This window comes from Leptodactylus fuscus, chromosome 3 (genome assembly GCF_031893055.1).
Source record: "Leptodactylus fuscus isolate aLepFus1 chromosome 3, aLepFus1.hap2, whole genome shotgun sequence".
In the NCBI taxonomy this organism is placed as follows: domain Eukaryota; kingdom Metazoa; phylum Chordata; class Amphibia; order Anura; family Leptodactylidae; genus Leptodactylus; species Leptodactylus fuscus.
Window position 1 is genome coordinate 106927229 of NC_134267.1, and position 111140 is coordinate 107038368.

The window sequence follows — 111140 nt, forward strand, 5'->3', positions numbered from 1 at the left end:
GCTTTGGCTCAAAAAAACGCAGCACAATCTTCATGCATGACAATGCACCATTTAATGCAGCAAAGAATACCTTTCATTGCTTTTGGCTGCTATGGGCATAAAAGGAGAGAAACTCATAGTCCTATACTAACAAGTAACTTGGTCTATTAAGATGTTCTTGATTGAAATCGGTTTTTATTTCAGTAAATGTGACCTCTTCATGCTGAAAATTCAACAAATGACCATTTCCTGTTCGTTACAAAGTGGAGCGGATTTTGATTTTTTAATTTGTGAAAAAAATTTGATTGATACTCTAACAGTATATATCTTATAGCATACTCTGCACAGTGTACAGAGCCAGAAGCAGACAGCTGTCTATAGTGGCTGTCATGTATGGGCCATCGTAGCAAGGATGCGGGTGTGGCCGTCAGGGGTCAACTCACTCCACTCACTGAATCTTGCTCACTCAATCTTGCTCTCATTCTTCACTCAAACTGCAAACTGAGCATAAAAAAAGAAATGAGTGACTTATCACTACACACAGTCTATGTGTCCCAAGTATATCCTGCCACTACTTATAGTATGCAGAATCAAAGACCAATAGGAATCCTAGACAAACACTACTGCTCCCAGCAGTCAGATGCAAACATACTTCAAAATGGGTTACAGCTTCATACAACAACACAAAGTACCATTAAACCCAAAGGGTTCAGTGCTATAGATAAAAAGTCTCAAGAAAAAGCAGCAAAAAAGGGGGCACCCACGATTCATGAATGAAGGTTACTTTGTTCAGGCAATAATTTCCAGCATGTTAATACTGTGAGATGTGGGGATAACAAATAGGCAATAGCCGTTTCATGTCCTTTCACGCTTCCTCAAGACCTCGATAGGAAGCGTGACAGCATGTGAAATGGCTATTGCCTGTTTGTTCTGCCCACATCTCACAGTATTATCATGCTGGAAGTTATTGCCTGAACAAAAGTAACCTTATTTATGAATGGTGAGTCTATAAAAGACTGTTTATTTGGCAGAGCACCACCAGATATGGGATACAAGATCCTACTCTTTTCCTTGAAATTAATGAACTATATTGGAGGAGGATAGTGCCTTCGATTTTTTGTCTATATTTTTGACTATATATATAAAAAGAATGAAACAAATGACACAAAAATGACTACAGCTCCTTGCAAATGACCGTATGAATGGTCAGTGTGCTATCCGGGTTTTACTCAGAAATCACACCGATCCATTAATTTCTATGGGTCCGTACACTTGAAATCTGTGTCCATGTCGTTCATTCACGGACGCCGCTTAGCACACCAGCCCTGTCCCAGCTCCTCCATTGCATGTGGCTCCTCCGCCCCGCAGAGGGAACCCTGATGACATTCCCCCAGCTGAGCTCTGTGCCGAAGTGACCTCCATCTTCACTACTGCCCTTCCTTGCCCTGCTGATACTGAAGTTGTAAATTGACCATTGGGTGCTGGGACTCTAGACACACTGACTTCATGGAACCTCATGATGTTTTCTACAGTGTTCATTTTTTCAAAAAGAAAGAGGATATATTTCAAGCAGCCTGGCAGAAAAGCTCTATCCCATTCATGGACACTCATGTTCAACTCCTCCCTGATGCCTCTCGGCGCACTCTGGCAATGCACTGAATCCTCAAACCATTCTTGCAAGCTGTTATGGAGGCTGAAGCCACCTACAGATGGGTCTTTCCCCTTTCATTTCCAGATCCATCATAACGGGACGATGTTTGCTTTCCACAATCCTGATCAGGCGACCTTGTTAACTAAGTTCCTGGACCCATGCAACATGACATTTCCTGATTGACTGGAGTATCCACTGATGTTGGATGATCTTCATCAGTCTTGCCTCGTCAGCGACAAGCGTCGGGGGATTCAGTGCTGCAGCCTTACTGATTGGCCATATCCTCTATCATTGTCTCCTCTTGTGACTTTCATTGATCCGCTGCCTCATGACTAGACTTCCCAGCTGCCTTCCTCATTTCTGGACCGTTTCTGAGATGTTGACCTGCCTAGTTACCTCCTGCAATGGTCGCCGAAGTGTTCTGCAGTGGTGTAGTCCCCTGGAAGATTTTCAAAATCTTCAAAATGCTGCTGACCCCGGCCCTCACTAATCCAACGCCCTTAGCCCTCCTTGTTTTGCATGGCCTGAGCACGCTACTGTTAACAGTATTGTTGTTCCCCGGCCCCTGGCTCTTCATTATCTGTGCAGACTATGGGTAGTTTCAGTCTGAGTTGGCACTTCTCCATGGTTCTGACCCTACACTTTATCTCCCCCCATTGCATTTAGCTCTGCTTGGGGAATGTGTAGCTCCCTATTGTGATTTTACCTCTCCCCCAGTAGTTATTCTGTGGCTCTCTGATTTTGCTCTGAGACCTGCTTTAGTGAGTTGTCTCAGTTTTTAGTGTTACTCGGCTCATAGACTAGTTTAGATAGTTTTTTTGTTGTTGTTGAGTTTTCTTTGATTGCACTCTCCCTTTCCTTACTCTCTCTTTTCTCTTTATGCTCTCCTTCTCTTCTTCTCCATTCCCTTCACTTTCTTCCTTACTCTTCTATGCTCCTCTCTTCTTCCACTCTTATCCTACCCCCCACCCCTTTATTTATTTCTTTTCTTCCTCTTTTTCCTTTTCCCTTCACAGAGCTCCGGTGCCCTACCATGGGAGCTTTGGTCTTCCATCAATGCCAATGCCAATGGCCTCAATACTGTTGAAAAGAGGACCTATCTGCTCTGTCCTCTTTGGAGTAAGAAAACCCAGATGGTGATAATCCAGGAAACACACTTCTGAGAAGGAGTGGCCCCTCACCTAGGTACCCAGATGTCTATCATAGTTGCTACTCTTAAGTCCAACTCCAAGGGGGAAAGCATCCTTTTCACACACACTCTATTCCCTGGAGGTTTAAGGCAGCTTCCATGGATGGTTCAGGCAGATTCTGGTTTGTGAAAAGAAAAATTGGCTACCACGGTTTCCACCCACACCGATGTGTACCTCCCTAACTCTGACCAGCTGGGGGCTTTGGATGGTATCTTGTCCAAGCTGGAGGATTTTACAGAGCGCACCTTGGCCCTAGATCCTATAGTACATGTCTCCCAGGGGTCTTCTCACCTCTCCTTCTCATACTTCCGATGTGTCCATAGGTTCTCGTTCTCCCACAGACTGATAGATATCTGGCGCACAGCCCATCCTGATAGCCGGGATTATACATTCTACTCCTACCCATGAGATGTATATTCCAAGATAGATTTTTTTTTTTTTTTAGATACATTGATATTCTTCTTATTAGGGGGCCATGATAGATCCTATCACTTTCACAGACCATGCGATGGTCCATGTTGTTCTTGTGTCTCCCACCACTAGACCTTGGACCTGGCAGTGGCATCTCAATATCTCAAACTCACAAGCCATAACCTCCACCCTCGATCATTATTTTAAACAAAATTCTACAAAATTCTGTCCGCGTTGACATTCTGGATTTCTCATAAGTGTGTTGGTTAGAGGGACATTTGTGAAGCATGGATCCCAGATTAAAAAAGACTGATCCCATGAACTTGCAGATTTGGTTGCTGATGTGTCATATATCTGGAACAGGAGCATAAACTCTCACATCTGGTCAGGAGCCATGCGGCCCTGATCAGAGCATGTTAATGTCTCTGTGAACATCTAGATATCTGCACTAAACGCCTTCTGGCTAGAGGCTGTCGCCACTTTTACAAGTTTGGGAATAAGTGTAGCCAAAAGTTAGCTAGATCTCTTAGAGAGCAAAAAACATGGAACTATGCACTCTCTTTGCCACTCCCTCGTTTACTTCCACGCTTCAGCATTTTCTCACAGACTCCAGTTACCAACGCTGTCCACCAAGGCTTGGACTTCACTGGATCTCTCTATTTCCAGAGAAGAGGTAGCCTTGGAGCTTCAATACATGCAATCTAGTAAAGGCCCCTGGGTCTGACAGCCTCCCAGCATCATACTACAAAAACTTCTACTCTGTTCTGTTAGGTCCCCTGGCGAGTGCAATAAATTGCCTGTCAGAAGGCGTTGGTCCTCCCCCTGATATGAACCAAGCTCACATTGCCATTGTAAACAAAGAGGGTAAGGATCCTGCATTGTGCGCAAGTTACCAGCCAATGAGATTGCCATGAGATTGGCCCCCTCATGCCTGATCTGGTGCACTCCGACTAAGTTGGTTTTGTTTCAAATCGGGAAGCTAGACACTTCCACAAGTTTCGTAACCTAGCCAATTTTCAAATCACTTTTCAAAAATCTGAGGCCCTTAATGTCTCGCTCCCCCAGCGGGTCCAGTCTTTGTTAAAGTCCTTCTCCTATTTTAGGTGGTCAAGTGCTGCCATCAAATATTTGGGAAACACAAACAGAGCACCGTGCGGTACCTAGCGCATCACTTGACAAAGAGGATAGTGCGCAATACTGGAACATATGCGTTCCACCGGAGACTCAGTATTGCGCATGCGCAGGGTTTCACTCCACCAGTAGAGCGCATATGCGTTCCACCTGCGATTTATCATGCCATTTCCTGGCGGTCTTTCCTTAGAACATGCGCAAATCATCTGTTCTGACTCCAGGATGGCAGAGGATCGTCGATGTAGGTATAACTATTTGCTTACTTTATAATGTTCAGTCTGTATGGATCATTTTATTAGGATATATTATCGTATGGTGTGTCTGTTTAACTTTTATGGCTATTGGCATAATGTGAACACTGCCCAATCAGTTATCGCCCACTGAGAGTGGTTTGTATATGTGTGTCTATATCTGTTCAGTCTTGGACATCTATTTGTTATGTTGACCTATTGTACACTTTAGAAAGGGACCAGCGAGGGTCCCGAAATGCATTGTGTGAAAGGTTTTCAATAAAGGAGCTTTATTAAGATTTCTGAGGGTAGGCATAGATCTTTACTTTCCTTACACTCCTGTGAAGAGACATATGGTTTGATCCTGGTTTTTTGTGGTATCAAATATTTGGGGGCATGGATCTCTTGAGACTTGGGTGAGCTGAAAGCACCTTTTCCTATGACACTGACTCGCTTTAGCAGCAGTGGCTTGGGAAGTGTGATCCTTTTAGTTTTTGTATTCGTATATTCTGGTTGGAGGTGGGGTACTCACAATGGAGAGTGTCCCTCTGATGGGCCAAAAAAAGGGTGCAACAATTTTAGAGCACCTCCTGGGTAGCCAGTGGACATTGTTCATGAAACAACTCATACACTAGCACCATTAGTTAGGTTGTTATACTACCATGTATAGGACAGGGGCCCATATCTATTCCAACTAGTCACACTATTGGACAGACCACTTCCTCACCAGCACCCGGTCCCCAAAGAGATTGGGGACATAATTGCTAGGTTAAAAGGTCATACATTTTTTACATTTGTCATCAAGGCTTTCCCAAGGTCTGTGGCGTCCAGGCCTCCAGCTGCTTGCAGGCATCTTCCATTCTGCCAGAACATCAGTGATAGGGACATATGGATCCCTCCGTATGTTGTAGAGGTCCTAATTAGATAATTAATTAACAGGCCTAGATGGACTGCAGCCATCTTTCTTTTAGGCCTGGAGAACTGATTAAAGACACAAGATGGTAGTGTATCAAAAGAGTTCTGATTTTATTGTAAGAAAAAGGTAGTTTAAATACATTACAGACAAAGAGCTGGCTTGGCTATTCTAATCAGTACAATCATGATTGATTATAGAGATATAAGACAAGCCTGGCACATGACTATTGGCTGAGGATCATTATAATCTGCATCTCATTATAGCTTTCCACACTGGGATGGACTTTCCCATGAAACAAAGAAGGATTCAAAATACTTATGTGTGAGCTAACATCCCAGACTGTCTATATGTATATATCATGGCAAAAGATATAAGATGACACGTTCCATAGACTCTGTGTCTATACACACTCTAAGTGACCTTCATATACCATAAAATATGACAGATACCATAAGATTAATACTTTTGTTGGTTATGTGTCCATACATCATGTAAAGGAGATAAGAGATATACAAAGTCAGCTGCATCTTCTCAAAATGAGGCCCTTGAGAGATAATGATTAGCAACCTATGCATTAACATTCATTATCACATTCCTTAAAGTCTAACAAGGGGCCTCCTTGACTTAAGCAGAAAAATACATACTTATACAGTTTATATGTGAAAGAGTACAAGATGGCTGCCAAAATACAAAGATGGAGGACTTAACTCTAACAATCAGAAAAAGTGGGAAGTACTTAGAAGTCACATACACATTACTGTTGTACTCCCACACCAACTAAGTAATGTCACTCAGTCATCCCTCTTTCTTCTTCTCTTACAATGACCTGTAACAAGGTCTGATTTATTCTTTTGATAGTACCATTTATCTGTGGTGTTACTGGTAGTGTGCATCTTCTGTATTTTGTACAGCCTACACAACTCTACTATCACTATCTATTTTCTGGTCCTTGGTGTGAACAGCCAAAGCCTACTTGATGAAATGATCAATAATTTTCTAAACTTACTTGCCGCCTTCAGTGACTCTGTTTGGACAGGTAATGCCTTGAAACCAACAGGAGTGGATTTGTTATAAAGATTGTCAGTACTAGTGACCTTGCCTGCCACAATTTGACAAGTCTTGCTATCTGCAACATGTTCTTCTGAAGCTCCTGGTGGTACCGATACCTTTGCAGTCTGGTGAAAATCTTCTCAGGCTGGTGTAGTGGCACCCTCCAATGCAGTATCCACTGTATCACCTTGGTGACTTTAGAGTATTGACCTGTTGAATCCACCACTTCTCATCCATCTTGGGTTCCAGGAAATTCTCTACTCCGGGCTCTGCCTCTTGCACAGGAGCTTCTGGATCGTTTGCATTGTGAGGGAAAACTCTCCTCCTCACATCTGTTAGGTTTTTTTGACCCAAAACACATTAGTGAATTAGATAGTGTCAGAATGAGAAGTGCAAAAGTAGGCACAACTCTAGCTAAATTGTCAAAACTGTAAGTCTTCCAGCTGCTGTGTTATCAGCGTTCTCACAAGATTCCAGTATATAGTGTGAGAGGGTCACAGGCAAAGTGCTGGAGTCCAGATATATTAGCCCCAGGTTTCTGATATATGTGTTGTCCGGGGTGGATCTGGAGGAGGCCTCAGCCCAGGTGTAGATCCTTGGCTCATTACTGGGCCAGAAAAAAGCTGTAGATCCTGCATTTCTGGGCAGTTCCATGATGTGAAAGGAGGTATATGGTTCTGTCCTGTAATCCTGAGACCGGTGAGATAATATTGCTCCTGTTTTGTGCGCGTGGCTGGAAGTAAGCTACACGTATAGTTAGGTTATCCGTTTTGTTTAGTTAGTGACTCAGATGAGCAGGTATTTATTTTGTTTTGCCTGAAGTTAAGGCTGTATTTTGTTTTGCTCATTTTGTGCCTGAAGTCAAGGTTTATTTATTTTGCTGTTTTTTTTTCTAAATAAACCTGTTTGCTGCATATTTTTGTGTCCCTGTCTTGACTGTTTGGGTCCGCATCACCACCTCTACCGAGCTAACTTCCCCACAAAAGGAGTTGAGGAAGCCTCAAATGGTAAAATGAAGATGTAATTTGCCTTTTAGAAATGGAATTTCAGAAGCAAACAGGGACAAAAGAATTTTTATTAAAAGTTGGGACTTTTAACCTCTCAAGAAAAGACACTTTGGAAGTATAGGCAGGAATAGGAATAGGAAGTAAAGGCATTTCAAATTAGCGAGACAAACTACTGTATGTACCCCTTTCGGTCTAGGGGTGTAAGCGCAGCTGCTATTCAGTTTATAGTGTACCATATTTTATACCCTGCAGAAATATAATTCAGTTAGATGAGTATAAGTACTAAAAAAACAGGGAATTGCTATTTAATATGTCTCACTGGAAATGTCTATGAAGTAAGGAAGTGGAGGAGGAGCTGCTGTCTACAAAACCTTTCATAACAAACACACATGTCTGTGCTCATCTGAAGCAGCTCATAAACACACTGCAGGAATACTCTACAATACATGAACTCCACGTCTTTCACAGCTTACGCGAATGACACGCTGATAAAGGAATATCTTATGAGGATGAGCTTAATGTCTGCAAAAGCAGAGGAAATTGACATCATCACAACCAACTAAAACACAAGTTACAAAACAACTTGGCTGTAGAATCATGCCCAGCTGAATAAGCACAAGAATCCAGGGTCAAATCTCAAGCTGTACAGCACACCAGACCTGCTGCTGCTGCCAGGGCATGGAGGGGCTGTTTGACTATGTGGGGCATTTTGGAAGGTAAGCTATTTTTACATTTTGCTTAGTATTTTAGGGGTGCACTGAAAGTAGGGGAAGGACAGGATTAAAGTAAAAGTAGGAACATGTTTGAAGCAGGAGAGAGTAATACTTGACAGAAAGAGCGGATTATAGCTCAAGAAGGCTGTGCTGTATTTTATATGAGGAAAGAGGGCTATTGTTAGATCAGAGAGTAAGACTGTAAGGAGCTGGTCAGCAGAAGAAATAGCCTGAGAACACAACTTGAAAACAAAGTGCCTTCAAGCTGGACAACTGTTATATGGTCACCATGAGTATAGGTTATACATTTGTACTTTATTTTTATGTTATTATATCTATCTCTAGCCATATATACTATACAATAATACTTATTCAACAACTTCACATGTATAATATATGTTCTTTAACAGTACATACTGTTCTAAATGCTGGAACCTCAGGATACACGCGGATCACACAGATCTTACCTTTCACTAATATTCCTTCCCTGTCAGCTTCTTATAAAAATGTCATTCATAATGGTGAGATCTAAAGTCAGATGTGGCTAAGAATCACATTACTGAATTGCAAAGACTTTGATATCTGCAGACTACATATAAAATGAGCTCACGCTTCCAGACTGTTTTAGTTTGATGGCTGGATGGATTTACCCAGATGCAGTCAACTATGGGCCAAGAGTGGAGCAATTCAATACAACAGGGATTACCGTGTTGGTGCAAATGACACATCGGTATGTGTTAAACCCAGGCCCAGATTTACGCTTAGGCACGGTGCTGCATACTGAAGAACTCAACCAAATATATGCCACTGCTTAACTTTGCCTAATGGGTTGAAATATCTCTTTTGGCATCAGGTTAACCTGCTTTGAAGCTAACACCTAGAGGTTTTTAAGAAGTATGCTGGGTCACATACACTAAACTGTGAATGATGCCTTGCAGTTTGTGTCTTTTACTATACCATAATACTAACTGTTAGTCCGAATGTTAAAGTAAAGTACTATTCTGTACTGAAACATTGGTGTTCTTCACATTGTTAAAGGGGTTTTCTGGAACAAAAATATTGATTATCTATCCTTTAGCCGACTTCACATGGACGAATTCAGTCTGAGAGATACAGACTGCCTATCATCAGCATTTTCCTGACTGAAGCCTGAGCCAGGACTTGGACTCCCAGCATTATACTCAATTATGATACTAGGAGTCCGTGCTTCATCACAGCTCTACTGTCCTGTACTAAAACATGTTTATCATATGGGACAGTAGAGTTAGATGGAAGTCTGGGTCCTGGCTCATGGTTCGGTCTGAGAATTACTGCTGAGATCAGTAGCGTGACTAGGAATGGCCCTGTGGCAAACTTTTGACATGGCTACCACCCCGACCGACCCCACCTAAGACCCCGACCAACCGACTCCCCATCCCCCCCCCCGCATTCCTGCACGCACTGTTATGACCCATAGTGGCCCCTGCACACAGTATTATGTCCTTTTGTGGACACCCATGAAAAATTATTATACTCTGGGGTCTTTTCAGACCCCAGAGTATAATAATTGGAGACCCATGGGAGGATACAAACCTAAAAAAACACTGTTACTTACCTCTCCCTGGCTTCGGTGCGGTCCCTGCTGATGTTGGCCACCTTCAATGACGTACAGGACATCACTTGAGCCGGGCTTGTGTAGCGACGCATAATGACGCAAGCCCGGCCCATGTGACGTCAGAGACATCACACAAATAGGCCTGAAGCCAGCCTGGAGCCAGGAGAGGTAAGTAACACTGTTTTTTATATTCCCTCACCTCCCCTGGGCCTTTGATCATTATACTCAGGGGTCAGGAAAGATCACTTACCGATCCCGGTCCCTGCTCACAGCGGCCTCCGCAGCAGAGGAAGCACCGGCGGCCATAAGCAGGAACCAGGATCAGTAAGTAAATAGGGCCCATTACCTGCTGGAGTTACTCCAGCAGTTAAAGACCTATTAAAAACAAAAACCAAAAACCCGCTTGGGTAGCATTTGTCGCTGGGCCCCCTAATGTCCTAGTCGCTATCGCTGCTACCCTGGTAGTTACGCCCATGGCTGACATTCAGTTCTTATCCATCTGTGTGAAGCGGGTGTGAGGTTAGATCATCAATATCAGATCTGCGGGGGTCCACCTGTTACCACCCCCACAATAAGATGTTTATAGAGACTGCCGTGTTCAGGCAAACAATTTAATATCTACCAAGCACAGTGCCATATATTGTATATCAGTTGCGCTTGATATTGAATTTCCTCTATTCAGTTGAATGGGATTGAGCTGTACACAGGACATGTAACCAATGAATGTGACATGACTTGGTCTGTGAAGTGAAACCCATAGAGGCTCATCAAAGTATTTCTGCCACTTCAATCACTTGTTCTATGGGGTTGGACCTCCTTCAATCTAAATTGATGACCTGACCTATGGATTTATCAACACATGAGTTCCAGAAATACAATGAAGCTTTTATCTGAGTGATTTGTAGGAGAAGTGGTAGACGTTGACGGTGTGTAGACGTATGTAGAACTAGTGGATAACCAAGTTAAAAAAAAAAAGCATTTTGTAAAACTTAGAGACATAGCAGGTCATGTTTTGAGATTTATTTGTGTGATATTTTTTGCACACTCCTTTTAGAATTGTTTTTCTGTGAATATAATTTTTACTTTAACTGGATGCAACAGAAATGATTATTTATATATTTTAAAAGTCAAAATAATAATAATAAAAAAAATAATCCTTTCCATGACAAGGAATTAGCAAACAGTATCATATGTACATTACATATCCCAAAGCTTCCATGGACTTATGCCATGTTGAGGCAACAGAGAACCATGTGAAATATTTTCTGGACAGATCTCTGAAAATTTTTGGCTGTCAACAACAGCTTGATACCTTGAATGGAGGTAATTATGTTCTTAATTTACAAGACTCAGGAGACATTCTATTCCTCTATGCAACATTTATGACAAAATGAGATTCTAAATGTTAGCCTACTGTGAACTATCGCGCTAAAAATATCTAAGGCTAGTTTCACACCCTCACCTCATCTACTTTTGGGGTTTACGTCCCTGAATCCGTTTAAAAAATGCAGAGAGAATAGTCCTGCAAGGATTTTTAAGTGGATCCCCCAAACGGAAACCTGAACGCAGGTGTGAACCTATCGTCAGACTGATGCTAAAAGATATGATATTTGGTTTGCCATATGAAGTTGTTAGACTAACCTGATTTGTTTTTATGAAGAGGTGAGTAGACATGTGGACAAATGGATGGCTGTGGATATTGTATTTCTGGACTCTGCAACAATGTTCGACAGTGTCCCTTATATATGGGTAAAAGGGTCAAATCAGGTCCATTGGCTTGGAAAATATAGTTTGCTATTGGATTAAAAACTGATTAAAGGATTATATTCAGAGAGTTGTGGTCAATGACCGCAGCTCAGATTGGTCTTCTGTTCTAAGTGCTGTACCCCTAGGTTCAGTGTTGAGGCCACTGCTATTTAACTTATTTAGTAATGATATGGAATATGGGATTAATAGCACTGTGCATATTTTTTTCAGATGACACCAAGCTATATATTACAGTGCAGTCTATGGAGGATGTACATAGGTTACAAGCAGAGTTGGACATACTGAGTGTTTGGGCATTCAAATGGCAAATTAGATTCAATGTGGATAAGTGTAAAGTTCTATACATAGGTAAAAATAGTCTGCATGCGTCCTAAATGGAGTAAAGCTGGGGGAGTCACTGATTGAGAAAGACCTGTATGTACTTGTAGGTCAGAGGTTAAATTACAGCATGCAATGTCAATCAACTGCTGCTAAGGCCAGCAGGATAGTGTCATGTATAAAAAGGGACTCATGGGACAGGGATGTAATATTATCACTTTATAAATCATTGGTTTGGCCTCATCTGGAATATGCAGTTCAGTTCTGGGCACCAGTTCATGGAAAGGATGTCCTGTACTTGGAAAAGGTTCAACAGGGGTAAGGGGCATGGAGGATCTCGATTATGAGGGAAGACTAATGGAGTTATGTTTGCTTAGTCTTGAGAAGGGGCGTTTAAGGGAAGACATGATAAACCTTTATTAATATATACAATATTTAAGAAATATGGGGAAAAGCTATTCCATGTAAAATCTCCTAAGTGGGAATACCTCTGCCTGGAGAAGGAAAAAAAACCTTGAGGCTCAGGCCCCACATTGCGAAAATGCAGCTTTTTTTGTTGCAGACTTTGCTGCGTTTTTTTGAGCCATAGACAGGAGTGGATTGTGCAGAAGATAGAAGTGTAAGAGTTTCCTATATATTGCTCATTTGAGGCAATTCTTGGCTTTGGCAACAAAATCTACAACAAAAAAAGCTGCGGTTCTGCAACGTGGGGCCTTAGCCTTAATCTCCAGAAGCAACAAGGCTTCTTCTAGACTTTCATGCCCTTTCCCATTGATTGGATGAACTTGATGGACATACTGTATATACTTGAGTATACGCCGAATTTTTCAGCACAGTTTTTGTGCTGAAAAAGTCTGCCTCGGCTTACATTCGCATCATTACGGTAATTCAGCATTACGGTAATTGAGAATATTCCTCCCAGTGAATGGACAAACAGGGTTGGCTGCCAGATGCAAAATCAACTGTAAAAATTTACGACATCCAGAACTCAGAAATAAAATTTAATAGCTTTTTTTTAAATAGTAGAATTCAAGTAGCCTGCATGTTTCAAGCTGTTTATGGCATAAAATCACACAAAGCCATCTCACTGGTTTAAGAACAGATACAAATTGTTTACACTGGGCTGTGAAAATTAAAAATCACACTTTATTACAAAGAGAACTGCACCTTTAATACAGAAATACCCCATGAGTGGTTGGAAACTGTTATATGAGGACACAGCAGGGCTTAGAAGACAAGGACCTCTATTTGGCTTTTGGAGGACAGATTTTGCTGGAATTGTTTTTGAATGCCAAATTTCATTTGCAGAGTCGCTAAAGTATCAGTCAATTTTCTTTAAAACTACATCCCTTAAGGAAATTATCAAAGGCTATAGTGAGCATTTGGAACTGATAAGATTGGGCCATGAAAATGAAAACTTTAAAATATTGCTTCATGACTCATTTTCAGAGTCCCCAAGGTGCAAGTGCAGTGAAAAACATCAAGAATTGACTCCATTTTGAAAACTACATCCTTAAAGGAATGTATTAAGAAGTATAGTGATCTTTTGTCCCCAGACATGCTTTCCAATAGATGATTCAAAATGAAAATTTAGGTTTTTCCAGAAACATGCTATTTCCCTACATGTGGCCCTAATTTTTTGCATGGAATTACGACACATTCATCTGTCTCCAGCACTGCCTTGCCTACAACCTGTCCTCTTTGTGTGCTCAGGCTCACAGTGCCAGAAGGAGCAAGGCTGACATGATCATTGAGACTAAACAGTGTTCTCAGCAGTCACTGTAGAGGGACCGCTGATGTCACTGACATACGTTACTGGTTCCTTACCCGTGACCATTGATGTCACTGATTTGTCTAAGTAGTCGTGTGCTTTGCAGCTTCTGGCCCTCTGAGCCAAATCAAACAACAGAAAACTTCCTGACAATGGAGCACCAGGGACAAGCATTGTATGCTTTTTTTCTTTTACTTTCATGCTACCTGCCCCAGAGGTTGCTCCAAATCCTGAAGACCCCACTAAGGATGCAGTCAGAGTGATCTTCCTTTTCCAGATTTGTCTGTCTGCGGAATATAAGATGCAGGGACATTATTATTTCTTGCTAAAAAAAAAAAAAAGTGCATCTTAGAGTCAAAAAATACAGTAGATGGTTTGTGGTTTAAACATCATGTCACATTTGCAAAGCCCTTGAGATGCAAGCAATGTAAAATTCCCTGTGAAGTCAGCATTTTGATCCCACAAGTACTGCATCAGATTGTTTTTACAACATTAAAGTTTATTGAAGGTTTTCCAAAGAAATTTTTTACAACAAAGGGGAAAGGGGCAGCAGGGGGGAGAGGAGGGAAGGGGAAAAAGACCTGAGGCGACAATCCAGGTCCGGAGGGGGCCAGGGGAGGGGGGTGGTTGGGTAAGGAGGGTAAGCATAGACTCTGACGCAGCAGAGTCAATACATACAAAAGCATAAAACAGAAAATTGTCAAGCAACAGTATCAATCAAGTGCAAAGAGACAGGTACACAAGACTCACAAATCGCATAGGGAGACGCTACACAGGAGACACAGAAGGGAAGAGGGAAGGGGGATCGGCAGGATAATAAAAAATGGTTCCAAAGGAGCCAAGTCTGTCGATGTTTGGCGTCACCCTGGCGGAGCTCAGCCACCAGGATCTCCATAGTTCGCAAGGCAAGAACTTCAATCAGCCGACCAATAAACGAGGGAGGGGTCGCGAACTTCCAAAGCCTGAGAATGACAGAGCGAGCTGCCACAAACAAAAATCCAAGAAGCATACAGGTGGATTTACGAAACGTCCTGGAAAACAGGGAAAGAAGTAGTGGCACTGGATCATCTTCTAAAACAATCCCTGTCACCTGTAGACTAACCTGTCCGACCCCAGTCCAGAAAGGGCGTAAAAGAGGGCAACCCCACCAGATGCGGGCCATCGTGCCTCGGACGGAGAGGCACCTCCCACCTCTATCAGAGGTGGAGGGGTAAATAATATGCAGGGGAGCTGGGACCCTATACCAACTGGAAAATATTTTGAAATCGGTCTCCTGCGCCCTACATGACATGGAGAAAGCAGGACATGCACGGAAGGCCGATGACCACAGATCCGGAGAGAAGGAGACTCAAGCAGAGGGTAAAGTGGGAGATTGAAATCACCACATACAAACATGTGACCCCTAGCAAAGGACTGAAGCGCAGACAGGACAGATAGCAAGAAAGGAACCTGATCTACGTTGGGAGCATATATGACAGCAATTGTATAAACAACATCGGAGATTGCACAGATAAGGAATAGGTACCTCGCCCCGCTATCCACTAAAGAATCTAGGATTTTCAACGGAAGATTTTTATGGAAAAAGATGGCCACCCCTTTAACCTCACCCGCTGCACTGCTACTATGGAACTACTGCGGATAGTACCTATTCGTAATCGTGGGTGTACAGGCAGCCAGGAAGTGAGTTTCTTGCAGGCAGAGAATGTGCACCCTACGCTTAGGAGCATCATATAGAACTTGTGAACGCTTTACAGAGACGTTGAGCTCTTTGACATTGAAAGAGGAAACAGATATATCCGACATTGGAGGGAAACAGGGGGCAAATAAGACACAAATGGGAAGAACAAAAGGGAGGGAAGAGAGACCACACTACACAAGTGACACACAAGAACTAGAGAACAAAAGACTTCAAACAAAATACCAAACAAGAACACAAAAAGAGGGCTAATGGGGTACCCTCAGGGGAAAGCTAAGTAACAGGAGCACGAGTCTCCAGATGACCCCGCACTGCAGGGACGCAGCTATGTGGGGGCGAAGAAGACAAGCCACGCGGCTGAACACAGAACACCAGAAGAGAAACACACAAATAACGGGAGGAGCAATCAGAATAAAAAGCAGCTCCAACTCCGACACACGGGCATCTCAGCATACAAATAACACAAATAAGATAGAAAGCAGGTAGGCGGCTAGGGCAAGCAACATATAGTCGTGGGCAGAAATATGAAGGGCAAAACTAGAGAAACAGCTATCACGAATAAACAGGGCATGGAACAAACTCACAAAGTCCGGTCACAGACATCCAAAGAGCAGCGGAACCAGTCACTTCTGGGATCCCCGGACAGAGGAGGGTCTACGCTGGCGTTGCGGCTTCTGAGAACGCAGAGGGCCGGGGTCGTCCGCAGCATCCCATTGCAGGCGGAAAGGGCCGGACCGATTAGGATCGGAAAGCAGGGAAGACCAATCAGGAAGTTGCAAAGCTGGTAGATCCAGGGATCGAAGAAAGTTCGGAAGATCATCCGGATGGGCAAGAGAGCGCAGTCGGTCACCTCGGCGAACTTGTAGGGAGAATAGAAAGCCCCAGCGATAAGGAATTCTGCGTTCCCGGAGGAGGGAGAGGAGAGGTTTCAAAACTGCTCGTTGCCGAAGAGTGTATCTGGATAGGTCCGGGTAAATCGATAGGGAGGATCCCTCGAATTCCACTTCGCCACCATCTCAAATCTTGTGCATTATAGCCTCCTTGACTGCATAAAAATGAATCCGGCAAATTACATCTCTCGGTTTACTAGGGTCCTCACTGCGGGGGCGAAGAGCCCGATGAGCACGGTCCATCTCAATGTGGGAATCAGGAGGGCGTCCCAGCAGCGAGTTAAAAATGCCAGACAAAACCGGGACCAGGTCCGTAGTTTGAACCGATTCCGGAAGACCCCGAATACGGATGTTGTTGCGGCGGTTGCGATTTTCGATATCGTCCATGTGAGAGACTAGATTACAAAGTTGCGCGGAGTGAACGGCCATTTGCTGCTGGATGAAGTTGAGAGAGGAAGAGGCGGCAGAACGAGATTCCTCAAGGATCTGCACTCGCTGTTGTAAGTCAGAAATGTCCGTTTGGACCACATGCAGGTCCTGGCGCCAGGCGCACTTTAGATCAGATGCAAGACTGTCCATATCTCTCCGACTTAGGGCTAGTAAGGCCTGTAGTTCTGGAAACTTCTGTAGGGTGAGAGCAGCCTCCTCAGGTGGAGGAAGGTGAGATACAAATGCAGGAGCCTCCACACGGAGGGTCACGGCGGGGGTCGCAGAACCAGGTGCCCTTCCACAGGTGGCTGGGGGAGACCATCCCGCCGCAGAGGAAAAGTCAGACCCAGGAGCAGGGGGCACCAAATCCTGGCCAGCAGCTGGAGACAGGGGATGAGCGGGCAGAGGCCTAGCACCACACGCAGTCACACCGTCCAGGGATCCCTGAGGCCATATGGAGTGATGGAGCTGTGGAGGGGATGACTGGAGAGTCCTAGGGGTGGTCCTGGGGTCAAATGGAGGGGAAGCAGATAGTGAGAGCAGCGGCGCCGCGGATGCCGCTGCTCCCTGTGGAGCTTTATGGTGGCAGAGAGCAGGGGATTTGGAGGGGGAGAGGGCCGGTGTCAGAGCAGAAGGGCCAGCAACAGGTACCTGAGGTCCGTCTGCAGGCAGCGTGGAGGGCCCCGGAGCGGTCGAATCCCGGCAACTGAGGTCCGGCATAGAGGAGGAGAAGGCACCAGACTGCACACGCATGCGCCTACGTGTTGTGGAAGAGGATGGCGCCGGCGGCGGGGAGTAGGCCGCGTCCTGCACGGGCTCCTGATGCCCCGACCGATCAGATTGTTTTACAGAAAAGACACCCCAGAGCCTTCTGCAAAGGGGGACATGACTTTGGGAAGGGGGACCAATAACTCCTGCAGTTTCTTCTTTGTGCAGTAGTTGTGTAGATTTATGCAGACTGATTCAAGTTTAAGAGTATATGTGTGTATATCCAGCCTTGGGAGTATATAGTGCTTCGTGTGTTACTGTAGGGAGGGAGGAGTTTAAAAATAGATGTAACTTCCTGTCTTATCCATCTTCATCCTCTTTCTCTCACCACAAGGACTGGAGGAAACATGGCATTTGCCTGAACATTTAGTTTTTGATTTATTTGTTCATGGCATTGGCAATAAGTGTGGAAATAAATAACTAATTATTTAGTAAAAAAAAATAAAATTATAAAGGGCGTCAGTCATATGTAATAAAGTGTTACCTGTCACATGGTCCATTAGTAAACTATTACAGCTGTAGTTTTGCGGTTGAGGAGTCAGGTGGAAGTTGCAGGCAAGTTATTGTGGACTTATTTTAACTAATAGAGGTTAAACCTCATGGTGGTGAACAGGCTGAGCTTTGGAAATGGCCAGCCTGAAGGATGTCGTAATAGTAATGTCATTGCTATGGTCAGCAGGGTTTATTAAAAAAAAAAATAAACAACTGAAAAACCCTGCGGAGCCCTCTGGGCTACTGACTGCTAAAGACCTGGTGTGAACACTGTCTGACAGTTACTGTCACTGCCAGCTAAATAAAGGACCAGGTGTGCTCTGTTACTATTCACAGAGTCCTGTGCAGTCAGAGCAGCCGCACAAATTAACTGGCTAGCCAGCACTCCTGGACTAGCCAGAGACCAATTAACACCCTGTGTGCTTCCAGCCACCCAACCCCCAATGCAGCTTACTGCCAAACAAACTCCCAGTGTGAACACTGACTGAGGGGAGAAGCTAGCTAAGGCCAACTGAGATTCTACCACACACCATACAAGGCAACATGCTGCCCAACTACAAATGGCATTGCTGTCTCTGGGGATATTTTACTAACTAGGGCCAACTAATAATACTCTGGCTGGAACCCAAGCGCACGCACGCACGCACGCACGCACGCACGCACGCACGCACGCACGCACGCACGCACGCACGCACGCACTTTTAGGTATCGGATTTGGATTTGATCTTAGAGCGCTGGGTGTCCAGACCAGCCCCCTTATATAGGCAAGGGGCGGTCACCAGCAAATAGCCCAGCTGCCTAATCCGTGCGTCCATTGGTCGACACACATGTCGATCAACCAGTCGACCATGCCCGGCTGTTGCAAGGCAGATTAACCCTTGCAACCCTGGATTGTGCAGAGGAACACACAGCGACGCCCAGATCATGGCTGCAGTTACTGCACAATCCTAACAGTCATCCAGGGGTGGGCACAGGGGTTAAGCACAGGGTCATTGGTGCCCTTAGGGAGCCTTCACACGGAGTAAACGCGTGTGTATTTTTGCAAAATACACGTGTAAAAATACACGTGTAAAAATAAGACTCCCATTGACTTCAATGACATTTTATAGTCGTATTTTTACAGGCGTATTTTTACACGTGCAAAAAATATCATTGAAGTCAATGAGAGTCTTATTTTTACACGTGTATTTTTACATGTGTATTTTGCAAAAATACACGAGCGTTTACTCCGTGTGAAGGCTCCCTCAAAGTGTACTGGCTCTGCTAGAATTACAAGCCGGAGCGTGCCGCCTCTTCATTTATTTATTGCTGTCTGGCTGGGTGCTGTATGTCAGACAGCTGGGGATCTCACAGTATTCGTGAATCCCAATGGTCTAGCACTTCACCTTACTCCTTCTGTCATTATTTTACTTCTGTGAGTTTAATAAAGCTGTGGCCATTTTGACACTCAAAATAAAGTGTTTTTTGCATTTATTGCATAGTCAATATGTACTGTAGTTTGGGTGGTTTTAGGAAGGAGTGAGGGACATCCCCTATCTAAAGTCATAAATGTAAGCTGTGTGGATGAAATTGGGTGCACAAAACCCCACACTATTTTCTCACTAACTTCTATGATGGGGGGCATTTTGAGGGATCCATTCTGATTTTACCGCATAAATTTTAAACCTGGGGCGTTCTCTGGTGTACTCTGGCACAGCTTCTATATTGCCTGCTTCTTGGTACAACCAGTTTTGTCCAGGTTAGATTTTTGGGCTTTTCATTGTCTTATTGCATAAGCTAAATTTGTTTTATTTTTCCATTGGAGTAGCCATATGGGTTTTTGTTTTTAGAATGAGATGCCTTTTTCTGTTTCACCATTTTGGAGTGTTTAATAAATTTATTGACTTCATTTTATTAAAGGGATTTTCTGGGGAGTATTATTTAAATTACCTGGTAAGTTTACTATAGTCGGCTAGTCCCCATAGAGCAGGTAATAAATTACTTGTGAGATCAGGGAAGGAGAGGGAATGGGGTAACACCAGAGGGGGCAGAGTGACCCAGGGGACTGAGCATTGCGCTGGATCACATGACCCAAGGGTTGTGACGTCACTGAAACCATGGTTATTGTACATGTTGTTACAGACATGGCACTATCAAATTCATATTGTTTTTTTTTAATATTAGAAAGCATCCCAGGACACAGCCCAAAAGTGCGTTAAGGACCAGGCCTCTTTTTTCAAAACTGACATGTGTCACTTTATACGGCAATAACTTTGAGACGCTTTAACTTACACAAGTGATTTTGAGATTGTTTTTTCATAACACATTATACTTCATGTTAGTGGTAAACACTAATCAATATTTTTGTACTTATTTATAAAAAAAATAGGAAAGTTGATGGAAATTTTGAAAAAATTGCAATTTTCAAAATGGGAAATTCTCTGCTTTTCAGGCAGATAGTCATACCACCCAAATACATGAATAAATATGATCTACCATATCTCTGCTTTATATCGGCATCATCTTTTGATTGTCTTTTAATTCATTTTGGATGTTACAAGGCTTACAAGTGTAACAGCGATTTTCCAGATTTACAAGAAAATTCCCCAAACTATCTTTTTAGGGACAACTTCAGTTCTGAAAGGAATTATAAAGGCCTATATAATAGAAACCCCTATAAATCTCCCCTTATTCAAAACAGTATTTGGGATGTTTGTTAACCCTTTAAGCATTTCAAAAGAATAAAAATAATATGGAAGTCAAATTTAGACATTTCATTTTTTTTTCACTATTTTTTTTTTTTTTTTAATGTAGATTGTGAGCCCCACATAGAGCTCACAATGTACATTTTTTCCCTGTCAGTATGTCTTTGGAATATGGGATGGAAATCCATGCAAACACGGGGAGAACATACAAACTCCTTGCAGATGGTTTTATGCCCTTGGCGGGATTTGAACACCAGGACTCCAGTGCTGCAAGGCTGCAGTGCTAACCACTGAGCCACCGTGTGGCCCCCTTTTTTTTTTCACTATTACATTCATTTAGACCTAAAATTAACACATTCACAAACAGTTAAAGGAGAAAATTCATCTGACAGTTTATTGTGCAATTTCTTCCAAGCACAGAAATACCCCACATGTGAGTATAAACAGATTTTTGGGCAGACGGCAGTGCATGGAAGGGAAGGAGCGACACTGGGTGTTTGAACAGCAGATTTTGTTGGAATAATTTAATGCGCCATGTCTCATTTGCAGAGTCCTTAGGGTACCAAAACAATGGATACCCCATAAAAGTGACCCCATTTTAGAAACTACACCCCTCAAAGAATTCATCAAGGGGTATAGTGACCTTTTTGACCCTACAGCTGTTTCACAGATTTTACTAACATTGGGATGTGTAAATGAAAAATGACTAAAATTTCACTATCTCCAAAGTTTTTATTTTCACAAGGGGTTAAAGGAGTAAAAGCCCCCCACAGTTTGTTAAACAATTTCTCCTGAACACGGCAATACCCCATATGTGGGGCGCAGAAGGGAAGGAGCGTGATGCGGCTTTTTGAGTACAGATTCACGTTTGGTATCTGGACGCCATGTCATGTTTGTAGAGCCTGTAAGGTACCAGAAAAGAGGATTCCCCAAAGGAGTAACTCCATTTTGAAAACTGCACCCCTCAAAGAATTTATCAGGGAGTTTAGTGAGTATTAGTATCCTGGACATGACTGCACAGCGGATGGTGAAGTGGAAATATGTAAGCTGTGCGGAGAACATTGCCAACACCAAATTCCCTACTGTGTCCCAGGAGCTCCTATAATTGGGGGAGTCACTCTGGGGGTCACTTCAGGTATATTTTCGCTCATAATCTGTAAATCTGGGGTGTCCGCTGATATACACTCCCACAGTTTATATATTCCCTACCTGCCGCAGCCAGTTGTTTTCTAATGATTTGGAGATTTTTTATTTTTTTGTCTTCACATTTCTAGATGCTATATTTTCTTTATTTTTCTGGTGACGTGGCCATATAAGGGCTTGTTGTTTGCGGGATGAGATGCAGTTTGTATTGACACCATTTTTGGGTGCCTACAACGTATTGAATACATATTTTTAACTCTTTTTTTGCTGGATTAAAAAAAAAAAATCAATTCTGGCATTGCATTTTACCTTTTAAATTTTGCGCTATGTAGCGTACAGTATAAGTAACATGTGGCCTTTATTCTGCAGGTCGGTACGGTTACGGCGATACCTCATTTATGTTATTTTTTTATGCGTAACTAATTCTGCAGAACAAAAACACATTTAGGGACATAAATCAGTGATTTTTGCATCAACATCTTCTGAGAGGTGTAACCAGGGGTGAACCTACCTTTTTTGCCGCCCCCCCAGGTGGGGCGGGGCGGAGCGGCGTTAGCAGGCAGGTAGAATACCTGCTCTCTGCCTGAGCGTGAGGGGAGGCTGTTGTTGCAGCGCTGCGTCCACAGGGCCTCCCCAATCCACTGCTCGCTTCCCGTGCCGGGCTGCCGAGATGGTGACGCTAAGCCAGTCCAGGACTGGACTGGCTTAGGTAAGCAAAAATGCCGCCCCCCTCCGGGGCCCTGGCATAGGTAATGGGGGCATGTAGTAGCCTGGGGTCACTGGCCAGACCCCAGGCTACATGTTTTACACACCGCCACCCCCCCGATCTCGCCGTGGGGGGTGCCGGGGACCCCCACAAGATCGGGCAACCTGTCAACCCGTTGTTTGCCACGATCATGTTTGATCGCAGCAATCAACGGGTTAAAACCCAAAATCGGCACTCATGTCCGATGGAGGGTGACGGAACAGGATGTTAGTTGTCAGATACAACTAACACCCGCTCCAAGAACGCCCGCACTGCACTGCGGGGATTGTTTACATCCATGAGGTACTATTACCTCATGGGTCGTTAAGTACCAGACATCGGCAATCATCTCATCACTGATTCAGTATTATTCATTACAATACTCATGTGAGGGGTCTTTCGGTTACCCATAATGTTTGTAAAACCCCTTAGACTGACCACAGCATCTAACTTTCAGTTATTAATATACTACTTCTTCTTCGTTACTTAAAAGTTGATCAATGAAATAGGGAAATAAATTTATTAATGCTGTAGAAGTCAGGCAACAAAGTTCACTTAGGACTCTGGGGTAAATGTGATATCATCTTGACACGAGTATTTGGTAAAAGGGAAGCAGTCAATATACATTTTTTATGTTTCTCAATTACTTACAGAATGTTACACTGAATATGTTCACGCTGGGCAGTCTCTGTAGTACTAGCCCATGCAATCTGTGGTTGGACCACCCAAGCAGAGCCTTGTTTTATTTCCACTTCCATGACACCTACGGCAATTATCCACACCCTTGCTTGCTGTAATGGCATGCTTACATGTCCCACTGATTTCCTTCCCCCCTCTGCATCTGACTTCAAAATTCTGTGCGTTCTTGTGCACATGCAAACCCCTTGCTTCTGCTTGTTCACTCTTTCAGCCTTTTCCTGCTGAGCCTGTAAGATATTCAAGCTATCTTTTGTATCCTTGTAACACCTTTCTGCTGCAGCCAATTTTAGTTTTTTTCTCACTTCCTTCATTCCAAAAGCTAGAACTGTTCTATTTTTCTAGTCATAGAATCGTATAAGGACTTAAAGAGATTTTCAGGGCAAAAACTGTTTGTTTTTTTTAAAAAAAGATCCGTTACTGCTATTAATGGGATAATAAGTCCACCAAAATACCTTTAGCAGTGTTTTGATTGATTTCTGTGTTTCTCTGGGAACTCCTGGCATCTTCTGCATTTGATTACCTGGTGTAGCTTCCTGCTGTTTTAGCTAATGCATCATGGTACTTGTAGGCTGACACGTACTAACTCCCTCTCACTACCTCCTCCTCCCTCAAACCCCTTCCCTGTCTCTCTAGCTATCCTGCCCACTACTAGCCCTTCCCAACTAACTCAGTTATCAAAACAAAAGATATTCCCTAAAATGATTTTCTTAAAAAGTACAACTAGCCCTCAAAAAAATGATGCCCTATGCATCTCCATACATGGAAATATAAAAAAAGGTACGGGTGGCAGATTATGGTTGACTTTCGTAAAAAAAAAAAAATTTGCAAAGTTTTTGAGTTTTGTATTATTGGTTAAAATGTAAATAAAATTATATAAATTTGGTATCCCCGGAAGTGTACCAAAACATAGAATACACGGGTGACATGCCATTTTGGCTATACAGTAAATGCCATTAAAACAAAGACCTTAAAATAGTTGTACAAATATACTTTTTTTCCAATTCATCCCATTCTGATTTTTGTCCCACAAACATTAAGCCCTGATATGGCTCTGTGAACAGAAAAGTAAAAAAGATATGGAAATTGAAAATCAAAAAAATGTCACAGGCAGGAATGAGTTAAACTTTTAATTTTTTTTTTTTAACTTTTATTTTTAGATCCCCTGGAGGTCTTGACCCCAGGGACTCCGATGTCTACTCTAGACAGCCTGTAATAGAAGTAGTCTAATGACAATTTTAGGTGCCTTCAATATGTCATGGTATGGTGGATGATGGGAAGGAGTTAAAGGGTCAGAGCGTGCACCTGTGTCCCTAGTTAGTCTCTGAGTACCTCTGGTTATTTAATTGTGCTCATCCCTCACACAGATTGGGAAGTCTTCTGCTTCTGTATTTGTTGGCTTCTCTGTGTTTTGACCCTTGGATTGTTTTCTGACTTGATCTGACCAGGGCTGGCTCCAGGTTTGGGCAGGCCCTTTGGTGACAGAGCCAAAGTGGGCCCCTTTGTAAGGCAGTTTGTGCAGCAGTAATTTTGTCTGAAATTGGGTGTTTCTTTGCTGAGGCAGACTTGCTAGAATGGATTATAATACAGTGGATGAGAAGTAGATAGAGTTTTATATAAGTGTAAGGTCCTTTGCACATCATCGGGTTTTTCCTGAATGGAAAACTGACCCATTCATTTCTGTCAGCCCATGCACATGATCGTGTATTACATGGACCCCCCCCCCTTAATGCTTCAGCAGCTCCTATTCATTGGATGAATGGGGCCGCCGAAGCGCATCCAGTGCACAGGTACGGTCATGTGCATTTAGCCTAATGCAGAGGATTTCTTCATTCAGTTACAATTTTGTGCCATTGATTAGTCGCCAAGGAAGGAGTGTATTTATGATCGGCAGGCTCTGTGGCTGAACCAGGTGCAGAATCAGCAGCAAAATTGAGCAGGAAGCTTATATTTTTTTAAAACAGAGGGCGGCAGAATGAGGCCTGAATCTGATGCTGATCTGGGGGCAAAATCCACCATAAAATCAGTACCATATACTGCTGTGTGAATGAGGCCTTGAATAGCAATGATTACTTTCATCTGTATTGATGGAAATGCTCATTGCAGAATATATATATATATAACACTCAGGAGAGCCAGGAATGATGTCACGGTTAGAATATAAGATGTGGCTGGTGGGTTGAATGACTGTTGTTCCCAAATGTGCATAGAGCATTTTTGAGGTCCCAAACTACCCAACCCACGTGGTTCCTGACAATGACTACAGAAAACCAGGTCTTGGGGGTAGTCGTAGTAGTCTCGGTCAATGTAGCCATCGGGTGTCTGCTGTTTTATACAGCAGACACCCGGCGCTAATGCCCATGATTGGTGCCACTTATCGCGGGTGCTAACCCCTCTGGTGCCTCGGTCAAAGCTGCCTCGGTGCCTCGGTTCTGTTACCATGACAGCTGGGAGCCAGTTAAGACTCCCAGGCCAGTCTCATTATTTTCTATTACAGGCTATACTATGTAGCCTGCAATAGAACTGCTCTTTTTTTTGCAATGCATTACAATGCATTATTGCGTTAGTGATCAGATCCCCTGGGGTTCAAGACCCTAGGGGGTCTAATAAATGCAAAAAAATTGCAAATGCAAAAGTTCAAATCACCCTTCTTTTCCTAGAACACATACATGAAAGAACTTAAATACTGTGAAACACATACATATTAGGTATCCCTGTGTTTGAAAACACTAAGTCTACAAATCTATAAAAATAATTTTGCCGTATGGTAAACGTTATAATGGGGGGAAAAAAAAAATCAAAAGTGCCAAAATGCAGTTTTTTCACTGTTTTGCCTCTGATAAAAATTTGAATAAAAAGTGATCAAAGCAGTACCAATTCCCTACAATGATATAACTGAAAAGTACACCTGGTCCTGCAAAAAAAAGACGCCCTATGCATTACTGTACATGGAACTTTAAAAAACGTACATATGTCAGAATTAGAGATGAGCGAGTACTGTTCGGATCAGCTGATCCGAACAGCACGCTCCATAGAAATGAATGGATGCACCTGGTACTTCCGCTTTGACGGCGGCCGGCCGCTTAACCCCCCGCGTGCCGGCTACATCCATTCATTCCTATGCGAGCGTGCTGTTCTGATCGGCTGATCCGAACAGTACTCGCTCATCTCTAGTCAGAATATGATGACTTTTAGAAAAAAAATTTGGGGGGCACAGTTTGGGTTTTTGTTAAGGGGTTAAAATGTAAATAAAACCTTATAATTTGGTATCCTCGAACTCGTACCGAAACAGAATACATCTTACATGTCATTTTGGCTGCACAGTGAATGCTGTAAAAACGAAGCCCAGAAGAAAGTCGCACAAATACATTTTTTAAAAAATCCTCCCCATTCTGAATTTGTTCCCAGCTTCCCAGTACATTGTACAGAAAAATTAATGGTAGCATCATGAAGAAAAATTTGTTCTGCAAACATTAAGACCTCATATGGCTCTGAGAGCAGAAAAATAAGAAAGTTATGGGGTTTGGTGGTGGTGGGGGGGGGGGGGGGTGAGTGAAAAACGAAAAATGCTTGGGTTAAGTTACATGGGCTGAGCTTCCTGGACTGGAGGACAGGTTGGTAGCAGGAGTGCTACAGTTCACACCCCTAGTCCACTATGGGTTTTTCCTTAGTCCCAGGTGTTCTCAGGTAAGGCTTTCTGAAATTCATTACTGAGGAGGGAAAACTGAAAAGGGCTGACAGATTTGCAGCCTGGGAGAGAACACTCCTAGAGTGGATGTTTGCACAGTTTGCTACTATGTTTGGTGACACGTTTTTTGGCCAGCACTAGGTTAGTGAGGCATGCTGCTTTATAGTTAGAGCCAGACAGACTTAGGTTTTGTTTTGTTTGGACGGTGTCTTTTGTGCTGAAACATCTAAATAAAAAGCACCCTTGGAGTTTGAAACCCGCTGCCTGTGTGGACTCTGTCATTGCGACCCGCACCATATGAGCTCATCATGTGCAGTGGCGGATCCAGGGTTTGCGGGGCCCTGGGCAATTGACTTTGGCGGGGCCCTACGCGCAGCGCGCCGCAGCAAATTAGGCCCCGCCCACTTTTATGTTGACTCCGCCCATTCTCATTCATTTTTCATGTGATTCCACACAGTATAATCCTCCTACAGTCACCCGTAAATTATATGTCCCCCCCCTCCATCTCTCCCCATTTTCATATACACCCTTCATCTACCCCTAGTTTCATGTCCCCCCTCTATCTCTGTCCCCAGTTTCATGCCATTCTCCCCCTTTATCTGCCCACAGTTTCATGTCCCCCCCCATCTCTGCCCCAGTGTCATGCCGTTCTCCCCCCCTCTATCTGCCCCAGTGTCATGCCGTTCTCCCTCCGTTCATCTGCCCCAGCATCATACTGTTCTCACACACACTCACCTTCCCTCGTTCCCCCGCAGCTCTCTCCCTCATACACATATTGTAGGCACGATGTGACATCATCACATCGCGACTACAAATGCCGGAGCTCAGCGTTAAAACAGGAGCTGAGCTGTGACACCTCCTGCTTTAAACGCCTATTTATTCAGCTCATCGGCGTCCGTAGGATGAAGCGAGTGACGTCATGCAGGAGTGTGGCGTCACCAACCATACCTCCTAATTTTTAATGAGTAGAAAGAGGGGTAAAATGTGCAGCGCGCTCTGCGTGCCACGGCAAATTTGGCTCCACCCACTTTTATGTTGATTCCACCCATTCTCATTCATTTATCATGTGCTCCCACACAGTATAATCCTCCTACAGTCACCCGTAAATTATATGCCCCCCCTCCATCTCTCCCCCAGTTTCATATACACCCTTCCTCTGCCCCCAGTTTCATGTCCCACCCTCCATCTCTGTCCCCAGTTTCATCACGTTCTCCCCCTTCATCTGCCCACAGTTTAATGTCCCCCGTCTCTGCCCCAGTGTCATGCTGTTCCCCCCTCCCCTTCATTTGCCCCCCAGTTTCATTGGGCCCCCTCCATCTTTGTCCCCAGTTTCATGCCGTTCTCTCCCCACCCCCTTCATCTTCCCCAGTGTCATGCCGTTCCCCCCTCCCCTTCATTTGCCCCCCAGTTTCATGGGCCCCCTTCATTATGTTCCACCTTAATATTTAATACAAAACAAACACTTACACTCACCTTCTATCACTCACCTTCCATCGTTCCCCCGACGCTCCTCTCTCCCACTCCAGTCATATACGCGATTAAAGCAGGAGCTGTGACCTCAGCTCCTGCTTAGCTACAGCCCGGCTTGCGTGTGTAGGCGCGATGTGATGACGTCATCGCTTCTACACACGCAAGCCGGGCCGGAGCTTTAAAGCAGGAGCTGAGGTCACAGCTCCTGCTCTAATCACATACAGTGGCGTAACTAGGAATGGCGGGGCCCCGTGGTGAACTTTTAACATGGGGCCCCCCCCCTTCCTGACCGACACCGAAGATCTCGACCGACTACCCCCCCACACACACACACACGCCGCATTCCTGCACGGTCAATTATGTCCCATAGTGGCTCCTGCACACAGTATTATACCCCATTGTGGCCCCTGCACACGGGATTATGCCCGATAATGAACACCCACGAACAATTATTATACTCTGGGGTATTTTCAGACCCCAGAGTATAATAATCGGAGACCGAGGGGAGATACAGACATAAAAAAAAAGTTACTTACCTGTCTCCGGCTCCGCTGCAGTCTTTGGTGGTGTTGGCCATCTTTAATAACACACTGATGTCACATGACATTTCATACCCTCCCTCCATCTGCCCCCAGTTTCATGCACCCCTCATCTCTACCCACATTTTCATGTCCTCTCCTCCATCTCTGCCCCTAGGTTACTGTTGCTCCTCACCACACACACATACACACTCACACACACTTACACACAGACAGACACTCTCCATCCTGCATCTCCTTTCCCTCCCCTCCCCTTCATTACCTCGCAGCAGATCTCTCCTTCTCTTTCCAGGCTATAGACACGCCCACCCAGTCATGTGACGGATGACGTCACACAAGGTCCTTTCAGCTTTCCCCCGCTCTTAGCACAGTTAAAACAGTTTGTCTGTGATAAGAGCGGGGGTAGCAGAGGTACTGTCGCTGGGCCCCTTATGTCACGGTGACAGGCAAGTGCCGGGGGGCCCCCAGAGGCTCTGTGGGCCCCGGCACTTGCCCGACTGCCGAGCTGACCGGGTCCATTTTGTTAGGGTCGGGCCGCGGGGCCCCGGGCGGTTGCCCGGCTCGCCCGGCCCTGGATCCGCCCCTGATCATGTGAGCTGGAAATTTAGAGCCTTGGGCTGTATTTCCTCCTTAGGGCTGTGTAGAAAACGATCAGGCCTCAGTCGTCAGCACTGAGATACACTGTTTCTACTTCCAATTGTTGGACTCGACTTAGACAAGACTGAGCTCCAACAATTTCCCAGGAAACAAAAGTCTCCTCGGACCCCACCCCGTGGCCTGTGATAGGCCAGGGCTGTACCAAGGAACAAGGTTTGAAACACGGGAAGGGGGGGGGACTATAGAGAAAACAAGTGAAAAGCTGCAAAACAATATAAACATGAGATACACAGAACATAGAAGAAAGAAAATACAAACACAACCCAGAGGCACAAAAGAGAAACAATAAAAACAGGAGCACTCTGGGATGCTACAGTAGCAACATGCAAGAAAAGTCCTAACTATTGCTGGTACATTTTAAAGTAAATTGGAAAATACTGACCAATGTAATTGAAGGCTTATGTGATGGAGGAATAGCCAGATGTTGTTTTTCAGAAATAGACAGAAACCTGGCAGAAAAGTACAGTTTTTTTTGTGGTGATATAACAAAATAAACAAATTCCTAAGTATTCAGTTGTCTATTTTTTTAAAGGGAAACTGTTTAACTTTACTTGATCCTCAAACCAGTACCTTATAGTACCTCTCATGTTTTGTCCAACAGTATCTGCCACCATCCTCCAAGAAATAATTTTAATCTCTGTGCAAATTAGGTGTTTCAAGTCAAGTGGGTGGAGAGCTAGTGGATAAGGCAAACTTTCAGTGCCCTATAAGACCCTTAAGCTATGATTGACATCTCTCAGACCTACTGTCTTCACTGAGCTGTGAATCACAGCCAAGAGGCCAAGTAGAGAGTAGAGTGGCCGCAGAGAGATTGAATTCTTCCCTTAGATGTTTCAAGTCAAGTGGATGGAGAACTAATTTGCATAATTAATAAACATTATGTAATCAGCAGATAGAAGTGGCCATTATCAGGACACAATTAAACAACACATTAGCTGCACAACAAATTGTGTCATTGAAAAATGAATCTCATACCACAAAACAAAAAAAAGCCTTCATATGGCAACACCACCAAAAAATACATTGTGCTCAACAATAGCCATATCTTTAGGGCAAGAGTGACTGTGTTAGGAAGGAAAATATATCATTTGTGGGAACATACATCAGGGGACACCCCATTCGTACAGTTTAAGAGGGAAAAGGCACCAGAACTAACTCCTTAGAATGCCTCCAATCCTATGAGCTAGTGGGAAAGTATTGAGGAATTTTCTGTACTCAGTGTATTCACATCTGGAGACTGACTACTCACTATACCCCTTTATAAATTATTTGAAGGGTACAGTATTCAAAATGAGGTCACTTCCCAGGGGGCTCCATTTTACTGGCACGTAAGGGGCTCTGCAAATGTGTCATGGTATCCAAAAAGCAAACCATCTAACTCTAAAAGCCAAATAATGCTTATCTCCACATATATGACTTTGTTGTACCTAGGATAACCCAATTAACAATGTCATGTTAAATGCTTGTGAAAATGAAACATTTGTCGGTATGGCAGTGGTTTATTTGAAAAAAGTAGTTTTGCCATTTCAGGTTCCAGTGTTAGGGCTCCTCCATTCTACTGGTTTTATAGGAGATCTGCAAATAAGAAAAATATTGCAGCAAAATCTGCCCTCCAAAAACCAAACAGCGCTCTTTCCGTTCCGAACCCTGCTATCTGCCTACATAATATGGGATATTTTTCTGTGCTCAGGAGAAGTAGTAAGAGCATAATAACTTTTGGGACGCGTTTTTATTTTTAACCCCATGTGTATGTGTACATTTTAGGGCTAAATGAACATATTATTAACAAATATGAAATATCTAAATTTCACATCTAATTTTTGTTTAACTTTCTGTGAAAAAACTTTCCATATACAGTTTTGAATTATTTCAAGGTACTATAAAATGTTGTGGTTAAATCTTGCCGTTTTCGCAACGTGGGCTCTGGCCACAAGGTATCTTTTAGTCGTGTCCTTTAGTGGTTAATTGTATGTCTTTTGTATTTTACAGATTTCAAGCGTATGTATACTTCACATCTGCCTTTCAAGCTATTGCTTGTGGCATCCACTACTTGGCCTCTGTGTTCATTGCTGTCACACCAAAGTACATATGCAGACCTCCAGGAAATGTGAGCTTCATATTACTCCATAATGAAACACTGTCTCAGATCAATGAAGTTTGGGGTCTATGGACATCACCAAAAGATCACCTTGTTGTACAGCAGGGAAATGGAGATGTTTGGGAACTACATCGTTGCCATCGATATAAACGTGAAGGTTCATCTACTCCAACATATACATATGATGGAAACCAGACATTATTTTCTTGCTCTGATGGATATGAATACGATTTTACTAATTTGCAAAGCAGCATAGTAACAGATTGGGATCTGGTGTGTGACCATGAATGGCTTGCTAAATTGGCCCAACCAACCTTCATGCTTGGAGTGCTTATCGGTGCAGTAGCTTTTGGGGATATTGCTGACAGGTAATTTATTAAAGTAAGATTTTGATTTAAAACATGATTAAAAATGTACGCACATGATTTAATAGAACACAATGTACAATATGGCAATGTAAAACTCATAGAAACTATTTAGATTACATTAGGATATAAAAATAGCATACATGCTGTATAGTGAGTAAAAATCAGAATAAGAAAGGACAAAGATATTTACCATTCAGAAAGTTCCGGTTCATAAATTCTCAACCTCTAGGCAGCCTTTTGCACAGTCTGTCATTTCATGGAATCCTGGGATTATGTGTTCTTTTGTTTTGTTTGATTTGTAGTTCACTCCAAGAAATCGCTCTGGAAAAATAGCTAAAGAAAGCAGTGTTTTATCTCAGTGTGTGCTACAAAGTGACCCAAACACTGACTAATTCTATTTACCTACATGTCCATAATGCTTAACATCAGCATTCTCTATAATCTTTTTCAACCCCACACTCAACTATGGCTGTGGTCACAGAACAGGGATGAAAATACAGTCATTTTACAGCTAAGGATTGCTGGATGCAACAGTATTTTACCAAGAGAACATTACCTGCGCAGTTACTGTAAGGGGGCGTTCACACTACGGGTGCATTCACACTGAGTATGCGCTCACTGATTCTGAGCGTGTAAGGGCCAGTTAACACGGAGTTAACGGGCGCGCATTCTGGCACGTATACACATGTCAGAATGTGAGCGCTCAAAACAGATCACATTCATTTCAACGGGCGTATAACGCGTGCAATTTTGCGCGCGTAATTTTGCGGCCACATCTTATCTGGATGGCACTCCTGTCCATAAGATGATGACATCTGGAATAGTATTTGACCATACACCACCCTAGAGTAAATACAGCACAAGGTCAGAAAAGTGTGCCCCACCACATTCAATTCAAATGAAATCGCTGAAAATCACAAAATTACAGTGTTCAGCCAACTCGTGTTGAAATGATTGTAGTGGTGACACATTTCAGACCTACTGAGCCATTCAAACTTGAGTGCAAAACACACCAATTCTTGTAATCAGCCAAGATCCAAGTGGTTTAACCCCCTACTGATCAATAGTATACCTTTGGAAGTAACTTGTTACCAGGATGCCACTTTAGTTGTTGTGCTATATACACATATGACTGATCCTCCAGGTTTCCTGCAGACCTTACATATATTCATGTTCTTAAATGGTAGTCAGACCCCTACCTGTCAGCAAGTTACCTTTTATCTTTTGGATGGGTGATAACTTGATGTTACTGGAGTACCCCTTTAAGAAAAGAGTATATGGTAAACCAATAGTTGTGATGTGTTTGATTTTAAGATTCTTTGTTAAAACCACAGGATTTATAATGCCACCAGGAAATCAGGATGCAATGAGTCATGCACAAATCCATACTAATGGCATAACAATATTTATATATAAATACAAGTCCCTCTTCATGTATTTGTCAGAGCATAATGAGACCACTCCATGTATCCTAGTCAACAACATGAAGCCAATATCTAATGACCCTCATCAGACAGGAGTACAAAAGTACAAAGATCAGCAGGTTATTTCCAATTTACGGCCGTTGGTGAAATTAATTTACTGTGACATTCTGGGTTGTGCAAGTTCTATTGGATACTGATTCATTCATGGAAATTTCCACATTTTGTTCATGAGCTTTTACTATTTCCAGTAACTCCAACGCAGGCTCCCCCATTAAATTTCTGATCCTCAAAAAGAAAACATTTTGGCTCCCCACATCCTCTAAGGCTGGGTTTACATTACACTTTTTTTTTTTTTACTGAAGAACTGCATGCAGTTTTAACTGCAGTAATGACTAGTACCTTGATGGTGAACCTATGGCACGGGTGCCAGAGATGGCACTCAGAGCCCTCTCTGTAGGCACGCATCTGTGGAACAGATTATATTGTGTGGGGGTCACTGTGGAGCAGATTGTATTGTGTGAGGGCCACTGTGAAGCAGATTGTACTGTGTGTGGGTGACTGTGCAGCAGATTGTACTGTGTGGGGGTCACTGTGGAGCAGATTAGACTGAATGGGGACCCTTTACTATTTATATCACACAGTATCTTTTTTATAGCAGACGTGATATTATCACAAGTCATAATAACATTGCACGGTCCTATAAAACAGATCTGTACAATGTGAATAGTGAACATTAATTGTTAAAAAATTATACCAAATGCAGTACAAAGTTGTTGTTGTATAATTGAAAACTCTGTAAAGCCCCATTCACACGACCGTATTTTGCGGATCCGTAATTGTCCGCAATTGTGGATCCACACAGCATTAAGGTTAAATTGCTGTGTTGGCAATTTGTGATAATTTAGTGGGTTTTGGGTTGCAGATTGGGCACTGTGTTTCTAAAAGGTTCGCCATCACAGGACTAGTACATGCTACTGTGCATTTCACCTGTATGCTAACAGTTATTACATTGAAAATCTTTGGTTTACTGGCATTGACTGGAATTACTGCTTACTTTCAGGTTGTCTGCTGTGTAGGGATGATCCATTTTTCACATCTGTGAAAAGTAGATAATCTTTTTTCTTATATTCATTTTCTATCATTTCCTATGTCTTTGGGTCTAGGATAAAGAGGCAGCACACGAATAGCATCTGTGAGTTGTCTGTGATTTTCTCCCATAGACTTTAATGGGGCTCAGTGGTCTGCAAAACTGAGCAAAATAGAGCATGTCTCCATTCTTGCTCCACAGACCAAAAGTCTGTGGATCACAAATGGAAGACTACACTTGCCCATTAAAACCAATAGGTGTGCACACATCTGGATTTACACAGACATCACAGACATCATACATCTTCATTTTTCTCTAAGTCATGTTCCACCCGGCCTATACGTACAAATGAGTTTGCAGGGGCTTCATTCATACTCAGGTCTAAGCCAACAACAGTGTGAGTATATTGTGGTACTGCTTGTAAATTTGTAATACAAGTAATGCTATTGCTCCCAACCATCTCAGATATGGCGGGACAGCAGTATAAAATTGGGACAGCTTACAGTTTGTCCCGCTATGTTCCTGAAGTCCTGCCATGACCCTGCAGCTGGAGGGGGACATTAAACCATGGTTAGGTAGTTAAAGGGAGATATGTCTGCGTTCCATTTGCCCCTAGTTTAATGTCACTCTCCATCTGCACCCCAGTTTAATGTCCACTCCTCAATCTGTCTCCAGTTTAATGTCTCCTTCCATCTGTTTCCATTTTAATGTCCCCTCCATCTGTTTCTATTTTAATGTCCCCTTCATCTTCCACCAGATAAATGTCTCCCTTCATCTGCCACCAATTTAATGTCCCCCTTCATCTGTCACCAGCTTAATGTCCCCCTTTATCTGCCCCCAAGTGAAAAATATATGCCAATCTATGCCAGAAAACTGGCATAGATGGTTTAGTGAATTTTTCCCACTTTAAAAAAAACAACACATAATGACAGAAATTATTTAGAAAAAGCTACAGAATGTGAGCAAAGCTAGCATTTTCTGGTGTTTTTAAGGCTAAAAATGTAAGGATATAAGGTAGGTAAGGAAACCTCTGCAGGCTTTCTGTGAAAAGCACTGCTGGAAAAACCGCAAGGTTTTTTTTTCCTTGGCCTGCTACATGGAGCCGTAGCCTTAGATAAAAAAAAATTTCTATAAAGAAGTCTATAGGAAAATGGCTGAAAAATCCCAAAGGAAGCAAAAAAAAAGGTAAATGCAAATGTAATTAAAAAAAAAACTAATTTAAAAAAATTAGAAAATAAATACAACGTTTATAAGGCTTTTCATAATTTACTACTGACTATCCTGAAACACCATAATGCAGCATATTTTGGAAAAAATTGGCAATAAAAACACAGAAAATGTCAAAAACTAGTGACAGCAGTAAGCTATACACAAGTAAATGGCACTGAATTTATTTTTTATGCTGAAGTACTTGTTGTTTTTCTTGTTATCTTCAGAGTGGGAAGACAATTAATAATGCGGATCACAAGCACATGTCAGTTTGTATTCGGTGTCGCAGTGGCATTTACCTTCAACTACTACAGCTTTGTCATTGTCCGTTTTTTCCTGGCTATGGTGTGTTTACATTTTATTATATGTTTCAATATACCAAATTCTACAAATAAGATCCTAGGTAATTAGAGTCCATTTTAGGTATTGAATTAGCTGGAAATGGTTTTAACCTATTCTGTGAGTGCCACTTTCTATTTTTTTGTTTTAGGCTAAGGTCCCAAGTAGAGAAACGCAGCAAAAAAATACTGCTGAAAATAAATGTGGCGGAAATATAAACTGGGGATTTAGCCTTAATTTGTCTTCTAAAAGCAAAAACTTTCTTAGACTAAATCCCCACATTGCGGAAACGCAGCTTTTTGTTGCAATTTTTTGAGCCAAGTCCAAAAATGGCTATAAAAGGATTGGAAAATGTATAGGAAGCTCTTACACGTCTACATTTTGCTCTGCCCACTCCTGACTTTGGCTCAATAAACTGCAACAAAATCTGCAACAAAAAAGCTGTGTTTCTGCAACTTGGGGCTGTAGCCTTAGTCTAAGGCCCCATCTTGTAGAAACACAGCATTTTTGTTGCAGGTTTTGCAGTGATTTTTTTGAGCCAAAGTCAGGAGTGGATTGAGCAGAAGTATATGTGTAAGTAGTATTCACAATGAGAAAAAAGATCCAGCACCGGAAAATAACTGGATTAAAACATGGCTTTTATTTTTAAATTGCTTAAAAAAAACATAGCGTTAACACCAAAGTGCATAGAGAATATATGTATAAAAATTGTATATGTCATACCAGTCCACGAAGACAAAAAAGAAACATCAGACGAGACCTACATGACACATGGCTGCTGCTGATGCGTTTTGAGGTAGTGTAACCTCTTAGTCATAGCGATCACTATGACTAAGAGGTTACACTACCTTGAAACGCGTCAGCGGCAGCCATGTGTCATGTAGGTCTCGTCTGATGTTTCTTTTTTGTCTTCGTGGACTGGTATGACATATACAATTTTTATACATATATTCTCTATGCACTTTGGTGTTAACGCTATGTTTTTTTTTAGCAATTTAAAAATAAAAGCCATGTTTTAATTCAGTTATTTTCCGGTGCTGGATCTTTTTTCTCATTGTGAATACTGCCTTATTGCCCGGTCCGGAGGGCGGATTCTTGCATCGGCATATATAAGACTATTGATTGCGGTGGCTGTGGACAAACTACTTTTTGTATGATATGTGTAAGTACACAGTACAAATACAGTATTTCCCATTCCCTTTGTAGCCATTCTTGAACTTTGATTAAAAAAAAAAAAAAAAAAACTGCAGCAAAATCTGCAACTAAAAGCTGTTTTTCCGCAACGTGGGGCCTTAGTCTTAATTCTCTGTTTATATAGCTACATAAAGACTTGTTTTCTGATAGACAAAGTGTATGATAACTCATATGTTTAATCTTTTGTATATTTTTATATGTAAATTGGAGAAAGGAAGGTGTTTTAAATTTGTTATATGTGATTGTTTCACAACTTACATGCTTTATTATTGCAATGCATTGTAACTGTGCTGTGTTGCTTTTAAGGTGTAACTTCGGGTATAAAACAACATTTCCTAAATGAACAGTACAAGGAAATATAAGAAACTGTGTAATATATCTTATTTAAAATATATATATATATATATATATATATATATATATATATATATATATATATATATGTGTGTGTATATAAATATATATGTGTTTCCTTCTCCACTTTTGCTCTTCCACTCAACATCCTCAATCAGACTATTTGTTTACATAAAGTCTCCTATTCACCTTACACACAGTGTAGGAGAGAGTATCATTAGCAATAATTTATGTTTTCCCATACCTCCCAACTTTCAAAGGACAGAAAGAGGGACAAAGTAGCAAATTTAGCTCCACCCACTTCTAAATTGACTCCTCCCATTACAATCCATTTCTCTTTGTGCTCCCCACTCAATAAACTTAATATCATATGCCCCCACATTATAATGTTCTCCTTGAATTGAACCCACAGTATAAAGTTTCTTTCTTGGTGCACCCGGAAAATCGGAGTACCCAGAGGAAACCCACACAAACACAGGGAGAATATACAAACTCCTTGCAGATGTTGTCCTTGGCAGAATTTGAACACAGGGCCCCCAGTTTAATTCCTCCTCCATCTGCCCCTAGTTTAATGTCCTTCTTCATCTGCCCTCACAGTTTAATGTCCCCTCTATCTGTCCCCAAAGTTTAATATCCTCCTCAAAGCCTCCAAGAACCCCACCACACAAAATCAATACCCCAGGGATCCCACACAGACACATGCAATAGCCCCCCATGGGCCGAAATTCCACAAGACCCTCCCATTACATGCCAGCGGCACCCCTTTTAGATGCCAGAAGGGACAAGTGTGTCTACCTGCTTTAGTAGACAGAAGTGCACCAGGAACCACTGCCCTTTATGCCAACAGCATCCCCCTTAGATGCCAATAGCACCCCAAAGATCCATGCCCCCATTAAAATTCCAGAAACGCCCTTTCTCCCTCTTTAGATGCCAGCAGCATTATGGGGACCTCTGTCCCACCCCCCACCTGATGCCAGAAGCAACACAAGGACCCCTTCAGATGCCAAAAGTAACCGAATTTGTATGCCCCCATATTAAGATGCCAATGCACCCCTGGGTCCCATGCCCCTCTTAGATGCCAAACAAAGTCCCCTGTTCCCCCTTAGATGCCAGCAGCACCACAAGGACACCTGCCTCCACCCACAACCTTTAGATGCCAGAAGCACCTCAAGGATCTCTGCCCCCTGTCCATGCCAGCAGTATCCCCTTAGATGCCAACAGAACCCCAAGGAACCCTGCCCCAATTTACATGCCAGAAGCACCTAAAGGACTGCTGGCCACCCTTTAGATACCAAAATGACCTCTCCCTTAGATACCAGAAGCACCCTATAGATCCTTGCCCTCCTTTAGATGTAAGAAGAACCTAAAAGACCCTGAATAGCTCAAAGCCAGCAGCACCCCACAGACCCTGCCCCCCTTTGATGCCAGAAGCACCCCAAAGACCCCTGCCCCCCTTATATATCAGCAGCATCCTAAAGACCCCTGCTCTCCCTTTAGATGCCAGAAGCACCCGAATGGATCCCTCTCCTCCTTTAGATGACAGAAGAACCCAAAGAACCTTGTATAGCTCGATGCCAACAGCACCCCAGGGACTCTTATCCCACCATAAACATCAATCAAATCCCGCAGACCTTCCAGGATAAAGTCCCATGTAAAACATCACTTTCTTCAACTCCTCAACATGCAGTGCCATGTAAATAGATCTTTCCCTCCCCTCAGCCCAACATGCAGTCCCATGTAAAACAATCTTATCTCTCCCCTTTCACCATGCAGTACCACAAAACACCTCACTGCTTTCTGTTTTCCATCTACACATACTTCACTCCTGCTTCCTTTATAGAGCACAGAGCTGTGATAAAAGAGACCCCACCCTCTTTGGAGAAGCTCCGACCCTTCCTGTGACATCAAACCTAACAGGAGCAACTCCTTTCTAGATATGACCATGAGGCAGGGGCTTTCCGCTCAAACTTCACTACTATATTCAACTCATCTGCGTCCTCTCCAGATGCAGATGAGTTGAATCCAGGACATACCTCCTGCCGACCGGGTCCACAGGACACAACTCGGAATCCGGGACTGTCCTACAGAATCCAGGACGGTTGAAAGGTATGGTTTTAGAACCCCTTACCTCACTAAAGTAGTAACTCAATGTGATAAATGAAGAATTAAACACCTTTCTTTTATACAATATATTTATTAAGTTTCTTTTATTCACTTGTAGGTCAGGCGTAAACATATCACATATCTACAGATTGTTATTATTGATGTCAATTGGTAACAAATTGCAAAGCTCCATTGCAGAGTAAAAAGTTTCAAACAAAAAACTTAGCTTTTACGCACACGAAAGAAGTATCATAATTTAGGTTTTGTTGTATTTATACAGAAAATAAAAAAAACATGATATGGCTCTGTATGAAACTGAAGACATATGAAGGTACAAGGTGGTCGCATAAAAGTTATATAACTTATACAACTCACAAGTTGTACAAGGATAAGGCTCCATGTCTAGGGCTGCAGTGGAAAAATGATGCAGGAAAAACCACAATGGAAACACATTGCATTTTTTCTCGACGCTCTTTTCACAGAAAGTCTGCAGAATTTTCCTTTGCAGACTTTTTGCTTAAATTATACCTATAGAGAAACCGCAGGAGTTTCCGTAGGTATAAACTGAAACATTGCAATTTCCAAAAAACGTAACAGTTTTGGAAATTGCAGCATTTCTGCTGCATGTATTTTTCTGCAATGTGTGGATGGGATTTGCTCGCATCCCATTCACTTTGCAGAGACTGTAAACCGCTGCAGTTTTTGTCAAGGTACTGACTTTGAGTTAAAGAGGACCTTTCACCTCCTGGGGCACATGCAGTGTAATACACCTCTAGAAAGCAGACAGTGCGCTTTTCACTGAACGCCCTTCCTCACAGTAGCGTCTATTGCGCTGTACTCTGAGAGGGGAGAGCGTTCCTTATCGCGCAGCCATGACGCCACCCCAGTCCTCGTCTATGGACGAATACTATCAGGAGTAGGGGAGGGACGAGTTCCTCATCGCTCTTACAGTACAGCGCAATAGACGCTACTGTGAGGAAGGGCGTTCCTGACTGACTGTCACAAAGGCCCTCTGACAGTGAAGAGCTATGGTACCAGCACCAATAGTTCTTCAACGGGGGCACAGAACGGGAAAGCCCGCTTTCTAGCCGTATATAAAACCGCATGTGCCCCTCCTGGTGAAAGGTCCTCTTTAAAGTGGTAATATACTCATGAGCCCTGATAAATAACGTAATTTTATATGTGTAGGGGCTAAGTAACATTTTTAAAATTTTTAAGAATTGGTTGTACATATTACCTTTAAAAATAATTATCACATTCTCTGTCTTTTTAGGCTTCCAGCGGATATCTAGTTGTGGTGTTTGTTTATGTCACAGAATATGTAGGAATTAAAGCTCGCACTTGGGCCTCAATGCACATTCATGCTTTCTTTGCTGTTGGAGTGATGGTTGTGGCTTGTGTTGGGTACTTGGTACGTACCTGGTGGATATATCAAATAATTCTGTCTATCTTTACTCTACCATTCGTCTTATGTTGTTGGATGCTACCAGAAACTCCGTTCTGGCTGCACTCTCAGGGAAAATACAAAGAAGTAGAAAGAGTAGTCGCAACAATGGAAAAGTGGAACAAAGTGAGTACTCCCTGCAAACTGTCGGAATTATGCCCTGCGGAAGAGAACAGGGAGCTCAGTGGAAAAGATACAAAACCGGCCAAGACCCACAATGTACTGGACCTATTTCACAACTGCACTTTCGCAAGAAGGACCATTTCTGTGTGGCTCATCTGGTTTACTGGAAGCTTAGGATATTATGTCTTTGCTTTAAACTCGGTAAACTTGGGAGGAAATGAATATTTAAACCTCTTTCTTACAGGTATTAACATTATCAGTTTTGATAGAGACAATGCATGGTTAGTCATATTAATGCACACAATGAAACTATACACTGTTGTATATACTATACACATGACATTACTACACTGATCATAGTAATGGTTTGGAATTCAGATCTATACAACAATATGAAGAAGTTTCTTACATTTTGCAGTCAGAGATTAAGTTTTCTACTCCAGACAGCACAAAAATAAAATGAGCTTGTCACCATGAAAATGCATCCCAAATCTCAGGCAACATCTTATACGGTAGGAGGAGCTGAGAAGGGGGGGATGTGATTTGCCCAATTTACTGACTAGCAGGCATAAGACAGAAAGAAGCTGAAAATGTCAATCACAGCTAAAGCCATGTCATCTGCTGTATGTAAGCAAATCTGTCAAATCAGTCCTATCCCCATTGTACTTGCAGGCTAACTAGAATATCCATCAAAAGGTCATGATCTCTGTTTACTTCATTGGTTTGTGGGCACTAAGATAAGATTCTGCTCCTACATGGCCGAAACCTGAGTCTATTATTGGCTTTGAAAGCATTTTTGACTTGACAAGCTCACTTTAACCATATTGTCCAATTTTTGACTAAGAGGGAATATTTAATATTTTCTGGATGAAAGTTTAACTTTTGTTTACAAATCTATATGGCTGGATATTGTTTTTTATAAAAAATATTAGCACATACAATATCTGCCTAGTATGCATAAAATTATGTCACATTATTTATGTTGATGTTTAATATACAATTTAGGGTATATTCAGACGGAGGTAGCATTTTTATGCAGCCTCCCATTCATTTCAATGAGCCTGAAGATTTATTCACGATGCTTTTTTGCCACTCTAGCTGAAAAAGCAGGTAGAAAGAATTTGCATGACTCCTGTTGAAATGAATGGGAGAGCTTTAAGATATTTTTGAGGTGGATACTGCTTCAAAAATCTGCCTACAAAAGCTCTGTGTGAACTTACCCTTAAGAACTAAATATTGGGACATTTGAGGATCAAAGAGCGACAAATGCAAATCACATTAGAAAGAAATAACCGTATGTCCTGTTTACATGTCTAAATCCTAATGTGCAGCTTAATTTCTAATACTGTAAATTATAATTTAGATATATTCAACTAAGATTAATAATTGCAAAAAATTCTTTTATAGGTGCCGTGGAGATTCCATCATATATTGTCTGCTGTCTCGGTATGGACAAACTTGGCAGAAGGAATACACTGGCTCCATTCCTTTTACTCAGTACTGTGATTTGTGTTATTATTATGGTCATTCCAAAGGTATATAATATCCCTGTGATCCATGCAAAAAATACTTTATTAACTAAAAAAAAGTATTACTCAAATGCCGATTCTCGAGCAATTGCTCCCATACCTCTAGTTGGACCTTGTTTACCCACTGTAATATATGGTATACTTAGGATCATTATGTAGTTTGTATAATTCTTACCAACACATGACCCACAAGGTAACACTGTAGCACTGAATACAACAGGTAATACTTCTTTTTATTTCAAAACACCCTGGCCACTTGAAAAATAGTCTAGTCACTTCTCTCTGAGCAAATATAATGAAAATTGGTCATTGTTAAGAAGTGAGAAGATCAGTGATAAAACTTGACTATCTTTGATCATCAGTTTTGATACCATAAAATTATTTTAAGATTGATCACTGTAAATGCTGCACATTTATTTATACAAGGCACTGCATATGCTCTGTTGGGAAATATGGGGCGGACTATGTTGTACCAAAATCTTAAATCTGTATACAGAGAAAAGCACAACCCCAAAGTATTAATAAATACAGTGAATAAATAATACAAGCCCCCAAACCATAACTGGATAACATCCCCATAAGGTAACACATACTGTGACTGGGTAACACCCACATACCATGACCATGCTGAAACCATGACTAGATAGAACCCCCATACCATAACTGGATAATACCCCCAATACAATACTGGGTAGCATCATTATAGTGTAACTGGATAATACCACCACACCTTGACTGGATGCAAGAGTAATAACATCACCATACTGTTACAGTAGAACTCTTCCACACATTGAGTGGGTACTATACTGTGACTGGATAACACTCCCATACCTTGACCAGAAAACACTACCAAGCTGGAACCAGGATTGGATAACACCTCCATGCCATGACTGAATAACATCACCATACTGCGACTGTTCAACATCATCCCAACTGTGACTGCATAAAACCTCCATACTGTAAATAGGTAACACCCCCATACTATGAATGGATAACATCAGTAATACAGACAACCATATGGTAAATAAATAACATACCCTACCATGACATTATAACACTACCATACTGTTATCGGATAACATCCCTTGCAGAGACCATAAAAGACCATCATGTTGGAACCAAAAACAGTATCCTCAGCATATTGTGACTGGATAACAGCCACATGCATGACTAGATAACACCACCATACCATGAGTACATAACACCACTATAACATAACTAGATTACACCACTAGTGACTGGCTAAAATCTCAATACTGCTGTAAAATAAAATCACCATAAAATAACTAAATACCTCTGAGCAGTTGGTGAATAAAACGCTTAGAAATCCCTAAATTCCTACCATACTCTAATTACTCTATTATTGGGATGAAATACAGTGATCATATATCAGATAAAAAAACAGGCAGTCTGCATACTGGGCAGTTCAATAAAATACTGTGTCAAAGGCAGACAAAACAAGTGACTCACAGGTAGCATCTAGTCGGACTTACGCACTTACCTCACCTACTACATCTGGCACAGACCACCATGTCTTCCATTTCTAACTTGCCTTTGCACAGGTGGTACACGGGTGACGTCCGCATATCCCCCATGCGCTGCCCTTACATTTGATTCATGGCTGGCTGGAAGCACAAGGTCATATGCAACTGAACTTAAACTTGGAAACACCTTATTAAGAAAGAAACTATCGTGAATGCATTGAACTGTTTCAATTACATTATACTGTACACTCTACAGAACCCTACAATCTTACACTTACCTACAAAGCTAAATTATTTGTTATATTACAGGACTTCAGTACAATAACCATTGTTATGAGCATGGCAGGGAAGTTTTCCATAGGTATTGCGTTTGGATTAATTTACCTATACACTGCTGAACTCTACCCCACGGTCATACGGTAAGGGCATGTCATGATTTAAATCTATGATATTCTTTACAACCTTTATTGAAAGCTTATAATTTGAGTTGCACATTTTCTTTGTAATAAATTAACTAAGTACATACTTGCATAGGCTTTAGAAATGCTATTCCACAAATACCTTTTGTATGTAAATTGCCTCAGTGGTTTTTGAATGAGCCTGTTTTTATTCATATGCTAATGAGCTTCCAGCCAGCACAGGAAGTTCCCAGCAGCACTCCTCTCTACTATTCTCTCTAGAGATGAGTGAACACTGTTCAGAACATCTGTTCTGAACAGCACACTCCCATAGAAATGAATGGAAGCGGCCAGCACGCGGGGGGTTAAGCGGTGCTTCCATTCATTTCTATGGGAGCGTGCTGTTCGGATCGGCTGATCCGAACAGTGTTCGCTCATCTCTAATTCTCTCCTATCTGTGTGTGTAAGCAGGAAGTCATCATCAGCAGCAGCCTGTGCTGTACACACCCATAGGAAAGAATAGCAGAGAGGAGTGCATGATGAGACTTCCGGGGTGCACCAAGAGGCTAATTAGCATGTATATAAAATTGGGCTTATTCAAAAAACACTGAGGTGATTTACATACAAAAGGTATGTGTGGAATAGCCTTTCTAAAGGCTGTGCAATGATGTGTTTTTCTAAAAATGACTTTTTCCAATGATAGAGCCCCTTCAAAACTAAAGTGATCTAATAAGCTGATATTACAAGGCGGGATAGACAACCACACCCGCTGCCTCTAATCACATTCTCAGTATACAAACTATAAGTTGGCTCATGCACTATCACTATAACAGAGACAACTTTAATATTTAACAATACAGGACCTCTGCATAGTGAAAATTAGGACAGAGAGAGTTCTGTGCTATAAAAGTACACAGATGGTCACTAGCTATGGCGCTATATCAGCCAATGGGATGGGCTAACATTCCCATGATTATGGAGTCCTAGGTATTCTGATAGTGAAGTATACCACCTAACATGATAACCCCATATAGGCAGTGACTGCATCATAAAAATGTCCTAAAAACTACTCCTCTATGCAATTCACCAAATAGTTAATCTAGGCTCATCAGCAGGGTATATAGATAGAACCAAAATAACAAAATTTGCAGTGAAAACTACAATTCCCGTGACCCAGATAGTAGGTCATGGTACTGAGTAGAAAACCAATGTGCATAGCGTCCGTCTGGACTTTAAATGCTATAACCACACCCCTGGCCCAATCCCTGCATAATATGGTGCAACCCGATGGGTCACGTACCCCTAGTCATCACGGGGCAGCACCGAAGCGATATGTTGGTAACTAAGGAGGCGTTAGATGCGATTATCCCCGGAAGATGATGTCTGATCATCGGGGAAAGTAAACAAATAGGTAGAGAGGCGCTGGATGTATTGTATAAGGTAAGTATAACAAATACTGATCCGCAATACAGATAATACTATAAGGGATGTGAGCAGATGCATGGCGCCCATGACATAAATGGTCAGAAGTGAAGCCATATAAAACCACGGGATATACAGTACAGACCAAAAGTTTGGACACAACTTCTCATTCAAAAAGTTTTCTGTATTTTCATAACTATCAAAATTGTAGCTTAACACTGAAGGCATCAAAACTATGAATTAACACATGTGGAATTATATACTGAACAAAAAAGTGTGAAACAACTGAACATATGTCTTATATTCTAGGTTCTTCAAAGTAGCCAACTTTTGCTTTGATTACTGCTTTGCACACCCTTGGCATTCTCTTGATGAGATTCAAAAGGTAGTCACCTGAAAAGGTCTTCCAACTGTCTTGAAGGAGTTCCCAGAGATGCTTAGCACTTGTTGGCCCTTTTGCCTTCACTCTGTGGTCCAGCTCACCCCAAACCATCTCGATTGGGTTCAGGTCTGTTGACTGTGGAGGCCAGGTCACTGGCGTAGCACCCCATCACTCTCCTTCTTGTTCAAATATCCCTTACACAGCCTGGAGGTGTGTTTGGGGTCATTGTCCTGTTGTAAATAAATAAATAAATAAATAAAAATTAAATGAAATGAAAAATAAATGATGGTTCAACTAAACGCAAACTAGATGGAATAGCATACCGCTGCAAGATGCTGTGGTAGCCATGCTGGTTCAGTATGCCTTCAATTTTGAATAAATCCCCAACAGTGTCACCAGCAAAGCACCCTCACACCTCCTCCTCCGTGCTTCACGGTGGGAACCAGGCATGTAGAGTCCATCCGTTCACCTTTTCTGCGTCACACAAAGGCACGGTGGTTGGAACCAAAGATCTCAAATTTGGACTCATCAAACCAAAGCACAGATTGCCACTGGTCTAATGTCCATTCCTTGTGTTCTTTAGCCCAAACAAGTCTCTTCTGCTTGTTGCCTGTCCTTAGCAGTGGTTTTCTAGCAGCTATTTTACCATGAAGGCCTGCTGCACAAAGTCTCCTCTTAACAGTTGTTGTAGAGATGTGTCTGCTGCTAGAACTCTGTGTGGCATTGACCTGGTCTCTAATCTGAGCTGCTGTTAACCTGTGATTTCTGAGGCTGGTGACTTGGATGAACTTATCCTCTGCAGCAGAGGTGAGTTTTGGTCTTCTTTTCCTGGGGCGGTCCTCATGTGAGCCAGTTTCTTTGTAGCACTTGATGGTTTTTGCAACTGCACTTGAGACACTTTCAAAGTTTTCCCAATTTTTTGGACTGACTGACCTTCATTTCTTAAAGTAATGATGGCCACTCGTTTTTCTTTACTTAGCTGCTTTTTTCTTGCCATAATACAAATTCTAACAGTCTATTCAGTAGGACTATCATCTGTGTATCCACCTGACTTCTGCACAACACAACTGATGGTTCCAACCCCATTTTAAGGCAAGAAATTCCACTTATTCACCTGTGAAGTGAAAACCATTTCTGGTGACTACCTCTTGAAGCTCATCAAGAGGATGCCAAGAGTGTGCAAAGCAGGAATCAAAGCAAAAGGTGGCTACTTTGAAGAACCTAGAATATAAGACATATTTTCAGTTGTTTCACACTTTTTTGTTAAGTATATAATTCCACATGTGTTAATTCATAGTTTTGATGCCTTCAGTGTGAATCTACAATTTTCATAGTCATGAAAATACAGAAAACTCTTTGAATGAGAAGGTGTGTCCAAACTTTTGGTCTGTACTGTATATTATATTATATATGGAGCTAGATTATTGGCCGGTACAGTTAATAATGATTAATGTCCATAGTAGGAACATGGAGATATATTATAGCGTTAAATCTATGGAAAAGTTCCACTCACTAGAGTGACAGATATTAATGAATGATAATGTATGGCCTCAAAATGGATAATTCCACCTAAAAAGTTACAGACTCCCGCGTGATATTAGCGGTACTTGAGCCATGCCGATAAAGATATATAAAGGCAAAATGTTTGCAATACAAGCAAAAAATATAAACAAATAATATTAACAAATGGCCTTAAAGACAACATCAGATAAAACATGTGTATGTGATGTTATCATTGAAATCCAAAGGCTTCAGACTTTTGAGTCAGTATATACATTCGCCCACTTTATGTAAGATTTTACGATCCATGTCCCCCTTTCTGACACTTGGCCGAATCCGTTCTATTCCCTTGAAGGATATGGAATGCATGTCACCATTATGGGTTTCCCATATGTGACACCTGAAGGGTCTATCCTCCTTCCTCCTCACATTAACAATATGGTCAATTATCCTTCTCCTTAATTGATGATTGGTTTTCCCTACGCAGTGAAAAGGATGACGAACAAGTGGCCATATACAAAAGGCCTGAAGTTTGGCAATTAATAAATCTGCGTATGTTACACATCAATCCAGCGCTAATACTGGTAAAGGTCGGACCTGTTTTAATGAATTGGAAAGCTTTGCATCTCCCACAACAGAAGGTGCCTTCTGGAATGTGTTTATCCAACCAAGTAGAGTCCATCACAGGGCAGAGGTGACCGTGTACTAGGCGATCCTGTAAATTACGACTCCTTCTATATATAATAGATGGATTTCCACTGACTAGTTTGCCCATATCTGGGTCTAATTTAAGTAGGTCCCAGTATGATCTCAAAATAGACATAACATCCCGACTCCTTTCATCATATGTCCCTATGACCCACAGGATGTGATCTGATGTATCTTTTGGATGTGGGTTGAAGAGGGTAGAGTGATTTTTGCAAGATGCAAACTATGTATTTTCTGGAGTAATCTCCTGGGGTATCCGTGCCTGGCAAATCCCTCTTCTAGTTCCTCCGATGCTACCCCAAAACTGCTAAAAGGCGAACAGTTACGCTTCATCTTGAGGAATTGTCCGTTTAGTATTGCTCTGCGTAACTGGAGTGGATGGTGACTATCCTATGATAATAAATTGTTCTTTGCAATTGTAGATCCCTGGCTGTCGGTAGCGGGAGCATGATGTGTCGGATAGGTAGTGTTGTTGCTCCATTCTGTGTATACCTGACAGAAGTGTGGATATTCATGCCACAGGTACCTGTTCTTAGACTTCTATAACATTCTTTACTCATGTATCATTTTAACAGTGAAAATTTTATCTGTGTGGCTTACCAATGTTATGTGGCAGTCTTATTTTTCTTTTTTCACATGCTATATTAAGAAAAAGTGAATAACATAATTCATTTGTATTTTCTCAGCTACTTGTTGGGATCATGGCCTTACTCAGTGGATTATTAACACTTATGCTCCCAGAAACACTTGGAAAACCACTTTTGAACACTATGGAAGAGGCTGCAGAAAAAGTAGCAAAGGAAGAAAGTACAAGGAAGACATTATCAGAAGCCAATGGCATTGTGATGGAAAAACTAGAGTCCTCTAATGCAGACATGTCTGATGAATCTCTGATGCACAAGTTATAGAGCTTTTCAACTTGTTATATGCATTCTACAACCCGGGGGCATTCACACAATGTAACGCCGCGCTAATTCTTGCACGATAATTTGCGGAAGAATCAGCGCTGCAAAACAGAATCCCATTGACTTCAATGGGTTCCGTTTAATACGTGTAACACATTGAAATCAACGGGAGGCTTTTTAACCCATTGACTTCAATGTGTTATGCGCGTTAAACAGAACCCATTGAAGTCAATGGGATTCTTTTTTGCAGCGCTGATTCTTACGCGAGTTATTGTGCAAGAATTAGTGTCGCATTTCATCGTGTGAATGCACCCTAATCCTCCAGCAAACCATTGATGTTTGTTGCCAATGAATGTGAGAAAAGTTTGTTATGTGACAAGATCAAAGGCGCAAACATCAGGTACCTGATTTATATCCTGACTATAGTTATCTTATTTAACTTTATAGGGAACCTGTCACCCCTCCTCAAATATCAGTTTTAGTAAGTGTGTTCCCTATGAAATAACAATTCGATAGATTTGTTTTTCTCAACTCTTCTTTGTGCAATTCCATTGTTGTTCCTCTTACTTTTTATTCACATGACTTAATAACAGATGGGTGACAACAGCCATTACAAGGCCAATATAATTCAATGCATGTGAATAGATGCTGTTCATATGACCAATTTATTACTGTTTCCACGGGCCATCAAAAAATTGAACATGTTGGAGCAACATGGTAGCTCAGTGGTTAGCACTGCAGCCTTGCAGCGCTGGAGTCCTGGGCTCAAATCCTGCCAAGGCCGACATCTGCAAGGAGTATGTTCTCCCCGTGTTCTCCCCATATTCCAAAGATATACTGATAGGGAAAAATGTAGCTTCTGAGTCCTATATGAGGCTCACAATCTACATTAAAAAAAATAAAAATTGAACATGTCTCATTTTTGTCCGTTTTCATGCATCTTTCAATACATTTAAATGTAGGAGCAGGGGTGAACCATGAGTCTCTTCTGTCTGAGGCGGATGTCAGAGGGGGTGGGGCCGAACGGAGGGGGCGGGGCCGAGCGGAGGGGGCAGGGCTGAGCGGAGCGAGCGTCTTTAGCAGGCAGAGAGCAGGCAGTAAGAGGACCTGGCTCTCTGCCTGAGCGTGAGGGGAGGCCGCTGGAGCAGCGCTGCTCCAGCGGCCTCTCCAATCCACCGCTCAGTGACGGTGACCCTAAGCCAGTCCAGGACAGCTTGTCCTGGACTGGCTTAGGTCAGCAAAAATGCCGCCCTCCCCGGGGCCCTGGCATAGCGCCGCCTGAAGCGGTCGCTTCAGGTCGCCTCATGGGAGGTGTGGCGCTGTGTAGGAGGAATCCATGAAAACAGGTGCCTCTCGGGTGCAAAACGGACATGAAGAATGGAAGTTTTTTTCAGTATTGGCCATATGAATTTAGGCATAGACTTTTTAAAACAAATCAACAATATTACCATTCTCTTTGTCATATGCATGTGTCCCTACAGGGTCTGATACCTTCTGCTCTGATTGGACAATGTCAGACTATTTATAGAGATGTCCGCAACTGCTAGTACTCATTTGTCAATTTATTAAGAATTTGGAATAACTCTGCACATTGCAGACGTTCTTGAATTGTGATATCATGGGGAATACAGTTATATACTTAAAGGGATTTTTTCCTATGAACATAACAATATTTAAAGTTCTAAATAATTAAGTCAAACATTTTTGCAAATATAAACAATTAAAACATTTTAAGCATTTGAAAGATTTTCTGTAGTCATCTTAGTGGTGACCGTTGTCAATAGATAAGACTATAAATGCAGAAACTCTCTATGGTCTGGCAATTGTCAGAAACCCAGCCATGATGTCCTTGTGGCCAGGTTATCAGGCAGTGCATGTGTAAAAAGATAGCCTGGCCACAATAAGGAAATTATGTGCCAGACCATAGAAGGCCATATCCATTGGAAACTGATCAAGACAACAGAAGATGATTACAGAAAATCCTTCAAACTCTGAAAAATTTGAAATATTTATATTTGCAAAAAATATTTAAAGGGATTCTACCACTAAAACACATTTTTTTCTAGTTAACATGTCGGAATAGCCTTTAGAAAGGCTATTCGTCTCTTACCTTTGGATGGGCTCTCCGCCGCGCCGTTCGTTCAAAATACCGGTTTGTACCGGTATGCTAATGAGTTCTCTCGCAGCAATGGGGGCGTCCCCATCGCAGGAGCAGTGATGGGGGCGTCCCCATTGCAGCTCGAAAACCGACCGCAGCGCCGCCTCTATGGTCTTCTGTATCCTCCCCTTGCTTCTTCAGCGTCTCTGTCGGACGCCTGCGCAGTACGCTCTGTTCTGTTCCTGACCAAAAAAACTTAGTGTGAACTAGGCCTAAATATAACTGAAGAAAGTTCACAGAAGAAACCTCTACAGACTTTCTGGGAAATGCGCTGTGGGAAAAACTGTGGTGCGTTGCCTCAGTGGTTTTTCCCACAGCGCATTTTTACTGAGGGATGCCACGAGGATCCTTAGCCTAAGGATGAGGCACCACGTTGCTGAAACGTAGCTTCTTTTGTTGCAGATTTTGCTGAGCTTTTTTGAGCCAAACCTAGGAGTGGCTACAAAATGAATGGCAAGTATATAGGAAGTTCTTATACTTCTACCATCTGCTCAATCCACTCCTGTTTTGGCTAAAAAAAAACACAACAAAATCAAACAAAAAAAGCTGCGTTTCAGCAAAATGGGGTTTCAGCCTAAAAGGGTTTTCCCAGGAACATAACTATATTTAAATTTGTTAAAGCCATAGCCATAGTGCGGGCACTGCAATTTCGCGCATGCGCAGTACGTTCGGCAATCTTCGCCGAACAGAGCGTACTGCGCAGGCCTCCGACAGGACGCTGAAGAAGCAAGGGGAGGATACAGAAGACCATAAAGGCGGCGCTGCGGTCGGTTTTCGAGCTGCAATGGGGACGCCCCCATCGCTGCTCCTGCGATGGGGACGCCCCCATCGCTGCGAGAGAACTCATTAGCATACCGGTACAAACCGGTATTTTGAACGAACGGCGCGGCGGAGAGCCCATCCAAAGGTAAGAGACGAATAGCCTTTCTAAAGGCTATTCCGACGTGTTAACTAGAAAAAAATGTGTTTTAGTGGTAGAATCCCTTTAACCTTTAACAAATTTAAATATAGTTATGTTCCTGGGAAAACCCTTTTAGGCTGAAACCCCATTTTGCTGAAACGCAGCTTTTTTTGTTTGATTTTGTTGTGGTTTTTTTAGCCAAAACAGGAGTGGATTGAGCAGATGGTAGAAGTATAAGAACTTCCTATATACTTCCCATTCATTTTGTAGCCACTCCTAGGTTTGGCTCAAAAAAGCTCAGCAAAATCTGCAACAAAAGAAGCTACGTTTCCGCAACATGGTGCCTCATCCTTTGGCTAAGGATCCTCGTGGCATCCCTCAGTAAAAATGCGCTGTGGGAAAAACCACTGAGGCAACGCACCACAGTTTTTCCCAGCGCATTTCCCAGAAAGTCTGTAGAGCAGGGGTAGGGAACGTACGGCTCTCCAGCTGTTGCAAAACTACAACTCCCAGCATGCATACTTGCTCTGTTGTTCTTGGAACTCCCATGGAAGTGAATGGAGCATGATGGGAGTTGTAGTTTCACAGCAGCTGGAGAGCCGGAGGTTCCCTACCCCTGCTGTAGAGGTTTCTTCTGTGAACTTTCTTCAGTTATACTTAGGCCTAGTTCACACTAAGTTTTTTTGGTCAGGAATCCATTTCAAAATCAGCCTCCAAAAAAAGCCTCCCAATAGATTTCAAAAGAGGCGGATTCCTGACCAAATTCCTGACCCAAAAACTCAGTGTGAACTCAGCCTTAGGGAGGGTTCACACAATGTCTTTTGGCTCGTAATCTAGCACATCTACGCCGCGGGAGCTTTTGCGGGCCGTATACGCTCCCATTGATTTCAATGGGAGCGTGGATCGTATACGCGCAAAATCACGGCCGCAAAATAGCGCCGTGTATACGATCCACGCTCCCTTTGAAATCAATGGGAGCGTATATGGCCCGCAAAAGCTCCCGCGGCGTAGACGTGCCAGATTACGAGCCAAAAGACATCGTGTGAACCCTCCCTTATAGGGAAACCACCAGAGTTTCTGTAGGTATAACTGACATGCTGCGATTTCCAAAAACACAACGGTTTTGGAAATCACAGCGTGTTGGCTGCGAGGATTTTTTCGCAAAGTGGGATATGATTTGCTAGAATCATATCTACTTTGCTGTAACTGTAAAACGCCACGTTTTTCTGTGCTGTATCCACTGCAGGCAAGTTGCGGTGTTTATGCCAATTGGGGGCCCCAGACTTAAAGGGATATTCCTATGTACATAATTATTTTTAAATTTGTAGATAATTAAAAGTTAAACATTTTTGCAAATATAAGTAATTAAACATTTTTGAAGAGTTTTAAAGATTTTCTCTAAATATCTTGTGGTCACAGTCTTGTTGTCTTGATCGGTTGCCATTGGATACGACCACAAATGCAGGAACTTTTTAAGGTCAGAAAATCAGCTATGATTTCCTTATTGTGGCCGGGATATCTCCTGATACATGTAGTGTCTCTGCCTGATAACCCGGGTACAATAAGAAAGTCATAGCTGGGTTCCTGACAAGTCCCAGACCATAGAAAGTTTCTGCATTAGTGGTTGTAACCATTGGCAACCAATCAAGATAACAGACTGTCACCACTAAGAAAGTTAGAGAAAATCTTTAAAACTCTGCAGAATTTTTAATTACTTCTATTTGCAAAAATGTTTAACTTTTAATTATCTACAAATATAGATATGATTATGTACATGGGAATACCCCTTTAAGCTAAGGTCCCATGTTGCATTTTTCCTGCAGCGCTTTTTCACTGCAGGCTGCTACATACGGCCTTAACATTAAAAAATCAGGAGGGGTGACAGGTTCTCTTTAAGATTAAGGCCCTATGTTGCTAAAACGCAGCATTTTTGACTGCAGTAGAAATGCCACGGAAAAAAACACTGCATTATATATCAGAGAAACACAGACAAAATCTAAAAACCTCAGTGAAAACTCATGTGGAGAAAAAGTGGTGCATTTTCGCAGAGTTTTTATAGCTGTGTGGGCCTCAAGGGGTTTTCCTGGCTTTATTATTAAATTACTTATCCTTAGAATAGGTTATCAGTTGAGGTCTTCCACTTGGGCATCAATTGATCAAGGCCAGAAAACCCCATTTAGAAGTTCACACGGGTTCTTTGGTCCAGAACCTGAGGCGGAGGCCGCCTCAGGTTTCGGACCAAAAAACGGGTAGCCATGACTGAATGCACTGCACCGGCATCCAGTCACGCACTCCACTCTGGATTAGGCCCAATGAATGGGCCTAGCCGGGAGGAGGGAGTGTCTTCAGGCGAATCGGCCTGAAGAATGAGCATTGACTGGCTCCCATTGAAATCAGCGTCTTTTTGGACAGAAGTTTGAGGCGGATACGGCCTCCAAATCCTGACCAAAAAAACCTGTGTGAACTTACCCTTAGGCTGAGGCCCCATGTTGTGGAAATGCAGCTTTTTGGTTGCAGAATTTTTCTTTTGATTTTTGAGCCAAAGCCAGGAATAGATTAAGCAGAAGGTAGAAGTATAAGAACTTTCTATATATTTCCTATTCCTTTTGTGGTTATTCTTGGCAGCAAAAAATGCTGCACTTCTGCAATGTGGGGCACCAGCCTTAAGGCTAGGGCCCCAAATGGCGGAAACGCCGCGGCGGAGGTGCTGCAGAAAAAGCCACATTGTTTTACAGTCCCTGCACATTGTGGGTAAAACATGTGCAAAGGACATGCTGCGATTTCCAAAACCATTGCAGTTTTGGAAAATTCAACATGTCAATTATACCTATGGAAACGCCGGCAGTTTCTCTATAGGTATTAGGGCCCCATCACACAGAGTTTACGCTCCGCTGATTCAGACACGTATACACGAGCACTTCGAAACACATCCCATTCACTTCAATGGGAGCGTGCGTAAAGCCGGCTTTACACGCGCTGCCATTGAAGTGAATGGGATGCGTTTTAAAGCGCTCTTGTATACGTGTCTGAATCTGCGGAGCATAAACTCCGTGTGAGGGGGCCCTAATTCTGTGAAAACCTCTGTGGGGAAAATTTCAATGCATTCCCGTCGCAGTTTTTCCCACCGTGCTTTTTTGCTGCAGCCCGCTATATGGGGTCTTAGCCTAATTATTAGTGGGATCATTCTATTTTTGCATGCACTAATCAAATCTGTTCCATAATAACATCTAAGCTGCTACTACAAAGAAAAACTTTTTTAGTGTTAGGATTTAAAATTTTCTTCAGATTATTTTTATTGTTACCTATTTTGATCATATGATGGCAAGCAGCAAAATCATTAGTATTGACATACATTTATACATAATGTTTACTCTTTACAAAGAATGTATACAATGCTTGCAGGTTATTATAGATTAAAAGGGAGTTCCAGGATTTTATGATTGATGATTTAGCATTACCCCACATTCACATGGCCGAGTTGTATGTTGGCTAGATTTACCAGCCAGAACACTATTTCCGGAGAAGTACTCCTATTTATCTATGTGGCTAGTAGATCATAGATATCATAGATACCTATACTGCTTGGAGTACTTGTCCCGGCAAAATACTATTCAGGCCGATAACTCAGGCAAACACACTGATCGGGTTTCACAGCTGAATGCGCAGTCATATGAATGTGGGGTAAGGCTAGGTCATCAATTGCAGATCAGTGGGGATCTGACATTTGGGACACCTGTTCATCTGCTGCTTAAAGTGACAGTGCTGTTCCCTGAGCACCACTTTTGCTTCACAGGCCATTTACCATCACATTCATTTGTAACATGGCCTTTAAGCAAATTGAAGTGAATGAGGCTGAGCTGCGCTCCCAAGCACAGCTGCCATACAATGTACAGTTTCAATAAAAAGAGCACTGCACTCACCCAAACACTGTGGTCTCTGTATACAGCTGATCTGTAAGCCTGGATATATCTCTTTAACAATAGATGATTTCTTTAGCATGTGTTTTGCTGTGTGAAGTGCCCCATGAAAATGTCTATATGAAGGACTTTCATATCACTCTACAAATCAATTGAAATTAGCTCAAGTTCCTTTTAAAACATCCTTAAGCTATGTATAGCAAGACACACAATTTTTGTACAGTTGTACCAGTCTAACTAAATGACAGTTCATAAATTAACTTTTTTGTGATTTTCTTTTGTTGCTACAAATATAGTTTGCATAACACTACATTATTAAAAAACCTTACAGAGAAATCTAACTGCCATATCTGTGCCTTTATACACTGACTGCTATCTATAGTAATAAAATATTATAATTATAACACTACTGTTACACTCTTTAAAAAGTATACAGTATATATATATATATATATATATATATATATATATATATATATATATATATGTAATCTTGGAGGCTGAACCTTGGAGGCTGAATCTTGGAGGCTGAACCTTTAATCATAACCCAGATTTCCAGCATTAAAGTCACCTATGATTCTAGGAGTCCCTGTTTTCCCATGGGATTACTGTTATTAAAGAGGTTGTCCCATCTCAAGAATCCTATCTATACTGGTAGCTTATGTAAGTTGAAGCCTTTTTCTAAATATATTGCTTTAGAAATTCTGCTTGTTTGCCTTCTATGTGAATTTATTCCCCCCATTGTTTACACAGTGTTGCTATAACCACGGACCTGGGAGATAGGACAAATGACATCACTTACTCAGTGCCAGCAGGACAATCCGTTCAGATAATTGCACTTTGCTGATAAAGCCGAGTCTCTTATGTATGTAAGCACACAGATAACGCAGAGTCATTCTGTATAAGAATCTGCAGATTATCTGACCTGCAGAAGCTTAGATTATAAAGGATAATCTGTTTTCCCTTAGTCATAACAGCAGCACAAGTGGGGTATTCTGCCCCTGTGTGCTGGTAGGACAGATAGAATTTTTAATTCATTAACCAGCCACAACCTGGCCCTATAAGAGGGCACAAGGACCTCCCACCTGCGTGTTAATACAAGAGTACATAATCTATACAACACACATAACAATAATTTACAAAAAGTAATAGGGAGGGAGCCTTGTGTTACTGTTATGACTAAGGGAAAACAGATCCCCCCACTCAGGGAGGGTTTCCACGGCCCATAGAGGTCAGGATTGACCGCCCAAAGCCATCGCGACAGACGCCCGGGAGTTTAGGCGGTAATGCCTTACAAAGGTTAGGGGAGAGGACCAAGAGGCGGCCGCACAGATGTGCTCTAATGGAACTGCCGACCTCTCCACCCAGGATGAAGAAACCGCCTGGGTCGAATGCGCCGTTAGGAACTCAGGAGGGGACAAACTCCGAGTTGATAGAACAACCACAGTAATAGATATTAGTGCAAGCTGCACTAAAACAAAAGGAAAAGCTGAAAGAGGATTCAGCTTACCTTACTGCTGGCAATGAATCAAACTGCAGCAGCTGAAAATATGACTGCAATATAAACCTCAATCTTTCTCCGAAAGAAAGAAAAAGGAAAAGAAGAGAAGGTTTGCAAACACCTTCTTCCAAACCATACAGGAGACCACACAGGCCTCCTCCACCTGTCCCACCATCACAGGACAGAAAAAAACATGCAGGTGGGAGGTCCTTGTGCCCTCTTATAGGGCCAGGTTGTGGCTGGTTAATGAATTAAAAATTCCATCTGTCCTACCAGCACACAGGGGCAGCATACCCCACTTGTGCTGCTGTTTGACGACAGGGAAGTGTTGTTTGTCCCATTAAGCAGGGGGAGGGAGAAGAAATACAGGAAGTGACAAGTAGACGCTGCATACAGCCTGGCTGATACACTGAGATGGGAGAACCCCTTTAATGTCAGCATACTGTAATTATGCTTTCATTGTGCGATAGGAAAACCGTGAGGAAGCAGAGACTCCTAGCATCATAGACTAATAAGATAAGATAATCCTTTAATAGTCCCAAAATGGGGAAATTTCAGTGATACAGTTTCATAGATGGTACAGTAGTATATAACAAGAGAGAAAACACATACAAGCTCATGGCAGATAGAGAAATCCTAGGAATCATAGCAACTAAAAAAGAAAGAATCACAGACACACTGCAGGATCATTTAGTTTTCTGTGTGAAGTGATGTTAATAATACAGCCGAATGTGTTTGGAGGACATGAGGAGGGGGGTCACAGCATGTAGCTATAACAGGCAAAAAAAACGTTTTTTTGCAGAGGTGGGGGACATATGCAGCTATCATGATAACATGTGGCAGTTCCTTTGGTAGGTAGTGAGATCTCCTGCTCACAGCTGATAGTTCGGTATCTTGCATCAGCACTATTGTCCATTAACCACAAAAAAATGCCCCCAAATGTCCATCACAAGCCCTCCTCCTCCGTTCTTCTTACCACTGTGTTCTACTGCCCAGAGAAGTCTGAAGCCATCCAGGTAGACAGGGTGCTGCTCTCTTGCCAAGCTTCCATAAACACATGGGGTAGGTGGGTGATGGTAGGTTCCCAGGTTGTAACAGAGTCCCACGTGTCCACAGTAAAACAAAGAAATACCAGTCAGCTGTAGGCATCTTCACACATCAGCAATACACACCAAAAATCATCTCCTTGAAAAGAAGAAGTCCACACTTCCATGTAGGTTTCTCCTCCATGCCGCATGGTGAGACATGCTGTCCTTAGCTCCTGGGGGGATGGTAACAGGCACATGTGCACACAGGTCTTGAGTCATTGTCCATGCTTTAACAATAGAAACAAAAGGAACAAAATACTCCACAGGATCTTCCATTCGATTTATAGTTGCTAATTCATAGTGCTAGTTTGCTTAGTTAGAGGATTCTTGAAGATACAGAGAAAAAGAGTGAAAAAGGAAAGATAAAGGTTGCTCCCAGCTTGGAGCTCTGTATCGAGGCAGCCACTCAAGGCAGCGCCAGGAAGTAGTACAGGTCCTTGACAATTAAGGCAGATTTTCAGTCTGTATATCACATATGTAGCCTTCCTGAGCGGACAAAGTGTGTGCATTTGTTGTTATGCGCATTGTAAGCTAGATTTAGAACCAAAGAATCATGTGAACTAAGCAGAGGCATATGTCACGGAGGGCAAACACATCCATGTAAGCCCCCAACCCAAGTATACCAATATTATCAGCATATAGTGCCATATAGTGGTAGATACTGGCTCTACACAGGGCTCTGAAGATGGTGTACAGTGACAATATTGTGATAGGTATCGGCTCTACACAGGGCTCTGCAGACGGTGTACAGTGACCATATAGTGATAGATATTGGCTCTACACAGGAGTCTTCAGACTATTTGAAAAAATAAAAATAAAAAAAATTCATGATTTACAGTTGACAGCTCTATGATCTTCAACATTTCCCATCTGGACCGCCATGAGTACTACTTCCAGCTGTGACTAGTCTCTGTAAAGTGTGCAACACAGACATCTTTGGCTAATTCCTCCTGTATGCCTGCTTATATTAATAAAGTAGCTGTGTGCTCCCTCAATTAATAATACTTCTTGTGTACCCCCTTATATTAAAGGGGCACTATCATTGGGAAAAGTCATTTTTAACTAATCACATCCTTGCATAGCCTTTAGAAATGCTATTCCACACCTACCTTTTATATGTAAATTGTCTCAGTGGTTTTTGAATAATTCCGTTTTAATTCATATGCTAATGAGCTTCCAGGCAGCACAGGAAGTTCACAGCAGCACTCGTCTCTGCTATTATCTACTATGTGTGTGTGCAAATAGGAAGCTGAGTCAGCAACAGCAGCAGCCTGTGCTGTATACACCCATAGGAAACAATAGCAAAGAGGGTGCACGATGCATAATTAGTAGAGATGAGCGAACACTGTTCGGATCAGCCGATCTGAACAGCACGCACCCATAGAAATGAATGGAAGCACCTGTGACGCTGACTTTGCCGGTGGCCGGCCGGTGTCACAGGTGCTTCCATTCATTTCTATGGGTGCGTGCTGTTCGGATCGGCTGATCCGAACAGTGTTCGCTCATCTCTAATAATTAGCATATGAATAAAAACGGACTTATTCAAACACCACTGAGGCAATTTACATCCTAAAGGTAGGTGTGGAATAGCCTTTCTAAAGGCTATGCAGGTATGTGCTTAGTTAAAAATGACTTTTCCCAATGATAGAGCCCCGTTAATAGTGCGCCTAAATTAATAATGCTTCTTGGGCCCCCTAATAATGCCCTTTTGACACCTTAAATAAATACTGCCCAATTTCCCCAAGGTTAATACCCCGTAATGCCTCTTATATTATGTCCTAAATAGGTACTGCTCCTTAACATCCCCCTTATATTAAAGGGTTTTGCTGAGATTTAAAAGCACATATATGCACTCAGCGAGACTCCTAGTAGTATAGTTACGTATGATTCTAGGAGTCCCTGCTTCCCAGTGACATATTGTTCTGTACTGTATTTGGTATGTAAAGTATGTTGCGAGGAGGCAGAGAATCTTACCATTATAGATAACTATACTTATAGGGGTCCTGCACCCAACATGAAATTCAGGCCAGTAAATCTGGCAAATATATAGACATTATTTCACTGGTGAAATTTATGTTTAGAGTCTTAGCTATAGACTTCTGATGTAAATATATATCCATATACATTCCTCTTTACAGCATCTTACATTGCCCCACACTTGAAGCAAGTTTACAACAGTTACTTTAATGTTATACTGAATAAACATAATGTATGTGTTCTTTAATCCTTACAGATAATATTTTAAACACATTAAAAGTAATGTTTAACCCTAACACAAGCAATGTGTTGTCCAATATAACCTGTTACAACAATGTTTAACACTGAATAAACCACGTAGTCATCTGCAGGAGATTCCTTGGCTGGCAGCAGGATGTAAAATTAGTTGATCCAGCGTTCTTCAATAACAATTTCTGCCCATGTGAAGGTCAGTGAAAACTTGTCTAAGTTCTGGATCAACTAATTTTGTTTTTATAGACGTGATCAAGTACTTGCACAACTCTCATTTTCTTTAAATGACCACACAACTATGACGCATTGCCTATGACTTAAATGGGTTTTTCCCCCCATCTACAGAATATGCCACAAATGTCCATTAGATGGAGTACACTGTGCACGCATAGCTATCTCCATTCACTTCCATGGAAATTCTGAGAATAGCTGAATCTCCTTGCTCAGGAGCCACATACTTGAGACAGATATGTTGGATATAACAAACAACACTTAGCATAAAACATAACTTTTAATGTCAAATATGGTCAGCTAAAATCTTTCAACGGTATAGCTAGGGCTAAGATTAGAATACATAACTCAATAAGAAAAGTAGGGAACACTATAGAGGTATAGCTTTTTGCAATGTTCCTAGATACTGCAGGGTAGTTCAGCTTAGGGGAGTAATAATCACAACTTAGGTGACGGTTAGCACTAAATAGGTGCCTAGATGATGATAATCTCACTGATACTGTAGCTGATAACAATGTTGTATAGAGTAAATACCTTCTTCCCCCCTACTGTTTTGATGCTGTTCACACTGCCCTAAAGCGTCCACTCAATAGCAAAGTTAACCTGACACCTAAACATATAACTAGTGTCCCTGTCCATTTGATAAATATGCCATTCTATAGGGTTCACACTAGATATGCTGTAAATAATTAATCTCTCTACGCGTTTCGATTACATATTCTCATCAGGAGAGGATAAGGAAAAATAATAAAGAAGATGTTGCGGTAAAAACCGCATTTCCCGGTTCCCCGATGGTGGGAGCCAGTACTCAGTGTCAGACGCTGACCGCTCTCATGCTGGGGTTTAAATAGAGCCCTAGCACTCTCACGGGCACGCCCACCATACGTCATGCGGACCTCCACCAATGAGCTTGCAGAGTGTCCAAACAGGGGAAACTCCCCTTCCGTGGGCGTGTACATACTCCCGCAGCGCTCTGTTATCCAGCACTTATACTATACTATGACAGGAGGAAACCAGAACGTACGTGATTTCTCATATTTATGCAGGCAGAGTATCGGACTGGGGCTACAGTAAGTCCTATTACTGGTGACATCAAGTGGGCATCGGGCTTACAATATCTGATTTTAGTCTCGCATCATTGGATCATTTAGACCCTAATAACATATCAGAGACATAGTTTATATCTCCAAGATGCGATACCACATTTAGGACTGGAGGAGGTTATCGATCTATTATTAAGCCGTTCGACACCTACATTGTGATCTTACATCCTGATCACAGTCCCTATCCTGCAGTGACCGATCCTACAGGAAAAACGCAACCCCCCCACTGCCAGTGTGAATAGTGCTTATAATGATGCTTTGAAAAACTCAATCAATCAAGCTAGGTACCTAGTGGTCATGTATGGCTCTGACTTCTGATAAATGTGTGAACAATGTTCAACACGAACACCTCTAAGATGACCATATATAACTAGGGTGTTCACATTAACACTTGTAGCTGGTTAGAGATGAATATATCCCTGGTCAATGCGGTTCAGGTTCCTACTATCAATGTGAATAGGGTCTAAACCAGATTCACCAAAGATAACCCAAAACAAAGTCTCCACATTAACCCTCATGACTGGTCACACATGGGTATGTCTCTGATTCAAGGAACATATCTCCAGCCAATTCTACTTGATTCAAAAATAAAAAATAAAAAATCAATAAGGCTGAAACCAAACTTGATTTTTGTCATTCTTTATCATTGCACAAACATCACACCTGGTTGCACCTCCTCCATGACCGATCCTACAGGAAAAACGCAACCCCCCACTGCCAGTGTGAATAGTGCTTATAATGATGCTTTGAAAAACTCAATCAATCACGCTAGGTACCTAGTGGTCATGTATGGTTCTAATTTCTGATATATGTGTGAACAATGTTCAACACGAACACCTCTAAGATGACCATATATAACTAGGGTGTTCACATTAACACTTGTAGCTGGTTAGAGATGAATATATCCCTGGTCAATGTGGTTCAGGTTCCTACTATCAATGTGAATAGGGTCTAAACCAGATTCACCAAAGATAACCCAAAACAAAGTCTCCACATTAACCCTCATGACTGGTCACACATGGGTATGTCTCTGATTCAAAGAACATATCTCCAGCCAATTCTACTTGATTCAAAAATAAAAAATAAAAAAATCAATAAGGCTGAAACCAAATTTGATTTTTGTCATTCTTTATCATTGCACAAACATCACAACTGGTTGCACCTCTTCCATGACCGATCCTACAGGAAAAACGCAACCCCCCACTGCCAGTGTGAATAGTGCTTATAATGATGCTTTAAAAAACTCAATCAATCAAGCTAGGTACCTAGTAGTCATGTACGGCTCTGACTTCTGATATATGTGTGAACAATGTTCAACACGAACACCTATAAGATGACCATATATAACTAGGGTGTTCACATTAACACTTGTAGCTGGTTAGAGATGAATATATCCCTGGTCAATGCGGTTCAGGTTCCTACTATCAATGTGAATAGGGTCTAAACCAGATTCACCAAAGATAACCCAAAACCACAAAGTCTCCACATTAACCCTCATGACTGGTCACATATGGGTATGTCTCTGATTCAAAGCACATATCTCCAGCCAATTCGACTTGATTCAAAAATAAAAAATCAATAAGGCTGAGACCAATATTGATTTTTGTCATTCTTTATCATTGCACAAACATCACAACTGGTTGCACCTCTTCCATATACACTGCCTATTCATAATTTAGATAAATGGGGCAAAGGAAATCTGGTCATTAAGACTAGAGATGAGCGAACAGTGTTCTATCAAACACATGTTCGATCGGATATCAGGGTGTTCGCCATGTTCGAATCGAATCGAACACCGCATGGTAAAGTGCGCCAAAATTCGATTCCCCTCCCACCTTCCCTGGCGCCTTTTTTGCACCAATAACAGCGCAGGGGAGGTGGGACAGGAACTACGACACCGGGGGCATTGAAAAAAATTGGAAAAAGTCATTGGCTGCCGAAATCAGGTGACCTCCATTTTAGACGAATAGTGGATTTCAAATCCGGGTCATATGAGAATGTGAACTTTGTGACTATGAGACAGGGATAGCTGTACAGGCAGGGATAGCTAGGGATAACCTTTATTTAGGGGGGAATGTTATTAAAAATAACTTTTTGGGGCTCTATCGGGTGTGTAATTGTGATTTTTGTGAGATAAACTTTTTCCCATAGGGATGCATTGCCCAGCGCTGATTGGCCAGAGTACGGAACTCGACCAATCAGCGCTGGCTCTGCTGGAGGAGGCGGAGACTAAGATCGCTCCACACCAGTCTCCATTCAGGTCCGACCTTAGACTCCGCCTCCTCCAGCAGAGCCAGCGCTGATTGGCCGAATTCCGTACTCTGGCCAATCAGCACTGGCTAATGCATTGTATTGGCGTGATGAAGCAGTGCTGAATGTGTGTGCTTAGCACACACATTCAGCTCTACTTCATCGGGCTAATAGAATGCATTGGCCAATCAGCGCTGGCCAATGCACTCTATTAGCTTGATGAAGCAGAGTGTGCACAAGGGTTCAAGCGCACCCTCGGCTCTGATGTAGCAGAGCCGAGGCTGCACAAGGGTTCAAGCGCACCCTCGGCTCTGATGTAGCAGAGCCGAGGGTGCGCTTGAACCCTTGTGCACCCTCGGCTCTGCTACATCAGAGCCGAGGGTGCGCTTGAACCCTTGTGCACACTCTGCTTCATCAAGCTAATAGAATGCATTGGCCAGCGCTGATTGAAGCAGAGCTGAATCTGTGTGCTTAGCTCAACTACTCCACCGGTGTAGTTGAGCTAAACATACACATTCAGCACTGCTTCATCACGCCAATAGAATGCATTGGCCAGCACTGATTGGCCAGAGTACGGAATTCGGCCAATCAGCGCTGGCTCTGCTGGAGGAGGCGGAGTCTAAGGTCGGACCTGAATGGAGACTGGTGTGGAGCGATCTTAGACTCCGCCTCCTCCAGCAGAGCCAGCGCTGATTGGTCGAGTTCCGTACTCTGGCCAATCAGCGCTGGCCAATGCATTCTATTAGCCCGATGAAGTAGAGCTGAATGTGTGTGCTCTACTTCATCAGGCTAATAGAATGCATTGGCCAATCAGCGCTGGCCAATGCATTCTATTAGCGTGAACTGAGTTTGCACAGGGGTTCTAGTGCACCCTCGGCTCTGCTACATCAGATTGCTACATCTGATGTAGCAGTGCCGAGTGTGCATCAGATGTGTAGTTGAGCAAAACTGACTCAGCACTGCTAAGTCTCTGCATTCGCATAGGAATGCATTGGCCAGCCTTCGGCCAATCAGCGCTGGCTCTGCCGGAGGAGGCGGAGTCTAAGGTCGGACCTGAATGGAGACTGGTGTGGAGCGATCTTAGACTCCGCCTCCTCCAGCAGAGCCAGCGCTGATTGGTCGAGTTCCGTACTCTGGCCAATCAGCACTGGCCAATGCATTTCTATGGGGAAATGGCGTTATGCATGGCGTCCAAAAAAACAGCAGTCCAAGAAAAACACTTGCTACCCATTGTAAAATTTGGTGGAGGTTCCATCATGCTTTGGGGCTGTGTGGCCAATGCCGGCACCGGGAATCTTGTTAAAGTTGAGGGTCGCATGGATTCCACTCAGTATCAGCAGATTATTGAGAATAATGTTCAAGAATCAGTGACGAAGTTGAAGTTACGCCGGGGATGGATATTTCAGCAAGACAATGATCCAAAACACCGCTCCAAATCGACTCAGGCATTCATGCAGAGGAACAATTACAATGTTCTGGAATGGCCATCCCAGTCCCCAGATCTGAATATTATTGAACATCTGTGGGATGATTTGAAGCGGGCTGTCCATGTTAGGCGACCATCAAACTTAACTAAACTTGAATTGTTTTGTAAAGAGGAATGGTCCAAAATACCTTCATCCAGGATCCAGGAACTGATTAAAAGCTACAGGAAGCGACTAGAGGCTGTTATCTTTGCAAAAGCAGGATCTACTAAATATTAATGTCACTTTTCTGTTGAGGTGCCCATACTTTTGCACCAGTCAAATTTTGGTTTAATGCATATTGCACATTTTCTGTTAGTACAATAAACCTCATTTCAATCCAGAAATATTACTGTGTCCATCAGTTATTAGATATATCAAACTGAAATGGCTGCTGCAAATACCAAAATATTTAGAACTAAAAATGATTAAGATTAATAGGGGTGCCCAAACTTTTTCATAGGACTGTATAATACAGCTTTAGGGTAAATAGCAAACACCAGTGTATGATAGTAATTCTCATAATTAATGAATTAGAGAAGGCCTCTCAACCATTCTGTATTTCCAGCACTGTCCTGAAAAGCATGCTCTATTTCAAGTGTTTCTGCTTCCAGTGGCCTAATTAGGAATGGCAGGGTCCCAAGGCGAACATTTGACATGGGACCCCCAGCCCCCTGATCCCCCTGGCACAAAGCACATTCTTGCACACACTATTATGTGCAATAGTGGCCCCTGCATACAGTATTATGCCCCATCTTCAATGACGTTCGACAATCACATGACCTGGGATGCAGGCCCAGGTCATGTGACGTCAGGGACGTCACACAACTAGGCCTGAAGCTTGTCTGCAACGCGGAGAGGTAAGTAACAATGTTTTTTATGTTCTCTTACCTCTCCCGGCCCTCCAATCATTATACTTGGGGGTCAGAAAAGACCTCCTAGAATAATAATAGTGTTTGTGGGGCCCGTGGGGCCCCTGCCAGGATCAGTAAGTAAATAGGGCCTATTAAGAAAAAAAATGCAGCGGTAGCATCTGTCGGCGGGCCCCTAATGTCCCGGGCCCGTGGCAGCTGCTACCCTAGTAGTTATGCCACTGATTGTACCATCAACACTGCCAAAATCTCTGCCAGAACCCCTGTAGAATGTGATTCTTTCTTGAGATTGTCAGAAAAGACAATTCTTGGAAATGTTCTGCAACCTAATTCTGTGCAGACCTGGGGAATGGGTTTTTTCCCCTTCCAAAATACACAAAGCTATGTCCATATAGCCTAACAGGGCATTGTGACATAGAGATGGTCCAGTTAGGATAATCCCTTTATATTTGGTTCTTTTTGTGGTAGTTTTCCATATAATGTGTAGCATAAAGCATTCTGTAATGTAAATCTGTTTACTAAACGCTATAGTTCTCTGTTATCAGCACCTTTCGGTCACGTTGATCAGGGGATGACAAATGTATTAATGCTAAAGGGTCCCTTTAAGGCTAAGGCCCCATGTAACAGGCCGCAGCATAAAGGCATCATGGTTTTTCCCGCAGTGCTTTTCACAGGAAGTCCACAGAGGTTTCCTCTATAGACTTTCTGCTTCAATTACACCTACAGGGAAACCACCGACGTTTCCATAGGTACAATTCACATGCTGCGATTTTCGAGCTGGTTTTTGAAAGCGCAACATTTCCTCTGCACATATTTTTTTTGAAATGTATGGACTGTAAAACTGTGCGTTTTTTGCCCTGGTGTTGAAGCCACAGCCAATATAAATATGTGTCATGATATGTATCACGATATATCATGGCAATTACATGTTATGTTGTGATATAGTTCTATATGGTGCGGTCACTGTTACATATCTGTAATGTGATCATGTACATGAAGGTTTATGGTTCAGAGCTCTGCTGCATTGTAGACACCACATGACATCACAGAGCACATGACATCACCGACATTCCATGATGTCACCATTGGTATAGAATGTGTACAGTTCTCAACCTGAGCCATCTTGTGTCACATGAGCTTGACATCTTGAAGAGCCAGCTGGGCGCCCTTTATTGCTAAAGGTTTACCCAAGAAGAACACTGCACTAGAACCGATATTTGGTAATTAGTTCCTTTATTGAAGACCCATTTTGACACGGCGCTTATACTAGCGTTTCCCGATATTTGATAATTAGTTCCTTTTATTGAAGACCCGTTTTGATACGACGCTTATACTAGCACTAGTATAAACGTCGCATCAAAACGGGTCTTCAATAGAAATGAGCGAGTACTGTTCGGATCAGCCGATCCGAACAGCACGCGCCATAGAAATGAATGGATGCACCTGGTACTTCGGCTTTGATGGCAGCCGGCCGCTTAACCCCCCGCGTGCTGGCTACGTCCATTCATTTCTATGCGAGCGTGCTGTTCGTACTCGCTCAACTCTAGTGTATATGTGTCTAAATGAGCAGCGCGCTAACACCGTGTGAAGGGGCCCTCAGGTTATAAGAAATATCTCGCTCATCTCTAGTCTTCAATAAAGGAACTAATTACCAAATATTGGTTCTAGCGCAGTGTTCTTCTTGGGCAAACCTTTAGCAATAAAAGGCGCTCAGCTGGCCATACCTCCAAAATAGCTGCCTTTCCCGTATGGGATAGTTGGAACTACTGCTGCTGGGCTCATCTGATACAACCCATCTGAGCAGGCTCTTTAATTTGAGACCAACCCAATGGACTACACTTATTATTTCATTGATCAGCTTGGTGCACCTACCATTTTATCCCACGATAAATGGGGCATCCGAAGTCTCTCACTAAAGGAGTGACACAGGTGGCGTGATGGAGCCATGCAGTCATCACGCCAACTGTTCAGTAGAACAGGGACTTTTCAGCAACATGTTCTGTAATAGGATTAAACCACATCAGCTGAAAGCCTGGTCTCAAGATCCTGGGGACCCCTCTGGGGACAGAAGCCCTGGGCAATTGCCCAGTCTGCCTCCTTTAATGCCGGCCCTGCCTCTTGATGACAAAAGCTGATAATGGACAGGGAGAGCATAAAGAACAGCTCCTTTTCAAGTATTAGGATCAGCACTGCAGCCCTGTTCACTGCATAGTGCTGATTTCAGAGATTTGTAGTACCATTCCTAATACTTAAATAGGTGAGGTGCTGCACTTGCTCCCCGTAACTATCATCTTCCGGCACTAACATTTTCTGGAAAGAGGGTAGCGCTATGATTCTCCTAAACAAGCGCAATCGTTATGCCTATTGGCTGTGAAGCAGGTGGTGCCCTTTTTTATATTAACAGGGTATTCCCATAACTCTTGTTCTGCAGCCTGCAGGCTCTGTGCTCTCTTCACTTCCTGGATTTCGGCACATTGGTGGGCGTGGTTTCACTTGCTCTACTATCTGCTATGTTTGCAGTCAGTAATGAGGAATTGGTTGTAAATGCATTACCACAGTATAAAGCTGATGTAGAAGCTGATGTAGCAGAGCTGGATTTGAGTTTGCATTACATACAGAGGTACCGGACTCCTTATCTCAGCCCTTATCAGCCAAATTCAATTAAACCGGCTGATAAGTGGAAAAGCTGAAGATAGACAGCACAGTAATCCTGGAGCTCTCACCTCCCTCCCTCCCCTATCTGAGGAGCTCCGTTGCTTGTCAGACACACACAGCTCAGAGCTTCTGCCAGCACTCAGCCCCTCCCTCCCCCCAAGAGCAGGAAGCTATGTCACTTGGGAACTGAGCAGATAAGCCCAGTGGCCATAGAAACGCAGTGTCAACAATGAAGGGATTAAATGAAGATAATGGCCAAACAAAGCAGTTTTGATAAAGCAGTTTTGATATTTAGTAAATGTCTTAAATCCACACAAACTAGCAGTATAGATAGGATGCTTTTCATGGGACAACCCCTTTAATCATAATACAGTCTTCACATGCTAAGGCCTAATGCTTTCTAGTCATGACAGGCAGGAAAGTGTCCTTCAAAAGAAGGCTTTCTTGCACTTTTGGGGTTGTCCAATCAGAACCTTGTTGTGACCATTGCAGCTACTCATCAGTGAGGCCTGTTTTCCTGGCAGTCTTGGGTAGGAACCCTACCTTCATCCAAAGTGTAGCGAAATAATTTGATGCCTAAAAAGCAGGACCCTGTTGCAAGCTTAGCAGCAACCCCTGTCTGAAGTGGGCAAGTAAGAAGTGCTTGTGTGTTTCTTGGAGAACTACAAAAGCAACAGTTGGATATAACTGTTCTGTCCTGGAGTAAGTTGGTATAAGGTGGGCTTTATCCGTCAAATGTGTTTGCCCCTTTATGGTCTCCAACTTACAGCCTTTTGGTAGTCAGCAGGACTACCAGCACAAACCCCCAGAATCCATGGTAGGATCATCAATATTTAATTATTTATTTCTATTAATAATTCTATTATTTATTTATATCTCTACATATTCTGCAGTGTTTTATAGACATTGTAATTTATCACTTTGCCAACCAAATAGGGTTCACAAGCTAAATTCCCTATCATTATGTCTTCGGAGTGTGAGAGGAAACCAGAGTACCCCAAGGAAGTTCACACAATTATGGGGAGAACATACAAACTCCATGCAGATGTTGTCCTTTGTTAGATTCAAAGTCACAACTCCGGAGCTAGGTAATAGTGCAAAGACGTGGTACTGCCCACAATACTCTGGGGGTTCTGACCCAAATACCCAGAGCACACTGTAGGATTACAAGGTGCTGGCACAATCTGGTGCGCGATCAGTAAAATGGTGGAAGTAGGGGTGAGAAGAAGCCTACCAGTCCTTGTAAGTTCAGGCACCAAATGCCAGTGCAGTAAGTTGTGGCCCAGCCATAGACAACAGACCCTGCATTGCTAGGCTTGATTATTAAAGCCAAGGGCAGTGCTGCTAAATTGCAGGTGAAAAGACCAGTGCTTGCAAGCCACCACTCCTTTACAGTGCCCCTATGTGCCAAGACAATGGATAAATGTCATGGAGGTTCCTGAGCACCTGAAGATGTGGTGCCAGTGGTACTTGGAGGAAGCTCAACAGTACACAACATGAGCCATGTGGTGTACATAGATGAGCTAGAAGCTCAGGCAAAGGCATGTTTAGAAGACCATGACACAAAGTTAGTGGATACTGATGAGGAGGAGGATACAAAGCAACTGGGGAGGATTGATGGGCCTCATAGACAAGAGACAGTGGAAGAAAGAGAGAATAATGGTTCACCGAGGAGATGGAGATGTATGCTACAAACTTTATGGAAGAGGAACTAGGTGCCTGTAAAATCAGAATACATAGAGGGTAAGTGACAGTTCTTCAAGAGGACTTCTCAGGAAGCGACATCACATCCATTGGTAAAATGGCTATGCCCCAGTTCAGTGTCATTCACTTTAATGGGATTGACTAAAATAATTAAAGGGTTTGTCTGGTCAGAGTAAGCTGTGTACGTCACTGAGTATCTTCAGTGGTTGCCCTTGAAATGAATGGAGCAGTGGTGCTCAATTCAATCCAGAGGCTTCAATACAACCCACTTCTTGTTGTTGTGGATATGAGCCATGGGAACCCCACTGATCAGCATGTTACTCCGTCTCCTGTGGATAATAATGGGTAACATTTAATACAAGCAGAGCAAATCACAGCACAGAGATAAAAAGAATACCCACATCTAAAAGGTACAAAATCTTTACAACGCTGCTTTCCATAATAAATAAACATGTTTCAGAATGATATCATGCCTGGTGCTGAATGTAGACACATCCATCCCTGATAACTGTGTATGACGCAGCAGATTACACAAGCTCTCCTTGTGGACTAAGCTCTGACATTCACCCTCCCACCCCTCCTTTTTAGACTGTAGACTTTCACCTCCTCATTTCCGGAGCAGCCATTGGTACTCACATGATCCTATGATGTAAGTAGTGAATATATACCTATATATATTTGCATAGCTGCTAGTTATCAGACTCACATGTTGAAATCCTTACTGATGTAACTGGATATGGAGATAATTTACCCAGGACTTCTTCACATAACATCACATGGTTCCTTTGGTCTAACAACAGCATGAAATGAAATAGTTAATTTCCCTCCTGACAGATGGTTAGCTCAGCCACTCACATAAATAGTCAAGATCTCCCTCCCCCTCAGCCACACTGTAGGATATTCAATTGCTTTCTTAGATGGACTGCTGCAGCACAAGAACAAAAGAAAGACAAATTTGTGTGACATTACACACTGTCATAATGATTATGTGAAACGTTAAAGGGATTCTATCATTGGCTCCAGTGATTTTTAACTAAGCATATATTTGCATAACCTGTAGAAAGGCTATTCCGGACATACCGTTTATTGATTAATCCTCCCAGCTGTTTTTGAATTAGCCTGCTGTTATTGATATGCTAATTAGCCACCACGGAGCAGTGGATGATCACTGAAAACTGTGTGATATGTGTAGACAGGGGGAGGTGAGAGCAGGGAAGGCTGCTGATGATGATGGTGAAGAAAGCTGCTCATCAGTGACTCTAGGCTCAGGCTGCTGCTGATGGAGCCAATACTGCTCCTGCCACCCCCCACAGCTGCCATGCCAGTGCAAGTTGAGCGCTCAGGGCCCCCCTGGTCAGAGGATGAACGATGGCACAGATAGGCAGCAGCCAACTTGCTACATAGCATGTCTTTATAGTAGTTGTTTGTCCTCACTCTCAGCAGGTGTAAAAAAGGCCCCCCATTTTTCCCCGGCACCGAGGGTCTAACACGGTGGAGAGTCAGTAGTCATCCCTCTGCTGAATGGTGACAATTCGGCTGTTACTGCATAAGCAAGTGAGATGCATCGGACCATTTATACAAGTGACTCCGAGGGGTTCCCTGCATCCATCTCCACTGCATCCATCTCCACTGCCACGGTGTGTCTGGGTCATCTGCCTCGTGCTCCTCATCTCTCTCTTGCTCTTCCAGTTTCTCCTGCTTCTCCTCTCCACCCATTTGGCTACACATTGCTTGTGCTCCAATGTCCTCCTCATCCACCTCCACTTCAGCCACCACAGGGCTCATGTGGCCGTGAGATGTAGGTACCACATCTCCAGTCTCCTGACCAGCCAGATTGAAAAGAAACTTTTCCAGGATGTGAATCAGTGGAATGATGTTCATCCTGTAGTCCTGGCGACCTGACTAACAAAGTGGCCTCCTCAAAGGCAATGAGCAAATGGCAAGTGTCATGCATGAGCTGCCACTGGCTAATGTTAAAGTTACACAGAGGAATACCTCTGTCCGCTTGTATCATCAAAAAATCGTTTATGGCTTTTCTCTGTTCATACAAGTGATCCAACATATGGAGGGTTGAATTCCAACGGGTGGAAGCATTGCATATCAGCCTATGTTTTGGGAGGCCGTTCTGCCGCTGCAGCTCAAAGAGGCTGTGTACGAGTGCTTGAAGTGCATGCAAACTTTCCTTGACATTTTTAGGATGTCTTGCAGATGGGTGGAACACTTAAGGAAACGCTTGACAACCAGATTGAACGCGTGCACCATGCAGGGTGAATGGCTCAGTTATCCTTGACGCATGCCAACACCATGTTTTTCCAGTTGTCAGCACCATGGTTCTGATTGTAATCACTCTTGGAGAAAGACAGAATTCGATTTCTTGATTGAGGACACGGAGCAGTTTCTCCACAGTATGACTTTGTTCACCCAGGCAAACAAGGTGTAGAACAGCGTGACACCGCTGTGCCCTGCACATATGGTATGCTGGAGGAGCACTGGGAATTGTCCCTGCAGTAGAGGCTCAGCACACAGTGAAGGATAAGGCGGACATTGCAGGACCAATGGCGTGAGAACGTGAAAGCAGAAGCTGCGGCACCTGTCCAAGTTGCTGGTGTGTGTGGACAGGCACCACATTAACCCAGTGGGCCTTAAATGACATACAGTATATTGTCCATGACCGTAGTTACAGTTCCACCCGTCAGTGCTGCCGTACACTTTGGCAGACAACGACAGGCTCAAGGACTGGCCCACCTTCTGTTCTACATATTTGTGCAGCGCTCGTACTGCCTTCTTGGCAAGTGACGGCTTGGGACTCTCCATATAGGCTCGGCGCAAGCCATCAGTTCTCTGAAAGGTGCAGAGTCCACCAATTGGAAAGGGAGACTGTAGAACCAGGAGCTTGTTCAACTTCTGCACTGTTGGATGAGTGCACGCATACAGTTGTCTCTTACATATAGATTCTCTCATCAATTGCTGACGCAATGATGGACTAGGAGGAGAAGTAGGAGCACAACAACCAGCAGATGATGGTAAGGACACCCAGCTTCCTTTGACTGAGGTGGTGGATCTTTGACTACCTGAAATGGTGTGTGTGCCACTGGTTGATGCAACAGTTCCTGTGGCAGGCTGGACCACAAAATTGGAGCCATGGTTCTCCCAGGCCACTTTATAGTAATGCTGCATATATTGACGCAGGGCTGTGTTGCCAACATTGGCACCCTGGCCACGCTTCACCTTCTGCTAACAGATTGAACATATGGCTATTTTCACCTCCCCCAGTGGCTTAATAAAAAAACTGCCAAACCGTCGAGTAGGTAATTTTACGCCCAACACTACCCGCTGACTGCTACCACCACTGCTTACCCCTGCTTTTCGGACAGGTAGGCTGCTGCAAAGAGGATGGTCTACCCCAAGCACGTTTGGCTCTCGACCTCCCACTGCTGCCATCCTGCTGACTTCACCGCTGTCTCCTGTGCAAGCTGCCACCCTCTTCTCCCGATGATTATGAAGCCCCTTTATCGCCTGGCTCTCAATTGTGATCGGCTACATCGTCATCCATTAATGTCTGCAGGTTACTGATGTCCTCCTCAATAGTCTCTGAGCCTGACCGTTTGCAACACCAGTTCCCAGGCTACTCTCCTCATCACTACTTGCCTGCCGACCGGAGGAAGCAGCAGATGTCTCCTCCACATCTTAGCTGTGCACTAGATGCTGACTGTCCTGTAGTAGCCCATCCACACTGTACAGTGGATCTGAGACCACAGCATAGAGTATTATGCTAGCTAAGATAACAGAAAAGGACAGAGGCAGGTTTAGGTCACCTGAGGGTACAGGGCCTGCTCTCGGGCCATGCCAACTAAGGGTTGTGTCTGACGAACCCCCCATCTCTTGGCTGGGGGTGTCTGATGTGACTCGGTATGAAGTGGATGACCGATTCAACCAGTCTACAACCGTTGGGTTGCTGGAAAAGACACGACCACTACTTAACACTAGGAGCTCAGGCCACTGTAAGTGAACTCTGCTGCCTCGTCCCCTTACTCCGCTGCGACCTATGCCTGTGCCAGAAACATTTAGGCTTGTAATTTTCTACTTTGAAGAGAACGGTGAATATGCCCCTTATTACTTTCCCCACCTTTAACAAAAGCCTGATAAAGGCAGAGATTACTGGATAAGAATTATGACAGTACTGGGCAGTACTGTATTGCAAAATTGCCTGTAATTTTATACTTGTAACAGAATGGCTAATATGCCCCTTATTTGTTTCCACACTAATAAACACCTTTAAATAAGTGTTAGAATAACAGTTAACTGGAGAGATTAGTGGCTAAGAATTATTGATATTTGCCACTATTGTATTGAGAAATGACCTGTAATTTTATACTGAGAACTAAATGGCGAATATGGCCCTTATTTGTTTCCCCTCTAATAAACACCTTTAAATAAGTGTTAGAATAGTCGCTAACTGTAGAGATTAGTGTCTAAGAATTATTGATTTTTGCCACTACTGTATTGAGAAATGGCCTGTAATTTTATACTCTGAACAGAATCGCAAATATGCCCTTTATGTCTTTCCCAACTAATAAACACTTTGAAGATGGAGTTAAAACAGATGACCTCTGAAATAACTTAAGAAAGGCTATTCTTCTCCTACCTTTAGATGTCTTCTCCGCGGCTCGTTCCATTGATATCACAGTTTTCATTGGTATGCAAATGAGTTTTCTCACAGCACTGGGGGCAGTCCTTAGTGCTCAAACAGCATTGGGGGCATCCCCAGTGCTGCGAGAAAACTCTCCAGCGATGACCTCTTCTTCCTCTGGAATGCCCTCATCGCGATGTGTTCTTCGGATGGCTTCTTCTGGCTTTAAATGAGACGCATGGGACGTTCTGCCATGCCCGTGGCCATTTTCTTGTGGCCGCTTACACAGTATGCTCATGTATGGCATTGTGGGTGATCCCGTGTTCCCAGAGTTGCCCTGCCCCTTGTCCTAACATGTGCAGCAGCCATTTTTATTAAAAAATGTGATTCAATGCATTGAAGCGTGAGGAAATCCAGATTCTTGGCGAATTGAAGATTTCCTGAAATCTCTAATGAGCATGCATAGAGTGTAAATCTATATAGTGTAACAAAATAATTATAAAAAAATACTGATCGTGATGATATGCAAAGAGATGTGTATTGAAAAAATAATAATACTTTTCAGATTTTTATTTGATTAAAATTTTGAAATTCATGCACCATTTTTGTTCCACCACACTATTATCTGCTACTTCATGTTGGTCTATCACTTAAAATCCCAATAAAATACATTTACCGTAAGTTTGTGATTGTAGGATGACAAAATGTAAAAAAGTTCAAGGGGTATGAATACTTTTACAAGGCACTGTATACCATATTTCAGAGACAGCACGCAAATCCCAATTTATCATTGAGTCCCCTAGGGGTCAAAGTTTGGAGCAAGGTGATCCATTTAGACTCCAACTGTAACAAGGATGTCATCAAATCCCCTCCACGTATGCCCAAATGGATCTGGTCAATGCGTCTTAAATTAATTTTAAGTTCTCCTGCTTTGTGATAACTCTGATAGTGTCTAGCCACTGGTTTTAAATTCATCTGCAGAGTTAGATCTGATGGTTCTAGGACCTTCTTGATGTCCCAAACATGTTCAAGAATTCTGAAACATAATTGGCGAGATGTAATGCCCACAAAAACAATTGACACGGACATGTCAAATAGTGCACCACTCCTTCATTTCAACAATTCAGGGCATGCAGTTTTATAATGCTGCAAATTCTGAGAGTCACAAAAAGAGTCTGTTCTAATCATGTATTTACATGCAAAACATTTGCCACATGCAGAAAAAGCATTTTGGACCCCTACAATGGTGCTGGAATGTAGTGCTCTTCACTGTATAGTCACCCAGGATTTTATTTCATTTAGCAAACAAATTACATTCATTTGGCAAAACAGAAAACTGTTTAACACCAGGGCCTCACAGGACAAAAAAACGCCACGATTTGCCCACAGTGCAAACATCGTGGGAAAAAAACGCAGCGTTTTATACTCAGTGCATAGTGGATAGGATTCTAGCAAATCCTGTGCCCACTTTGGAGTAAAAACCAGGGTGCAGACACACTGCTGGTGCGGTTTTGGAAATTGCAGCATGTCAACTATACCTACGGAAACAGCAGGGGTTTCCCCATAGGTATAATTGTAACAGAAAGTCCGTAGAGAAGACCTCTGCGAACTTTCTGTCTAAAGCACTACGGAAAGAACCGCAATGCACTTTTTTGCTGCTGGACGCCATGTGGGGCCTTAGCCTTAGTTTCTGGGTGCATTGTCTAAAGGTCAGAAGATTACTCCTCGGTTACATAGAGCCCTGTTACATCCATGTATCCTTAAGGCTGCATTCACACTGAGTAACGCTGGCATTTTTTGTGCTTATTTTTGCACATAGCACCGCGTATACGCCGTGTTTGCGCTGCGCTACTTTGCGGCCGCGTTGAACGGCGCAAAAGCGGCGTATACGCGGTGCTATGTGCAAAAATAAGCACAAAAACCGCCAGCGTTACTCAGTGTGAATGCAGCCTTATTTTGAGAAAGTGAAGGGTGTGGTCTGGGAGAACAGGTATATTCCAGCCAAGCACTTAAAGGTTGTGGGGTAGAAACCCACGGCAGGGAGGTCAGGTGACTAATTAAAGTCTGATATAGGTTGTGTGTTAGAACTAGGATGTGTGGCATTATATTGAGGAAATTGACCTGTGTTGTGTGTACCTACAACTAAGGTAAATGTGTGCCACCGGTTTGACTAACCAAAGCAGGAGTCTCATGTATAGATAGGGAACATTTGTTGTAGTAGGTAGTTCTCAGCCGAGAAGGTTTTGTTTTTGTTTGTAAAGGCAAACTGTTTATGCACTTATAAGTGAATAAATACCAAACTTGAGTGCAATACAGTCTGTTTCCGGCACTGCTACCAAGTATTTACCTGAGCGGTTCCCCACACTATGTATCTTGAGTAAGGAGTAGAAGGATGGCTATTAGAGATGAGCGAACAGTGTTCTATCGAACTCATGTTCGATCGGAAATTAGGCTGTTTGCCATGTTCGAATCGAACACCGCGTGGTAAAGTGCGCCATTACTCGATTCCCCTCCCACCTTCCCTGGCGCCTTTTTTGCTCCAATAACAGCACAGGGTTGGTGGGACAGGAACTACAACACCGGTGACGTTGAAAAAAGTAGGAAAAACCCATTGGCTGCCGAAAACATGTGACCTCTGATTTAAAAGAACAGCGCCGCCCAGGTTCGCGTCATTCTGAGCTTGCAATTCACCGGGGACGGAGGTTTCCGTCCATTTAGCTAGGGCTTAGATTCTGGGTAGGCAGGGACAGGCTAGGATAGGAAGGAGAAGACAACCAACAGCTCTTGTAAGAGCTAAATTCCAGGGAGAAGCTTGTCAGTGTAACGTGGCACTGACGGGCTCAATCGCCGCAACCCAGCTTTCCCCGGATCCTGAATGGAATACACTGACAGTGTATTCCCGTATACCCTATATATACCCCCGATCCCCGTTCCAACGGTGTGCCCCCCCACCTTCACCCCAGAAATACACTGCAAGTCCCCTAGCAATAGAATTGGGGCTATATACACCCACTATGTTTGCTACTGCCATATAGTGCCATTGTCTGACTGGGAATTCAAAGAATATATTGGGGTTATATACAACTTCAATTCCAGGGAGAAGCTTGTCAGTGTAATGTGGCACTGATGGGCTCAATCGCCGCAACCCAGCTTTCCCAGGATCCTGAATGGAATACACTGACAGTGTATTCCCGTATACCCTATATATACACCCCCGATCCCCGTTCCAACGGTGTGCCCCCCCACCTTCACCCCAGAAATACACTGGAAGTCCCCTAGAAATAGAATTGGGGCTATATACACCCACTATGTTTGCTACTGCCATATAGTGCCAGTTTCTGACTGGGAATTCAAAGAATATATTGGGGTTACAAATACACTCAAGTCCTGCCACTGCCATATAGTGCCAGTTTTTGACTGGGAATTCAAAGAATATATTGGGGTTACAAATACACTCAAGTCCTGCCAGTGCCAAATAGTGCCAGTTTCCGACTGGGAATTCAAAGAATATATTGGAGTTACAAATACACTCAAGTCCTGCCACTGCCATATAGTGCCAGTTTCTGACTGGGAATTCAAAGAATATATTGGGGTTACAAATACACTCAAGTCTTGCTACTGCCATATAGTGCCAGTTTCTGAGTGGAAATTCCCCAAATAATTTGGGGATTCATTCACCCTACATCTCAGGCTCTTGCCATATTCACCCAGGTTGTCAGTGCTGCACCAGCTTGTTCCCAGACAGCTCGGCCCGAAAAACACATTACCTATATAGAGGATTTGGACAATGAAGACAACATGTTCTAAATCTAATGTCTGCACCTTCTCCAGAATTAAAATGAAGGCAGCTATTAACTTTCAAATAGCACTGCACAACGGAAGATCTTATCAGCTTGTCTCATGACATGCTACTAAAAAGTGTCATTTGTGCATCTTAATGTAAATATAGTTGTACAAGCTTTTTGGGTTTTAGGCACTGCCAAGTTATTTATTACCACCCGCTCCCTTATAATGATGATGACGCCAAAGTCACTGTGGGTGTTCAGAGCTCACAGCTTTGGTTGACATTTGTCTTGCTCTCTGTCGGTACCAGCTGTCTTTTTGGATACCGTAAAGTTATGTTTACTTTATTAACAGCTATAGAAGCTTTAGCCAGGTTGTGACGGTGTGTAACCCTAACAACACTAAGTGGGATACACATTAATAGTCAGTCTATGTACGCTAAATGTATCACTGAAGTAATTTTTTTTCCCTCTCCCCTAATATAAGAAAGGAACAGACATTAGACCTAGACCGGGGTTCGAGGCTTGTAAAAATCCAGTATTATTTGTTCTCCATGATGTGAAATATGCGTTAGACTCTTGAAAAGCAACCCAAGATTAAGTCAGCCATGTGTGCCAGTGTGTTACTTGGCATGCCTTTGCAGGCCCCAACTGTAAGGGTCACTCTCCATTTCCTCCATTTTCCACTCCCCTTCACACCATTTGTGGTGAAGCAATGGGATGCACTAAAGTGCACCCTCTAGCCTCGTGTGGGACAAGGACATCAGATGCCACTCCAACCCCCTCGTCTTCCTCCGCCAGCCAACGGTGCGAAGATGAGAGGAGTGTGCTCTGAATGTTTTCTGCCTAGCAGAGGCTAGTTCTCACTTACAAAAATGGCCCCACTTTGACCTGTATATCAGGCACAATGGTGTAGGTTTCAAAGAAACATGGCACCAACAAGTTGAAAACGTGGGCCATGCGTGGACCGTGTTTGAGTCTGGCAAGCTCCAGATCTGCTACCAGGTTCCAGCCATTATCACAGGCGCAAAAATGCCAGGCCCCAGGTGTAGCAGGGAAAAAAAAATGCCATCTCAGCCAGGATGGCATCCCTGACCTCGGAGGCACTGTGCTGTCTGTCCACCAAGCTGATCAGCTTCAGCACGGCCTGCTGACATCTCCCCACGCCAGTGTTACAGCGTTTGCCGCTAGTAGCTGGGGTGGAGGTTGCAGCATCGTAGGGTTTCAGTCTACTCCTGCCATGAATTTTGGCCTGGGAGAGGAGATAGGCCACCCCAGTTTGCACCCGGGGACCAGACTCCACCACATTCACCCTGCCTGTCCTTAAAGATAAGCACTGCAGCATCCCTGACCACAGGCGCTTGTCCATGTGTCGGTGGTCAAGTGGACCTTGCAGCAAAGCGCAGAGCTCTGGGCCCGACTGATGTTATGGGACACATGCAGGCGCAAGGCAGGGACAGCACACCAAGAGAAGTAGTAACGGCTAGGCCCAGCATAGGGAGGTGCCCCAGCTGCCATCTGCTGACGGAAGGCCTGGGTATCCAGAAGCATAAACAAACACCAACATCTCCAGGGCCAGCAGTTTATCGATGAGGCTGTTAAAGGCTTGGGCATGGGGGTGGGTTGTATTGTACTTCTGCCTGCAATGAAAAGCTTGGGAGATGTGGAGTGGCTGGGAAGAGGCGCATGATGGTGCAGGCCAAAAGGGCGCATGAGGGTGAACTCCCCAATGTGTCAGAGATAGGTGTGTAGGTGTCCTTGCATCATATACTTGCACCATACTTGGCTTTGGAAGTTAATTTTGTGCCAAAAAGTGGTTAAGACAGCGATCCCTCAGCTACTCCCGTTACACTGTCTATTGACAACTCCAGCACTGAAGTTACCATCTGTGGAAGTGGACCACCACTTCTAAGATCCCAAAGGAAGTAGGCAAGAGATGTGCAGTGCAGAAAAAAAGATGAGAAAATAAGTGTAGGCTGTAGAGCACAGAGGGATCGGAGAGGACAGAGCTGGTGTCGGCCAGGTATTCCCACAACATGCGCCTATACTTGTCCCTCCTGGTGACACTAGGCCCCTGAGTGGCAGTAATTTGTCCAGGGGGGCCATTAACTTATTCCAGACCTAGGAATAAGTCTTCCAACAGGGTAGAGTTTTGCATGCATTTGCTTCTACCCACTGTTTTTGCTGCTTAGCTTCCCTCCACATCTTCACTGCTTTCGCCCCTAAACATCACCCCAGTTTATGCATCTGCTTCTACCCTGTTTTTTTGTTGAATTAGCTTCCCTCCACATCTACACTGCTTTCGCCCCTAAACATCACCCCAGTTTATGCCTTTGCTTCTACCCTGTTTTTTTGTTGAATTAGCTTCCCTCCACATCTACACTGCTTTAGCCCCTAAACATCACCCCAGTTTATGCCTTTGCTTCTACCAAGCTTTTTTGTTGATTTAGCTTCCCTCTACATCTACACTGCTTTAGCCCCTAGACATAACCCCTGTCCATGTGGGGTCGGTGGCCTCGTCATCCACCAACTCCTCTTCCAATTGCGCACTGCCCCCTTACTGCAAACCGCACATGACCACAGCTTGCCCTGATGGCAACTGTGTCTCATGATCCCCACTGAGGTCCAGACAAGTCGGTGGCGGGTCCAAAACCCCAAAATTGGAAGGAAATGGCGGATGCTGCAGTATTTCTAACACCTGTTCCTGGTGCTCGGGCCTGGTCTGTGTTGTACCCTGCACCCTGCTTAACGCAGCTGCCATATCCGGATTTGTGATGAGCGCATGCTAATGTTTTGTGTCCAGTGCAATGGATGGGATTTCACATAAGTCTGCCACCCATGGCCACTCATGGTTGAGCAACTGAGGGAGTTGACTTTGACGAACCCGAGGGTTTTGGAGTTGGAACTACATCAAAGGTCTGTGCTGCTCACACACTCTGCTCAACACATGATATGTTTAGTGCCAGCAGTGTGGAGACGTCGCACAACAGCCTTTCCAGCAGGTACAGGCGTTGTAGGAGTGCATAGAGGCTAGCAGCGGCAACTATAGACTTTAAAAACTATCCGCACAAGCGCCACACTTTCACCAGTAGCTCAGGAACATTGGGGTACCTTTTTAAAAAGATTAGCAGCAATGAGTTAAAAACGTGGCCCAGGCATGGAATATGTTGCAGGCTGCCAAGCTACAGAGCCGATCCCAGGTTACGGCCATTATCACACATGACAACATGCCTGGGCCCAGGTGCAGTGGCAAAAACCACATTGCCGTGTCATCGAGGATGGCATGACTCACTTTGTAGGCAGTGTGCTGTCTGGCCCCCAAGCTGATGAGCTTCAGCACGGCCCGCTGACGTCTCCCCACACCAGTGTTGCAGCGTTTCCAGCTCGTAGCTGGGGTCAATCTAACAGCGGAGGAGGGTGGTGTTTCAGCCCTCCTCCCAGGAATGTTGTGTGGGGAGACAAGTCAGGAAAATTCTTGAAACAGGGGAGAGTTTTGCATCTTTGCCCTTGCTGCCTATGGACATCCACACTGCTTTTGCCCCTAGACATCACCCCAGTCCATGCCTCTGCTTTTACCTCCAGTTTTTTATGCTTAGCTTCCCTCCACATCAACAATGCTTGCGCCCCTAAACATCACCCCAGTTTCTGCCTGTGCTTTTCCCCAGCTTTTTTTGTTGATTTAGCTTCCCTCCACATGCACACTGCTTTTGCCCCTAGACATCACCCCAGTCCATGCCTCTGCTTTTACCCCCAGTTTTTTATGCTTAGCTTGCCTCCACATCCACACTGCTTTTGCCCTTACACATTACCCCTATCCATGCCTGTGCCTCTAGCCATAACTCTGCCACCCATGGAAACTCATGGTGCAGAAAGTGAGGGAGCTGACTTTGAGCAACCTTTGGGTTTTGTAGACGGTATTCCATGAAAGGTCTGTGCAGCTCACACACCCTGCTCAAGATATGGTATTGTAGGGTTTCAGCGTGTGTGAATGACGGACAACAGCCTGTGTTTGGACAGATGTAGGCCTTGCTAGAGTGTTTTTAGGCTAGCAGCGGCTAGTGTAAACTTGTGAAAGTGGGTGTCCAAGAGCCACACTTTCACCCTTAGCTCAGCTAATTTGGGGTCTGATTTGAAAAATCGTTGCACCACGACATTGAACACGTGGGCCAGGCATGGAACGTGTTGGAGGCTGGCAAGCTCCAGAGCCCTCCAAAAAGACAAAAAAAGCCTGGCCCCAGGGGCAGTGGGGATAAAAAAAAAAATTGCCATCTCATCCAGGATGGCATCCCTGACCTCAGAGGCAGCGTGCTGTCTGTCCCCCAAGCTGATGAGCTTCAGCACAGCCTGCTGACGTCTCCCCACACCAGTGTTGCAGCGTTTCCAGCTCATAGCTGGGGTCAATCTAACAGCGGAGGAGGGTGGTGTTTCAGCCCTCCTCCCAGGAATGTTGTGTGGGGAGACAAGTCAGGCCACCACATTTTGCGACCCGGTCCACGCCTCAACTACATTCAACCACTGTGCCAAAATTGAAAGGTAGCGTCCCTGTCCGCATGCACTTGTCCATTCGTACCTGGTCACGTGGAACTTTTGGGCAAAGCGCTGAACTTATGGACCGCCTCATGTTTGGGGAAAAGTGCTGGTGTGGATGGCACAGTGAGGTGGCGCAGTAGCCAGCAGGCCCAAAAAGGGCAGAGTGTCCACAAGCCGGGACCCCAACATCTCCTGGGCCAGAATTTTTGAGATGAGGCCGTTGAAGCCTTGGGCATGTGGGTGGGTTGTGCTGTACTTTAGCCTGGAATGAAAGGTCTGGGAGATGGGGAGTCGCATTGCAAAGTGTGTAAACCACACTCAGTTTGTCCTCGACCTATACATTTAGAAATTATCTCCCCAGGCGAGGAACGTGGCCTCGATGGGGGAATTTTTCTAAGAAAGCTAGAAAAGAGGGCATCTTGGGCCTTGCTGGCTCAGGTCTAGCTTCTGTCATGCAGCTGTCTTCTGCCTCTGGACATCCCTTTGCCTCTAGCCACCTTTTTCCCTGCTTAGCTTGCCTCCACATCCACACTGCTTTTGCCCCTAGACACCACCCCAGTCCATGCCTTAGCTTGTACCCCCAGTTTTTGCTGCTTAGCTTGCCTCCACATCCACACTGCTTTTGCCCCTAGACATCACCCCAGTCCATGCCTTAGCTTGTACCCCCAGTTTTTGCTGCTTAGCTTGCCTCCACATCCACACTGCTTTTGCCCCTAGATATCACCCCAGTCCATGCCTTAGCTTGTACCCCCAGTTTTTTCTGCTTAGCTTGCCTCCACAGCCACACTGCTTTTGCCCCTAGACATCATCCCTATCCATGCCTCTGCCCCTAGCCATAACTCTGCCACCCCTGGAAACTCATGGTGCAGAAACTTTGGGAGCTGACTTTGAGGAACCCTTGGGTTTTGTAGATGGAACTCCATCAAAGGTCTGTGCAGCTCACACACTCTGGTCAAGATATGGTATGTAGCGTTTCAGCGTGTGTGGAAATCAGGCAGATGTAGGCCTTGCTGGAGTGTTTTGAGGCTAGCAGCGGCTCCTGTACACTTGCAAAAGTGGGCGCACAAGCGCCGCATTTTCAACAGTAGCTTCGGTACATTTGGGTATGTTTTCAAAAAACATTGCACCACTAAGTTAGACGTGGGCCAAACATGGAACGTGTTGGAGGCTGGCAAGCTCCAGAGCCGCTACCAGGTTCCAGCCATTATCACAGGCGTAAAAATGCCAGGCCCCAGGTGTAGCAGGGAAAAAAAAAATGCCACCTCAGCCAGGATGGCATCCCTGACCTTGGAGGCACTGTGCTGTCTGTCCCCCAAGCTGATGAGCTTCAGCACGGCCTGCTGACGTCTCCCCACACCAGTGTTTTAGCGTTTGCCGCTAGTAGCTGGGGTGGAGGTTGCAGCGTCGTAGGGTTTCAGTCTACTCCTGCCATGAATTTTGGCCTGGGAGAGGAGATAGGGTACCTCAGTTTGCACCCCGGGACCAGACTCCACCACATTCACCCTGCCTGTCCTTAAAGATAAGCAGCATCCCTGACCACAGGCGCTTGTCCAAGTGTCGGTGGTCAAGTGGACCTTGCAGCAAAGCGCGGAACTAAGAGCCCACCTGATGTTGAGTGACACGTGCTGGTGCAAGGCGGGGACGCCACACCGGGAGAAGTAGTGACGGCTAGGGACGGCATAGCGAGGTGCCACAGTTGCCATCAGGTCCGGGAAGGCCGGAGTTTCAACAAGCCAGAACGCCAACATCTCCTGGGCCAGCAGTTTAGCGATGTTGGCGTTCAAGGCTTGCGTGGGTGAGTGGTTAGCGGTGTATTTCTGCCGGCGCTCCAATGTCTGAGAGATGGTGGGTTGTTATAAAGAAGCGCCTGATGGTGCCTTTGATGGTGCAGGAGAAGGAGATAAGACAGAAACAGGGGAGGATGAGGGAGAAGTCAACAAAGTGGCGGAGGCAGATGAAGTGATGTCCTGGCTCGTCCTCTGGAGTGCATCGCCAGCACTGTGAGCAGAGGCAGTGGCATGAACGGCGGGCGACGTTTGTCCTGCCGTTGCTGCCTGCCACTGATTCCAGTGCTTGGATTCCAAATGACGGTGCATTGAAGTGGTGGACAGGTTGCTCTTCTCAGGGCCCCTACTCGATTTTGAGAGGCAAATTGTGTAGACGACACTATATCTGTCCTCGGCGCATTCCTTGAAAAAACTCTACACCTTCGAGAAACGTGCCCTCGATGGGGGAGTTTTTCTGGGTTGGGTACAAAAGGGAACATCTTCGGACATTCCGGGTCAGGCCTGGCTTCGGCAAAGCAGCTGACCTCTGCCTCTGGACATGTCTCTGCCTCTAGCTACCCTTTTTGGTGCTGCACCTGCCTCAACATCCACACTACTTTCCCAGCTTGACATCCGCCTTGTCCAGGTGGGGGTCGGTGTCCTCGTTGTCCACCACCTCCTCTTCCAACTCCTGTCTCGCCTCCTCCTCCTGCACAATGCGCATGTCAACTGGCTGCCCTGACAGCAACTGCATCTCATCGTCGTCGATGAGGGTGGGTTGCTGGTCATCCGCCACCAAATCGACTGGAGATGGAGGAGACTCTAGTGTTTGAGCATCTGGACACAGATACTCGTCTGTTAGGTCCGTGGAATCGCGAAATGGAGGGGCAGGTTGCGGTACAGTCAAAGGAAGGGAGAACAGCTCTGGGGAGCAGGGACAGTTGGGGTTATTGTTCTGGGAAGATTGGGAATTTTGGGTGGAAGGAGGACAAGACTGTTGGGTAAGAGGAGGAGAGGAGGTAGAGGCTGACTGGCTGGTGGACAATGTGCTTTAAGCGTTATCCGACAGCCATTGCAAGACCTGTTCCTGGTTCTCGGGCCTACTAAGGTTTGTACCATTCAGCCTAGTTAATGTGGAACTTTTGTGCAAAGCGCAGGGCCCGCCTGATGTTAAGGGACACACGCTGGTACAAGGCTCAACTCACCCTAAGGGCCAAAAACACTGCTGGTACAAGGCTCTACTCATGCCAAGGGCCTCAATCTCTGCTGCTGGTAGCTCAGCTTAAGGTCCTGTAACTTTGTTTGGAAGGGCTCATGTTAAGGGCTAGAAAAGTCAATTTTGGAAGGTCTTACCAAATCACACACACAAAATGACAGTTGTGGGTGAAGACTAAAGGATTTCCCATTGCCTATTCCATCTGTGGTTGTCATGGTTTAAAGGGGTGGTTGTTACTGTTTGTTGAGCTTAAATTGGGGTTTGTGTCCATCCATTTGGGGAGTAAAGAAGGTTTCCAGGTATTTTCCCACTCTGATAGAGGTTTTTTTGAATGTGGAAAGTGTGTAGTTGTTAGGCTGTGATAGTGGGGTAATAGAGGGTCTTTGGTGTGTTAGATGCCCCCAGACATGCTTCCCCTGCTGTCCCAGTGTCATTCCAGAGGTGTTGGCATCATTTCCTGGGGTGTCATAGTGGACTTGGTGACCCTCCAGACACGGATTTGGGTTTCCCCCTTAACGAGTATATGTTCCCCATAGACTATAATGGGGTTCGAAACACGTTCGAACACTCGAACAGTGAGCGGCTGTTCGAATCGAATTTCGAACCTTGAACATTTTAGTGTTTGCTCATCTCTAATGGCTATCACTGGACACACTGGAAAGAGAAAGTCAAACTCTGCCTTATCAATAATCTCTAGCGCCCCTAATAGTATGGGTTTAAGTTACTGATGAAAGGCAGAGATGGGGTTGCTGTCCAGTTTGTCATAGAACGCTGTGTCCAATACAATTTTTTTGTATTGAGACATATCTAAAACCACCAAGGAATTTCCTCCTGAGACTAATCGTATATACTTGAGTATAAGCCGAATTTTTCAGTACAGTTTTTGTGCTGAAAAATCCCCCCTCGGCTTATACTCGAGTCAACAAAAAAAAGAATTATTTTTTTTTAAAGGTGGGGAGGGTGTCTATGACCAATATCAGTGAATAGAATCTCCCATAAAATAGTGGGGGGAAAAAGAAGCTTTAAAAAGAAAATTTTAAAAAAAGTTGTAAATCCCTCCTTTCCCTAGAATACATACAAAAGTAGAAAATTACTATGAAACACATACACATTAGGTATCCCTGTGTCTGAGAGTGCCCGGTCTACTGAATATAGGGTATCTGCAGTGCTCCTGTTCCGTCGGGAAGGGGTTAATAGGAGCACTGCAGATACCCTATATTCAGCCAGACTGAATTCCAATTGGGGGGAAAAAAACAGTCCTCAAGCTCAGGGAAGGGGCAGGCAGACAACCAAAACAGCCCCTCCCCTTTCCCAGCATCTACTGCACCCAAAAACTCCGACCATTTTAATTTTTGAAATTTTCCAGTAGCTGCTGCATTTCCCCCCCATCGGCTTATACTCGAGTCAATAAGTTTTCCCAGTTTTTTGTGGTAAAATTAGGGGCCTCGGCTTATATTCGGGTCGGCTTATACTCGAGTATATATGGTAATTGGTCCTTAGGCACATAAAAGCTGACTCTTATGTGTGCTGTCATTACCGCTTACATTTATTTGTGTAGACTATATGTGATATTTTTTATTAGTTTCTTCCTTAGATAATCCTTTATTAGGACCTAGGTAATTCCGCTGTGACCCTTTGGTAATGCATCCAATGCTTTACATATTAAACTGCTGTACTCACTAGTTAGCAGCAATTTTAGTTTTGCTATTCAGTTAAGTCATCTGTCTATTTACGATCGGTATACTTAACTACCTATATTACAGCGTTGCAATCTACTTCCTGCTTTATTTAATTTTCGTATTATGGTTCAGTCATATATTGTTAAAGGGGCTCTATCACTAGGAAAAGTCATTTTTAACTAATCACATCTTTGCATAGCCTTTAGAAAGTCTATTCCACACTTACCTTTAGTATGTAGATTGACTTAGTGGTTTCTGAATAAGTCCGTTTTTATTCATATGCTAATTAGACTGGTGCACGATACATCGTGCACTCCTCTCCTGTTGTTTCCTATGGGAGACTGCTGATGATGATGATGACTCAGCTTCCTGTTTGCCTCACACACATAGGAGATAATAGGAGAGAGGAGGCTGCTGGGAACTTCCTGTACTGGCTGGAAGCTCATTAGCATATGAATAAAAACGGACTTATTCAGAAACCACTGACGCTAGGTTCACACCTGCGTTCAGCTGTCCGTTCTGTGGTTTCCGTCTTCTGCATGCCAGAAGACGGAAACCACAGACCGGGTACGGCCGTGAGCGGCGGTGAGCGCTTTATGCTCTCCGCCGCGAAACCGGTTTTTTTAATCCGGACACAGAGTACTGCATGTCCGACTCTGTGTCCGGATTACAAAACCCTGTCCCTGAGAATCAGGAAATAGACTATTGTGGTAAGCTACTTAAATGGAGGATTGATCTAGATATATACCGATAATGTTCATTTTGTAGTTCAAATAATCTGGCTTTCCCATATATTACGGTATTATAATTGTAAGTTATACTGCATATGTATGGTAGGCACAGCTAGAGTTTAGAATAGACCGGGAAATGATCTATATATAGTCCGATCACATGATGGATCAAGTGACACACCATATGATGTTTGATTAACATATGTCCTGCCCCCTTCTTTGACAATCAGGAAGCAGACTGTTGTGGTAAGCCATTCTAATGGAGGATTGATACTTTAGATATATACGGTACTTGTTCTCAAATTTGGTAAGTATACATATTTGTATAGAACAAGAACTTTATATATAATGAAACACCCTTTCAGACCTCACTCTATAGGAAGGGTGTGTGATACCTTTAAATTCGCTACGACACAGTGCCTCCACCCGAATCTTTCTCGGAGCTCTGTAGGAAGGCAGGGTGGTTGTCCTCTTCTGCCAGGGGAAACCCCTGCCTAAGCTCAGTACACACTCACAGAAATAGGGGTAAAACAACCGGGGAATAATTATTGGGATAGAAGTAAATAGGAGTGCACTCAGGAGAACAAATTGCAAAAGTAAAAAGGTAAGATAGCATATAACATAACACATAAGCAATCCAGCGGTTGCTCCTTTGTAACCATGAGCTATAAATACTTGCCAGGCCTGGCAGATATAGTAGTATAAATGGATCCCCTAATACTCTAAACTCTGGGGAACACAGGATTAATGTACAATGACCCACACATAGTACATAATTCTCTCACACAGATAACTTGGCACACACACTCCACATAGCTAGCTGCATGTACCAAATCTCCCCTAATAAAGCTGCAGCAACATAAATAACTCAGTCCATCAGTTGGGGCCCTGTTGCGGCGGGTGTTGGTGCGCTTGCTGGAACCGTTGGTGCACTTAGGATTACAGTCCTCAGAAATAGTTCCCACAACAACTCTATAACACAGTTCAGCAGTGGCTACTAACAACTCCCAGACACATAGGTGCATCCACTTCCAGAATTCTGCTTGGCTCTGCAGCAATCAAGTCCTGGTAGAGTGGGGGGCAGGGTCCGTCTGTGTAATGAGACAAGGGATCTCTCCAGAGCCAAGTTGTAGAGCTGTCTAGCTGCAGTGTGACCTCCTCTCCTGGTCTTAGCTGCTGTGCTGGCAGGACTGTCCCTGGAGCTCTCTCCTGTGTCTGCAGGTGCTGGACTCTCTGCTCTCCCAAACATGAGGTACCCTCATCTCCTTCCTGCTTTTCCTTGACCCACAATCCCCTTCTCCCCAATCCTCTGCTGCTCCTCCCCTAGGTGGCAGGGGCACATAGAAGCAGGTGGGGCTGGGATAGGTAATCCAGGGTGTCTCAGCAGTACTGCCTTCTGCTGCTGTTACATCCTATCCTCCTACTAATATTATAAATGTAAAAGTTTGTGCATTTGGATGTTTGAATGTTTGTTCCTCAATCACGCAAAAATGGCTGAACAAATTTGCATGAAATTTTCCACATACATAGATAGGAACTCCGATTAAAACATAGGCTACTTATTATCCTGGTAAATGACATCACTACACGACTGCAGTGAAGGAATTTAGGTTCACACAACACTAAAGGACATGTGATGATGTCATCACAGGTCCTTGAGCCATTCTCAGATAGGATCATGCTAGGCAGTGGGCGGAGCTACATGCTATTTTGTGGGCGGAGCTATATAGGATGAAGCTGGACAGTGTGAAAGCTGAAGAAAATGGAGTCTCGTAGAAGATCAGGAGACTACAGAACATGTGTATGGGTAAGAGGACTATATCGGGTGTAGAATTTCAGTGAGTACTACAGGGAATGTGTTGTTCTGCCTTTGATGGGAGAGAACTTTGGCACATTTCAGCAACATCCGTTCAGCCCTTTTAACACAGAAGCTGCTCAGTCACATAACCAAACCCCTGTAATCACAATTGCCCGATGTAAGAGAGTTTAGGCAGCGCTGTAGCCCACCTCTCTAGGCTCTCCATATGCAAACATGTACATACAGCTGGGTATCCTATGCATATGCAGTGATGTAGCAGATCTGAGACGCGGGAGCAGGCTGATCGAACTGTGGCAAATTTCTGCAACATCCGTTCAGCCGTTTCCAACACAGAAGCTGCTCAGACACTAAGATAAGATAATCCTTTAATAGTCCCACAGTGGGGAAATTTCAGTATGTTACAGCTGCATAGTAATACAGGTACAGGATAATACACAGTAATATATTACAGAAGTAGACACACATATGCTGAGAAAGGTATACTAGGAGTCCATAGCAGCTAAGGAACAGAGAAGAAAGGAGGAGGACATTCATAGTCATTTAGTTCTCTGTGCGGAGTGATCTTTGCTTGGTCTGATGTAGATTGTACAGCCTGATCGCGGTTGGAAGGAAGGACTTGCGATAGCGCTCCTTCTCACACTTGGGGTGAAGCAGACGGTCACTTACAGTGCTGCCAAGTGCCATCAAGGTCTCATGCATGGGGTGGGATTTGTTCTCCCACATGGAGGTCACCACAGACAGTATCCGTCTGTCACCCACCACCTGTACTGGGTCCAGGGGGCTCCCCAGGACAGAGCTGGCCCTTCTGATCAGCCTTTCAAGTCTATTTCTGTCCCTGGTTGATATACTGCTCCCCCAGCAGGCTACACCGAAAAAGCTGAAGCAACCACCGAGTTGAAAAAGGCCCTAAGAAGTGACCCCTGTACTCCGAAGGCCCTCAGCCTCCTGAGCAGGTAGAGTCTGCTGTGACCCTTCCTGTGCAGCGCCTCCAGGTGATCAGCCCAGTCTAGTTTATTATTGAGGAGCACACCCAGATACTTATAGGTCTTGACTATCTCAATGCATGTCCCCTGGATCTCCACCGGGGTCGGAGCACTCCTCCGTTTCCCAAAGTCCACCACCATCTCCTTGGTCTTCCCAGCATTAATCCTGAGATGGTTCTGCTGGCACCATTCAACAAAATCCCGGTTTAAGTCTCTGTATTCCCTATCGTCGCCATCAGTGATAAGGCCGACTATAGCAAAGTCATCAGAGTACTTCTGTAAGTAACAGCTGGATGAGTTGTGCCTAAAGTCAGCAGTGTACAGTGTGAAGAGGAATGGGGCAAGAACTGTACCTTGTGGTGCCCCCGTACTACAGATCACAGTGTCAGACACACCGTCCTGGGCTCTCACATACTGAGGGTGGTTTGTCAGGTAGTCTAGGATCCAGTTGGACAGGTGATGGTCCACACCACCAAGGTTCAGCTTCTCCCTCAGTAGCTCTGGCTGAATGGTGTTGAAAGCACTGGAGAAATCAAAGAACATTATTCTCACAGTGTTCCCGGGTTTCTGTAGGTGAGAGAGAGCTTTGTGAAGAAGGTGGATGATGGCGTCATCTACCCCAATGTCCGGCCGATAGGCAAACTGGAGGGGGTCCAGAGCAGAGCACACTAGAGGGCGTAGGTGTGTCAGGACCAGTCTCTCTAGGACCTTCACCAGGTGGGATGTCAGTGCTACAGGTCTGTAGTCATTGTAGTCCATTGGGTTGGGTTTCTTTGGGACTGGTACCACACAAGATGTTTTCCACAGTTGAGGTACCACTCCTAGCTTTAGACTTTGTACATGTGCGTAATAATACCACACAGCTGGTCTCCGCACATTTTAAGAACTCTTGGGCTTATCCCATCGGGTCCTCCGGCCTTGTCTGCTTTAATCCTCTTGATTTCCCGACACACCAGAGACTCCTTGAGGATCAGACAGTCGGATTGCAATTTACTGCCAGTCGGTGGGGGTTGGGTCTTGGTGTGTGAGGGGAGGGGGGTTGCTTGTGAGGGGGGAGTTGGTTTGGAGTCGAATCTATTGAAGAATAGATCTAGCTCATTAAGCCACTTCCTGTCACCATCTATCTGATGAGCTGCCTTTTGTTTGTGTCCGGATATCACCTTCATAAGAACACCTCTCTAATCCAAATGGCCAGATGTAGCAGAGCTTAAGCAGTGCTGTAGTACAGCTGAGTACGCTGTCCATATGCAGAGATGTTCATACAACTGAGTATGCTGCACATACGCAGTGATGTAGAAGAGCCGAGACGCGGGAACAGGCTGATCATCCACAACAGCAATTGGCTAAATATAAGCGGCTCAGCGCCAACACCAACCCACAGACGAAGTCGCGGGTAGATGCTAGTATATGATAATTTTATAAGTACAATCTACATGTCAATATGTAAGATTATGCGGTTGATTCCATTAATGTTTACTACTGGGCGTGCAACCAAACTAGGAGTGGCACCAGGGGGTTTAAAAGGTACAAAATCTCAGTATGGCTCAAGGACCTGTGATGACGTCATCACAGGTCCTTTAGTGTTGTGTGAACTTAAATTCCTTTACTGTGGTCATGTAGTGACGTCATTTACCGGGATAAAAAGTAGCCTGTGTTTTAATTGGGGTTCCTATCTATGTATATGGCAAATTTCATGCAAATCCGTTCAGCAAGTGTGTTCGGTATTCCGTTCGGGGGGTCCCCATGCAGACTCTCCTGAACGGATTACTAACACAGATGTGAACGAGGCCTAATGTGGCAGATATCCCACAGTAGGCTTAACATGTGGGGTCATAGCCTTAAAAGATTGAGTCTACACATTACAGAAAGATAGCTTTTTAACCATTGTAGAAATACAGTGGGAAAAAACTGTTTTCTAATTCCACCAATGTGAATGAAATTTCATTTAATCTCATCCACCCATTGCAGAAAAAAAAATGCTACAAAAATATGACATGTTAATTTTACCAAGCAAAATGCAACATTTCCCCATTATCCCTGTACTGGCCCACCTTGCTCTCTGCCATAGTCCCTCCCACTTTTCTAAAAAAAAAAATGCTACAAAAATATGACGTTAATTTTACCAAAGAAAATGCAACATTTCCCCATTATCCCTGTACTGGCCCACCTTGCTCTCTGCCATAGTCCCTCCCACTTTTCTAAAAGTGATGAGTAGGTCAGAAAATGGAGAAAGTGGTGCACTTTTTGGCGCAAACAGCCACTTTTGCACCAGAAAACTGTAGTGTCTATTTTAGTAAATGGCTAACACTTCGTAACATGCACTTACATCAGTATTGAACCCTTTTCATTTTATGAGCACCAGAGGATCCCTCAGTGAGCCCAGGCTCTAATGCAATAATTGTCCAGCAAGAAGACACCAAGATTTGAAGGGCACTATAGTCTATTACTTGGGGTTGTTGGAGGTTGGGCCCTCAGAATAATTTTATCCGGTAGTCCCAATGAACCTCAGTCTCACACTAATATAAAATGTTTCCCACAGGTCAATGGAAAGGATACGAGTTGCAGTAATTGGAGGAGGACTGGTTGGTCTCTCAACAGCACTTTGCATTACAGAAAGTCTTCCGCAGTGTTCAGTCACTGTTATTTCTGAGTCATGGTCCCCATACACCACAGGTGATGTTGCAGCAGGATGCCTTATCCCTCATACTTATCCTGGTAAGTGTGAGTTATATTGCTATAATGTACAAGAGCAGGAGATTGTAAATACCAAGCCTTAAATCCTTTTTACCTGAAAGAAATAATACACGTATAACAAAAACTAGAAAAATCTTATTGTTCATCTATTGATCTTGTTCCATGTTGTAAAACAAATCTGTCTGTTCCAGAACTTATCCATACTCCAGATTTCTGCAGAGTGACAAACAATAAAGCACATTAAGTCATATCTCATTAAGGAAAGTCACATTTTCAGCTACAAGGTCAGGTATTTAAATATGGCTGCCTCAGTCAAAGTTGACCGGAGTGTCATTTTTTTGGGAGGATTGCCAGTGCCCAGAACAAGATCCAAGAGGAATTAAAATTAATAAATTAATAATTTTTTTTTCCTATACAGTGAACGCCATAACGGGGGGGGGGGGGGGGGGGATCTGAAGTGCCAAACACACTTTTTTTTGCTGTTTTGCCTGTTTTGCCTCTGATAAAAAAGGTTTCCTCTGCAGACTTTCTGCTTCCATTATACATATAGAGAAATCGGAGTTTTCGGAGGTATAATTGACATGCTGCGATTTCCAAAATTGTGACAGTTGCGCTGCACATATTATTTTGCATTGTGTGGAAGGGATTTGCTTAAATTCCATCCACTTTCCAGTGACTGTAAAACGCCACAGCCAAACCTCGGCGTATACGCCACGAGGGGCCCCAGCCTTACCAAGGTACTACATTATTAGAAATTATCCCCTTTGCAGACGATGCATAACCATGACCCCAGTCAATATCCGGGTAGTTAAAATTTCCCATTAAGACCACTTTAAGGTACGTTCATACAGGGTTTTTTGGATCGGATTTTGACGTGGGAATCCGCTCCACAAAACCTCCCATGGCTAGCAGCGAATGTCGCGGCATTCTGACAATCGCGGCATTCCGCTCCAGATTAGGCCCAAATGAATGGGCCTAGTCAGGAGGGAGTGTCGCGCTGTGGATGCCCGCGGCACATTCAGCAGCAGAATCCGCGGGAAGATAGGGTAGCTCGCTTCTTTTTTCTGTGAGCGAGGAGTAAAAAGTGAATGGCTCCCATTGAAGTCAATGAGAGGCATTTTTTTGAGCCGGATTCTAAGGTCGATTCCACGTCAAAATCCGGTCCAAAAAACACTGTGTGATCTCAGCCTTTCCTGTCTCTGTCGTTCACTCAATTTCCTTATACAATTGAACCTCTAACTCCTGAGTTATGTTGGGTGGTGTCTAGATTATACCAAAAAGTATTTTAATCAGTGATCAGATCCTTATGCAATCCCACCTACAAGGATTCCACATCCTCACCTTCTTCACCCACATACACTCTCCACCTTCCTTACTTTACTCCCCACATCTCAGCCACACCAACTATATCAATGTTTTCCTTCCCCCTAAGACTCCTGACACATATGGGAAACTAGCCTTACTTAGTGTTGTGTCTCCTGATAGGGTAGCCCAGGATATGGTTTTCTGGACAGTTTGATACACTATATATCATGATTAACGTTTCTCATTATTGTTAAAATATAAAATACACAAAAAAAGATTTTTCTTCTGTTCTACTTGTACTCTACCTATATAAATCCTGAGGCAATAGATAGGGTTAGAGAATGGGGACAAAAGAGTCCAGTAAGAAATGTTTTAAGACAAAAATGTTTGTCTTCTAGGTGTATGATGGACCATAAGCAACTTGTTATAATTGATCAATTTCTCATTATTCTTACAATTTTCTATAGTGCTGTACATAAATTGTAATTGCTTTTCACATAAAGCAACCGACCTGCCTGCAAAATTCAACTGTTACAAAGATCACTGTATTACAGCTTCTCCACCCTCTGCAAACTGCATTCAGATAAAAATCAGAGATAGTGTGCAGGCAAAATCGGTTAGTAGTTGGTTTTTTATACTTTATCATACCCTAAAGCTTTCAATAAATCCAATTCTTTCTTCCCCAGGAGATAAGTGGATCCGATTGGTCTAACAGAGCATTCATTGTTATGGTGGATTCATAGACCTAGCTCTCCAACATATAGATAAAACTTTGCTTTATTTCACTTATACAGTCCTATGAAAAAGTTTGGGCACCCCTATTAATCTTAATCATTTTTAGTTCTAAATATTTTGGTATTTGCAACAGCCATTTCAGTTTGATATATCTAATAACTGATGGACACAGTAATATTTCAGGATTGAAATGAGGTTTATTGTACTAACAGAAAATGTGCAATATGCATTAAACCAAAATTTGACCGGTGCAAAAGTATGGGCACCTCAACAGAAAAGTGACATTAATATTTAGTAGATCCTCCTTTTGCAAAGATAACAGCCTCTAGTCGCTTCCTGTAGCTTTTAATCAGTTCCTGGATCCTGGATAAAGGTATTTTGGACAAACAATTCAAGTTCAGTTAAGTTAGATGGTCGCCGAGCATGGACAGCCCGCTTCAAATCATCCCACAGATGTTCAATGATATTCAGGTCTGGGATGGCCATTCCAGAACATTGTAATTGTTCCTCTGCATGAATGCCTGAGGATTTGGAGCGGTGTTTTGGATCATTGTCTTGCTGAAATATTCATCCCCTGCGTAACTTCAACTTCGTCACTGATTCTTGAACATTATTCTCAAGAATCTGCTGATACTGAGTGGAATCCATGCGACCCTCAACTTTAACAAGATTCCCGATGCCGGCATTGGCCACACAGCCCCAAAGCATGATGGAACCTCCACCAAATTTTACAGTGGGTAGCATGTGTTTTTCTTGGAATGCTGTTTCTTTTTGGACGCCATGCATAACGCCTTTTTTTATAACCAAACAACTCAATTTTTGTTTCCAAAATGAAGCTGCCTTGTCCAAATGTGCTTTTTCATACCTCAGGCAACTCTATTTGTGGCATACGTGCAGAAACGGCTTCTTTCTCATCACTCTCCCATACAGCTTCTATTTGTGCAAAGTGCGCTGTTTAGTTGACCGATGCACAGTGACACCATCTGCAGCAAGATGATGCTGCAGCTCTTTGGAGGTGGTCTGTGGATTGTCCTTGACTGTTCTCACCATTCTTCTTCTCTGCCTTTCTGATTTTTTTCTTGGCCTGCCACTTCTGGGCTTAACAAGAACTGTCCCTGTGGTCTTCCATTTCCTTACTATGTTCCTCACAGTGGAAACTGACAGGTTAAATCTCTGAGACAACGTTTTGTATCCTTCCCCTGAACAACTATGTTGAACAATCTTTGTTTTCAGATCATTTGAGAGTGGGCTGTCCATGTTCGGCGACCATCAAACTTAACTGAACTTGAATTGTTTTGTAGAAAGAAATGGTCCAAAATACCTTCATCCAGGATCCAGGAACTGATTAAAAGCTACAGGAAGCGACTAGAGGCTGTTATCTTTGCAAAAGGAGGATGTACTAAATATTAATGTCACTTTTCTGTTGAGGTGCCCATATTTTTGCACCGGTCAAATTTTGGTTTAATGCATATTGCGCATTTTCTGTTAGTACAATAAACCTCATTTCAATCCTGAAATATTACTGTGTCCATCAGTTATTAGATATATCAAACTGAAATGGCTGTTGCAAACACCAAAATATTTAGAACTAAAAATGATTAAGATTAATAGGGGTGCCCAAACTTTTTCATAGGACTGTATCTCACCTTCCACTCCTTTTAATGAATATAAATTTATAGTTAACCTGGAACTGACTTATGCTGCCTTATCTGAGGGCATAATATGAGCAAGAATAGATATTGAGTTCTGTGATACATAGATTTATGTGATTTGAAATTGTAAAAAGAGGAGTAAGAGCTCACAGGACTCTGAAGAGAGACGGTGAGAGTCCTGCTGACTCCGCCAACACAGTGTTCTCAGCATCCTCTGTACTGCATTTCTTGTTCTTTATTGAGAGCTTAATCCTTCTTCTTGTAGAGTACAGTGTACAGCTTTGTGAGTGTAATGACAAGCCACGAAAAGTCTTTGTGATTCCATTTAGATCCATCATGTAATTCAAAGCATATGGGTCATTGGGATCGACAGATATATGGATTCCTAGTTATTTAATGGTCTTAGAGGACCAGAAGAAGGTGTAAGTTAGGTGTAACTGTTCAACTATCTAGGCAGAAAGGATAACATTTAGCTCTGTGTGTTTGGAAATACTCATTTTCTAGTTACTAAAATGGCTGAAAGTGTTAATTTAATTAAAGGTTGGTAATTTGAGGAGTGATCCCTTTTATATCCCCAAGATATTGAGATTGTTCCGGATGGTGACCAGACAGTTTTCCATTACTATGGCAAATAAAATGGAGGAAAGCGGGCACCTCTGAAAGCTAGTGCAAATGCACATGGAACAGGGCAGTACCAGCCACACCAGTCCAGAAGGAACAGCCATTTTGTCAACAAATTGGTGCTGGGGGCACAGAATGGGAAAGCCGAAGTTTTAATTTTATTCTCTATCCACAGGATGCTCCCCAGTCTGAATAGTGAAGCCATGCATGCCCACTACCTCTTCTTTCACTGTCTAGGAGGCTACCAGAGATAAGAGTTAATGCTCAGCTCTCTTTGGCAGTGTCATAGAGAATACATGGAGAGGCAGCACGCTGCTCAGTTTGGACTGGGGAACAGGACTTGTATTCTTGTGATTAGTGGGGTTCCAGCAGCCAAATTCCCATCAATCAGCATAGGTGATAACATTAAAACCTGGGTCAACCCCTTTATATCCCATTACCAGATCTGCTTGTAAACAAGTTGAGCGACTGCTGCTATTCAAGAGGCCATTCTATAATACTTGTCTTCTTACCCAGACTGAACACAATAGGTGGACATTCTGATCACCATAGGACACTATACGAAACTGTAAAAACAATATCTAGACACAGAATCAGGTTTTTAAATGTGTCCAACTAAAAAAAAAAATGTGTATTGCCTGATCTAACAGAAAAATCGAATGTTTTATAGCTTCAGTCCAGAATGTCATGTGAGCAATAAAAAATGGGACAGATACCGTATATTATTGGATCAGTTTCCTAGATTAAATACCTTAAGAAATAACATTCGCATCAAACACCACTTTTTGTGACACATTTAGACAAACACAAAGCCGAATAGTAGAAAACAATGTCATGCCCATCATAGCAACACCATTTTCGCCAACAGGGCAAATGTGGAGTATGCTGCATAGTAGAGAGATACCGAGACTCTGTTTACACTGCTTGGCTTTGTCAATAAATCTATTGTACTATGTTCGTGCTTGAACAAAAATGACAAATGTATAGCTATATAGACAAAATTAACCTCTGTAATTCTCAGTCTGTTTGATTTGGGTCTAGGCATATGTGCACAAACATTGAGATATCAGCTATTGTTTTGATCTTCAAGAACTATCTGTGGTAAATGTAACCTTCAACCCATTTTATTAACAAATTGCCTCTCTGTTTTGTAAGACACATCACTTCAGCAACAAAAGGAATGGTTTAAAGAAACATTTGACTATTTGTTCAAAATCGCTAACTCCTCAGAGGCTGGCGAAGCTGGCATCTATTTGCTTTCAGGGTAAGTCAAACAAAAATTTACAAGAAAATTGTGCCATTATACTATAAACGGTCATTGATCTGCACTCTATATGAAACGAGGTCTTTCGCTTTCTTTGCCAGAATTTATAAATTTGATACATGATCTTTATTATAGGCACATAGTTGAAATCTTAAAAGGGACCATATGGAAAGGTGTGCTACTTCAATAGTCATAATATACAGAATAATGTTAAAATACATTTTAGCACAGTACACGAGCTTTAGATCAGTACAGTGTAGATATGAAATTCCAAGCTTCTCGACTGAAGGTATTTATAAACCTGCTGATTTTACTGATTCTTTTGTTCACACTGTAGTCTTTAAATGTGTTCTTTTATTATTAGGTGGCAAATATTCAAGTCAGCCCCAAAAGAAACCTATCCATTTTGGTGGCAAACTGTTCTAGGCTTCCATGTGATGAATGAGGTAGAACTGGCAAAATTCCCATCTTACACATTTGGTCAGGCTTTCACAACAATAAAATGCCAGGCTTCACGATATTTACCTTGGATGGAGAAAAGGTATGTTTTCAATTTGTTTTAGGTGAGTTTAGATACTCATACCCCAAAGTTCCCTGAGAGGAGCTTACCTTAAGCCTGGCTCACATCTGTGTTTGGTATTCCGTTCAGGGAGTCCGCTTGGGGACCCCCCCGAAAGGAATACCGATCGCACTGACAAGGGGTGAGCTTATGAAAGTACACGGACCCCATAGACTATAATGGGGTCCATGTTCCGCGTGGTGTCCATACGAATCATGCAGATAGGAAAGTAGTTCATGAAGTACTTTTCTCTCCGCATGTCCCATGCGGACGACACACGGATCCCATTATAGTCTACGATGTCCATCTGTTTTCATTGCTTACCTCTTGTCAGTGTGTTCGATATTCCGTTTGGGGAGTCCCCAAGCGGACTACCAGATGCAGATGTCAACCAGGCTTTACTTGGTTATACATGCTGATATTACAAGGTGGCGTATTTGCTGTCTGTATTTTTTTTTATTTTTATAAAACTGGAAAAATACTGAATATGCCTCCTGGATTCATTCCCTGTTTTGTCCACAAAAAAACAAAAACAGCAAATGCATTGTGCTACAGAAACCACATACAGAGAGTCTGTACAGCAGTCTGTACAGATTCAGTACGATAAAGCCTTAGGTACATAATTTAATTACTATTGTCTTGTCTTTATCAGAGTATGATGGAATTTCTCTACTGATATAAAATGATGTATAGGACATATAAAATATTTCACTCTATATTAGTAGTCTTCCTATATACAACTAATCACATACAATTGCACAGCAGGAGGTAGGGAACATATACTTTAGGTTTATGATCCTTTTTCTACTGGTCGAAAAAAGTGGCAGTGACACATGGAAGATTCAGGATGTCATACACAGATGAACATTATAAATACTGAAGGATCATGGAATTAGATTTTATATTAGAATGTGTATATTTAGTGATATCTATTATTCAACCATACCTGATATTTCTGTACTATTTCCAAATATAGATTTAAAGGCAATGGAGGATACCTGGAAACAAGAAAAGTAAACAATGTCTGGGATCTATATGGCACTTACAATGTGGTTGTGAACTGTTCAGGACTAGGTTCAAGGGATCTGTTTCATGATCAGTCTATATATCCTGTCAAAGGACAAGTAGTGGAGGTCAATGCTCCATGGATAAAACATTTCATTAGAGACGGTGATGGGAACACTTACATTTACCCTGGAATATCTCATGTTACACTCGGAGGAACAAGACAAAAGGATGACTGGAGTTGTCTACCAAATGCACAGGCTAGTAAAGGTATTTTAGATCGATGTTGTCAACTGGAACCTTCACTGCACGATGCCTCAGTAATTCAAGAAAAGGCGGGCCTAAGGCCAACTCGTTCATCCTTAAGGGTAGAAAAAGATATTCTTATTAAAGATGAAAAACAACTTCTTGTTATTCACAACTATGGTCATGGTGGTGGAGGGTTTTCTTTTCACTGGGGAACTGCTAAAACAGCCACTAAAATACTGCAAGAGTTAATTCCTTCATTACAGAATGCTTATGCCAAATCTAAATTATAATTATAACAAACCGAACAGGAGACTTTCACTGTCATTATTTCACATTATGCTTCACATTTGACATTTATGTCCTTCATTTCTGATGTACAGAAGAAAGGGATTATGAATAACTGCAGTTTTTCCATCACGGTATATGTTGATACATTGTACTCCCTGATTAAAATGACTAATATCTGTATTGGAAATTCTTTTAAAGTTGCATTTATATAATTGCATAAGTGTTTTTTTTTAATTGTCCTATTTTATTATTCTCTAAACCAATGGTGCATCTGTGGTTTGTTTTTTAAATGCTTAACATGTGATCATGCACCTATACAATACTGGTTATTGTCATGCTGCACCCATACATGACTGCTCATTGTCATGCTGCACCTGTACATTACTGCTAAAACCTTGCCCCCTACAGTATATGACACCCTTTTTTGCCCCCTCCCCACAGTATATGTCCTCCTTTTATATGCCCCCCCCCCCCCCCCAACACTATATAACCCATTTTTTTATGCCCCCACACAGTGATATGTTAACAGAGTAAATGGTGGAGAGCGTCATCCATGCTCCTGTCCAGGCCGGCTTTTCTGGTTCCTCCAGCTCATGCTGAAGAACCCCAGGTTGCTGGATGTAGCATTATGGCGTTCTTCATCATTGTTTTATACAGTAAGTGAAGCACCACCTAGAGGTAGCAGTGGAGGCCGGCCTGGATAAGAGCATGGAAGGTGGAGTAAAAATTATCAGCTGCTACCAAATGCAATAATACAAGAAGTTTAAAAAAAAAAAAAAAAAGTCCCCTAGTTTATTCCATGAGACGCTGCTTGAGACCATCGCCTTATAAGTTGCCTTATGGATGATGCACCCCTGCCTATATGCTACATATGCCTCACTGCTAATTGCCTTGCTGTACCTGTGCATTACTGCTGATTTTTACAGTACATTACTGCCATGTAATTTACCTGCACAATGGATGGGATTCTTGCTAATCCTATCCACACATTGTAGGGAAAAAAAATCTGCAGTAGAAATGCTGTCATCTCAAAAACGCATGCGTTTTTGTAAATTGCAGCATGCTAATTATACCTCCCGCCCTAACAAGTGCAGTACCAAACTAATCATTAATTTATCCCTAGTTGTCCCTAGTCCTATGCGTTTCCTGACACGCTTGTGTGCCAATCATCAGGGTACCTTTTAAGTTGACTAAAACTTTTTATTTTTTTGTTTTATAGATGTTGGATAGTATTAGTCAACTTAAAGGTCCCCTGATGACTGGCACACATGCGTTCCGGGTAACATGTAGGGATTATGGTCAAATTAAGGATCAGTTGGGTACTTCCTTTGTTAGGGCGGGAGTCATTATATGGGTTTGAGAGTCAGAGATAAAGGGGGAGAATAGGTAATTTTTATTTACTCTCCTGGTGCCCTTCTCTTATCTACGCCTGCTGCACCTTTCCATATTATTTATTATGGCTTCTGACTGTTAATGTATAAGAGTATCCTCACTGTAGTGGCCTTATTATGGTTTTTGAATTTTGTGGCCTTTATGTATTTTAAATATACGTTATTAAACACTACATTTTATTCTATTTACATCAGTGTTTTATATTAATTGATGACTCTGATGTGAGTGTTGTATATCTCCTTTTTATCGTGGGATATTCACACAAGTGCTCATGTTTGTGCTGTTTATGATAACAGAAAGAGCATTGGGATTTTGGCGGGCAGATTTTCAGAAACTTTTTCAGGCACAAAGTTGCATTAGCAGAGCCTCTGAAGTTGCAGAACAGTGGAAACCCTCCAAATTCCCCCCATTTTGAAAACTACACCCCCTCAAGGAATTTATCAGTGGTAAAATGAGCACTTTGTCCCTACAGGTGTTTCACAGAATGTTTTACCATAGGATCGTGAAAATGAAAAATTACTTTTATTTCTAATAAAATGTCACTTTGGCCCCAAATTTGTCATCTTTACAAGGGGTTAAAGTGATTAAAAATAACAAACACTTATACTCAATTTAACTCACCTCCGCTTGGCATCCTCGCTCTGTCCGTGTGTATTTAGCATTTTCTTGGGTCCTCTTCTGTCTGGCATCTGAAGTATCACTCTCCAGACGTCACTGCTGGGGCCAGTGCTTAGGGCCTCAGCAGTCACTTGGGGCGCAATGATATCATTACGCTGGCGCACCTCATGTGACTGCTTGGACCCGATCACAGGCCCCAGCAGTGACACTGGGGGCGCGTAGCCACCGGCAGGAAGAGTCCTGGAAAGAGTATAAGTATTTATTTTACTTTTAGCCACCTTCCCTGGGCTGGTATCAATTGGAAGGAGGCCTTGGACATTTCCATCTGGTTGCAGTGACTGGCAGGTCTCTTGCAGGGAATATGGGTGGAGCCATCTGCGGCTTCATCCCCTTCTGTCTAATGGCTGATAGCAACAAACTGTTAAATACAATCGTAGAGGCTGATCTTTAAACTTCAGGTGACGGTAATACAAAAGTCAATTGCCCTTGAAGAGAATGGCGACTGCTGGGTGAAGAAGGGAGAATAAGGATATTTTAATTCCTGACACTTGTTGCCTGCTTTTACTTCACTCTGCAGTTCAATTCATCCCAAATTTTTAGCCCGTAACAATTGCTAATCAATGATCAGCACATTTAACTTTTAGTTACATGCAGCAATCTTCATGCGTAAGCAACTGCAAGCGTGCTATTACACATCTGCAGTTTTACATATATTAACATTTTTTTTGTGTGGGGGGGGGCACTATATGGGGGACATTATTTTGTATGAAAGATGTTATATATTTATGGGAGACATTACATTGTATGTGGGCAACTACATTGGGGGCATTGTATTGTTTGGGTGCCATTGTATGGGGGACATTATACTATATGGGGGCGGTGATGAGGTCAATGTATTGTGGGGGGGAGGGAACATAGGGATATAGTCACATGGAATAATCTAATTCCACCAGATTCTTCCCTGATCCTGCCTCTCACTGTTTTCAATGCAAGGCAGAGATTGAAGCTTTACAGTTAAAAACTAAGCACCCTGCTTGATAATGAGGTGTATTCCAAGGCTAATACAGATTCAGAGGCTGTGATGCTTATTCATTTGAGCCTAAACAGCAAGGGATAGCCTAAACTCTGCTTTAGCTTTCCATCACTGGGAACTGGAAGGGTCAGTTCACACGTGAAAACCGCCTAGCTTATTTGTGCGAGGTAAAAAACCTCGAGGAGTTTTTTTGACGCTGTTTTTTGCATTCCGCGCGGTTTTTGACGAGGTTTTTGACGCGGTTTTCGCTAGCGGTTTTCGCTAGGGTTTTTTTTTCCTATATGTGCTATAGAAACTGCAGGCGAAAACCGCGCGTTTTTTTGCAAAAAACCGCGCGGTTTTGTGTGCAAAAAACCACGCGGTTTTTTACCGCGCGGTTTTCGCCTCCCATTCACTTCTATGCAATTCTTCAGGCGTTTTCCGCCTGAAGAAAGGTCATGTCGCTTCTTCAGGCGGAAAACGCTAGGAGGAAAAAAAAAGCTAGTGGTCTACATAGACCACCATGTTAAAGGAGAGGTTTTTGAAGCGAATTCCGCTGTCAAAAACCTCCCCTTTGCCCACGTGTGAACTAGCCCGAAGACTGCAAAATAAATGTGGAGGGGTTCAAGCGCCATGATCCCTGCATATCAGTTTTTCCGGGGCAACACAACGACCAGTAATGTTAACGTACCAGGAGGCAAATGTTCACAAATAAAATCTATAGTGGTTTGTTTAGGGATTTCAGCAGTGCCCATCATACAGTGGGTGAACAACACATCTCCCAGCATGTTAACACTACTGTTAATGACGCTATCTTGTAAGAGCTGATCTGCAGGAGTTCTGGCCATTGTAACCCCGCATTTGGAATATTGATGACCTATCCTAAAAACTAGGCGTCAACAATAGGGGTGTGGCTTTTTGCCAAAGGATGTGTGGTCTGAGAATGTGCATTGTGCGCCACCTTGCACATCATCCAATGGAAGCTGTTGTTAAAAATTTAAATCCCACCCCTAACCAATACTGAAGCAAACATTGACTAAAATACAGTATGCAAGTGTGCCTAATGCATTACCCACATAGATCACTGTTTATAGATATACTATACTCTAAATCTAATAAACCAGCTCTATTTGTGAATGAAGCAAAAAAGACAAAATAAGCTTTTAAAAAGTGCAATACTGCATTTGACCACCAGGCTGTGCATAACTCTGTCTTTTACAGAAGAATAAACATACTATTCATACACAACTGTAGAAGGTCAAACATTTGCTGTTTATAGTTCTGAAATATCACTTGAATGCCGCCTGTTTATTTGTATCCATAAACACAGAATTAAAGAGTAAGGGCACATTCACAAGACTGAGTTTCAACCACGAAACTCCGTCCATGTGTTTACCCTTATGTCAGGTGAGGGACTCCTAGCAGTATAGTTACTATACTGTACTATGGTATAGATACTGTAGAGTATAGTTACTGTACTATGCTATAAATGATACAGGACAGTATGTTATTGGGAGGCAGAGACTCCTAACAGCATAGATAAGTAGTATGTTAAGAGTCCCTCTCATGTCTGAAACTCGATTGTGTGAATGTGTCTTAAGGGTGCTGCCATAACCCGACATGTACGATTTTTCTGTCCGCTTGAAAAGTCGGACATCTTTGGGAACGGACAGTTAAGGACAGACACAGACAGTAAAAGAACGCACCCGATCTCCATTTAAATCAATACAAAATGTCACGGACACAGCTATTGTCCACTGCTAATGTCCGCGCAAGATTTTGAACAAAGATTAGCAGTGGACACTACCTGTCGGACACCGACGGTAGTGTTAACGCTCCCTAACCTGCAGGCTGTAGTGCTCTCTTCACTTCCTGCTTTTGTCGGGACATAGGTGGGCGGGGTTTCACTTGCACGGGATTGGTTGTAAATGAATTACCACAGTGTGAAGCTGATGTAGCAGAGCTGGATTTGAGTCAGTTTGCATTACATACAGAGGAAAGGACTCCCTATCTCAACCCTTATCAGCCAAATTCAATTAAACCGACTGATAAAAGCTCAGAAATCCCAGAGCTCTCTGAGAAGCTCCGCTACTTAAAGAGGACCTTTCACCACTTTTGGGCACATGCAGTGTTATATACTGCCAGAAAGCCGACAGTGCGCTGATTTCAGCGCACTGTCGGCTTTCCCGATCTGTGCCTGGTGTAAAGAGCTTACGGTGCCGGTACCGTAGTGCTCTATGGTCAGAAGGGCGTTTCTGACAGTCAGTCAGAGACCTCCTTCTGCCTCGCGGCGCCAATCGCGCTGTGCTGTGGAGCGGGGAGGAACGCCCCCCTCCCTCTGTTCACACAGCTCGTCCATAGACGAGTATTATCAGGAGCAGGAGGGGGGAGTTCCTCCCCGCTCCACAGCACAGCGCGATAGGCGCCGCGAGGCAGAAGGACGTCTCTGGCTAATGGTCAGAAACGCCCTTCTGACCATAGAGCACTACGGTACCGGCACCGTAAGCTCTTTACACCGGGCACAGATCGGGAAAGCTGACAGTGCGCTGAAATCAGCGCACTGTCGGCTTTCTGGCAGTATATAACACTGCATGTGCCCAAAAGTGATGAAAGGTCCTCTTTAAAAGACACAAACAGCTCAGAGCTACTCCCAGCCCCTCCCTCCCCCTCTGAGAGCAGGCAGCTACATCACTTGACAAATGAGCAGATAAATCCAAGGGCCATAGAAACGGAGTGTAAACAATGAAGTGAATAAATTAAGATAGTGGCCAAACAAAGCAGTTTTGATAAAGCAATGCATTTAGGAAAAAGTCTTAAATCCACATAAACTAGCAGTATAGATAGGATCCTTGTGATGGGACAACCCCTTTAACCTTTAATACAGTTGTGATAAAAGGTTTACATACCCCAGCAGATTTTTTTGCCTTTTTTAGAGAATATGAAAGTTATCACAAAAACTTTTTCTCCACTTATGGTTAGTGGTTGGTTGAAGCCATTTATTGTCAAACTTTTGTGTTTTCTCTTTTTTAAATCATAATGATCCTATTCAAAAGTTCACATCCCCCAGTTTTTAATACTGTGTATTTCCCCCTCTAACATCAATGACAGCTTGAATGCTTTTGTGGTAGTTGTGGATGAGGCTCTTTATTTTCTCAGGTGGTAAAGCTGCTCATTCTTGGCAAAAAGTCTCCAGTTCCTGTAAATTCCTGGGCTGTCTTGCATGTACTGCGCGCTTGAGATCTCCGCAGAGTGGCTCAATGATATTGAAGTCAGGAGACTGAGATGGCCAATGACAGGTCGACCTGGTCTTGAGTTTTGGATCATTGTCATATTGAAACATCCAAGTACATCCCATGCGCAACTTCCTGGCACATGAGTGCAAATTTGCCTCCAGTATTTGCTGATAAGTTGCTGCATTCATCTTTCCTTCAACTTTGACTAAGTTTCCTGTGCCTTTGAAGCTCACAGCTCCCCACATCATCAGTGATCCACCTCCGTGCTTTACAGTAGGATTGGTGTTCCTTTCATCATGAGAGGTTGACACCTCTCCAAATATAACGTTTATGGTTGTGGCCAAAAAGTAAAATTTTTGTCTCATCGCTCCAAATTACCTTGTTCCAGTAGTTTTGTGGCTTGTCTCTGTGCTGTTTGGTGTACTGAAGGTGAGAATCTTTGTGGCATTTGCGCAATAACGGCTTTCTTCTGGTAACTCGACCATGAAGCCCATTTTTCTTCAAGTGCCTCCTTATTGTGCATCATGAAACAGCCACAATGATAGTTTTCAGAGAGTCCTATACTTCAGCTGATGTTATGTGTGGGTTTTTCTTTCCATACCGAACAATTTTTCAGGTAATCTTGGTTGGTCTACCTGACCCTGGGATGGTTTTTAGAGTGCCCCTGAGTTTCCATTTGTTAATAACAGTTTGAGCACTGCTGACTGCCTTTATCAATTCCTTGGATGTCTTTTTGTATCCCTGTCCTGTTTTATACAGTACAACTCCCTTTTCCTGTAGATCCGTGGACAATTCTTTTGCTTTCCCCATGACTCAAGGTTGGTTCACACTAGCGTATGTATTCCGTCCGGAGAGAGTCCGCATGGAGACTCGCCGGACGGAATACAATCGCAATTGTAAGCGCTATGCTGACTATAATGGGGTCTGTGTGCTTGCCACGCACTGCCTGCACGAATCATTTGTGCAGGCAGTGCGCGGCAAGCACACGGACCCCAGCGATAGCTCTTCACCGAGGGCACAGTACGGGAAAGCAGACTGTCGGCTTTCTCGCAGTATATAAAACCGCATGTGCCCCAGGAGGTGAAAGGTCCTCTTTAACACTCCTAAAACAGAGTAATTTTTTTTTTTTTTTTACATCTTCTATATTTATCTAAAATTATTCAAGGAAGCTGTAAAGTCATGAGTTCCTTGGGAAATGATTGGATTGGTTATATCAATAGAAAATGTCCTAAAGTGACTGGTTTTCAGATGCAAAATTGGACTGGTGAATAGGGCTTTTGTTAGGAGAGGGAAACTTGGAATCTGCCTATTCAAGCAGGTGAAATTCTTTCAGTAAGGCTTCTAGTTAGACCTCAATGGCTTTTTTTCATTGGAAGGTTTCAGAAGTATTGTTATCTGGGGCCACACGGTGGCTCAGTGGTTAGCACTGCAGCCTTGCAGCGCTGAAGTCTTGGTGTTCAAATCCCACCAAGGGCATAAAACCACCTGCAAGGAGTTTGTATGTTCTCCCCGTGTTGTGCATGGATTTCCCACCCATATTCCAAAGACATACTGATAGGGAAAAATGTACATTGTGAGCTCTATGTGGGGCTCACAATCTACATTTAAA

At 43.2% G+C, this 111140-nt stretch overlaps 2 protein-coding genes across 2 annotated transcripts; both read left to right on the forward strand.

Annotated features, from left to right (window-relative positions):
• The first annotated feature begins 7951 nt into the window (after positions 1-7951).
• SLC22A16 (solute carrier family 22 member 16) lies at positions 7952-50702 on the forward strand. The gene is made up of 8 exons (XM_075268141.1): positions 7952-8281; positions 31615-32091; positions 36039-36156; positions 41075-41612; positions 42776-42903; positions 44691-44800; positions 49214-49313; positions 49478-50702. The coding sequence occupies exons 1-8, from the start codon at positions 8244-8246 to the stop codon at positions 49697-49699; spliced, it is 1731 nt and encodes a 576-aa protein (XP_075124242.1). The 5' UTR covers positions 7952-8243; the 3' UTR covers positions 49700-50702.
• A 21646-nt stretch (positions 50703-72348) lies between these two features.
• DDO (D-aspartate oxidase) lies at positions 72349-103413 on the forward strand. The gene is made up of 5 exons (XM_075268166.1): positions 72349-72417; positions 95444-95619; positions 101067-101175; positions 101540-101716; positions 102711-103413. Exons 1-5 carry the CDS (start codon positions 72413-72415, stop codon positions 103276-103278), a joined length of 1035 nt encoding a protein of 344 aa, XP_075124267.1. The 5' UTR covers positions 72349-72412; the 3' UTR covers positions 103279-103413.
• Positions 103414-111140: the final 7727 nt, after the last annotated feature.

Excerpts from the sequence above, each read along its gene's own strand:
- SLC22A16 (XM_075268141.1), top strand. The coding sequence starts at position 8,244 with ATGGAGGGGCTGTTTGACTATGTGGGGCATTTTGGAAG. Across the intron at positions 36,157-41,074 it reads TCCGTTTTTTCCTGGCTATG|GCTTCCAGCGGATATCTAGT; the intron begins GTGTGTTTACAT and ends CTGTCTTTTTAG. Across the intron at positions 42,904-44,690 it reads TTATTATGGTCATTCCAAAG|GACTTCAGTACAATAACCAT; the intron begins GTATATAATATC and ends GTTATATTACAG.
- DDO (XM_075268166.1), top strand. Across the intron at positions 95,620-101,066 it reads TATCCCTCATACTTATCCTG|ACACATCACTTCAGCAACAA; the intron begins GTAAGTGTGAGT and ends CTGTTTTGTAAG. Across the intron at positions 101,717-102,710 it reads TTACCTTGGATGGAGAAAAG|ATTTAAAGGCAATGGAGGAT; the intron begins GTATGTTTTCAA and ends TTCCAAATATAG.